Here is a 102176-nt window from a genome sequence, read left to right on the forward strand (position 1 = left end):
TAGGTTGTCAAGTGTGTGTGTATATATATATATATATATATACACACACACTTGACAACCTATCACGTATACATTTAAACAATCAGTGAATCACAGGTCAAGCTTGCGTCGAGCTCGTCCATAGTACACATCGCACTGCACCCACCACACCATACCGTGCACGTCCCCGACCCCAAAATGCGCCCAGTAATCCAAGACGCCCCCAGCTGAGGATGCCACCCCCCAATCCGCACCGGACCCCATGCCCTGGCCTTGAACCGACCGCAGTAAAGTAAAGAAATAAAAGTGTAAGAGTGCAGGCTTGAGTTTTGAGAGAGCAGAAAGTCCGGGTCTTTCTTGTTTCTGTGTGTCGCGCTCGTGCTCGTGCTCGTGCTCGCTCTCACTCTCGTCCCGGGACTCGACTCTGTGGCGCCTCGGATGGGACTTGAATGGAAGCGAAAGAAGAACGAAAGAGAAAAACAAACGGCGTCGCCATGTTTGTGTTTCCCAAAACAAAGTTCCCTTTCCTGCGCCCCCCTTCCTTTCCCGGAGCTCTAAATCTCTTTTTTTCGGGGGGATTAACTTCATGATATGTTTGTGGAAAGAAGGGGATGGTCCACTTGATTCCCGAGGGCATGTTGAGCGCGGGCAAGTACATTTGAATGTTGCACGCATCTGTAAGGAAGAATTTTGATGGTTCGTATATTGTGAAATATCGATAAGGGGGAAAATAAGGTGTATGCTTGTGTTTGTGACGCTTGCTGCCTCCCAATGAATCTCCGTCTACGCTGGTAGACTTTGTGACAAATGTTGTATGTTCAACATGGCCAATAAAATGGCTGTATAAATCCAGACTGCACTTCGACCATTTCCTTCTGAAACAACTCTTGAAAATCTCCAAATGCCATTGGCTGTTTCCGGAAAGATTACCACGTCTCGGCAATATACTGGCCTGACTTTTTCTTCTCGGCCCAGAAAGCTGTTGCCTCGTCGTGATTCAACTTCCCCTTGCCCTCGGCAACCTCTATGAGGGCGGCCTCTACACCTTCGCCCATGCCTTTGGAACTTCCACACACAAAGACTCGACCATCCAAGGCGTTGATAATGAACCAGACTAGATCAGCCTGTGCGCGGACTTCTTCTTGAACATATCTGCCTTCTCCTTTTCGGGACTGGACCACTTTCTTGACTTGGTCTTCGTGTACGCCCCAATCACCAGAGTAAAGTTCGTCAAGCAGGCTGTCTCGTACACCTTGTAGAACCCAGACTTTATTCGCACAGTTGGCGGACTTCAGTCGTCGATGAACAAATCCACGGAAGGGAGCAATGCCGACTCCAGCTCCGATCAGAAGCATCGGCCCGTCTGAGACAAACTCTCTTGCGAGGGGGTTGGCCATGAGACCTCTGAACATAGGAACGCGAAGGTCAAGATCTTTGGGATTCTTGCCTTCCTTTTCTGCCTGCATGACTTGTCTTGCGAGACGTTCCAGAAATCCAGAGCCAACGCCTGTCCGTTGCCCTTTTGCGTAGTCGTCGGCTTCGTGAACAGTCACTGCGATCTCTATGAGCCGGCGTTTCGTGGTCCCATCTTTCTGATATGAGACCATAGGGTCTTGAGAAAGAGAATAGAACCGAGGCATTAAAGTGTTGAGGACGGTTAGTATTTGATCGAGTGGTGGGCGACTTGAGGGGAATGCCGAGAGTAGTTGAGTCAGGGTCAGGTAAGGGCCTGTCCGTAGGTCACAGAAGGCGGCCTGACCTTGTGCTGAGGAGAGGAACATTAATATCGCCTTCTCGTGTTCATCTTCAGCATATTCTCCAAGGACGCGGAACAACTGCTTCGTTGGTGGATAGCTCTGGATGTCGGAACACCATGTCAGAAGTTCTCTTCTCGTGGTGACAAGCTCTCTGGCGGCCTCGTCTCCCCATATCGTGGGCCATCTTCCATTGGTGGTCTTGAGTAAGATGGGCTTATCCCGTACAAAACTTGGTACACCTAGCAGATTGAAGACCTCGTCGACAATATCGGGAGAATTTGGGGCACAGACTCCAATAGCACCTCCAACCACAAAATCGACATCTCCACTCTCTTTGGGATAATCTGTAACATCAATGTCGAAATGATAGGTTCTCTTTTCGGCTCCGGGCCTCGTCAATTCTTTTGCGTGGAAGAGAGGTGCGGAAAATACTTCGAAGGGTGGGTGAGGCGTCACGAAGTTGGGAGGGTGTTTGAGAACCTCGGGAGCTTTCTTTGAGTTGGGTTCGTACTTGCGTGGAGGAGGAGTGGTTGCGAGGGACTCGAGAGATACGGTCTTGGTGGGCATGTCAACAATTCCTGTCAACTCGCTGTCGAGACTGAAATGACCTAGTTTGATTTTCAAGCTCTTGAAAGCGTCGTTCTCAGGCACTTTGATGGGGTTTTTTGATTCAGGAAGGTTCTTGGACTTGAGCTCCTGAAGCATACAGCAGCCTCCACCACAGCAAGCCTTTTGAATCATGGAGGTTGCGGCACCACGCTCGCCCAGAAATCGGCGTGCATCTTCGGAGTCTTGAGATACCAACAGCGTCGAGGCACGTCGTTTTCTGCCCGTAGGCTCGGCCTTCGGTATTTCATGGAGGTCGTCTAGTGAATCATCGGATTGACTGTCGGTTGGGGTGGAAGGTCTGGTGTCGATGCTGGAGGCATCATCGGAAAAGGTATGGGTGTTGACAGTGGACAAGGGCGGAGAATGACTGAGCTGCGAGGCACTGATTGACAACTTTCTTGTTTGGGCAGGTTCTTCAGGTATGGGATCATTAGGATGTGAAGTGTCTGTCACTGGCAGAGGGTTCGATGTGGCGAGAGGATCTGAGGGTCGCATGGTGAGAATGGTGGTAGCAGATCCTGATTGTGAATGCATGTTAGCTGGTGTGAATGTGGCAAGTAGGCAAGAAGATCATGTCGAAGGCAAGGGCAAGGAGATGCAATATTCATATCGGGTGGCATCGAGGTGGATTTGACAGCATTATGGAATGATTTGAAGTGGTGGAAGGTCACCGGTCTCCAAGGCGGGTGTCGGGTGCGGGACCAAAAAACTTACGGAGGGTGCTCGTGGTGATGATGTAACAATGTGCGGAACCAGACCTTTTCCTCGGGGGAGGGCACCTAGCCCAGAGTGACCGAGCGGCACTGCCCAACCCTGCCCTGACTGCCCACAACACCCGGCTCGGAGGAGGAGGCACCTTTGCCTTGAAGAACAGCCGAAAGCCAGGCCTGGCGGCTAAAGATATCTCTCACGTGTGGGATGGAACTTGTAGCTGGCTGGAGAACTTTGTGAAGCACGCGTGAACTGCTGTTGATGAAGAGCAAGCACCAAGGACGGGATTCTGAGCAGCAGTACGTGAGAATGCGTAAACGGTATTGCAATTGCAGGCTTCGAGTTCGACGAGAACAATCGGCCTCGCAGGACCTTTTTGGTGGGTGATTGGGGAAAGAACGGGCGTGGACGGGGGAAAGAATAACACAGATCAGATAAAAGATAATCTTGGAGTGAAAGTGCCGAGGGTAGAAAAGCCGGAAAGTTGAATGCGGCCAAGCAGTTGTGGTACGATTTATCAGATTGGAGAAGTCAACCTGGAATGGGAATCTTTTTGCAATATTAATGAACGACCCGCGTGTTACCCGCCAATATTGTTGACTCCAAAAGATGGGCTGATCCCTTGGTTAATAATGGACTGATGCAGTAGTGATCCCGCCACTCGGCTTCATCCACAATTCCTTTTCCTTTTGGTTGATCTCTTTCTCACCCTGACTCTAGCTCTCCTCTCCACATCCATTTCGGAGTTCTGCTTCTTGTCGTTAGGAAGATTCCACAACGATCGACGAACCTGACTGGCGTGTGCGATCTCGGCCACTGCAATGTCCAAAGCCATGTTGGTTCGAGAATCAGCCTCAAGGGTGGATATCTCTGTCCAAGACCAATTGATGGCTTCCACATGTACGCTACATAGAGTATGAATTCTGTAGATTGGAAACGTCGTACAAATCGGATAAGATATGATTGATAGCCACATCTTGGTCATCATGTTGGTACAGAACATACCTACTCGTACGCGAAGCTCGGTTTGCTTTTGGGATTTGATGCTTGCTTTGGGCCGTAGGATCCCGCGGGAATTGTTCCGGTGCTCGCCGGCTGTTCTTGACACCTGCAAGGAACTGCCTTTGCCGACCTCAGGCTGTCATTCCAGTCTGCATTGGGCTTGTCGAACCGGCATTTTTGTTCGTAGTCGTCCTTTATTGTTACCACATTCTAAGATGCTTTTCTTGCAACTGAAACCAAGTTGAAAGCCCTGTTAAAATCTCATCTAGATTGTAGCTCTCTCCCTCCCCCGCCTGACATGCAACCTCGCGATTCGCGAACGTTTGCGACACGTATAGCCCCGTTGAAAGTGATTTCTAACCATGCCGGCCTCCGATTGCGGCGACCTGCATTACCACCGTCGTAGCCAACAAGAGGCAACAGGAAGTCTGTCATCATCGCCTTGGAGGGCTAGGATGAAGATCCTGTTCCCCGGCACCATGAGCCAACAAAAGAGTGTGCCAAGCCCAAGCCGACTTCCCCCTCCAAATCAGCCCCACCGTGCACCTTTTGGAAAACCGGAAATCTTTTGATCCATCTAATCTTATCCAATCTCATCGTGGCCCCTCAATAGGAGATCTGATCTAATCAGATTAATTCGCGCATGCACAGTTCGAACTACAGTATTTCTCGGTCTTGGCAATCTCAGCTGAAGCCCCGACCGAGGTGCTCCGAAGCAGACTACTATTGGTCCTTGATCAACACCGCTCTTTGATGCTCGGGCTTCGTCTAAGATGATTCTTCTAGGGCGATCTCAGTCGTCCAGACTGCTGGGACGACATGCTGAAACACCATCAAAGATGCACTGGCGCCGAGTGATTCCACGCATTGTGGAACGCGTCCTCGTACACACAGTATATTTCCTATGTCTCTACGTCTGGATCTCTGGTAGTATCGCTCTCGTGTTCGAAGTTTCCTGTCCCCTGTGCTGTGTCCATACCAATTCCGACGACAAGAAGCGAGCCAGACAAGGACTCGATCAGCCGTCATGAGTGAGTCGAAACAAATCTCCGTTGGGGCAAAGACTCCGACCTCGCGTGATTTCGTGGTTAAGCGAAATGGTTCGACAAGGGGGGACGACGCCGCTTGAGCCGAGCTCCCCCCGGCCCCTGATTCAGGCAGCCTTTCGTGCAATAATAATGGGTCGACCTATTATTGTTATTATTATTCAGGGCTGAAGATTCCGACTGGAATCCTGGAGTCTCAGAAGGCTCAAAACTCAAAACTCAATAGTAAACTCTCCAGTATTCAGATGTGATTTCTAGAGATGAAACCCGGATCTCTGAGTCAAGGCCGACTTCTCCCTAGATTGTCTCCTTCATGAGGTCGAGATTGGCGACTGCTGTCAGCGCAGGGCCCGAAAGGCTCCGGAAATGCTTCTTCCCTTATACGTGCTTAAGCCAGAATATTCCGGTTGCTTAGGAGCCTGTCGGGTGATAAGGAGCAAAAATTAATCTTCCGTCCACGTACGTCGACCCCCTGGACGGATCGGGGCAAGGCTGAGTCTGGGCATATAATATCGCTGGCCCAAAGTCGTGACTCGTCAAGAGTTCCTCCCCACCGATATCTCGCAAACGTACCAGTAGCCTGACTAGACTCTCGCCCACATGACATATTTAGGCATTGGATTCCTAGTAATCACTGAGTTTAAGCTGATTCCCTGCCTTGGAACTCTTTTGACGGAGAAGTGAGGTGACTACTCCGCGATGACAAGCACTTTGGTTTGGGGCAGTGGTTGAGATGATACACTGGATGTTGATACTCGAAGACCCGCCCTCAGTTGTTCCGCAACCCTTCTTTTCGTGGACCGGCAGCTCACGCGGGTTGAGCCAATGAGATTTCTGGCATGCTCAGGAACTGATGCCTTCCAATTGTGTGTGGTAACACGGCCCATGGCCTGATCGAGCGGTGAAATTGGAACCATACTTGTGAAGAAAAGGCTGCTTTGCTTGAACTGGGGCCATTGAATGTGCCCGCCAATCCTGTCTTCTAAAGGTGCAATTAGAAAGGAATATCCTTATGACAGCCTCCCAACTCTTTAGCACGGTAGGATTGGACCGAGAAGAATCAATTGCCCATGCTTGCAAAAGTCAGCACATCATATCTAAGATCTCACCTTTGCATTGTGTTGTTGTCAATCAACATCTAGGTGTCCGCACAGAGAGAATTTGGAATATCTTCGAGCACATAAGCATATAGTCAAACTGCTCAAACGGCGTCGTTTTCTCCCACGATTCAGTGCACATATCGGGCCCACGAGTGCACAGCTATGCGAGCCACGTAGCTTCAACCACTCGTTCATCAGACTACTCGCTGTCATGGTCAAACAAACACGACTGAGTCCATTGGGTGCAGTGGTCACGATCAGGGGAGGCTGAAGGCCCTAGAAAGACTCATCACACTGCTACGGCTGATCGGACAATGGGCGGCAAGATCGGGTAAAAAGACCTAGAACAATGCCCCTGCCGTTGTTGTGTTTGTTTGCACAAACGTCCTCGACTCGAGGTCTTGCACACGACTTCGTAAGTCGCAGTACTTAAAGCCTGCATCCCATTGCTCGAGACTTCGATTTGTTGCTTGGGGGCGAAAAAAAGACTTCTTCGTCTCACTCTGACCGCTTTGCACTTCAAAATCAGCGACAAGGTTGACCATGCTTCGGTGTGGTGAAAACCGTCATCGACGGACTTTTGCGCAACGTGCATGACCAGAGAACCTTGTTATGCCTTCGACCACTTCACCCTGTCGTTGAGCTGGAGTCTCCTCCCGACTCGGAACCGCAAACCTGCAAAGCCCAGTGCAAGTGATGAGAAGTTGTTGGACAAGCGAGTCCAGAATCTTTACATTGGTCTCGCAGGGGGGGGGGTGATGGAAACGTCTTCCTTAAGCTCTTTGTGCTTGTCTCGTACGATCGAGAGGTAGAGTTTTAGATTAGGTCACCATGGTGCAGCTGTATCCATGTAAGATCGTGGTCCATAGTGCAATAATCTCCATACAGTGCCATAGCCACAGCAGCTTGGTGTCTTGATAAAATTGATGTTGTCTTTACACGTGGTATTCCTGAAGTCGGATGGCTGTTTCCACAATACGGTGGGAGAAGAGTCAGGTACCTCTCTGCCGAAGCCCAAACCTATCGCTGGAGATATCCTCCTTTCATCACGAAGAAAATCAACCCGAACCTTCTCGCATACGCAGGGAGGGCCATGTAATCACTGGAAGGCCGAAGACGGACTCGCTCGTGACGCGGGAGACGAGGAGACGTAATCATGATGCGGACACCCGCGAAGAGAGCGAGGTTTGGGCTTCCAAAGCACCAGCGCACCTTCGTTTCTCGGCATGATACTGACTGCGGTTGTGGTGTTGTGTTGCCAAAGAGGGGGGATATGACCTGTCATATGCAACTTCTCATGAAAGGCATCTTCCGGAGAGCCAGCCGCCCCCTACTGTTGACTAGTGTATGAGTCTGGTGGGGGCGGTGCACTGGACGGGCCACCAGCCTCCAGATCGACATGTCACTCGAAAAAGCCAATCGTGAAGAACGATTTACAAGGGTACTTTCTAACCCTAAACACGCATGGCAGCTGTCAGTTTGAGGGAACCTGATCGAGCACAAATCCGGCAACGCTGGTGTCAAACACGAGCCTCAGAGCTGCAGAAGGGGCTTGTGGGAGGAGGCCCCGACTGGATTGTGATGGTCCCCAATGTATCCTCCGAAAGGCCAGACAACTGCACCCCAGGCCTGGATCTACGCTCTTTTAAGAATTCATGTTCCATGCGGAGCGCGGGATGCTAGTTTGTCTTCCAAATCTGATAACCATTTTGCTGATCACGCCGATTAATTGCTTGTTAGGTCGCATGGGTATTGACCAATGTGCATAGTAACCCGCGGAGATTGGCATGATGACGTAGCGGGAGCCGTGTGCAAGTGCATCGAAAACACGGCTTCTTTTGCACGCGGCGATCTAGATCAACCTGAGTAGCACTTGCAAAGCGCAGAGGATCATTGACAGACCTGGTTTCGTAACCTGCCAATCAGTGGCCGGATCTATAATCCGGGCGGCGTGGCCTGGAGGCGACCGAATACGAGGGAAGCCCAATATCTTTCTCTACATCTGCTGCGATGCGACCAAGACCGTACAAATTCTCTCGCTTTCCACAGTATCCGTACCGAGTATTCGCATGTGCCAAAAGCCCATGAATAGAACACAAGTTACCCTTGTGAATGGCCGTCAACATCTCAGTGGTAAGTTTACACTAATGCCGAGGCTTGACTCGTGACAGCAAGACTCGTAGGGAGCGACCGACTTTCGCGTTTCGCAACACACTTAGCTTTTGCTTTCAAGTTTCTGTATCCGAAGTCTGGATTAGACTTTCGGGCGGAACAAGGCTCCTTTCCCATTAAGCTCAAGACGGTGGGTATCAATCTTTCTTAGTCCTCCTTCTAGCGACAATCCTAATCTCTTCGCATTTCGTACCAAGTACCTAGTCAAAGCACCACTGCAGGACGAATGGACTGGTTTTGGAGCGGGATATTTTTGTGGAGAGGGACTTTCCGTTGTTTCTGGTTAGTCTGATAAAGTACATGGTCCAATCACCGTAGCAGCACTAACGCTCAAAAGACGTGCAGACAGACCTTGTCGAGCTGAGTTAGGATGACGCTGTTGTTTCGCTCTTTCGTTAGGGGTTTGATAGCGTTCTCGGCATTGGGGTAACCTGTGGATTTCTGCATCGTAGTAAGACGTTTTCGCCGTGTACACGAGATTGGTCGACAGTTTCGAGTCGTCCTGCATTCAGCTATCTTGAAAGACTTTGACGGGCTTAACAATGCCCAGGCCGGGCAAGAATCAAGTGGCGACCTTCTCGAAGCGATTTCAGCGAAAAAAGCCGGTGAAGATGAAGGAACTCAGCACAGATCCTACCCAGAATCCGCCACTATCCGGATAATAGATGTCCGAGATTCAACCGTCAGATCTGCGTGCAGCGTGAGCACTCAGTGTGGTTATAGAAGTGGGACTATGATCATGGTTAATCCCTATATGCGCGGGCAATAGACGCATCCATCATTGAAGTGAGTGTGGGAAGAACCTCCTAGCCGTTTACTCCATGGCTAGACACAAAAAGGTTCGCGCGGGTCGGAGTGGATTCCTCAAGAAGTTGCCGTGCAGCTAGCAATCGAGCAGCGTGGCGGTTAGCACACAAGTATCCGCACATGAGGCCACTCAACGATACGGACGGACTAGATTCCAATGATAGAACGGTGATTAAAAAGTCCGTCGTATAATGTAGTTGGACGGCGCGGCTGGTCATTGGCTTATTTGTGCTCACGGACGACTGTGTAGGCCGACTGTGAATCCCTTGATACAGTGCTTGCCAGGTGCTGGGCATCAACAGTCCGTAATGCAAGCATTCTGCCATCTGTAGCTAGCCGCTTTAGGACCAATCGAACTATCTTCACACTTATGTTTCGAACTGCCCATCTTTCGCGGGCAACATCTAGCGGGACCCTGCTAGACGTACCGAGTGCGGCTGCAGATTGTCTTGAGTGGCAGGCCCGGTCTTGTCTTGATGAACCGAGTCAGTCAGTGCTTTGGTGGCACCGAGAGTTTCGCCATGACAGTTGAACCGGGTTCAGTATTGAACCCAGCAGTTACTTATCCAGAAATCCTCCTCCTCATTCGCCCATGGTTAATTCTTGACAACCACGGGCTACCCTGACGATGTGACCTGGTTTGAAGTTCACAAGGGCATCGCCAATGAGCGGAAGCGGTCGATTGAGGTGCTTTTGTGGAAAGTGACTCAACAATGTGACTTGAACCCCGATGTGCTTCAGGCTTAAAACTGTTCGTCCCCTCTAAAGTTCAACTCAATTTTATCAGGCAAGCCGGCCCGTCGTCGGTGACAGCGCGAGCTATTTTGACTAGAGCCAGCTAATCCCCAATGCTCCACTGATACCCTGTGAGCCTGAATTGCACAACATGCTCTACTGTTAGTCGGTTATCGGGCAGCTTTTCACGTTTTGAGTCCGAAGCTATTGGGTGTTTTCTGCCCAGCACCCTTGCCCTTGACTGGAACATCCCTGGCACCCAAATCTGCTTTTCTGATCAACCAGCGTCGAAATGATGACACTATCTACACGATACACATGTTTGTTGAAGACGTGAGGTGTATCTGAAAGTCACAGTACCTTATTCGAAGCTTGGTATAGGAACAAGTTGAGTTTGATAAAGGGTACGGGGCGTATCCGAAGAGTTTGAAGGTAGTGTTCACACCAGTGTCGATTGCCATTCGATGGCTTGCGGGATTTCGGGCTAGTAATGCCCCTTCCTCTTGGTCAGAAGCAATAACTTCCTAACCTTTTCGGCCAGCTTATTCTTCGATCGTTCGGCCCCCAGGGGTTGTGATGACAATGTTGAAGCTCGAACGACATGCCCCCACTGTAGCATCACCTTAATTATATGTGTCAAACTATAGGTGGCTCAGCCTTGCCACGGTACTTTTCTTGTTCGTAGATGCGCAACAGCAGAACGGATGGCGTAGGTGTAAGGACCGTGTCGCAGAAAGGTTGGCAGCCCATGTCGTCTCAGCCAAAGATGTATTTCATCAACTTGGATTTGCTCAATCGTACACCTTTCTTCCTTTGGCATGGCCTCGGTCGATCTGGACTCTGGAGATGATGGTGCCCTACACTCTGAGTGATCAGGGCTGTGCATCATTCGGAGACGAGCTCACTAGGGTATCTGTCCGACCCCACGGACCAACTGTCCATGGCACAGTATAACCAATCATGTTGGAGCATAATCAGAACATGTGACAACGGATCTGACCGTTGCTACGCAAGCATCAGTCCACTGTGGTCTGGTGGACCTGTGACATGCTCGCCAGATGAAGGTCAGTGGAGCCCTTTTCTTCGACATGATCGTGAATGACATTGACAGCAAATAATATTAGCCACTGGCCATGATCAGCCCTCGAGTGTCGTTGCTTGAGAAGTGCTTTGGAATATCATTCGACATGTTGACGATAGCAGTGGCCAATGTTTAGAGCATAGAGGCCAACATAAGATCAAATAACTAATAACGTGGTGCGGAAATAGTCCAACGATCATCGCCTACACAACGCCAATTGGTCAGTGCCAAGGGGAAGGTTTAAGAATGGGTAAGAACATATCCGCTCGAGGACAGATCTTTTGTGCGAGGTATTGGTAGCATGCCCACGGCAGGTATTGCTTCACACGCTACCTCATACTCGTACACTCGCTTCCGAAAATTTTTGGTCAATGTTAGCCTGATGAGTAACCCCTGCAGCATGCTGAAGATTCAAAGCGGGCCACGACTGAAGTGCCACACAATAGCTTAAAACTTAAATACCCGCACCAGCCGCAGAACGAATCCTAGGAAAATGCGCCCAGCCGTGCATTCGCCAGACGCCGTTGAGCTAGAGTGAAGTAAGGCTGCACCGTCAGAAACGGACCAATCATTCAGTGGCGGTGGCCATGTACAATACCTTGCCAGATAAATGCAAGTTGAGCTCTGACATTGGGCTGGAAACCGAATCTGGGCATTGATCTTGTACAAGTTCTTGCGTGAAGAGTACTGAGCAGCCTTGTTCCCGCCCTATCCGTCTTGCTACCAGGGCCTCGGCTGGAAGGGTATAAAATGCGAAAACTATGTGTCTGGTGGTGAACTTAGATATCCATTAGATACACCCATGATCCTTGCGAGCATGGGCGGGGAGGGCGCTTGACGGCGAGGTGGCAACTGACGTTGACAGGCTGCCAGTGCCAGTGCCAGACGACCCGGCATGCTTGGCTTATACCCCATAGACATCATGGTATCCAAGTTGAACATCGCTAATTGGGACTTTGGTGGCAACTATTGATTTCACTCCACTTCATCGTAGAAGAAAATGTAGGGAGCGAATCCCGTATGCCGTATGCCTGTGATTTGGGTTGATTTGTGCTGTCTCCTGAAGACATGAATTTGTAGAGGTCAAATACCTGGGCATGCCTGTTAGGCGCAGTGCCACTGATCCATGGGGAGTGGAACACTGCTATGTTCGGCGCGAAACGTGGTTGTCGATCAACTAGGTAACCCTATGTGGCGAGCCGGTAAGTATCTGACACGAGTTTTTTCGTCGCTATTCGATTGTTATTTTGAGCAGAGTCAGCATTAGGAGGGAAAGTACAAGTTAGTGTGCCCTCATTCTAGGATGCGAGTGACTGTTGTCGACCAGTGCGGCATGCGGTTCCGATGTAAGGTGCCTCGTCGACCTTATAATTCTCCCGAGCCAGGAAGCATCTGGTGACTTTCATGCCTTTCAATATCCACTGGCTTAGAGCTTGTTGGGTCGCTTTGCGTGGCAACAACAGCTTGCTTGTGGCCCTACGATCAAAAGAACGAATTGTAGTTGGAGCATGGTAGTTAAGCTCGTTGATCATATCAGAAACTAGGTAATGCACTGTGGCCAGGGCAGCATGCGGGCAAGAGAAGCGGTGAGCTGAGTGAATACATCAGAAGGCGCTTCAGATACTTGACGCTCTCGCGTTTCGCACCTGCCAATTTCAAGTGCTTGGAGCAAAGTCGTTGCCAGTGCATCAGTGGCGCAAGTCGGCTACACCCTCCTCATAACACCATCTTTGCCGGGGTAGAGGTTCCGTGTAAAGATGATTATACTCTAGTTAACCAATATGCTACCCGGGAAGGATAAACACCGTCGGCAACATTAAGCCTCTTGATAGCGTCCACCTTAGCTAGTGATGCAGTTTTTAATTAACTAACAATGCTAAAAGAGAATATCTTTGATTTAACATTAAATCCAGGTATAATGATTTGAATTTTCCAACCACCCCTTTGTCGATACCAAAAGTTTCCTGTAGAAGATCTCGTGTCTCATGTTTGCACCTTCCGGCTCCTGAACCTGCCCTGTGTGACTGGTGCACCATAGCATTCTTGATAGCATGCCTGCAAAACGCCCGAGATGCCATAGACTAAAGACAATGCACGAATCTTATAAAAACAACATCAATGAGACAACCCGAAAAGTGTGGCAAGCCTACCAGGCCCAAACCTTAAAGTGCGTGTGTCCTTCGTACATGATCCGAATCATAATCAATTGCAATCATTTGAGTGCTTCGATCACGCTGTTGTCGCAGGGCGGGTAACTGACGTCGTCGGGCATTGATAAACCAATTACTGATCTACATGACGGTCAGTAAAAGTCAAGGAATGGATGTTTCTGTATCTGTCCTTACTTGATTTATCGTCAATCCTGTTCGAGATGCAAATGCCTGTTTATCTTCTTCGGTCGGGTAAGGATGATCGAGGTGATCATGAAACCAACCACGCAAGATATCTGTGACCGGTTTGGGCAGGTTTCCACGGCGTTTCCGGTTACGGCTATCGGTGTCTCCGTAAACGGTTGGCGATGAAGGATTGTGGATCGCTACCGAAGCACTTGAGTAATCGAGCCCGGTATACGGTGGTGTTTGGTATGGAGTCCCAGGCTGCGGAAACCTATAATAGTCCATCTGTGGAGGAGGTTGCGGCCTATTGACCTGAGGACAGTTTTGGCCATAGCGTTGAGCAGGCTCATAGAAAGTTGGTCTATCGGTGGCATACGGACCTGTTTCGAGAGAAGTTTGACTTATAACGGGCGGGGCATAGGGCTGAGGATAGGGCCCTGCTTCTGACTGATAGTTGTGATCAAAACTATTGGCGACGTCTCGAATTGGTGGTAGGCTGGTCCTTGGATATTGCAGGCGTTGTGAATATGGAGGGCTGAGGACGTCAGAGAACTGAGCACTCGAAGCCCAAGATGGGCTCTGCCTGTGATGGCGAGGATCGCTGTAGGATGCTTCGACAGTTCGACTGGACATGTTGTCGAATCCTTCAGCGCTCGTGCCATGTTGCGAACCAGGAGATGACTGGCCGGACCTCCTTACTCCAGATGGAGAATGATATGAACGAGCATCGTCCTGCTGCCCATGATGCAGGTGTTGGTTCGAGTAGTGATCGTGAGGGCCCATGTCCTGTGATTGTAGAATCTGCAGAGTATTCAAAGGTTAGTCGTCAATCGGTCAAGTTCGAAAAGTGTAGAAGCTACGCACCTCGGAGAAAGATGGCAACTGTTGTTGAGAAGCCTGCTGTGGTGAAACGGGCAACTGTGCTAGACCCACGTTTTGATGCGATGCTGTGCCAACGGAGTAAAAGTTAGTCCCATGGGTATATGAGGTATATGGATCCATCAAGGGATGAGTTGATGTATGATGGTTTCCACCTCCAGAGCCAGTTCGAAGGAGACTAAGAAAGAGGGTAGCGGAAGATGGAGCTCGAGAATGTCAGATCACCGTGAACTGCTGTTGCAGCCACGGGTTTTTGTGCCACCAACCATGGAGCGGACTGAGGACAACAAAGAAGCAGAAGTCATGCATGATCGAAATGCCAGTACCACGACTTCAGAAGATCTCTGCCAGAACTTTGCATGACAGGAGTGACATGGTCTCAATGACAAACGTGGATGGGAATATGTCCGACGAGATTGGGTCGGCGAGAGGCAAGGAAGGGGATGTGCTCACCAAAAGGGTCACTCGGTGATCTTGGTGAGACAGCGTAATGCTGGAGGCGATGGTGGTTTGAAACGAGTTCAGGTGTTTAGTTCTGGCATCGGATTCAAAAGGCGAAGTTTAGGAGAGGTTTTGGGGCTAGGACTAGAACTTGTAAGAGCCAGGACAGTGTGAATTGTGATATACAAGGCCCCAGGCTTTGCACGGGGAGGATCTGAGTTTGTTCCAAGTTGCAAGATGCAAGCCGAATCAGGTGGACGGGTAGGGTTTGAGTGATACCTCGTAGTAGTATGATATTGCGGCACGAAATGACAGGGACCAGGATAGTTCGGGCCCTGAGCCATGGGCTTGCAAGGATTGGCAATCGGACAAAGTTGTGGGCAAGATGGAGAAAGCAGAGATCGAATTAAGTGGCGTGTACAAGGCGCACAGAGGCAAAGCAAATTTCCGGATCAAGGAGTAGTGGCCATGACGGAGGTGAGGCCTTGGTGTTGTCAGTATCGGCTTCAGCAGGAAATCTTACGGATAGTTAGAAGTTCGTCATGCGGGCGTTTGAGCCTCTGGGTATGGAGTCGAGGGCCAATGGTCATGAGCTGCAAGGAATTCAGGTTGAGGGCGGAGGAGAAGTGATACTTACTGCCAAAGGAGCGAGCCGCGAAAGCCATGAACAGGGGTTCAAGTGGTATAGAGTTTTGACGAGGATGGAGGCTTTCCTGGTGGTCCACCCTGGACTCGTCCTGTACGCAGTACGGTGAGGGCTATTTGGGACTCGTCGAAAATCAGCGGAAGTACGGATGGAAACGAGAACATGGGGTCTACAATTCATCGTGCTATCGAGTGACACGGATCGAAGATCTTGACAGTACTCCAGGGTTTCTGGGGTATCGGCATGGCAGGGCAGTGAAGTGGGATTCACGAGAATCGTTACCTTAGGTACCTATGGCGTAGTGGGCAGTGTGAGGGCCTTGGTGGGGTGTGATGCTGTTGGGTAAGTGATGGTCAGCCAAGGACCAAAAGTAGAAGGACTGGCCGCCATAGGTGGAAGAAACATCAAGACTCCAAAGGTTAAGACGGGTATGAAGTACGAGGACCGAGTATGATGGAGCTGAGAAGGGAAGGACAGCAGCTAGCTGAAGCAAGAAGGATTGAATCTCGGGAAAACATGTCCACGAAGTATGAGCATTGAAGAAGACCATCCGAGAATGCAGGGGATGGGTGGGCCGTGGCTTTTCTCCGCTCAGCAGCCTGCAGGTAAGGTGAGTGCCTAGGTATCCACCGTTGAGGGTCGAGTACGGATAGTACGATGGTAAGTTGGGTATTCGTGTCCGTACTGAGTGATAGTGTGTGGAGCAGGCTGTCCGATGTACTTGGTCCTTGGTATCCACACTCCATTAGCATCCTTGCGGGGTCACGCCATTTTGTAGTAGCCTAGAGCATTCCCGTTGTGCCCGTTGGCCCCGGGAACCCAGGATACTCGGCAAGCTGGCAGCAACTTGGAGAGTGGGAGGTTTTTGATAATGTCAAGTTGGGTTACCCAGGTAATATCCCTGGCTACCCACCCTGACTGCAAACACCGGTGGGTGGCAAGACAAGGTGGATGAGGAGACGTCAATGACTTTCCCAGGGGCTAGTCATATATCTGAGGATATGAGTGGCGATGACCTCGAAGAGTAGACTGCGTCTCTCGGGAGTCAGGAGCAAGAGAATTCTGCCTCTGTCTCCAATCCACTCAAGGAGGCCAGCATGGTGCCACCAATGCCAAGTTGGGTACGTACCTAGGGAGTAGTACCCGGTACCAAGGTTGTACCAGACAGTGTTGTAGAAGGCCCGGGGGACAATAAAAGGAACAAGGTCTGCCAGACGAAAACAATGTCCTTTGGTGCGGTCATACCTCGGGCCCTTACAAAAGGACCTGGATCATTCTTGTAAAGGTTGTGGAGGTTAAACCTTCGGATTGGATTTGATCGGTGGCTTACTAGTCAGACAGTAGAGTATCTGTGCGAGTATGTTTTCCTTAGATACTCTCTGGGTATCTTGGCACGTATGTTCTAGCATGATCAAGGAAGCTTGAATGGAGTGACATCGATATTGTCCTGGGTGAAGTTTGCAGTGGATGGATGACGACCTCTCTAAAGATACTCTGGAACTTGCCGCTCACTTCAACTCTTATGTAATGGTTCTATCATTTTCGGTCCACCGATTCATTGTCCACAGAAAGCTGATCTCGGCTTCACCACGCCTCAACCCTCATCGTTGGCTCACTCACTCATTCGTAGATCTATCAAGCCACGGGCGCTATGCATCAACGTCGACATCAACGTCGACCCCAGAGCTGGAGGCTCCCAGCCTCTTTCTATTGATCCAGCTGATCAACCTCCATCACCTGCAGCTGCAGCCGACCGTTTACAGACCACAGCATCGGGTTTTGTTCATTTCCCAATCTCCAGGTTCCCCCACACCTTGACACTCGATAGCAATAATGGCATCGCTCAAACCCCTCCGTGTCACACTATCGTTCATGCCGGCCCATATCGCTGCCATCGGTGTCACCACAGATCAATTGCTGCCGTACCGAGATCCCTCACGCCCACAGTGGCACAGGGCTGATTCGGTCATCCTCCTTCTCACCCACTGCTTGGTCCCTTCTATTCACCCTTCATACTCGGTAACCGCGTCATTGGTGAATCTCCCTCCATCCGGCCACAGGGATCATTCCTGCTTCAATCCAAATCTGACTGGTCAAGAAATTCTCGACGCCTTCTGACCGCCTCTCTGTTTCAATCTCTCAGAATCCCTTGACTGTGCTCGCAGACACTCGCCGATCTGATGTACTGGACTTGTCGCCTACCTATTATCCAATCAATCCACTTCCACACCCAAACCCCTGCTTCATCACCCTGCACTCCACGGTACACGTCAGAATGACACCAGAATCGCTCCTCCTTTCCCCCCGCCCCTGGAGCATCTTGCACATGGTTTTTGAGAGCTTGGCCACTTGGCCTTGAACAGAAGCCTCGATCGCCCAAGCATTGGACATCGGGATAGACTGTCAATGCGAAAATGCAACTCGAATCATTCATCTCCGCCATCACCAACCGTACAGGGACTCTCACCGACTTAGTTTTCTGACGTTTACTGATCTACTACGGTAAAGAGTCATTCACACGATCCTGAACAGCTATAAACTGCCCCTGCCCTGGGCATGATTGGCCGACATGAATCACCCTCAACTTGGGCGCCAGAGCACCACAGTGACCACTTCGGACCAGCTTTTCCCTCCATGTGTTCTGTGGCAACCGGGGCTCTCGCCTTCGGCTGCCCTGCCTCTCCCACTCGTGACCTAACATCATTATCTCTTTTGGTGATGAGGAATCACCGAGGCGTCTGAAACGGACGTTGTCCGAGAGGCCCAATGAGACCAAACGACTCGACCTGGCATCGAACATGGCTTGCCTCCGAACAGTGAGTCCATTGATTTCAAGCCATATGGTTGACAAGTCGGACCGCTATTGAAACCATCGGTATCTCAACAGGCTGTCAAGCTTTGCTTGTGAGGGGCCCAAAGCAGATGTGGATACACTAGAGTTCACCTCCGTTCAAGGGAAGCCATGAACGATACGAATGCTGTGTCGCAGCACTAAATGAACTAGATGACGGACAATTTCTCCTTATCTCTGTCCGGACATTCGTCACCTCATCATTGTGAATTGACCGCAATCGCAGAGATAAATTACAGACAGTTAACCTTCACCTCAGTCATCATGCTACTACCTCGACCAACATGGTCTTGGTCCTCTACATGCGAACTCACTCACAAGAAAAAGAAACCCACTTAAGCCGACCGAGGTTAGTCCCGATTTTTGTATGTTGTGCAACCAACACAAAATGCGACGCTAGTCAGTGATACCGGATCTTCCCAGTACAGTCCGATTTTTTGGTACCCAGCGCTGTGGTTTGCACTCTGACTCAAAAATTGGAACCATCCTTACGATCGGATGCCCGTAGTGCCCGTGGTGCCCTGGTCAGCTTCGAGGTTACACGGCTTTTCGTGGGAGGGGGATGAGGCTCCGTCCGAGTGGACTGACCAGATCTAAGCGATTCGATTCATCTCAGCTACCCTGCCCTACCTTGCACGGCTACAAATGGTCGATCTCTCTTCCCCCCTCCCCCTTCCCTCCTCTTTCCCACCTCTCCCCCCTTTCCGATCAACAACACGTCATGCCATGGTCTGAACCAACGAGCTCAGTCAGCATACACCACGAAAAAAGACCGTGGACAATCCACGAGCCCATCCGAGAGAGAGGCAAGATCCAAAACGTGAAATCACTTCTACTTCCTCCCCATCATCATCATCATCATCATCATCAAGCCTCGCACGAAAAATCCCCCCAAACTATTGAACCAAGGAAACCGAAACAAGAATTCACACAAAGTCAATCAGCACAGCAGCGACCAATATCGCGAACCGATCGATGCCTTTCGGAGGGATCTCCCATGCACCATGGCCCATCACTGGTGGAACGAACACCTGATCGTGTCAAAAACGCCGGCTTACCTGCCTGCCTTGCCTAGAGGCTACCTGGGACCGTCAGCTGGGCTGGGCTGGGCCGGGCTGGGCGACTTTGAAATTTCAACACGAATTTTATGTTCTCTGGCATATATGCCCCATACCCATGCCATGCCATGCCATGCACTGAACTAGATTATACCACGCAGCTCTTTTCTCTCTCTCACCTCAGCCCCATTTGTTCCTGTAGCCCTGCATTGACGTGGTATGATGTGATATGATGTGGTGCCATGCCATGTCCTGCCTTGCCTTGCCTTGGCTTACCCTGCCTTGCCTTGCCTTGCCCTCGGGTTAGTCTGGGAAGCAAGACCTGACCCGGTTCGAGGGTCTTGTCGAGACCTTGATGCCTACCGCTGGAAGCAAGCATGATTGAAGTACACTATCTTAATGCCTACCTATTCACACTGGATAGAGTGGCTTGGATGTATTGACTCTTCAAAGCTGATTTTCGCGTGACGCTGCCAATGGCCTGGCCAGTTTCTCACTAGGTACTTTTCGAGCAACGGTAATGGGTTAGTTTTGTTTTCACGCGTTGATAGTCTGATGGTGGATGCATTGCACAACAAAAGCATCAAGGCAAAAGGACACAGCGTAGTCCGTTCCAAGACGTCCCGGTGTTCGAAGCACTGGTATTCAGGGATAAATATAATAAGCTAAGTGATTTACTTGTACAGGCTTTATTCGCAGCCTAAATATGTAGCGAGAGGAACAAGCCTTCCCACGTATTTAAGCCGGTGTCAGAGCAAGTTCGCTGCCCCCCCGTTCAAAGATGTGGAGGAGTCCACTTGAACTAGGGAGGTACTTTTGCTTCTAACCTGCTCACTCCGTTCTCATCTATCCGAAAATGGCCCTTCAACGATCCGACAACCAAATGTCATGCACATATCGGCTATTGAACAAATCCCAGGCTGCAGGTGTTCTGGACTAGCAGCCAGTCCACGGTCGTGTCAAACGTGATTTCCAAGTCCTCTCCTCAAAAAATGCCACCACTTCACAATTCGTTCCACAAATGCTCCTCATATTGGTCGAACTTGCCGGAGCGTATGATATTGATGATGTTCTCCTCCTCCATGGTGGTCATCGCGGAGGAATCAAATATAGAAGTGTTCGTTTCGTCTCCATCACCCGCGTTTACCCACAGTGACGGATCAGTCCTGTCTGTGCGAGACTGTTTCCAATACATGTCGTCGATGCGGTTGATTTCGTCGAAGCCGGCGTGCGAAGTGACCGATTCATCTTGGTTCTTGATGCGGTCTCTGAACAACTTGTGGCGTTTCAATCGTGCAGTTTCGCTGACTTGTAAGCGGAGGGCCATGCTGTGGCCTTCGACAAGTGCTATTTGTTGCAAGACCCATCTTGACATCGTGTATGATGGACCTTGCTCGTCCCGGTACTCCATGCAGACGTACCACAGTGCTTCGGTGAACTCTTTCGTGATTGGGCCTCTCCACTTGTGAAGATACAGGTATAGGAAGTAAATTCCGGCGAAACGAGCTCGGGGGCTCCACATGGTTGTCGTTGCGATTGAGGCGGCCAGGTGATTAATGAAGTCGAGAGCTTCATGTGGAGTAGGCATACCCTCCTCGTACAACTGATGCGTCTTCATGTTCAACCACCCAACCCTAAATGGAGCTTCCCCAGATCCAAATTTAGACAATGTTAGTTTTAGGTAGTGATTGTGCTTGAGCAATCGCTTGATAACCATGGATGCTTTCGCTTCGGTGTGAATCCACTTCCTCGAAAGCACTTTGAATAGCGGCAGATGTGGATTTATGGACTCGGCAAGTTCAACCAGCTCATATGGATAATTCATTCGGCAAACAGCAAACAGCTTTGAGTCGGTGAGCATAGAGTAATCACGGTTGACTAGAGACTCCAAAGCAGCTGTAGAAGTCGATTGGTAAGCCAACAGCTTAGATCGATTGTATATAAAAGGTGCCAGATTGAGAAGCAAGAAGCTTTTGTTTGGTATAGCGAGCTGATAAACTTCCACAACAAGTCGACCAAGACGGTCCTTGGTGATATAGTCTGAAGTACGGTCAGACACCTGTTGATAGATTCGTTGAAAGCCTGTGCGTAGAAGTAACGAGCGCGATGCCTTATAGTCTGGACACATGCTAATATAGGTCCAGGCAATCGCAAGAAGTTGCGAATACTGCTCGGGGTTATCGTCCATGGCTTTAGTAAATATGTCATCCGTTGTGTCCACTGCTTTCATCACGGGGCTCAGATGTGACAGCGTCAGTCGCCAGTTAACCAGGAATTTGGGGATTTTCCTGAATTTGAAGATTTTGCTGATTGTCAATTTACCGATACCGAGATTGGTTGGTCCGTCTGGGTGATTGCCAAGGAGGTGCATAGAAATCTGTGGAAGGGTTTGTAACAGAAACTTTGTTTCGAGCCTTGCAAGGTCACTCGCAAGATCATACGTAGTTCCATCTTCCAGATGTTCCGTTTTTGGCATATCTTTCAGCCGCATGAGCACAACACGAATAAAGATATGCGCATTGTTTTGATCTGCCCAAGGACCAAGGAAAAAGAGCGCCTTGCTGAAATATGCGTACTTGCCTAAGAGTATGATAAGACTTTGCAGACATGGCTTCCCGAGGTCACTCAGATGTAGGACTGGAGAACCAGCCACAGCCGTGACCAGTCTATGAAGAAAATCTCCCTTGTGTGAGCGTCCGGTAGTGGGTTTGGGCATGGGCAATCTCATATTTGCAGTCATTGAGAAAATAGCTCGCAAATCTACCGGTGAGATCAGACCCAAAGTTGCGGCTTGGCTAAACGAAGTCTTCACCCTATCCCAAGTATCGTTGTTGAAATGCAACCTCTGAAGTTTGATTAAAACCTGCAGATGTAAGGATGTGCCTGGCGGATGGAAATCTGGAGCGCTCAGCAGGGCAGGGATCTCGGTTGGCCAGTTGGGTAATGCGAGGAGATGATCGAGAATGACTTCACAGAACGCCGGAACTTGCTGAAGATTAATGGAGTGTAACTGAATGAGTATTCGAATCTCGTCCAGTGTCCGACATCCTTCTAGGACTGGAAGGACCTCTTCCACCTCAGCAGGGAGCGCCAAAGTTGGCTCCGGCTTAGGTTCAGGTTCGATCTTGCGTTCAACCTCGCCTAATTTGAGCTCATGCGCAATCGGCGGTTGCTTTGGGGGATGTATCAGCCATGAAAGCAGGGACTGACGAGCTAGCTGATGATCAGTTTCCGTGCAGGAGATTTGCTGAATCAATTACATACTTTGATCTGTGCTCCAATTCACGACATTCTGCCACCAGGCAGCCGGTTGCGCACCCCGACTGATGAAGTCGGTCGGATTGACGAAGCCTTCTCCCCAAGAAGGGAATGCCAAGTTTGTAGTCTTTCTCCGTGATGCCCGTCTCCTGGCCTCCAACGGACCCGGTACACAGCTGCCATGGCGTCGCTGTTGGCAGAAGCGAGTAAAAGTCTGTGTCAAGAGGGCGTCGGAGATCCAAATTGAATTCGCGGGTTGTGAACTGATCGAGTGAGAGATACAGCCGGCCGCATTTCTGCCCCGAGTCATAAAAGTTGGAGGATTATGGAGGACTCAGTGTCGGTCATGTTCGCGCTTTGCAACAAGCTCGTGGACACGGTAGCATCTATTTTTCTTGCGCGTCAAGCTTGGCCAATACGGAGGGAAGCGGTTGTAGGGAAGTAATGGTAACCAAGCTCGTGGAAAGTCGTGTTTTGTCAATGACTTGATTGGAGCGCAGCTCGAAAGTGAGAAGGAGATGGCAGACAAACGCCAAGCTGCCACGAGTCATTTTGATCGTGCATGTGGGAAATTGCCCGAGTCATGCTGCACAATACTGTGTCTGTCGCAATTGTCGCACTCTTTTAGGGCGTCCCCTTGTGAGACCTTCTTTCAAGAAAAAAGCAATCAGATTCTATTAGATAGCTAAATATTGTACATATCTCAGTTGCTGAAATCATGATATCGAGACTGTCCAAACCCAACTCCCATTTCCAGCCTTTCGCCTCAAATTCCCCCATTCCACAAACGCTCTTCCAGAATTCTATCGTGGGTATCCTTTTTACGTATACAAATCTCGATGCGTCCGTAATGTCGTAATGATTCTTATGATTAATGATGCCTAGATGAAACGTTAGATCTAAGGGGAGAACGCCTACCTATGTTAATGATACAAGAATGCCGTGACATTCGCCCTGGAAGCCGATTCAGTGATGGTGTGGCCTTCTTTATGACCCAATCAAGGTGACGGCTCGTCCTCGAATGGTGAAGAATGTAGTGTTGCTGGCCGCTGTCGACAATACCAGTGTTGTAAGTGTTGTCGATGTGATCTCCTCCGTGAGTGGGGAAGTCACTGTCACAAAAGCGGTGGCTACTGCCCCTGTCGCAGTTGCCGACGTAGCGCATCCTTGAAGCGAGTACTCTGAGTAGAGCGAGCAACCAAGTGCATTGTCGATAGAAATCGTTGATGAGATGAAGCTCGAAGTGGAAGTGGTGAGTGCGGCGGCTTCTGAGTTGACTGTCGCTGCCGCTGTCGGTGCACTTTCAGAGCTTGTGGCCAACCCAATGGTGGTAGTACTTGTGGGGGTGACAGTTTCATAAATAGTAATGGTTGTGTATATAGTTGTTGTAGATGTCTCTTCAGCTGCCAGATTCGTTGTCTCTCCGGGAGAGAAGGTAGTCGTAGTGGCTCCAGTGATGGTAAGGAACCCATCTGCAGCTGACACCGTCATATTGACTGGTACAGAATCAATTGCAGGTACAGCAGTTTGAACGACGGGGGAAGGAGTTGTTGTCGCGGCGAAGAAACCTCCCGCCCTGCCGAACGGTATAGTAATTGTGATGGTTGTGTAACTCATGACTACTGTCACAACGGTCGCTTCCCCTGGTGCCGTGAAAAAGCCTGGTGCAGAGAAAGTGGGACGGATGCCTCCATGATTGCCACCTGTGAAGGTGATAGTAGGTGCTGGTGCGTCGGTATTTCCCCCGAGAGCGCTAGACATAGTCATAGTGGCAGGTGCACTGCTTGATCCGCCGTCTATAACATTCGTGGTCGATGCGGTGTTTATAGCTGAATTTGAATCAGCCCCCGAACTGAATGCGGACGACGGCAGGGTGGTGAAATTTGTGAATGGTGCTGAACTAAATGTTCCCGGCACACTGAATGATGGGTCTTGCGATGGGGAGAGAAGGCTTGAGGTGTCTGGGATGCTATTGGTTTGGGTGACCGTGGAGACGGTTGGCGCAGACACAGTGACAGAGGTTGACATGAATGCAGATGATGTTGGCAACGTGGGGAGTATCGATGAGCTGCTAACGAGAGTCGACAAGCCACCGGATTGTGACGATGAGCTTGCGGGCGAGGTCGATTCAGCTGTGGTTGGTCCCAGCGTCGCGGAGGTTTGGCTGCTAGCCGAAGCTCCACCGGGTGTATGTTGGCCGATTGGGCATGTCTCTTGTTCAGCCCTTACAGGGCCATGAGTGATAGGATTACAACCTGGCAAAGCATCAAGTGTACCTAGGACTTGCTCGTTGAAGACTGATGGCTGTTGTGGGCAGGTTCGTGCGAAGTTGACATCCTGGCTAGGTGCAAGGTATGGGCAAGCGCTGATGACACCACCATCATCAGTGTAGAGACAGTTCTTCACAGCGTCGTCTTGAATGTCCATTTCCCACCCATTGATGAAATCGGCATGAAACCCGTAGCCTGTGGCATCACCGTTGGCGAAAACAAATTCTCCACCCCCAGATTGATCAATCTGATTTGTAAAGTAAAGAACTCTGCTCGAGTGTTAATTTATATATTTTTTGATAAGTAGAAACACCCACTCGAAGAACAGCCCAGGAATGGGTACAGGATGTGAAGGAGGACAAGAGCCGTAGTCGATGCCGGATACATATGCGACGTGGGCCGATTGGGGGAGGTATAGGTTGACACCATCCCAGCAAGACTGGAAGTTAATCTGAGCTCTCATTCCATTGACACAATCGGTTCGAAACATGTAGTGTTGTTCTGGTATATCGTTAGCTTCATTAATGCAGCGGAAACTCACCCTGCAAGATGTTAGTTACGTCAATGGCCAGGAAACATGAAGTACTAACCTATCGGCCACTGGCCGAGTATTGAGATATGTCAAGGTTGAACTGTCGTATGATCGTGCTTCAGAATCTCCCGATATCATCTTGAACCCGGGTGGGAAGGGCTTCGTGTTATCGGGAGTTCCGCCTCGACCTGGTTACTGAATGAGCAATGTTGGCTTGCCATGAATAAAACCCGGACATCCTTACCGACGTAGTAAACTGTCATGCCGTAGTTCGGCACTTCTTCGAATTTGCCGTTCGTATGGGCATAGTATAGCTGTGGTGTCCAGTAAGCGGATTTGTCGCTTTGTACTTCGCAACTTGAGCATGTCGAAGATAGCAGGGAATTGAAATCCGAATTTTGATTCACGTCTGAGCTCGTCAGCTTTAATCTCTGGGTTCAAATACTGGCCTCCACGTACTGTTGCCTCCTGCGAACTTGTGTGCATGTCCAGACACTGCTCCTGGGTCCACGATCGGGTCAATCCTAGAAGTCTGTGATACACTGCAAGCCATCCGCCAGTAAGCGAACGCAGCAGTCGGTTGCAAGGCTAGAAGCCACAGTGAGTGAGGTAAGTGTGATGGCTTCATTCTCTGTTGTAGAATATGTATGAAGCTATACTTAGAATTAAGGACGCAGAGAAGAAAGCAACAGGTGTATATAGAAACAACCTGAAAATCTCAAGTTGACCATGATCGGCCACTCAGTAAACAACAGACTTGAGGGGTTGCTTTGGCGCATACACTTCTTCGCCGTGCACAAGGATGAGGCTTTTGGGCGGCAACGAAAGCAGGCACTGATCGAGTTGGTCCCTGAGCGAGGCTGAACTCTAAAATCAACATTCCGACTGGTCAACATGAATCCATTCCGGACAGAGGATCCGCAGTCAGAGCATGTCGTGTATTCCTGAGTCCTGACCTTGAGGCGTCGCAAAGTGGAGGTCGTGCTATGATCATGCTTCAGAAGCTCACGGTCGCAAAGACTTACGAGTGCGTAGGCAGTGACTATTCGTCATGGGGCTTGCCTCTTGATGTCCACAACAGTGCGCATTTGTCTCCAGCGACGAAGCTTCGGGCACGGTCATGGCCTTATCGACTCCGTGATTCGTCTTCAGGTCTCGAGAATCACAACCGGGGAGTACGCAGCATGTATCGCAAGTGTGATTGTCCAAGGCGGGCGGAAGGCCTTTGCAAAGAAACCTCCACAGCAGACACCTGCGTACTCCTCGTACTCGAGAGCTTTTTGGACTGTGGATAAGAATTCATGGTCGTGCAAGAGTGTAAACTGACGAGGTGGCGAACCAAGATGCCAACGATGAAGAACCAGGTGCAATGTCATGTTGACAGTGGTTGACAGGGGAAACGCCTCGGTGGCTTGGTCTAGCTCATGCTAGTGGTTGCGCTTAGGTGCCCTCGTCTTTGGGAGGGTTCATGGGAAGCTCATTGTTAATCTACGATTGGTTGAACTCCTACAGCTAATTTCCGAGAGATCGTGGTGTGTTCGGCGAGCTCTACCTTATCTTACAATGTCGGCATCAGTACCCCACGATGATCTGCGACTTATATGCGACCATTCGAATAGGAGTACGGAAACCACAGAGTACGGAAACCACGTGTGTTTAGTAGGCAATGGCTTCCGACGAGAGGAACAGCACCACAGGCACCTTATCTATTCAGATTGATGTGAAACATGTCCTGTCCCCTCAGCTTCAGTGAACTGCCTAGCACTGGCTGCAAGGCTTCCTTGAATCCAGGTATGGTCCTCAATTCCTGGAAATCTTTCCGCGACGGCCAACCGATTATCGCATTGAACACACAGGCTTTTCCTGAAGGGGCCTCATCATGTGGAAGCGTTTCCAATGCTGCCCAAACGTTAGTCCCGACTTCCGTCAACACTGAGGAAGACAAACTCACTCCAGCCACAAGCGTATCCAATGCAAGTGGTTTGGGTCATGTTGAATTGAGCAAGTTTCAGGAACGCATCTTCTAGAGCTGATCTCTGCTCTTCAGTTGCATCTTCAGGAAGCATGAAGGACTTGAAAGCTGTTACAGGAGCTTGCCTGGCCACATTGGCATCGGATGTGAAGTTCGTGTGTGCTGTGCGTTCTTAAGCATGATAATAAATAGTCTCTACACGACAGACATTCGTACTCATCACTGGCACATTGCCGAAGCTGACCACTTTTGCAAGCTCTGCTCCGAGTGTTGCATACGCTTCACTGTTTCCAAAACTCTGGTGATCGGTTACATCCTCCCAATCTATAGGTGAGTTAGTACGGACACTTGATTGTTTCATTGAGAGAAGTGCCCAGGAGCACTCTGGGTGCCCCCTCTTACCAATGAACACCACCAACTTCGTTGCATCTTCGTCTTTCAAACCCTGTCCGAGTTAGCTGACCCGGTAGTCTTGGGTCGGAAGTCATGTCACCCAGAAATGTTGAATGAATCCCTTTTGTTGCTTTAGAATATTGAAGCTAGCTTCGAGGTGCACAGTTGACGGGGAGTCGGGGCTAAGCAGGTCGGTGTCACGAAGCAGATCAAAGATGGCAATTTCTGTAACAACCGGCATGATACAGGCTTGCTTCTTTCTTGAACAACACTTTGTCAACTTCGTTGGCTATGGCAGAATCACGAAGATACAGGGAAGCGTTCGTGAAAGTTCTCTTCGTAGAAACATACGATCCGATATGACCAAGAGATAAGATGCGGTTAGGCGAGATGCATACCAAATCAAGAATTTCGCAGCCATGATCCACCCTCTCTTGGGGGTCTTGCATCAGCACATGCAGATATCCCATGGTGGACCATCATGTCGTACTGCTTTCAATGAATTGCCTAGAAGTCCACCATGGAATACCTGCACGTGCTGACGCCCTGAACTTGGGAGCTGAGTCAGACAGATCAGGTCCCAAGCCCCGGTATTTCTGAATAGTGGTCCGATGAGTCTCTGATATTTGTTTTTCATATTAGGACGGAGTGCATGGCTCCAACTTTAAGAAGGAGCTTCTACTTATCGAGCAGTCATTTGCATACTGAGATATTTGTAATCTGTAGTGCTGACTTCCTTAAGTTGATCTAATTTCTTGGTAGGTACTGGCGGCACGGCAGGGAAGTGATTTTGAAGGTTAGGTACTTCCCTGGGTACCTACGAGTGAAAGCCAACGCCTGTGGAAGCATCTTGGTGGCATCTCGGGTCCATGTACTCTAAACATTTAGTCAGCTGGCCCGCCCGTCGACCCTGCAATGCACGTGCTTTTAACTATCTGCGAACTAACTATTCTCGTCGATATCAGGCATCATTACATTCTCCGAGTGTCGTCCCCTTCTCTTCATCTCGTTGCCCTCTCCATGGTCCCGTCTTGCTCAAATTTCCTCGCCGAGTCATCGCGCATTCCCGCATCATAGGAACGCGCTTTGACGCTGTCGATAGAAATACCACTCACCCGGTGGATGAGATACCAGAATCAGACAACCCATTCCGACATTAACCGAGTTCTTTTTCAGCCACAACCCCTCCAAGCTATCAGTAATACTTTCCAGGCACACAGAAGAACTAGCCCAGGCTGCTTCCTAGTACATCACAGGCATGAGCAGCCAATACGCCCCAGAAGATGATGCGATTAGCACGACGTCGGGTGAGAAGCCAAAAAGTGCTTCTCAGCCCCGGGTTCGTCGGAGGAATCGCATGATCACGTCGTGCCTGGAATGTCGACGTCGAAAATTGAAATGCGACAAACTCCATCCATGCACAAATTGCAGTAAATTCTCACGGGATTGTCTCTTCCTGGCTCCCGCTCTGGATTCGGTTTCTCAGCAGCGCTTGAACGAGATCAAGGAAAAGATGGGCTCTTTAGAAAGAGTCCTCGAGGAGGATGTCGCACGCCGAGAGGGAAAACCTGGCAGATCTCAACCTTCTGCGTCCGATCGAAGGAGCTCTGCTGATCTTCCTGGTGGCGAGATCAGCAGCTCTGATAATGAAGCTGGCGTTCCTGATGATGAAAAAGGGCTCGAGCCGACCCCTTTGGCAGTCATCGATGCTGCTTACGAAGATGACACAAATGATGATGTCCTTGATCTGGGAATCAAAATAGGGAAAATGCGGTAAGTCTATGCAATAGGTTGGTCAATGTTCTCCATACTCATCATTGATTCACAGCCTAACTGAACGACTTGGTGGGTTTTTCCGCCCAAGAATAAATGAAGAGGTAATTTCACCGGTCCCTATCCAGACATACTTTTAAGAGTTCTGACATATCCAGCTTGGTGTTCAGCTTTCAGGATCAGCGGCTATTCAGCGCACAATGGACGAAAAGCGACGTCCTGATCCCCAACTCCCTGATAGTAGCCAGGATTTTCTAGCACCAGGCTCCTCCTACATCGCGCCTGGTTCTGGATTCATATTCGGCGACGTGGGGAGTAAACGCTCCCTCATCAACTTCCTTCCAGCCAAAGCCGCTGCGGATGCCCTGGTTCGCAATTACCACGAAAATGTTCATTTCATTGCTCGTGTGGTCCATTGGCCAAGCTTCCAATTGCATTACGAGAATTTCTGGACAAGTGTGCTCGCTGGCTTGGAGCCACCAGCGTGGCAGCAATCTATTGTTCTCTCAATACTTTTTGCGGCAGTCGCCAGCATGAGTGAAGTGGACATCAGCGGAATCTTCGCAAGGCCAAAGAGCACCATCCTTGGCAATTTTCAGACTGGCACGGAAGTCGCACTCAGTAAGGCCCAATTCCTCCGCGCTACCAAACTCGAGACGCTACAGGCTCTGGTTATCTATCTCATTCCCATGTGCCGAGATCAACTCTCACGTGCTCACTCAGTCCTGGTGGGCATGGCTATACGCCTCGCCGAGTGCATGGGTCTACATCGTGATCCTGATGACATATACGGTCTGACCGCGATAGAGTGCCATGTACGTCGTATAATATGGTTTCAACTGTGCTTTCTCGATTTCCGCACGTGCGAAGGACAGGGACCTCGACCAGGTATCAAGAGAGAAGACTATGACACACGATTTCCTCTGAACATTGATGATAGTGATCTTTTCGGAATCAAACCAAAGGAAGCGAAGGACAAGTTTACCGATATGACCGTCTCAAGAATACGATTTGAATGCACCGAGATGCAGAGAGTTATATGGCAGGATCGAATTCGCATTGAGAGAAAGAAAATCTCAATGACTCATGTTCTGTCTAAGGTCGAATCATTCCGAAAAGCCATGGAGGCCAAATATACACCAATATTCGATGTTGCTGTGCCTATTCAGAAATATGCCAAGCTGGTTATGACATTAATGATTCAGAGGATGTATGTCATGATTCTACACAGATATGTCAACAACGCAGCCAATCGTGTTCCAGAACGACTCAGCAATCTTACGGTCTCCAGCGGTCTCCAATCAGTGGAAGCTGCAATTGCTATGGAGTCTTTGCCAGAATTATCCAAGTGGAGCTGGTATGGTGGAGCATATCAGCAGTGGCACATAGCCTTTCTCCTCCTCACATTGATCGACCGTGCATCAGAGACAGGGTTTGACGAAAGAATCTGGAAGGTCATCGACTATGTTTTTGAGCCCGACCAATCCTGGTCAGCAACGACGAAAGCTCGGACGATAGTCACGGCAATTCGGGATAGAACAACGGTTTATCGAGACCTCAGAAGGATACGTGTTCCAGCAAGCATGAAGCTTGGCTTGGACGCACATGCTGTACGTTGGGATCGAAGCCAGGACGAAAATCCGCTCACTGGTGCTGGAAGTACTCAAGCCGCTCTTAATGCGCTGCAACCACAGACAGGCACAGGTGATGCACAAACAGGCCCAGGTGCTGGAGCATACGCCTCGGATCACTCATGGAGCTTCGACTCCCCTGCCACACTTTACTTATCATCACGATATCTGCAGTCCAAGGAAACGGAAAGTTGGAATCAAGCTTCGCAACCAGTGCGATCATCACCATTTCTATCCGGACAAAGCATACATCAAACACAACCATCACCAACATTACACAATCAGCAGCAACAGCAGACGTCTCCAAGATCAGAAAATCAATCTTCACCAGGCCAGCAAGCCGACTTTCACAGTCCTAGTGATTCTGGGACAAACGAGTCATGGCCTCCGCTGATATCATCCGATCAACTTCAGTGGAGGACAGCATTAGGTCAAGGCACCACCTCTGGCACCGGTCCTGGAGCCATAAATGCGACACAGGCTCTCCCTGGGGTGCCCCATCAAAGACAAGGATCGGACAACGGTCAATCGTTTTTCAACTCAGGATTCCCCAGCGACCAGGTCAATATTCCACAATTCCCAGCATCGGTACCAAGAGGTGACTCATTGATGATGGACATTAATTGGGTAAGTCTGCTCCTAGATGACTGTAAGAAGTATTGCCAGATAGCTAACTCAGTTTCTAGGCGGAATGGGACCAGTTATTTCCCCAAGACTCAAATCCCAGTCTTTTAGATGCCACAGCTGGGTATGGCATGTCCTCAGGCTACAAGAACTCCATGCACCAAGGCTTGATATAAATCCTATAGCGCTCCTTATTTACTTTCATCCCCCAATGAGGAAAAAAGATTCAAACAAAAAGGAGACATACTTTCAGAGAAAGGAATGTTGAGATCGGATGAGTGAGCGCTTGCAATGATGATTCAGCCTGCATAAATCCCGTTCCTGGTTGATGTGTCGATCTGGACCTTGCACTTTAGTGCACCGTGCCGATCTTAGCGCCGTTAGTTTCCTCCCTAATACCAAATGGTACTACAGCCTCGAAGCAGGACGCGCAAGAAAACCCGAACTACCGAGTACTATCTCCACTAGTACCCCACTAACTTTCAATGATGTCACTTACCACCTACAAGGTCCTTCGTGCGCAATCTCAAACGGAACGTCCGGCTATCAAAGCTCGCAAAACGCCAGAATGCGATCATTTCCTTTCAACTTTCGCACTTATCGCTGTGCCACATGCCGGACCACACAGCTGCCAGTTGTTTATTCAACTTCCCTGCTTGCCGTTTTCCGCGTCCATCGCTCGTCACCCGCCCACCAGTGACCGCACTATTCAACCAAGCTTCCCGGTGAAGCTCCAGATCTGCAATGCTTTCCACTTTTGAGCACGGATTTGGCGGCATGCCGGGCACCATTGTTGAGCCATATCGATTAATCTGAACCCTGGGTCTGTGTTGTTTATATTCCTGCTTTACTCGTGCATCCCTCCACTACTCTTCTCTCCTCTACTTTGAGTGCCATTGATATTTTATCTCAGCTGCGTGAGGAAGTCATTGTGGGAGCTTCTTCTTAAACCCGTGCCTCGATTCACCTGTGTCCAGCTGCGCCTCAACTTCTTGTTCTGTTACTTGCAGTGTTCAAAGCCACCTAACCCGTGATTGATACCTACTCCTCGCTTGAGCCACCGTTGTGTAATTTTCGCCAGCAAGGCAAAGAGAATCACACCACCATGGCAGCTACATCGTCTACGACACTAAAACCTCCATCGGGAGCGACATTAAAAGCATCGTATCCATTTGGGAAGATTGAGCCTAACTCGGTAGGTATACGTTCCCTAGCATTCACTAAAGCAGCCTTTTCAGAGCATACCAACCAAAATAAAACCCCAGAAAATCAGCAAAGAGTATTTCACTAACCATATTGAACATCACAGACCAAATACTTCGCCTCATGCATGCTGGGCGGGATCGTGGCATGCGGACCCACCCACACATTAGTGACACCACTGGATCTCGTCAAGACAAGACGGCAAGTCGACCCAAAGCTCTACACGGGCAACTTCTCGGCATGGCGATCGATATTCGCGAAAGAAGGAGTTCGAGGCGTCTTCTTCGGCTGGTCGCCCACGCTGGTCGGGTACAGCTTCCAGGGGATGGGCAAGTATGGGTTCTACGAGGTGTTCAAACACATCTACGGCGACAATCTGTTCCCCAACGCGAACCGCACGCTGGTGTTCCTGGGCGCCAGCGCCAGCGCGGAATTCATTGCAGACATCTTCCTGTGCCCGTTCGAGGCCATCAAAGTGCGCATGCAGACCACCCTTCCACCGTACGCGAGCACACTCCGTGAAGGGTGGTCGAAGGTCGTCGAGAAGGAAGGCATCGCGGGCCTGTACAAGGGCATCACGCCGCTGTGGGGCCGCCAGATCCCGTACACCATGTGCAAGTTCGCGACGTTCGAAGAAACCGTCCGCCTGATCTACAAGCAGCTCGGCAAGCCCAAGGAGAGCTACAACAAGCTGCAGCAGACGGGCGTGAGTTTCCTGGGCGGCTACATCGCGGGTATCGCATGCGCCGTGGTCTCACATCCCGCAGACGTCATGGTCAGCAAGCTCAACTCGGACCGCAAGCCAGGCGAGTCGGCCGGTAAAGCGATGACGAGGATCTACGGCAACATCGGGTTCACGGGCCTGTGGAACGGTCTGCCAACTAGGATCGTCATGATTGGAACCCTCACCGCGTTCCAGTGGCTCATCTACGATTCCTTCAAGGTCTGGCTCGGCTTGCCCACCACCGGTGGCCATTAAGTCAATGACTACGGACAGTACATCCCCACACGCATTGAAGCTTGCCGAATGCAATTTGTGTGTCTGTAAGACGACAAACGGGAAGAGGTATGTCCGTTCAGGAACGTGTTGAACGGCAGCGGGAGAGGAGCGAGAGAGCCAAAGCCTTACTTCCGGAAGCAACACGACTCTCCACATCCGCTTTGCTTCCAACCTGCCGCATCCTCCCACCACCCTGGTCCAGTCGACAGAGGACAGACAGACAGTAGCAGGATCGAAAAAGTGTGTCGTCCAAAACCCCAAGCCACAGACCAGACATACGCCACGCCGCCCCAACACACCGCGCGGTGCATTTAATTCGCTCAGCCTGCTTGTGTCTCCCCTTGCCGCCCATTCCTCCAGCCAGCGGAGATTTCAAAGATCAGGGGGTCTCGCAACTGAACCCGCTCTCACAGTGGCATTTTCGTGCTCTATGCTCTCGACGACGAAAGCAACGCGAGGAAGCAATTCCAAACAGAACAGTTCATATGAGGACCGGTGCCTGCCATGAAATGAACTTACATGAAAAGGGCCCCCTCACCCTTCTACTAGGATCCAGGAAAAAGGGGCCTTTTGATTGACGAGTATACGATTGTTTGGGAAGATCCTTTCATCTGGATGGAACTTTTAAGGTAAAAAAATCAGACTCCAGTAGAAATGCTGTCTGGGGTTGGAATTATTTAGAGCCTTGTTTGTGGTGGAAACGGCGAACTCGGCAGACTCATATATAGAGAGATATATATATGTCATACTGATAAAATAAATCTCTGAAATGAACCCAAACAAATATGGAACAAAGTACTCACTCGTGTGAACCAATGAACCACCTTCGCTCGGATAGGTGGTTCGCAGAGTTAGATATCTCTGCCCCCTATCGACCCCTACAGCCAGCCAACCACGGCACTGAACTGTCTGTGGTCTATCAACGAGCAGCGAGCTGAGGGAATACAGCGTGAAGTATTCGGATGTCGACTCGTTAAGAGACAGGGGGTTATCACTCGAAGTCAATCGATGCACGAACTGAACCAGAGATAATATAATTCATTCATTGACTTGACTACTTAATTGAGTCAGCGGACCGGTTGAGGTCCTTGATCAGCAATCCATTCCATCATGCCTTATCGTATAACCATGTGCACCACTCAAGCGATGGAGATAAGCAGTTTTCTTCGTTTTATCTCCAATCGCTTGGCTTTTAGGCTACTCATGGTCACTGCGTGACGTGGTGGTGGTTTTTCTCATCCAGTATCGTCACCCATCACCAATTTTGCATTACAGCCCGAGTTCGGCGCTAGCATTCCATGAGTCCATATTCATTCAATATCATATACTCCTTGCTCCTGCAACGACCAAGATGGGACGCGTCCTTCATTTTGGACAATGGACATTGGATATAAAGCGGAAGGAAAAAGTAGAGCGGCGTGTGCTTGCTTCGACCGGAATGCTATGCATCATTATAACAAAAAACAGGCATCCTTTTCGTTGAAGCCCAAAGTCCTGAAGCTTGCTCTGTGGTCAAAAAATCGTGTGGGAAGTTCACATAAAACTCGTGCTGTGCTATGCTGATTCGACGAAAAGTTTGTTCGACATCCAATATGCCTTGCTTAATGATGATTCTGGGTGATTCTGCTTCCGAATGTTTGGGAAACCTTATTCCGTTCTCGAGCTGCTGGCTTCATAATCTCTATTGCATGAAAACCCCCGTCGAATCATGATTTCGAGCCTCCTTGGGCCGCGTACTCTGGCTTCTTCTTTCAGAACACCAACGGGATCAAATCTGATTAGAGTCGGTGCTCTCATCTGCATTATACGTCACTCATCGCGGCATCTCCATCACCAATGTGAAGATCTGTTGGCACATGGCGCAATTCGTCGATTTCGTGAGGCGGTAATTGCTCCGGTAGGCTCAGAGGACTCTCCGATCGTCGATCTAAGTGTTCATCTGGTGGTGAAAATGACCATACCTGTAACGATGGTTAGCGAGAATATTGTACAAATTGAACGAAGCGTCACTCACCTCCATCACCGTCCGATTTGACCGGCTGGCCATGATGACTGCTTTTTCTTCTTCGAAAGCGACTCTCCAAACAGCTTCTGCAGGCTGGCTTAGTTCTCGCACAAGTTGGCCGGTTTCAACGCTCCAAATCTTGACACGCCCATCGCTGCCGCCGCTGACGATTCGATTCTCATCAAACTGCAGACTCGTAACACTATTATCATGAGCTGCTAGCCGGTGAATGGGTGTATTGCTCTGCAATGACCATACACGAACGGAGCCATCTGAACCACCTGTGACCAAGGTATCTCCGCGCATTTGAAGTTGACCGACAAGAGAGGTGTGCCCTTGTAGGATGGCAGTGCACATGCCTGACTTGGGATCCCAAATTCTCACACTGGTATCCAAACTCCCGGTAGCAATTCTTAGACCATCAAAGGCAATAGCATAGATCTGACTGAAATGACCAGTCAGTGTTCGAAGACAGCGGCCCTCGGAGATGCTCCAAATTCGAGCTGTGGTATCGTAACTTCCAGATACAACCAGGTCACCATGAATCGCCAAACAACGAACGCTGGCTTGATGACCAACAAGGACGTTCTTACACATTCCTGTTGGTAGGTCCCAAATTCGAAGAGTTGTGTCTCGAGATCCCGATATTGCGGTGTTGGCATCAGACATTTTGAGACATCGAACAGTGGACGTATGACCCCTCAAAGTGTGGAGGCTTCTGCCTGATGCCATGTCCCACACTCTGACATCCCTATCACAACCACCGCTTACAAGGATATCATCCCATGGTACCATTGCCCAAACACCCATAACGTGACCTTTCAAAGTCTTCTGATGTTCTCCGACCGTGTTGAAAACATGGATCTTAGCATTATCCATTGCCACGACAATGTACTTGTCTGTCAGGTGAAGACTGGTGACAACTCCTTGATCTGGAGTGATGTGCTTAACTATGCTTTCGCCACCCTTTCTCCATGCGGCTTCAATCATATATTTATGTCTGAAATGGGAATAGTGAGAGTGTGATTGCCGTTTTCGGGCTCGAGGGCTCGAGGATAGTTGTTCACTTCGGGACAAGGATAAGTTTGGAGCACTGTTGGAAGGCCCAACGACAGAACCGTCCAGGCTTCGTTTGGAGGAAGAGCCGTAGGGATAGGGTCCTTGAGCGGCTGGAGGGAGGTACAGGGATTCGATATCTTCGCTCGAAGCATTCGAGGATCTCCGCCAAGCGTGTTTGTCGCACATTATCTTCCAAATCATATCGTCATTGACCAGCTTATGCCAGCGGTGTGAAACTTGAGAAGCATGAGCTAGACTGAGAGGGTCATCAACATAAGATAAAACCTGGTGTTCATATTAGCCACAGGAGTCGGAGCGAGGAATGGCACTAAACTCACTCTTAAGCACAGTTCATCAGGTAGGTGCTCAAATGGATCCTTCTTCAGCCTGGGAGAGACAAAGTGATGGACGAAACTCAACAATTGACTGTCGCACATATTAAGCAGTTCGGCTAGATAGCGCTCTCTTTCCGCACCATTGAGATTTGAGAAATGACCTCTAGCATCTCTCAAGAATTGATCCTCGTTCTCACCAGCACAACTCCAACTGGGGGCCCTTTGGTATGGAGTGGGAGAGGGTGCCGGAGTGGGAGGAGAGGCAGGGGCGGATGGTAGAATGCTCAATGGCATGCCAGCCTTGTTGGAAGTAGAGAGGCGCTTGGGGCGCTGTTGTGAGACATTATGGCGAGTTCTCGATGAACGAAGAGGATCTATGGGAACGGCGCGAGGAGCAGAGAATGTGTAATCGTTCTCCGGATCACTGAGTGCCGATGTGGTATGGTAAGATCGATTCGCCAGCTGATTGGGGTCGATTGACACAGCTCTCGATGGCCTGGGAGAAAGTGGCCTGTCAGAAGGCATAGCCGGAGTTATATCGTCCAAATCCATGATTCACAATGTGAGAGGTGGGTGCGAAGATGGTTTCGGTGTTTCGCGGGTGGTAATGTTTCAAGGCGCGAACAATGGTATCCCAAGAATGCAACGAGTGGAATTGTATACCCTCCCGAATCTTGACTATCAAGAACGGGTAAGAATGGATGGCATTGTATCAGACCCAAGGGGTTGGATAACAAGTCGAGGCTCAACGGAGTGTAGTTCTTGCTCTGGGCAGAAGCGCCTATAACATGCGTAGGATGGAAAGGACGACTTGGAGAAGTCGGGGATTGAATTCGAAACGACAGCGATGTTGGACCGAGGGCTCTGATGACCGTATACTCCGATTGTGAGTTGATATCGAACCAGTCTTGAAGGGCAATGAAGCGAGAGAAGTGAGGTATGAGAGCAGTGATCGTGGTGATGGTGAAGTATATTATCGGTGGTGGTCGGGGGTGGTGGCAAGTTGAGTGGCAGTCCGATTCATCAGCAGAATCCGGTTTATTGGCCTGGTACAAGTGAATGATCAATGTATTGAACAGAGTACAGAGGTAGTGGCAGTAATAGTGGCAGCAGTAGTGGTGGTAGTTGGAAGTAAAAGCTTTGTAAGAGTGGGAGGAGATGGCGCGGTGCCAGTGCAGTGCCAGTGGGTACTACTCGTAGGTTAGGTAGTTAGCTGCCCGTGTCACAATGTCACCGTAGTTCAAGTTGGGTTGACGGTTACTCCTGCTTCTAGGGATAACGAGCAGTAGCGATTAGGTCCATTCCAATGGCTCAAACTCACTGACAGCTTGTGGATCAGTTCTCGGGCATTATCAGGTATGAACTGTCACCTTGGAGTGGCTGGTTTGAAAGGCCTGGGAGTGGGCGGGCTGGCAGATCCAGTGACATTTAGGGACTGAGGGGCCGTGCATGTTTTAGCTAAGCCAAGGCGCGCTCGGGGGCCTTCCGGGGGACACTTTGGGCTCCCAGGCATATCTTGTCCTGCCAGTTGGGCACTCGGGTGCCTGAGCGTCGTCGAGAGAATTCAAATCCATGTTACGAGGTACTGCACGAGATGTTTAGTTGACTCGTTAGGTACGGTAACAACCCAGCTAGCATCTGAGAGTGGTCCCTTGTCCCTTGTTTAGCGAACAACTCGGGCCTCAAATCTCCATCTCAGGCCTAGGATCTGCTGCCAAAACCCCACGTTCATCTTGACCGCCATAACGTGCCTCTCATCTGGCCGAATCATCTTCAAGGTCTAGATTCATCTTATATGCATCTCAACTGATTCAATGCATCTGGATCTGTACTGTACAATCTTTTCAGGTCTCTCCACTCAAATTCTGCGACTCCCCACAATTTCTTTAGTGGTTTAAACATACATGCTCCCTCGGTCAATGGGTTTGCTCTCTGACCTGACAGGTGCTGTTGTACAAGCGAGCAGTAAACGAGCCCAACGACAATGATACTAATCCCCTTCCATTCGACGTTTTGAGGCCTCTGCTTCGTCCAGTGTGCTGCATCTCATGAATCGCAAGATAAAGGATTGGCCTCCTCGGTCTCGATTGTCAAATGAATCCAGCTCGGGGTGAAAAAGTTGTCAACAATAATCCAGAGCTAGCGTTCCATACTGAGACCGTGCCACGATCATGTAGACATGTCGACTCCGTCAACATGGCGTCACTCGCCATGTTTTGTTCCATAATATCAACCCATGGTGAAACAAGAAAACAATGCAGAAATCAATCCCCCGCTCAATGTGCATGACCAACTTGCAGAAATATAGGTAAGATCATGCCGAAACATGCCGCCGCCAAATCTTTCCACGATGCCTTTTGCTGTTCGATTTGTGCGTTGCCATCTCGCCCCTCACCGTAGCCGTTCGCCTGCCCATTCATCGTGGTCTGATGATGAGAAGTCGACGCTTCTTGCATTGAATGCATGGCCACATAGAGAAACGTGCCTGCCGAGAAAAGCAGCAGCATGCCTGTCCACCATCTGGTGGTTTCCGGGCTTCGAGTGCCAGATCCTCCACCCAATATATTTGCAAGCAGCCAAGTGACTATCGCACCCGTAGGCGCTGCCAGACTGAACAGCACTAGATGGCCCCGTGCCACCCGCTTGGAGAGGCCTTGCTTTACCAAAACAGAAGTCAGGCCGAAAGCAGCTGGCGCCTTATGAAGCATGATTGCGAAAAATATCACAAAGCTCAAGCCTGAATTTGTAGCTGTTGATGATGCACCAAGAGCGATCCCATCAGCTGCCGCATGTATGACCAAGCCGATTGTCGTTGCAAAGCTGCGGTTTTGCACGTTTGAGCCTTCAGATGACTCGAGGAACGACTCGGCTTCGTCGTCTCGGTCCAACGAAGTCGTCAGATTAAACCTGCGCCCAAGGTTGTTGAGGGCAATGTGGTGTGTCCTCGTCTTGGGTTTTGGGGGTTGTGTGTATTGGGGCACCTTATCCACCAGGTACATCAGCATGAAGCCAGTCAGCAATGCGATCCCGATCCATGCGTGTTCGGATTCATTGTGTTTCTCCCCCTCTTTGCTATTGCTGTTAACGTTGCCTGTGTCCATGATACCAACAACACCTGGATTCGTAGGGGTTCGGGGAGGGTCGTCTATTGTTGCGGGAATGACGGGGCCAGGGACGTTAAAAGCGTTGGCACTGTCACCCGCGCTGCGAGGAGCAAGAACCCGAGTAGAGGGATAGAGATTTTCGTTCATCCAGTGAACATCGACACCCCGAGCGTGCATGCGCCGTTGATGGGACGTATGCGCGCCATGACCAACTTCAGAAGCGCTGTAAAGGGTTTCCACTCCCTCTGGGATGATGACTACCAGGGAGGTCCCAACGAGGACACCCATGCCGATCGTAGAAATCAGTCTCAATCGAGACTGCGATAATTTTAGGGACAAAGGTAATATTCCGGCGAGAAAAGAGGCCAAGGCCATCACTATGCTCAGCATGAGCAGCGTAAAAAGGCCGTCCATGATTGCGGAATTTGTGGGCGCAATTGGAAGAGTGGTTCTGGAAAAACGTACAACCAGATTAAGGAGCGTAATGCAGGACTAGGAAACAGACTACTCGAGACATGCTGCGTTTACAGACATGGAAGAATAGATTTGAGAGGGAATGTAAACGGAAGTGGGAGTAGACGTGGACCTGTGGCTGTCAAGGCTCCTGAGGTCAAGCGGGTGAAGTTGGCCCTCCCTCATCCCTTTCTGACAATGACAGCATTTTGCTGGAGCTTTCATCCTGAAGTCCCCACAAAAGGAAACCCGTTAACATGTGAGATCCATCGCAACCTGGATAGTTTCAGTTTCTGTAGTTGAATATGTTGAATATGTATGATTCTGAAATGTATATACAATCATTTAATATTGAGTATCTACGTCCAAGGGATCAAGTCGTATCCCTCCATAGAATAGGTTCAAAGTTTCCCGACCACCACTGAAGCCGTCCACGAAAAATATGTTCATAGCAATTCAATCCCAAAATCCTCTCTCGTTCAACTCATTCATTTCACGTGTCTCATTATATGGACTTCAATAAAGCCTTGATAAGCTGGGCATTTGCCGCCAGGTATGGAACCATGTGAAGATTGTTCCCGCTTCGATTACCAGGTCTGGGGAAATTTGGGAGCGCTGGCTGTAAGTCTGGAGTCGCATGCGGCTGATCTGAGTCGCATAATCTCATTCAGGCCCAATACGTTCAATATCCGACCGGGGCGTTTTTGGATGGTGGCCCTGAGCGGGCCCCAAAAACTTGCCTAATTCTGGCTCGGGGATTTTTGACACATTCTGTATACTGCAGTCAAGGTTCGATTATAGTCGATCGAGTTAAATCGCTCATTGTCGATTATCGTCTGCAAATGGGTCCTGAAATGTCACTTTGTTTTGGTTCTGTGATTGTCATGGGACCCATCGTGAATATGCTTTTTCTGATGATGCTGGTGAACTCGTAAGCTGCCGACTCAAGACTGGTACGCTTGTAGGACCGACGTCTTCATTCGTCACTTGAAGGTGCAGCCAAAGTTCTGGTCGACTACCACGTCGTTGCATCTGTTCGGATTTGCGCCTTCTGATCAACTTGGTGGAGCCATAGATGGTTGGCGCATTAGCGACAAAACATGAGACGAGCATTTGCACGGATGCCCACAGGCTTCGTGTAGGTTGATATGACGATTCTGCGTAGACGTACGCAAGTCGAATGCAAGTAATGATAATGCAGAAGAAGCCCAGTGTGAACAGTGTCCCGATCCTCAGCCTCTCCGCAACTGTCCGGTGTTGGACAAGTAAGAGCGGCACGGAAATTGCCAAAAGATGTAGGTCGATGACGATATTGGCTATGGCTTGGAGAAGTAGCTGGATGTAGGCTTTGATGCAATGGCCCGGGCTAGGGTCGACTTGCCAGTATAACTTGAATGGGTGACATTCTAAGAAGGTTGAGAGTACCACAGCAACGTAAGTGGTTGGGATGACGATCCAGCAGGTACGAATCAATATGGTGGTCCATCGAGCGCGAACTTGGAATATGTGTGAATAAAAGAGCAAAAGCAAGCAGTTCTGTAACCAGTAGAAAGTGGTGATCAGCAATCTGGCGATCAATGAGAGAATGCTTCCTATCTTGAGCTTTCTCAAGTCTTCAGTGTCGAACTGATGGACCTTTCCGAACAAGGCATCATTTACAGTGCCGTAGCTCAGGACATATTGATTGACTCCAATTCGAGCGCTGGTTACGACAATGGCGGCAACACAAATGATTGTACTGAGGTCGAATCGGCCTTGTTTGGTCCTTGCTGCAATGATGCGTACCAGAAGAATGATAATTGACAGGCCAGCACAGACAAAACCGGTCAATAGAGCGTCATGAGAAGTGGTAACCATGGCGGGCTTTTCATTCCCCAGCCCATATACCGGTCAAAATAAATGGCCGAGACGTTAATTCGTGGAACGATGCCGTTGAGTTGAAGACTGGGAATAGTGTTGGTTCATGTCTGGAGTGTGTTTTATTGCATTGTGATGTTGAGCGTTTGGCAAGTGACGAAGTCATGGAAGAGACGGGGTGGGGAGGTTGGGGTTAATCAAGTGTGGTCGAGACTCAAGTCTCATACTCTGTGTGTGTGGATGAGCCGAGGATTGGAATTGTGGATGGACGGGTTAACCCAAAGAGAGACCGTGAGGACACCCAAAGAAAACCCGTGGCGCACCCGGAGATGGTGGTGGATTGCTGTCAAAGGTGATGATCAAGGCTTGGTTCCGGGGGGTTTTCAACCGTTAACTCGCTCCGTTGGCAGGGATCGAGAAACTATCGCAAATCTTGGGGCGGTTTCTAACGGGCATGAACGGGTTGGAGAACTTATTGGCCTTATCCTGCTGGTGGCGCTTTCCCTCCAAAGAATTCTCCCGCCCGTGGCTGCTTGCAACTTGGTCGTGAATAAGCTCCCGGAACTGTAGAAACTCTTGTGGTCGGACCCTCCAGATGGTCTTCCAACGCTGGCACACTTCTCACGAAACACGGCCGGGGTCAACCGAAGTGAACGATACGCGATACAACGGTTCACAGCTTCGTCGCACGTCATATATGAAGGCAACCCTGGGACGACATTCATATATCATTTGTGTGACTGTAGTATTCGACCACTCCTTGTTCTTGACATGGACATGAAGGGTTGGAGATTAGTTGCTGGTCTTGCCCGAGCCTAGGATAAGTCTTGCGAGGATTTTTAGTCAAACTGGTCAGGGGATTGAAGCCTCAACTGTACGCGAAACAAGGCCCGTTATGCTAAAGTCCTCAAAACTACCAACTAATAGATCACCCTTCAGCCACCAAGGTCTCGATTCATCTATCCCTTTATCAAGGTCAATAGTAGTAAACACTATGCAAGTCTCATTGAGCCACATCGAGGAGACAAGAACAAATTCCTGTGACGGTAAAGATCTCCCATCCGAAATTCCATCCTGTTTAGAGTACGGAGTACGAGTACCACAGGTGGACAATCGCTTATCCAATGTTCTCCGGTCCAGTATGATCAGGAAGGGGCTTTTGGTCAAACAAATAGGGGCGAGAAATGAAACTGATACCCGTACCTGCTGCACGATTATTAACGAATACGAGATGGAAACAACCGGCTGGTAGAAGAGCTGTGCTTCACGGGGCCTTTGATTGATAATGTTGCATGTGCCTCCTGCTTTGTCCATCTGATATGTACGCAGAAACACTCAGCTTCCAAGGTGTAAGCAGGAGAGAGAAGTGTCACGAACAGCATCAAGAATGGCAACACCAGTCCACATCCTGTGGTGTCGTCTTATTCTGTCATACAGTCCGAGTCCGAGTCTGAACAACGACAGGAGCTGAGGAGCTTCGCCTGCCTTTTCCAGTTCAGTGCACTGGAGGCCTGACCTAGAGCGAAAAAAGAAGACAAGTTCGCTTCTTCATCCTGCCGAGGGGATCTGATTAATCCTGGTCAGTTCTATGATTAGGTACCTAGGTAGTCTCCCTCGCCAAAGGTGCCATCTCCAAGGCTGAACTTCGCTATCAAAATTCGTCACCTGATCTTTAGTCCGGATTCCAAGGCGGTGGGTAATTCTTGGCAGATCGGCCTCGAACTGCCAGCGCCCGCGCATCGATCGCGTCCACCTCGCGCGTAAAGTGCCTTGGACCGCGACGACATTGGACTTTGGATTTAACACACCTGGATCAAGACCAATTAATCCTTAGACTAACCCTCACTTTACCTTGTCCTCTCTGGGATCTTTCGATTCTCCTAACTCTCCGACTCAAGTGAGCATGAACTGAAATTCAACTAGAACAGATCACTCTACTGTGCTACAATGGCTGCCGCCTCAGATGAATGTCCGTGGCTCTTTGCACTGCGCTGAGATCTGGAAGATCAATACTGACTACTCACAGGGTCTGTCAATGCCAACGAAGCCGTCCATGTCTCATTGGTTCAACCTGGCCCCGATGGCCTTCAGACGCGCCATGATTTCCATCCCGAGTTTACCTATCCCATTGTGGGAGAGGCAGAACAGATTTTCGGCTACAAAGATCTAAACCTCAAACTTCAGTTTGCTGCACACGACCTTCGCCCACATGTTGATATCTCGTATGCGAAGAAGTTTCCTGCAGTGGGCACCACGACTGCGCTCGATCTGAACAAGACACTGAAACCTTTCCTGCCTCCCATCGCATTCGAGGCCAACTTCGACACTGAGCTCCTGCAAGATATCAAGGCCAAAGATTGGAAACCACCCGGTTCGCAAATCAAGACTTACAAGAGAGGATCGGAGGTTTTCGAGATATGGGCCGGTTCTCTACTCGATACACCTATGCGATCCCTCGTCGACAACATCCAAATTTTGGTTACCTTCTTTATCGAAGGAGGCCAATTCATTAACCTTGAGGATGTGGACTGGACTTTGGACCGATGGCGAGTCTACCTCGTTTATCACAAATCATCCAGTCCTCCAACTCCGAATGCTTCTCCCTATTCATTCGTGGGCTATGCGACAACTTATCGATTCTACAAATTCCACGCCTCGAAGAACCGCCCAACTACAGATGTCTTTTCCTTCCCACCCACCCAGAATATCACACCCAACAAGCTTTCATCACGCCTGCGCATATCACAATTCCTCATCACACCCCCGTACCAGACTGCAGGACATGGGTCAGCACTATACCAGTCGATATATAGTGAAGTCATGTCTGATCCAACGATAGTGGAAATGACGGTTGAAGATCCCAGTGAGGAATTTGACAAGCTTCGGGACATGAATGACTTTGATGTTTTGGAACCTCAATTCAAGGCAGCAGGGATTCAAATCAACGATTCACCCTTTGCCTCCTCAGATCGACGTCGAATCGGTCGAGTACCAACAGCAACCCTGCTTCCACAGGACACACTTCAAGAAATTCGATTGAGAAACAAAATGGCCAGCCGACAGTTTGCGCGCTTGGTTGAACTGTACCTGTTAGCTCAAATACCATACTCACGCCGTGCATCGGGTGGAGCATCGTTGACAACTTTGAAATTGAAGGGATCTCGAAATCTCAATGCAGACGACCGCAGATATTACTGGTGGCGTCTGTTGTTGAAGCAGCGGATCATGAAGAAGAACAAGGATTTGCTTCAACAGGTCGCACTTGAGGATCGAGTACCACAGATTGAGGACAGCACCCGTGGACAAGAAGACGAGTATGAAGGACTCTTGCTCACATATGCGTTGAGGAAGGAGAAACACGAGGATCGTCTGGAAAATGGAGAGTCTTCGGTGGTGCGGAAGAGGAAGGTGGTGGATTCGGATGATGATGAGTCGGACAATGCCAGTGCGGGATCTAAGAGACCGAAGAATTGACGAACATGCCGCTGTGGTCGTGATCAAGTCGAGCTGAATTCTTGAGCTTCTGCAAGTGTTGGCGACAGACATGCCCACGGGGATGCTGGATGGCGTGGGCAGCCACAGGAAGTGTTTTGAATAGTCTCAGCATAAAAGTAATGCTTCAATAGTCAGCTTCTGGGCATCGAGCCTCATGGGAGAGCAGCAGTCCATGAAATATCTCCCAAATCTGGCCTCCACAACTTAAATAATGAAGAGCTCGGTCACCGTGGTTGTTCTCATGATTCTCATACATCATCATATCATCGTCCCAACAAAGCCTGACGGTATCTGACGAACTGTCTCCGCTCATCGGCCTCCTCGTCGGCAATGACATGCTCGTCTCGTCCGATCCGAGTGCTTTCCTCCCACATCTTGTTGAGTTCCTGTTCATCATCGCCGGCCACAGCCCACACACTCTCCCGCAATCGCTTATTTCGCTCGCGGTCTTCCTCGATTCTCTGCTCGATGGCTCTCTTGTCGACTTTGGACACTCCCGAACTTGCAGCCTTCCCGGACTGACCGGCGCCGGTTCGTGGCGTCGGTCGTGCACTGGTGTCTCCAGCAGCGCCGTCCCCACCTGGTCCTGTGGTGGAAGCATCCATGGCATCGCCGTCGATTTGACTCCTCGAAACACTGGCGGACGCAGGAACCGGAGGACCCACAGCTGCACCACCGCCACTTACAGCACCAACAGTCGCAGAAGCCCTCTCAGAACCACCACCACCAGACTCCGCAGCACCCTCTTTACCCTCTTCCTCCTCATCGCCACCTAACAACCTTCCCAACTTCTCCTCCTTCTCTTTCAACCCACCCTCAATGCCGGCCACCACATCCGGCACCAAAAGCCCCTTCTCGCCCAGTCCCGCAACCACCCTCCGCACCACCTTGACATTTGCACCACTCTGCGCGACGGCATCGACAATGCGCACGATGTCGCGGCGGACCATTTCGACGTACGGCTCGTGGCCGCCCTCACGCACATTCAGGTCCGCGTGGTGTTCGAGGAAATACATGATGTTGGCACGGTTGTTCATGTTGTATCCGCGCTCCAGGTTCTCGAGGATGCAGCTGTGTAGGTCTTCGTCCATGTCGCGGTGTTTGAGTGCGAAATGCGCCGTTTTGATTGACGCCGTGGCCGACGCGGACAGGTGCGTGAGTAGGTTCGTGAAGCGCATACGCACTTCGAAGGGGTCGGCCATGGTGGTGTGGTCGGTTGTTTGGCGATAGTTGAGGCTGTTTGCCGTTTGTGTATGTTGAAGAGGTCTCTTTTGTTGTTTTGCGGGTGAGCGGCGCTATCATGGGTCACGTCCTCCTTCTAAAGGTGGCAGGCAATAGCGGGTTAAAATCGATACCCTGTGATTGAGCTGGCGGACTTGATGCCCAACTCAAGTTTCCAAGAGGCCGAGGATTGGTGTGCCTTGCATCTGACCGGCTACATAGCCAAACCCAGTCTAGCACTCATCTGCCTAATCCCATTGAAGTATAGTATCCGTGTTGACCTCGAAGGGCGGCCTTCCGTTGACCGGCTTCAGGTAAATTTTTATGGGCATCACATTCCCCCGCATATCGGCTACGAGCAATTTACAACTGGTCGCTGGCACTGACAACTCTGTGAATCTATTGCCTAGATAACTTGAATATCACAGCTCATCTCCTCTATTTCTTCCACCCATAAAAATGGCTGCAGCTCTCCGGATACCCAACGGCCTCACTGGCCTAGGCAATGACAGAGGCATGACTCTGACTGTCCTTGGATGCGGTGAGCCAGGCCACTCTCCCAATCTCACTTAGCCCACCCTGTGTTGCTATTCCTCAATAATTGCTAATCCAGCCAGGCACACTCGGCATCGCGATCCTTTCAGGCATTCTCTCATCCCTGCATGAAGCGTCCTCCATCCCCTCCCCGGCATACCCCGACTCCGGCACCGCGACACCCACGACCGAAGGCCCCCCACAAAGAACACCCACAAATTTCATTGCGTGCGTGCGACGGCCCGAATCAGCCAAACGCATCAGACTCGCCGTACAGGAATACCAACCACGGAGCGTGACCGTGCTTCAGAATGAAAACGTGCGGGGCGTCGAGGCCGCCGACGTGATCATCCTCGGCTGCAAGCCGTACATGGTCGCGGACATCTTGCTGCAGGAAGGCATGAAGGAAGCCCTCGCGGGGAAACTCCTCATCTCCATCTGCGCCGGCGTCCCCGTCGAGCAGATGGGCCGCGTGCTCTACGGAGACAACTACCCGGCCGACAACCCGGCGAACGCGTGCACGCTCGTCCGCGTCATGCCCAACACGGCGGCGCTGGTGCGTGAGTCCATGACCGTCATAGCGACAAACAATCCCCCTCTGCCCGCCGAACTCTCCGCCCTCGTCGCCTGGATCTTCACCCGCATCGGCCGCGTCGTCCACCTCCCACCCGCCATGATGGATGTATCCACGGCCCTGTGCGGTTCCGGCCCCGCGTTTCTGGCGCTGATGTTGGAGTCTCTCGCGGATGGTGCTGTCGCCATGGGCCTGCCTCGCGCAGAGGCACAGTTGATGGCCGCTCAGACGATGCGCGGCACTGCTGGTTTGGTTCAGCATGGCGAGCATCCTGCACTCGTGCGCGAGAAGGTCAGCACCCCTGGCGGTTGCACTATTGGTGGGTTGCTGGTTCTCGAGGAAGGGAGAGTCAGAGGAACGGTGGCCAGGAGCGTCAGGGAGGCTACGGTGGTGGCTGCGCAGTTGGGTAAGGGTATCAGTGGTGTTAATGGCACGAGATTTGAGAGGCAGTGATGCGTATATGTCCAGATAAGGGGTTTTGACGATTGGATTGAATGCATGACATGATCGGAAACTGCGTGGAATAGACAAAATGGTTTTGGCTCTTTCCGAGATTCCAATTAGAAAATTTCCAGGCTCAGGAGAAGTTCTCTCAGAATGACGAATATATGTTCAATTGATACATCTTGAAACTCCTTCTAGTTCTTTCCCACATGAGTTATAGTGGTTGGAGTAATAGTATACACAACTTGCACAGATTTGGATGCATTCGGGCTTGACCATGAGGACGATCCCCGGCCCGCACTCATATGCAAAACACCGATTGCTTTCTGTCAGCACCTTTTTCTTGCAGTCGTCGCTTCTGGCCCGTCCAAAGGTTGATATCGACCCACAGCAAAGGAGTTGTCGTGTGACGGATCCTTCAGGTCTTCTCGCAATCGGATGCAGAGCCACTTTAACTTGCGAAGCGTATCTACGGCGCTTTTCTCTAGTCCATGGTGACAACTGCGCCCAATGCCTTCAAGGTGGCAATGATTTTCTCAGCTTCATCCTTGGGAACACTCTCCTTTAACAACTTGGGTGCACTCTCGACGAATTTCTTGCTGTCCACCAAACTCAAACCCAACATGCTCTTGATCTCCTTAATGACCTTGGGTTTGGCGGCCGCGTCGAATGACTCGAGTTTCAGATTGAACATTGTCTTCTCTGCTGGGGCTGGAGCTGCCTCTTCCTCTTCCACTGGTGCGGGAGCTGCTGCTCCGGGGGCAGCTGCTGGGGCGGCGAATGCCATGTCGGGAATGTTCAGTCGAGACTATATTAGAATGGAAGAGTTAGTTGAGTCGCATGTCCTCGTCATCACGAGTATGGAGGGAATAGAAATGGCTATTTCTAACCTTCAAGCTTGCTACTAAGTCGGCGGTTTCCAGCAGTGTCAGCTGCGATATTTGGTCGACAATACCGGTAATCTTGGGATTGGTGGGACTAGCTGAGGCATCTGTGGATTGCCATCTTCTCGAAGGGGTCGTGAGATTGTTTCTTCGTCGGGATTGATTTGCGGAGCTTGTTGATGAAAGACGTAGGCATTGTGAGGACAGACTTCGCTTCTGCGTTCGAGCTGCTAGGTGGCAGCAACGATATGCTGCTGATGGAATTGACCCTGACATCTTTACAGAGGTAGTTAACGTGCTGCTCGACTGGAAAAGAGTAAGTTGTTGAGGCTGTCAGTGCATTGGAGAAAGGTCTTGTCGATGAACCGCGCATCCTTTCCAAAAATCGCGCCAAGGCAGGCTATGGCACGTGACCATTACCAGATCGCCGACTTCATCTCGTCCAAACAACTTGTATTAAAGCATTCAGGAAGTCCTCTCTGGACTTTCTCATCGATTATCATCACCTGTGTTGTAGCATTGCGCAATGGAGGAACTACCTGTGTTTCGCGCCGCGAAGCGCAGAAAGCACACAAAAGGGCCATCCCAAATAGTACCAGATTCCGCCACGGTTGAACCTGGATCGCCCTCGAAAAGGCAACCATCTGGTGAGAATATCACGTCGGAAGATAGTGACTCTGGCGATACCAGAGTGACGTCCCTAATCAAAGCAAGAAAGAATCTAAGACGACCGACTACTGGTGTCCACTTTTCGACGTCGAAAACACGACTTGGAGAGGACGATGACAACAATGGAGCTCTTGTCAAAACCGATCAGGCAGTTGACAGGCCAATAGATATCACACAGAGGTTTGTTGGAAGTTCGGGTCAGGTGGTCAACGTGGATCAACATATGTTCGTGCCATTACTCCCTCTGCCTTCGCCAGACAATCTCGAATTCAGCTTACTAACAAGATAAGGATTGCATTTGTAGATTCGGAAATGGCTAAACGTCGCGAGATGCAGTCGCCATCTTTGGAGAATGTGACAAAGTCTACAAATCATGAAAATCCCGAGAATGCTCAAACGTCCAACGGTATACCGATTTCTATCAGGCAAGGAACATCAACAAACCCGGGTTCTATTCAGCAGCTCTCTGAAGTAGATCTGGGCTCATCAGCTCACGAACTCAATCTAGCACGTACACAAGCGGCACTAGAACGGGCCAGACTTGGCAAAGCACCTATTGAAGAAGAGCAAGCTAAACCCCTCAAGCCTCGTAAACCACGTCTTGGCCGTGACGGGAAACCTATGAAGCCTCGGCCTCGGAAACGGAGGAATAGTGACGACATCGCACGAGATGCGCTTGTTGAGCAGGTATTGCACGAAAATCGACTCGATTTGTATGAGGCCAGTACTAGTGGTCAGGCACCAGGTGGGACGCCAGATATATCGGCCGCCGACACCGCGCAGCAGGATGAACGACTGGCCGAAGAGTTTCGTCAGAACTTCCTTGACGCGGTGGCCCAGCGACAACAGAGGAACAAAGCGGCCAGTCAGCCCAAAGTACCTGGTGCGACGACTGAGACCAAAGGTCCGAAGCTGGGAGGGAGCAGGAGTGCACGCGCCAAAATGGCACAGTATCAGCAGCAGCAACAGGGGAAGAAGTGAGATCTCAAGGTTCTGGTCTTCCCTTTCGCTTTTCGCTTCGAAGGATTGGTATACGAAAAGCGGTATGACGGATTGCTTTACATCTTATCTCAGTCAGCCAACGAACAGCTGTATATAAGGGCCTCCACCTATCGTTCTGCCTTGCATCCGTCCACCCACTGACGACTTCTATTTCTTGGGCCACAAATGCTCCGCGAAGAACTTGACGACAATCTGATAGCCACGTTCATACTCGGCCCTGACGCGTTCATCCGCCAAATCCGCTCTTGCACTCAACCAACCATGGACTTGATCCTCAAAGATCTCGACATGTTTCTTCCCCTTGTCCTCCTCCCCGGTCAACAACTTAGCGTCATAGCCCCAAATTTCCTCGGCAACCTCGTCCTTCGATGCCAACAAACACGTCGGAATCTTGATTTCCGCCGCCTCCTTCGCATCAATGAGGCCCGGATGCAACTGCACCGCCGTGGTGAACACCTGCTGGGCACCAGGTCGACTCTGTATCGCAGAGAGCATCGACGTCATCTTGCCGCCCCAGCAGTACCCCAGGAGCCCCCAGGTCTTGATATTCGGATACAGCCGTTCCGCTGCGACGAGGATGCCCGCGACTCTGGGGACATGATTGTCCGGAAGCGCGACATTGTGGAACCAGTCCATCACGGCGGCCAGCTTCTCCGGCGTGTCTGACGGATACCACGCAAGGGGGATGGCGTTGCCGTTGAAAAAGTCCGGCATGAACACGACGGTGGCGCCGCCGGCGCTGGTCAGGCCGGCGCTCACGATGTCCGCGCCTTGTTGCGTCTGCGGGAAGAAGCCGAACGCGTCGTAGATGGACAGAATGCCTGTTGTGACGTCGGCGCTTTCCGGGGGACCGGTCACGTCTGTGATTGAAACGGTGGAGGGTGAGTAGGTGGGTTGAAAGAGAACGGAGCATGTCTTGTGGTTGTACTGAGCACGTACATGTCTTGATTCCGTCCAGTTCAATATACTTCCCTTTCAATTCGTAACCGTCGCCTATCACGGGTGGGATTCTACATAGTAGATATCGTCAATAACAATTCCATTGGTGACAATAGAAGTGCTAGGAAGAGGATAAAGGTCGACTGACTTGCAACACGCTGCGTTGTATTTCGACATTGTAAATTCGTATTGTCTAGCTACCTGGGTATGACCGTAATGACCTCGCTCGAGTTATTTGGCTCGATGATATGAGGATTCGTCTTGAATCGTTAATCTTGAAAGTCAGAAGTCAAAGCCGGCTTTAAGCTCCAAATACTTGGCCCTGGCCGTTGAATGCCGTCTTCACACTCGTCAGACTGGAGTTTCACCGGACAAACCACTCGGAACAGGGAAAGCCTTGTTCCGTGACGTCCCGCCCGGTACGAGACCAATAAGAATGGAGTTGTAGTACATCTGTTGCTCACACACCGAATATTGACCGGACGTCAGATATGGCTCTTGGATAGCCCGTTGCTGACGATCAAGGCTGAGACCAGTCAGATATCGTTGGACTAGTCTTTCCGATGAATAGCCCAGGGTGTGTTGAGGGAACTAGATAGCCACCTATAGGTAGATCAGCGATGACTCAGAGAGATAACACAGTCATCGATCCCGCCCCGCATTTTCCTTTCGAATCCATTCGGTGGAGTACCTAGACTCGTACAGATCGCTTATGCCGTGATCAATTGTTGGTCCGATCAAACCTGTTCCAAAAAGAATGAAATCGATCTCGGGTCACAGTTGGAATGGACCTTCGAAGTCCGCCGCTACAGTTTCCAAATGACGTTGTGTAAACGCTGGAGCGCCTGAGCATGGAGTTCCAAGGAAAAGGTCGGAGTCTTTGAGCATGCTATGCCCGTCCACTCGAGCGACACTGATGAGGAACCGCTGCCCTCACAGAGAAAGTCGAAGAATCTCAAATCAATCTGAGTGAGAATAATAAAGCAGGCTCTGTGATGGGCAGCTTGGGTTAAAGTGATAGTCGACAAAGTGCCTTGGTTGTCGAGGTCAGAGTAGGAGCAACCAAATCGACCCAACTCTCAGTATGCCTTTCTATCCCGCTTGCTTCGCCATCTACCGCCTCTTCCTCTATTACCTTTCCAGGCGGTCTCCTTCCGTGCATCTTCCTCCCTCTTTTCGAGTTCCTGTACTCTGTCTCGCCTCTGAGCCTCGGCATCTCTCTCTTGACCTGCCTGTCCACTCTTCAAGTGAACACCATGCTTGCAGTCTCTTCCGTCGGGGCAGAAACCTGCGAGGTAGAACGGGCATAATTTTCTCCTCACATGTCTATTTGGGCATCTCGGACCTTTTTCGCAGAATCCCTTGTTGTAGTCATCACATAACGGAAGTTTTGAATCTTCCTTGACATGGACATAGAGACACTCATCTCCGTTTTGACAATAACCATTCTGGTTGAAAAATTGACACTCGCTCATCTTGCGAAGATTGTATTCGTGAAGGTAATCGCAGGCATCCCCCTTTTTACAGAGTCCCTTGAGCCAATGTTTGCAGACATAGTTGTCATTGTTTCGACTGTAGTGATGCTGAGACTGTTGTGCTGGAGTTGGATGGCGATCTGAACAACGTCGACCTCTAGGACACTGACCGTTGGCAGCATAATCGGGGCACACAGGAACAATTGAGGCGAGAGCAGCGAGTCCGTTGGCGCGCAGGAAAGGCGTGAAACTGAAGTCGTAGGTGGGCTGCGACGGCTTATGGATGGATGGAGAGGGACTTCTGACAGCGCCAGGAGTGCTCTCTACAGCGACAGAACCCATCGCAATGATTGCCCGTGGATCTGAAACTTCTTGTTCCACCTCATAGAAGAATACAAATTACTGTGATGGTTGGTGAGTGAGAAAAATGGCTCGACGGTCGTACTTGAAGTGCCACCAACTAGATCTCCCGATGTTTTGCCGTAATCACACGACTATGTTTTCTTGGCAACCGAATCCCCTTCAACCCTGTTTAATAGCCCGATCCTCTGTCCACCATGATTCAAGATACTATGAGACAAACTCTGGACGACCTGAAGATTTGAGAAGTCCACAGAGGTCAGCTTCTCGTCGCTACCGAATGATTCTATTGTCCTTCTTGTACCAAGTATATGTTTTCGACCACATCAGCGAAACTTCACCAACACCTAATTAGTAAGTGATAGCTGGACTCGCAGTCTCGAAAGAAGGTAGGAGAATCCTCTACAATTGTCGCCCATATCCAACCTATGGATATCATTTCCGCTCTGGAGACCGTGCACGACTTATCTTTCGGCATTTTGTTTCCTATTCGAGCATTGTAGCCCATCTGAAGCTGCGGGGCAGAATTCATTTGCATGGGTTTTTCTCCTCACTCAATTCTCCCCCCACGTCATGCTAGAAAGACCAAAACACGACAGCAATCGTCAAAACAATTTTCATAGAACTGATTTCCTCAATACTTTTGTCTGAGGTGTACAATATTTAGATCTGTCCCTATTCCATTCTATCTTCCCACCAGAGCGTCACGCTATCTTCAACATGTCTGTCACTACTTCCGCAACCATTGCCTCTTTTGGTGGGAAGCTTCTTAAGCTGGCTCATAACTCATCCGTCATCGGTGGTGAAATGAAATTCAACCTCTATCTTCCCCCTCAGGCTTCAAACGGAGGCTCAAAGATTCCACTATTGATCTATCTATCTGGACTCACCTGTACTGGAGACAATTGCTCGGAGAAAGGCTTCTTCCAGCACGGAGCAAGCAAGAGGGGAATTGCTGTCTTGTACCCAGATACCAGCCCAAGTAAGGAAACTCTCTCTGGAGAATTTGATCTTGCCTGACCATATTTCTAGGGGGCTTCGGAATCAAGGGCGAGGACGACGCGTATGACTTTGGAAGTGGTGCTGGTTTTTACGTCGATGCCACTGCCGAGCCTTGGTCCAAAAACTATAAAATGTACTCCTATATCACCGACGAACTACCAAAAACAGTATTCTCCGCTTTTGACCAACTAGACTCAAGCAAGGTGAGTATCACAGGCCACAGCATGGGCGGCCACGGTGCTCTATCGCTTTACCTGAAGAACCCGGGGAAATATAAGAGTGTCAGTGCTTTCGCCCCTATTTCCAACCCCTTGAAAGCTCCTTGGGGAGAGAAGGCCTTCAAAGGGTACTTTGGCGAGGATGATTGGCAGAAGAAAGGTGCCGAGCACGATTCCACTGAGTTGCTTAAGAAATGGAAGGGTGGTGACTTGGACATTCTGATTGATGTGGTAAGTAACCAATCGTTTCCTGACCAAAAACCCCGTCTATCAAAAACTAATGCATTCTCTCCGCAAACGCAGGGTACAGGTGATAACTTCTACAAACAAGGTCAACTGTTGCCAGAGAACTTCCAGGCTGCAGCCAAGGAAATTGGCCAGGAGAAAGGTGTACATGTCCGGTTTCAACCTGACTATGACCACAGCTACTACACAATGGCCACCTTTGCAGATGATCACATCGATCATGCCGCAAAGTATTTGTTTGCATAGTACGTATGTGAATTTCAATCACAAGTTTATCAAACCCAAGCGGCAGGATGAACAAGGTGCTGACCGGGATAGAAGCGCGGCGAGAAAGGACCAAAAGCTCTGAAGTTTCACGGAACTTGAATGGAGAAAGATACAAATAGGATTGATTGCCATCGACTCTCCCAAGAATATACTCTATGCATAACTGAATGAGCGAAGGAAGCCAGCGCATCTCTTCACATTTTAGTACAGCGATTGCGTTTCTTTTGTCCCTCCTCGATGTGACAAGTCCTCTGTTCGGCTCGCTGAAGTTCCACCTTGGCTATATAGGCACTTCTTCGCCTCTCGCTCCTCCATCTGGGAACCCGCAAAGGAAGGCCCTGACGGAGTTTTGCGTACTGGGGACTGCAGCAGCACCTGTGACACGCTGTCAGAATGTGATCTATCGTCAAGCTCACTCCTGATTACGCCAGTATATCTTGGATGGCATGGGGAGTATGTTCCATGACGATTGGAACTTCCTCTCAGTAGCCACTTGAAACGGCTCTCGCCTGGAGCCACATGCCGAATAAGTCGTGCGGCAAAGCCGCGGACTTTGTACCAAGATTGATCGCAATGCACGCCGAGAGCCAGGAAGCTCAACAAGCTGAGCGACGGTCAGAAACTATAACTCTCCTCCACGGCCAACCCGAGTTCCCAATTCGACTATGCGAAGATTAACTGATCGTATGGGGAGAAATACAGACCCACTGTCACGGGCACTGATTCGAAGTTATAGGATTGGACCTAGAGTGATCTCCATGTTGTATCCGGACAATCTAAATGCTGGCTCCATCCGACAGTGGTATTCCTGAGAAGAGCACGTCAAGATGCTAGGTGTTACTCTCGTCAATCCGCTAGCATGATAGATGCAAGTCCGACTTCGCTATCTGACACCAGACTAAGCTACTGACTCGGTTGGCTGGCACGAGACTGGGAACCGGGCGTGGATTGACTTCGGATGCTGTTTGGTCTGAAAACCAGGCTGACTCGTAACATATGTATATCAAAGCGGATTGATCGACTTGTCTACTCCGAACATGAATCTCGTCCTCAACATCTTCATGATGATCACCTGGCCCTTCGAAACTTGCAGATACAGCTCTGCGAATGGAGACTAGCCATCCCTCAATTCATCGTCATGTGCCCCAGCATGATACATTTGACCATCAAGGACGGATTTCAAACATCCCATTCTTGAAAGGCGGCAAAAAGATATCTGCATGTCTATCTTTCTGCTCAACGGAAAGAGCAGGCAGATCTTCCACACCGAATTTCTCCCATGATTGACCACCGCGATCAGTCGAGTCGCGTGTTGAGTTCAAGAATGCTCACGACAATTTAGCTGCGCCGAGACAGAGACGGCCGTTGGGGAAAGAGCATAGTGAGAAGTCCGAGAGACATCAAAGATGCTTTGGAGTTGGTGAAGACGTATGCTAAGCTATCGCTCGCAACACTCGAAGCTCGCATTTGAAAGTTCACCACCATCACCACCAGTAGCTGAGGGTTCGAATAGCCCAGTCATCACCAACAAGAGAGTTCCCCAGATGCTGGTCACTTCGAATACAAGACGTTCAGCACTCCAGAAAATTGCAAAGCCTAGCTCTCGATCCTGAGGGCCGTAAAAAAACGGTGGCTCAGGTGATTTTTATATCCTGGGCCTATCTTACTGTCATATTCCCAGTCCGGCCATCCCAGGGAGAGAGAGAGTCATTGATCTCTCCACTGACAGGCAGATGTTGAGAATCTGTCGACCTTCTGGCTGAATGGTTGAAGCGTACTGGGTACGGGCAGCTTACCTGGTCCATTATGCTCATATGGTGGACACTGCTGCTATTCCGGCTGAGGGCTGCGTGTGCTCGGGGATTTGCAGCGTGGAAAGAAAGCACCGGCGTGTCTGAAGTTTCGACTGCGCACGGAAGCAAGATTCCGCAAGAGAGAGCTGCTTGTCAGCAGTTATCCATGGTGCCCTCCGATTAAGATCGAGACACGTAGCGAGAATCGATGGTGGGTACGGCAGAGACATACGCATCAACGGGATCGGAGTCTTCGATAGGGGCCGCTGAGTATTATCTACTATTGATAGCGGACCTAAGAGTTTGACCACTAGTTTGATTCTCGTGGAAGACTCTTTTTCCAACATACCGTCGTTACAGACCGACGAGATGACACCAGCAGACATCTCGCTTCCACCGACACCTCATACTCGCCTGTGGAGCGACTGTCGAAAAGCGCACACCTTCTGGTCGTCGCTGTTGCCGCCGCTGCTGCCTGCCATGGAACGCACCGCCGCCACCGCGTCCATCAGGAGACCACCATGTGTATGGTGCAGAACAAGCCAGGTCGGCCAGCTGGTTAGGGTTCATATACGTCGCCAATCCGCCAAGACTGCGTCGGTTTCTTCGGTTCCAGCTAGGCCTGCCAGTTACCATAGGTACCTAGGTAGTTATCACCTTTACACAAGGCATCCACAATCCGCGCTGTAGATTCGTGATCGAGTGCTCCGCTTCAATTCCCTCGGCTCTCATTTTACCATACAGGTAGGCAAGGGGGAAATATCGATGCGCGAGGGTAGTTGATTGTATGTGCCAAGCCTCACCTCTTCCTCGACTGCCTGCTCGGGGAGGATGAGTGACCATAGTTGCGACACCATCCAACCGCTGTCTTCATATTCCAAATCTTATGCGCAACATGGCATGATAAGAGTGGAACCTCTTGTGTCAGGGAGGACTCACACTTCCCTCAACCCAAGAAGAAAAGATGATGAGCGAAGCAGAACAATCAAGATACGAGTAAGAGGAAAACTGAGCCAAAACCAATTCATTTGCGCTAGGTAATAATAGTATGGATTGCTCGCACCCAACCTACCCAACCACCTGAGGCCAGGGCAGCCTAACTGATCCACCCCACCCCTCCACTCCAAGACCGTATGAGCCCCAAGAAGGTTCTGCTAAATGTACACGACGACAGTGTGAGGGTACTGTGGTATTCTGACACCCCGCAAGACCACGCTTTTCGTTGTTTGTTTTTTTTGCACCCAAATACCGACTCTATCCAGGGTATTCCAAAGTATGAATTAGTAGTAGTGAGTCTCATCGGGTGTGCGACCGCGAAGGTAAGCAGGCTCGCTGCCGCGGACGTAGATGTCCTCGAAGAGGATCTTGGGTGTTGGGTCGGGAGGGGCCATCTTCTCGGCCTCGGCGACCTCGGCGTCGACCTCCTCTCTAGCCTTCTTGTCGAGAGCCTTGAGGTCGTCTTCGGTGCAAACGCCCCAATCGAGGATTTTCTGCTTAAGGCCTGCGATAGGGTCGTTGGTGGAGCGCATGCGCTGGATCTCTTCTCTTGTTCGGTAGGTTGTGCCGGGGTCGGACATGGAATGACCGCCGTATCTGTAGGTCACGTATTCGAGGACCAGAGGGCCGTTGTCGTTGGTGGAGTAATCGCGGCCGTATTGGACAGCAGCCTTCACGGCGAGGACATCCATAGCGTTGATCTTGAGACCAGGGATGTATTGACCTCGCTTGTAGTATTCGGTCAAGGCAGAGGATCGAGCAGCGGATGTACCCATGCCATACTTGTTGTTTTCACAGCCAAACAGGATGGGTAGTTTCCACAGCTTAGCCATGTTGAAGGCCTCGAAAACCTGACCCTGGTTGGAGGCACCATCACCGTAGAGACTGAGTGTGACATTTTTCTTGCCGGTGTATTGTTGGGCAAATGCGAGACCAGCGCCGACAGGGACTTGAGCGCCAACGATACCATTGCCTCCGTAGAAACCGGTAGAGAACATGTGCATGGAGCCACCTTTTCCGTATGCGATACCCTCACGACGACCGAGCAGTTCACCGATGATAGATTTGACCGTTCCGCCACGCATCAGGGCGAAACCGTGACATCTGTAGGCTGTGATAATGGCGTCTTCTTTAGTGATGGCATGTTCGATACCAACTGCGACTGCTTCTTGACCGGTGGACAGATGGCAGAAACCTCGAATCTTTTTCTCCTTGTATAATCTGTCGGCAGCCATTTCCATACGACTGGGGGAAAAGTGTCAGTGGCCAAGTGGACCTGATAGGGAACATCTTTTCAAACTGACCGTACAGATACCATATCGTAGTACATCTGCTTCAACTCCTTCTTGGTGGTGTCGAGGGTATATGGGGGAGGGTCGAGGTTGTAGGTTTCGAAACTCTCGTCGGAGAGCTTGACTTGGAAGGGCTTGTCATCCTCCTGCGCACTTGTGGTAAGTATACATATGGAAGGTATGGGTTGTGCATGTTGGACTTACCTCGGGGACATCTTCTTTCTCAGCGTGAGAGCTTGCAGCATCGGTAGTAACGGATCTGCGAGCTAGCTGATAGGATTGGGTCTTTGGGACTGACTGCAGGCCGAAGCCTCTCAAACAAGCTCTCGACAACATGGCGTGTTGGTCGAGAAAGAAAGGGAAGGAAAGGAGGGGAGAGGAAAGAAAATAACGGGGTGGATTGGTGAATGGTGAATGAATGAGGGAGCAGTGAGTGAGCTTTTGGATGTTGGGACGCCGAAAGGAGCAGCCACCAACTCCGGGCGGAGCTTCAAAGCGACACCAGTCTTGGCGCTCCCCCATCTATTTACGAGTATTTGGGTTTTACATTTTCATACACAGGCACCAATTGATGAGTTGGTAATGTCGATAAGATTTGTTCTCATGAGTCGTTTTTGTGGAATAGAAAATATCAATGACCTTGACCTAGACCTCGCCATGCGCTCTAAGCCTGGTAGGCCAGACCATCAGCCAGTCTCCCAAGTCTGCCTTTAAGCACGCCATGCCATCCACATTTAGACCAGCGTAACACCATGATGCATTGGAGTTCCCAGCCTGTAGGAGTTTTTATCCCTCATAATCAGTCGTTCTTCAATCTTCGATCCTCCTCAAGCGTATCTTCGCAGCAACTCAACCACTAGTATCCGCCTGAGACCATGCCAGGTTGTGTGCCATATCCACTAGAAATGCCTCCTTGTTGATGCATTGTACCTGCAACATGAGCGCGTCCATGACCTGCATAGTTGGGTAGATCTTGAAACCACGGGTGATGGAGTGCCTCCTGGGCGCTGATTCGATTCTCAGGTCTCAGTTGTAATAATTTGCTCAACAGATCAAGTCCGAGTTGGTCGATCTGAGGCAGAAGAATGGCCAATGACTGAGTGGCGTATGAGGGGAAGTTGCTCTTGTACTCAGGCAATTGGGATATCCCAGGCCAGGTTCGCTCCGATGGCGTTCCCATCAATCGGAATATCTTCTGCAGTTGATCCTCATTGGTAGTGCCGGGGAAAAGAGGTCGTCCGGTGTACATCTCCGCCATGATGCAGCCCGCGGACCAGATGTCGATGCTGGTGTTGTATGTCCTAGATCCAAGAAGCACATCTGGTGCTCGGTACCATAGTGTCACCACTTCATTGGAGAAAGTATTGACGGGGATTCCAAAAGCTCGTGCCAGTCCGAAATCTGCCAGTTTCAATTGACCTTTGGTGCTGATGAGCAAGTTCTGTGGTTTCAGATCACGATGAAGCACTCGATTCTCGTGGCAGAAAGCGGTACCTCGAAACAGGTCTTGCATGAAGCGCTTGATGGTTGGGTGGTCTAGTTGTCCTCTGTCGCCTCTTGAATCCATATATCTCTTCAAATCCTTGTCCATGTATTCGAAGACCAGCATGAGTTTGTTCTCGGTGTGAATAACATCGTGAAGGGTGACAATATTCTCATGCTTCAACTCTTTCATCAAGCTGATCTCTCGGATCGCAGTCGATGGAGTGCCTTCCTCTGAGTCGAGATGAATCTCTTTGAGTGCGACCAGTTCACCGGTTTGTCGATTGCGACCTTTGTAGACAGTGGCATAGGTGCCCTCACCAAGCTGTTCGGAGGTGTCAGTCAACGCGTTACAATCCAGGCAAGGATCCGCATGGAAAGCATACCTTCTCCAACTGCTGGAAAGAACTGGGATGTCTCCGATCCATTTCAGCGTGGCCCCTCTCTTGGAGTCGTTGTCGTGCTGGAAGAGGGGCGGCCGAGTGCTGAAACAAGATGGAGCCTGGCGAAATGACTCGCTCGGCGAGTTGCTGGGCGGTAAGTTTCTGCGGTTGTGGTTGAGATTGAGCTCGGGACTGTTGTGAGGGCTGAGAAGGTTGAGAAGAGGCGGTCGAGGAGATGGAAGTTCGATGTGGAATACTGGCAGATGTAGGGCGAGAAGACATGACCAGGCGCGAAGAGTCACCTGGAAGGATGGGTGCATGTCCTTAGTAGTCAAGGATCTTCGCCTCTTCCACATGCAGCCTGAGTGCATAATAAGGCGGAGCGGAGCAGGGTTTTCGGCCTGTGTCCCTGGACCCTCAGGCTGTGCCGATGACTGGTTTGAACTGTTCGCGGCCAACCGCGCGCGCATTGTGCCCTTCGTTGTCAACTTCAATTCCCCTGGGCGGCAAAGGAGCGACCACAGCAACGTGCCTTTCATGAAGTGATATCTAAATATATATATCGTGTTTGTTTCAGACGCGAAGAGTCGTGCTGAAACAAAAAGGGTTCACATCAAGTCAAGTCACTTGGGTTATTAGATCACTTCACTGTCCCTTGCCCTGACAATCCAGGTTGTGCACAGTAACACCCCTAATGCCGCCTTAAGCAGCCCCTCGGCCCCCCACCGACACTGATGCCCGCTGCCACTCAGAGTCCAGACAGAATCGGTGGCTATCTTGGCTTGTTACATGCGCTATCTTCATAACAGGGTTAAATATGATATCTCAGATTACATCTGTCTAATTACGACTACTCACTTCAACGATGGGCTGCCCGCAGCCTTCTCATCCGTGAGGGTATCTATCTGTTAGCATATTGGGCTCGCGCCCTCTCTGGACTATTTGGCCAGCCTGTCTTTAATCCTGCTTCAAATGCATCCTGATACTTTTTTTTTCGCTCCAGATAAATGATCGCTTCAAAAGACAATCGCTTTCGATCATGATGCTTCATTCGGTGAGAGGGGTATCGTGTCAAACATTCGTAAAACAAAAACAAATCCATTATTCGTGTGTCGTAAGATCATCTCATACACTCCTACCTCCTTAACGCGGTGTGCGCGCTCCAGGGTATGTAGATGGAGGCGACCGGTGTGATCCGATCGTGGCCATGGTTGAAACCGTTGGTTCGCTCATGGTCCTTCGTCGGATCGAACTGTTGTCCAGATTCGGCCTCTGGGCGTATGCAATCAGCATTTTGAAGCTGGATCCTCGTGCCTTGCATTCACTCAGCACGGTTTTGTCCGCAAAGATACTGGTCGCAAGATTGCCATCCGAAATCACGGCAGCCTCGAAGCAGTGTTGCCACCATCGCCTGGCAGTTGTCGACACAATCTTGCTAATCTTGGCATCCGCATTGTCCGAGTGATCCGCAATCAGGTCATTGAGTGACAAGTTGTGTCCTCGTCGACCTCCAAATACCATACGTGGGGAGGCATTGGCTGCTCTCAGATCCCCAGACCCACGATGAGGGATCCCATCTGACCCCTTACTCGAACGTGAAGAAGAGGAAGAGTCAACAGACCCATTCGGACGCCCTGCCACCGGTACTCCCACTACGCATCTGCTGATGTTGGAGAATCCACGGGCTCCAAGAACTCCCTGCACGTTATCAATGATGGGTCGCAGGCTAATCTGTTGATCTGCCGTTGTCATCTTGAACTTCAATTCCCGTACCGCTCGTCGAGTTTGTACACCCATGTTAACAATATCCAGGTCAAGCAGCATCAGCTCCAGATAGCCCCCGGGTAAGAGCACTCTTCGGCTCTCGGCGATGATGTTTTTCATCTTGGCCTCGGCCATTGCTGGAGGAAATCGGAGAACAACAGCAGAGAAAAACCCCGGCGGGAAGGGGAATTTCTCATAAAAGCTTGCCACTTCTGCTCGGCGGTGGTTGTTCGGGGCATTGGTGGGTGCTTTGCTCTCCTTTGATGCCTTGCCGGTCACCTTTTCTTTCAAATTGTGGATCAACGCCTTTTGATCTTCATACGTAACGGCACAGTAGATTGACCAGTCTTCATTACCCAGCCCATCAATGACCAGGACATGACGCTCGGTCTGTCGCTCGATCTCATCATGCGCAGGGGAGAACAGTACCCGCCCAAAGGACAACCACTTCGCCACCATCAAAGACGCATAGTGGAGCTCTGACTGGGCTGCTGGATCTTTGCCTCTCTCCATCACATCCAGCAATGCAACGTTCTCCTGATGATTGTGTTCGGTTGGAATTTCCGTATTACTGGTACTTAGTGTCAACTGCTCTGTCGATCGTTCAGCTGTTGAACTGCTCAATCGCTCAGAAAATCCACTACTTTCCCGTTGATAGGAGCCATATTCGCTGATCAGATCTCTGATCGAGAACGGAGAAATCGGTTCCATTGACGAGTGTAAAGCTAATGCGATCCTGGACCGGCGCAACCGGATATCCTCACCAACTGAGCGTTCTGACAAAGTTGGAGCTGGAAAAACGACGGGGGGAGTCGCAGATGTCACCAGAGCTGGCATGAAGACGGTCCGTTTGAGTTCATGATTGGATTGGGCTGCACTCTTTATCTCTTTTCCCTTCTTCGAAAGAGGGAATGCCTTTGTTGGGAGGGTTAGGCCTGTTGATTTGACATAATCTTCAAAGCCTTCTTGTGTGGTCAAGAATTTGTTGCTCTTCCGGACTTGAGAGGGTGACATGACATGATCAATAAAGTCGTCATATTCGTTCCATATTTCGTCAAGACTAGGGCTGGTAGGTTCGTATATTTCTGGTCGATACGGAGCTTGGTTTTCTCCCAATCCTGGCATCAACGTTGGTCTGAGCATACTTGAAGTCCCTTCTGATGTACTGGAACTTGACAACTCTGAGTTCTGCCGTGATGGAAAGCGTAGAAACTCTGTCTCGCCACTCGCCGGACCGAACGCTGCTAATGGATCATGGAAGGATGTGCCCATCTCTGGCTCCATTTGAATTGCTAAATCGATAGCAGAAGCATCCGGTTGCATATCAGGAGAGTCTGGGAGAACTGGTCGGGCAAAAGGTTGAGAGAACGACGCTCGGCTTGGTTTATGCTGCCTCTCTTGACGCGAGACGACGGGTGGTATTCTTCCAACACGAGCAAGTCGAGGTTGCTTCTGTGGCTTCTCGCTGATCTGAACATGTAGCTGCTCAGTCGGACTTTTCAGGGGTACTGGAGGAGGCGATCTTTCAAAAGATCGCAGTGGGGATACCGGTACAACTGGGATCAGGACTTCCTCTTCCCATCGTCTTACCTGATCCTCGTCTGGACCATGAGTTCCCACGTAAGGACTTGTGCTGGGAGATTCCACGACTTCGGACAGGAACTCTCCCACATTTCCAGCTGTGTATATTTCGCTTTCGGAGTCCATCATTGCATAGTAGGGCATCGGAGGCCGTGACATAGGGATGGTTGAGACACTGACAGAAAGTTCTTCGGGCGAAGCTGAAGATACAATAGGTACATACCGCTCTGGCCCTGGCTCGGCAACGTCCTTTCGCCGGAAGATGTTCCATCGATGTTTTCGAGCCTTTTTCTCGGCGGACTTATGGCTTGTTTCAATTCGGTTATGCTCAGTGGCTGTGCTCGGGGTGGAAGTGGACCCTGCAATTGCAGAAGATTGTGGGGTGTCATGGCTGTCAACGTATATGGCTGCCGAGAGGGCTTCAGTTCGAATGGGGGTCGGAAGATTGAAATTGTCTGTTTCGCCACGAAAGCGTTGCGATCGTCGCACTGCGAGAGAAGGGATCTTCCCCTGTCCTTTTGGAACGTGGTTGACCGGATTAGGTTCGTATTCCGAAGCATATCGTTCTATAGATAGTTGTGACTGTGAGGGTGTATCCAATTTCATGTGCACAACACTTGAGGAGGCATTTGGATTGGTGAGATGGGCTTCCAGATGGCCTCCAGAGTTGTTTGACAAACTGCCACCTGACCCGCCCATCATGGTAACCGGCTTGAGTCGAGGGACAGCAAATTCATCGATGTCAGACTGACTACCTCTTTTAGCACGATTGCTGATTTGACTATCTTTGCGCTGACTAGCACCAAGTGGTATTCTTCTCGTACTGCTGACAGATCTCTCACTCTCGCTGTTGTTGGCTGAGGAAGGGGCGGAGGGGCCATCTTGTGAAGTCTTTCGTCCTCTTCTGCTGTATTTGCCATAGCCTTCGTGCCCTGTTCCTGCCACAGGCCCTCGCCGTTGCAGTTTACGTGGACTCTTGTCGGTCTCGTTTGCTGGTGATTTCCCTCTGCGACCGAAGATACCCAGGCGGGAGAACTTTCCCAGTCGACCAGGCGAACTCTGGACCGGTAAATCTGACTCTCCAGGCGTTGTGGGACGCAATACCGGCGTGCTGTGGTTACTTCTTTGGATAGGCTCGGTGGACTGTACAGGGGCTTCATCCCCTGTATCTAGAAGCTCTCTATGCCGGTTAGAGAACCCAGCTCTGTGCGTGTTTACTATGACCGGCCTGCTGTATTCCAGCCCCATGACTCCTTGGCGACTTGGTCGGGGCGGAGCAACACCCAAGGAATGCTGTAGTTCGTTGTGTGCTCTGGTAACTGAGCTCTGAAGTGGGTAGTCACCAAAGACGTGTGGATCCGAGTTTCCATGGGTAATGAGAGTGCTCTGATCAGGATCTGAAGCAGACGTGGTTGGTTCAAAGTTAAGACGGCGAGGCATATTATCACTTTTACTACTGCTTCTGCTCAGGGCTTGTTTGGCTGAAGAGGTACGAGGAGGTGGTGTTGGGGCGGGTGAGTTGAGCGGTGTTCGTTTCTTGCTGGAAGATTTCTTCAGAGTCTTGTCCTGAACGCTGGTCGATGATTGGCTTGGGGTAATTGACGAGTATGTCTCAGGTAGAGCGGGCATTTTGGGTAATTTTTCGCGCTTGGTAGCTGGAAAGGGGACAGTCTGAGATCTTTGACTGGAAGTTTTCATGGTGACTTGTTGCACGATACCTGGGGATGTCGAAGACCATGAAGTAGGTGTGGTGGTGGTTGTAGATACACTCCAAGGACTTGGGGTATTAGAGAATTGTGTTGACGGGCTGCTAATTGAACTCGATGACTTTGTATAGTAATCTTGATGCCGCGCTGAGGAAGCAGCAAGAGCTTGCAATTCAGGTATCAGTCGTGGAGGCAGGTCAACCTGACGAGTGCTGGCAGTGCCGAAGATGGCTTCGAGGTGGCTATCTAGGGGTGATCTTCCATCTCTCGAAAGGTCCGATGGCCGGACGGGCCTTCTGAGATTTGCATCTGCGTTGCCCTCCCATGCGTATGAAGCCGAGTCCATAACCAGTGGTACTTCCTGAGACGTCGGCCCGTACGCTAGGGCTGGTTTGGACGGAGCTGTGGAGGAAGAAATAGTCCTAGGAATTGCAGTGGATTTCAGGTTCGGAGATCTGACGGAAGTCGTTGGGACACGACTTGATTTTAGACGCGCTCTTCGGTCAGAAGTCCCAGGCAAGTCATTTGCAGGTGGTGATAGCTGCGACATAGTGCCTCCACCAAGCCTGGTAGTAGGACTCTTGCCATCATTTTGTCTAGATGCTTGTGACTTGACGGCTCGTGGAACGGTAGCATCTCTGCTTCTCGAACCACTAGTTTGGGTAATATATGTTGGGGTTCTGTGTGACATTTCCACGACGGGCAACAATCCTCCTTGCCGGCCTCCCTGAATCGAGTAGATTTGAACGACAATTAGTACACATTCCGCTTCGTGGACATTGAATTGGTGGCGCAGTAGTATTATTTCCTGGCTTTCAGCGGGTGTGATGCGGGGAACTAGTCTTCAAGAATCCGACGTCCGCTTCCCACACAAGCCCTTATTGTTGTGTGGGTGATGACTGTAAGTAGGAGTTCAAGTTTCGATATGTCGCACAAAATCATCAATACCCGAGACCAAATTATGAGCATATGTCAATGATGGTGGTTGAAGAGCACAGATAGTGAGTCAAAATCGGTAGGTTAACTGCAGATGGTGGAAGGATAGCCATGCGCCACAGTCTGTCGGAATGGCCGAGTAGGGCGAAAATAGCAACTGCGGAGCCCGCACGTGACACTGCAGGTCTGCCTGATCTGTTGTTGAAGGACGCGTAGACCTGCAGACGCTGCCAGTAAATTCAGAGAAGGCAAGAGGGAAAAACAGGAAAGAGGCAAATATTTCTGCGTTAATAACCGCCTTGCCTTTGGGCGATTGGTACCAGTGGTATGGAAGCGGATGGATCCAACAGGGAATCTTGTAACGAGCAGGATAACAGGTCCAGCTAGTCTGAAATGGGTATCATGGCAAAGGCTGCGGCACAGCAAAAGATCTGGGGGACCATTTGCAAAGAGAACACAGGGAATAGCATCCTCATGGCTTGGTGGATAGCACTCCGTAGAGGAGTAAGCTCCTTGCTGGCGGGGCGCTTAGTGCCGCGCATAATTCGTATTCAGTGCTGAACTCAAACGTCTTCCAGTCCGGAGTCAGTCATGTCTCGTAAGTTTGGCAGGTATTGGTACCAAGACGGGCTCCATTTTTCTGAGATGGGCCATGTTGTTGAGGAATCGAGGATACTCCCGTTCCCCAAGCTGGGAACGGGAAGCTAGGGTAGCCAGCTGACTTCTTGCTTCGCCCGGTCATACAAAGGGCCATTGCCTCGTGGGGTCTGGCTTTTGATACTAACAAGTCGAGAGCTCCACGGGCAATGACGGACGCAAAGCGGAGGCGCCAGACATTGGCCTGATCTGTTGCAGAAGTAAGGCAGAATGATACAGATCTGTCGGTCAGGTGGGAGATATTGCAAGCCAATCTCAATGGGATATCCCGGTAAAGCCGCACGATAGGCAGGAGTTGAGCATCGCCTCAAGCTGCGAGAAGGATCATGTTCGATCCCTGGTGGCAAGCTGTGGGCCACGATGGTCTGAAGTTGATCTACCGAGTACTTCGGTTAAAGTTGACCATGGGAGGAGACTAGGCTGGCCGGTAAAATGACTGGTGACATCGTATTGATGAAGATGGTGAATTTGGGAGTATGCTTGCAGGGGCAGCTGAGATGGCGGAAAATCAGATCAGGATGATCCAAACGCCAGGCAGCCCTTGACTGTGCTAGGAATTGCAGAATTGAAAAAGGGTGCTAAAGTGAACGAAGATGGATGGAAGAACGATGGAGAGCCAGTCGTTCCTTGACCGAAGTGAGGTGTATCCACGCCCAGTGGACCCCTAAGAGCAAGAACTGGCGATTAATGGATGCTAGGCACACTCTGGGTACTTCGGGGCCCGCGATTAAAGGGACGGCCCTCCTTGCTTCAAGCGTCGGACGCCTACTTGACGGCCCCCCAAAGCACCTCATAGGCCTCGCCCTTCCCCACTAAGTCGTCAGCCCCAGCAGGGCGGTTTCGCCACCGCCGGAGGGGCTACGGAGCATTCAAAGTACGAGCACAAGGCAGGCAACGCCACACACGCAGTATCCGTACGAGTACCATGAGGATCCGACGTGGTTTCTTTTCTTAACTAAAGTTGCACTTGCAAAGGATAATGCCACCAAACAGATAACTCCCTCGAGGCCTGGAGGGGGTTGTGGCCTGAGCACGGATCACGTCGAGGTTGTCTGTGGCCCTCGGCCCCGTGGATAGACACGAGATCAGGTTTGACTTGCGAGAGACATAGGTGTACCTTTCGGTCGCTACCCAACTTGGATCTGCTCACCTTTTCTTCATCAACTCTAACCATGTGAAACGCGAGCTCTTCTTGGTGATTCCCACAAACACTGCAGCAGCGTCGTTTCTCCATTACCATCACATCGTCGAGCACATTTCATCACAGTTTGATAACATGCACATGCAAGTCACCCACCTTGGTTCCCCACCTTGACCTTCCCCTCAAGCGAAGGTTGCGTTCCGCGTCAGATGGATTTTCTTTCCTTTTATTTTCCAAATGGCCAATCAGGTGTGTATCATGGCCAAAATGCCTTGATGTGCCTTGATATGATACCAGGGCTGCTTGTCCATCCATCCATCGTCTTCAAGACCTCAGCCAATCAATTGCCAAATCAAGGATTTCATCCCAAAACTAATTCTCCGGAATAACGTTGGCTTCACACCCTCCTGGAAGCATGGAAGCCCAGCATCCTATGACACTGGTCCCACCGGGCTCTGCACAGTACAACAGCTTTACGCGATCATCTGATGGTCTGGCGGATGATGAAACCAACCGCGAAGAAAGCCTGTTGGTGAGTCAGCAAGAGACTGAGAATCCGGGAGCTTTGATCTCACCGTCGACCCTCGTCCCTGAAACATGGTGGCTCTTGTGTGAACGTGATGTGGCTTACGTAGCCTGTCTATAACATCCTCAATCTCCTCTTCAACTCTGTCTATGAAACACCTCCTAGGAACGCCATTTACTGGGAAGGTACTCTCAGCAACAAAACACCGCAAGATGGCGTGCATCTTCTGATCCGATTCGTTGCTCCCACCATCTACAAACCCTCTCCAGTGGATATTTGGCATTCTACAACCACCCGAATTGGACTTGTTGATGACTGACCACGATCGCGACAAGCAGGATTGATAGCTCTGCATGACACTCAAGCTGCAAGCCATAGCCTTTCATGAAACGCTCTGGCATTCTAGCGTAAGCCTTATGTCTGGTATGTCCTTATTTGACACTCCAATGTAGCCTATGGGGTAGAAATCTCAGATCCTTGACTCATGCGGGCTCTGGTGGGAACAGTTGACATCCAGTCAAGGTCCAGACTTGGATCGAAGAGAAGATGTACTATATCCCATTCCGTCTTTTCTTCGTGTGCTACTGCTTTCGAGACCTCACACCACACTCCATGAGCCGGAAGGAGTAATACGTACAACAGCCGGAAGCTAAATATTTCTCCTAGCCCATCTCGTGTTTTGTAGACTCCGTCTCTTTCGAATCCAGCCTTGGAATCTTGCGAGTAGATTTTGGTGGTGCAAGTCTGGCACACTAGTATTAGTCAAGTCTCTGCGGCTGAGCCGTCTTCATGGCCGCGAGATCCAGCCGTCCCCGAAGAACGCCACAAGACTCAACCACCACGCACTGCCGTTTATGTCATTTAGGGCATTCCGCAATTGGATAACGATGGCATTCCTGAGAATTGTCTATGCCGTTGGAGGGCCCTAGGCATCTTTTTAGCGGATTACGGTATCCATCGTGTTGGTCGACCGTCATCAGGATGTAAAAAGAATTATAGATAGTTTCTTGGCCATATCGAACCATCCGTGAGCCAATCGTGGCTCTATTTGTGGCATGCAAATTCCTTCCATCCAAGCTGAAGAGATACCTACGTGGACCCATACAATGTCTACAATCCCAACTTCGACTACTGGGTACTATGTCAGAACTCTGGCGATCATATTTGATCGGTTCATTATACCAGCCTTGCATCCACGCCGCCAGGGTTTGGCTCGCTAATCGAGGAAGCAGGATCTTTTTCGATCCGTGATCTGTGGCTGGCTGATCGGCATAGCATTGTCTGGATGAAGACGGCAGGATAAAAGTTATGACTTTGTGACCAAGCCAGCACCAAGGCCTGCTCAGGTATGCACTCCTCGTGGCCAATGCCGAGTTGCGAATGCGCCAAGGACATCAATAATGGACTCTTTGCGTCCAAAATTACCGACCTGGTGGTCATGTACTTCGCGCGATGATTTCATCTTCCAGCCGTGTTGCGAATGACTTTCCCAGGACACAAGGCCGTGGCTATCTGGTCCGCCGCATCTTTGCGGAGCGTGCGTCCAGTAGAAGACTTGACTGAGGAGGGCGCCTTCTACAACGATAGACTTTTCCACATCAGATATTGTGTCTCGAGATCAGAATTGAAACCCAGCCACTGCATAAGTGGTGAGGAAAATTTCAAGCTAAATCTCGAGTCTCAGCTTGGTCATACATACCGAGGAATTGCTGAGCATAGGTGTCCGACGGCATGGAGAGCTATCTCGCAAGTATCGAGACTGTCAATAGATGAAGTGATACTTCTGGCTATCGGATTAGAGAAATTGAACGAACACGAAGATTGATGACTAAGTACGGCGTCTCGTCTCCTAAACCTCAACCGTAGAAACTGCGCTAGAGAAATCAACCGCAGCCTTGTTTCCAAATGCGCAACACTTCCTGAATGCAATGTCAACATTGGGTCACTGCACTCAATCATTCTCCCTTGATCTCAGACAGCCTTGGCCTGGACCCTCCGACCCAGAATCAACGCAGAGGCCAGCTTATCATATTCTCAACGATTTCATTTATCTCTTAGGCTCATTCTCACTTTGCGCGACAAAAGGAGATCGGTTGACCATGGTGGACTATGCGAAGAAGACGGTAGCCGACCTACAGGAGATCCTGAAGTCTCGTAGTCTGCCGCATTCTGGCAAGAAGGCTGAACTCATCGCGCGATTGAATGAGGCTGATGCTACTGTTGAGCAAACCGGTATGTTACCCGCCCCCTTAGCCCTGAAAGCTTCTAACGCCTTCGTTTAGAAGTCGCAGCATCTGAGAATGTAGCTGCACCACAAGAACAGCCTACGTCTGCACCAGAACCTGTCGCTGAGGCCCCAGTGCAAGCAGTGGAAGATTCAACCGAGCCAGCTCCTGCGACAACACAAGCCGATGCGGCAGCGTCGCCCTCAGCAAACACCGACACCGCCCTGGCTACAAGCGCCGCGTATGCTCTACACCTCCCCACATCAGAGGTGGATGCGGAGATGGCGAAGCGCAAGGCGCGTGCTGAAAGATTCGGCACTGCAAATGCAGCCGCAAATGGCACGGAAGCCACAGGGGCAGAAGAAGCAGATAAAGAGACCGAAAAGAATCTTGAACGTGCCAAGCGCTTCGGGACCGGTCAAACAGCCATGGGCAAACTGGATGAAGCATTGCCCACAGAGCGGGAGCGTGGTTCGCGTAAACGAGGACGTACCGATGAAGCGTCTACACTGGATGATGCGGGTCTAAGGAGAGGATTTGGAGGCCATGGCCGAGGGCGAGGCGGCAGGTTCCGCGGACGAGGTGGCCGTGACAACTCGCGAAGACGACAAGGTGATCGTCCTGTGGGTGTCACGAAGCCGACTGGCGCCTTTTCATCGGATGGCGATCGACTTGCCGCAGAGGCGAGGAAGAAGAAGTTCGCCACTTGAATTCTACTATAACAGCAATTGTATTCTATTTCACGAAAACAACTGGTACGGGCGGGTTTACGAAGAAGGTCGGCTGCTTGGGTTTCCATCGTTCCAATCTCAGAAGGGGACGGTCGAAAAGTATCTTGCTTATAATCACATTGTTCCACAAAATTTCTTGCCCACACCAATCATTCGAACGAGCCTCTCGTGCTGCGATGTTGAGGAGGACGGGCCGCGGCTTGGTTCATGTAAAACAATGCAAAGGTTATATCGTTATCAAGATCAAAGATCAACACGGAGCGTGGATTATATGGAGGGTTCGGTAGGAGTCTTGATGATGTAGTTGAACTTATAATCAGGAATACATCTGCCTCTGTGCGTTCTTTGTTGACCAAAGAGGGAGGGTTGAAAAGGACCATTGAAGAATATTCTATGAGATTAGCGAGTCAATGATCTATAGATTTGGGATGTACCATCCTCTAGTCCGAGGCACTTTGTGTGCGAATCTAGGTAACCATACTATCATTAAGGACGGGACCTGGCTTTCCATCATCTCTGATATCGCTCCAAGCATTATTTCAACGTTGGCTGAGTCATCCCGATTGCCAAGGGATCTTGAAAAAACGACTTAGGAGCTTCGAAGGAAACCTTCATAAGAAGCCTTCTTCATGCTGTGCTGTAGTTGATCAACTTGTTCGCGATCCGGACCAGGATCTTGATCCTGAATCAAGTTTTTCCTAGAAGGTATCTGCACCAGCATTCGAACCTATACTACCTTGGTGTGTGCCGATCTGTCAAAGGCTCAACCAGCCTTATGGAGGTGGACAAGAACACAAAAGTCTTGAAGAGCCACATATCCATGAAAGGTCTCCGCGGAGACGTGAAACATGAGGACAAATGATAGTCTGGATATTTAAGAACAGAGCCTTATCAACAAAACATCCGATCCCAGCATGCAGACAGCGCTGATTTGGCCTAGGCCTGCTTGCCGTTGTTGAGGGACTGATAAGGCGGCTCCACAATTTCCGAATCTCACATGGCGCTGATAAGCCTCGTCCAACCAGACCGCAACCACTCCTCGTCTTAGGGGTGATGGCAGCGATTCTTACCAAAGTGTTGGCTACTGTTGTGCTCTTTTCTTTTTCGTTATCGGTTTCCAAGCATTTGTCAAGCGTCAACGCCTGGGGCTCGCTACCTGGAATCTGGGGTGTAGCGAGATCCAGCCCACCAAAACCATGCTTGTGCGATCTCTAATGAGCTTGTTCAGTATCGCCAATATCGTGCCTCCGTAGGTTCACCAGACGGTGGCTGCATCTTGGAGACATTCTCGTACCTCATCCGGACAATCAGCATAACCCATTTGGCTTTCCAGAGCTATTGACAATTAGACAAGCCTCAGTGTATCATCAGCGGAAACGCACTTCGCGACATTTATATACACTACAGACAAAAAGCAATCAGCCTGTGGATCTTGACAATCATATCGAACAACGCCCAAAGCGTTCTGATCGACAGTTGTGCAGAGAAGAGTCTGCCCCTTCACCTCGGAGATCTCAAAAAATCACTCGCACCTTGTACTGGCACAAGCCAAACCCCAACGACCGTCTTGTTATCAGTGAAGGCTACGCCAGAGCTAGAGGTGGCTTGCATATTGACCATCTTGATTCGCTGACACAATCAAGATCTCTGTATCAGATCGACCGCGGACTTGCTGATTCGGCCCAACACTGGTCTCGATTTGGATACTTGGTTATCCCCGGAGAAAGCATTCCATCGTCATATCAAGAACTTGAAGATCACCATTCGGCACCTATCGCAGACTGTCCATATATGAATACGGCCAGTTCCCTGCTTCTCTTGTCTCAATTTCAGATATCCAGGCCATTCAACGAAGAAATCTGTGAGAGAGTATCTCCTCCTACTTCATTTAATCAGTCTTGAGGCTGGTCTTTGGCTATTGCCGCCAATTTGAGATCAAGTCCACTCCCCTCACTTTGATACAACATGGTCGACTTCCGTCTTCCTTTCAAGGCGCCTGAAGTCAACCCAATTACACACAAGGCAAGGGCTATCCCTTTCTTGAATCCGATTAACAAGTATGGACGTGTGTTCTTCTTCTCCTGGTTCGGATTCTTCATTGCGTTCTGGTCATGGTATGCATTTCCACCATTGGTAAGCCACTCAACCATTCCTTTCCACTAGATTCCCATACTTATGCTTCTCCAGTTGCACGACACCATTCAGGCGGACCTCAAGCTTACCAAGATCGATGTGGCAAACTCGAACATCATTGCACTTTGTGCCACCCTTCTTGTTCGATTGATCGCCGGCCCTTGCTGCGATAGATTTGGGCCACGATATACCTTTGCTGGCTGCCTTTTCATTGGTGCCATCCCAACCTTCCTAGCTGGCACTGCCTACACTCGTGGTCAGCTCTTTGCAGTCCGATTCTTCGTCGGCATCCTCGGAGGAAGTTTCGTCCCCTGCCAGGTATGGTCCACCGGCTTTTTCGACAAGAATATCGTCGGCACAGCCAATGCGTTTACCGGGGGCCTCGGGAACTCCGGTGGCGGAGTAACATATTTTCTCATGCCCTCGATCTTCGATAGTATTGTGAGAAGAGGAGTAAGTCCTCATGTTGCATGGAGGATCACTTTTGTTGTTCCTGGCATCATGATTCTGTTTGTGGCATCCTGTCTGCTGTTGCTTTGTGACGACACCCCGGATGGCAAGTGGAGCGAGCGACATACAGTGGTGCAGTCAAACCTTGCCAGTCATGGAATACAGGCGACGTTGGTGGATGCTCCTCAAGGAGGTCTCATGGACAAGCCAGTATCAAGTTCTGGCTCGGCATCTCCGGTCGAGCGCCCGGAGAAAGGAGAGAAGGTCCAATACGATGCCACGGGAGAACGAAAACCTACCGAGTTCACCGACCATGAAGCACAGCTCACGGATCAACAAATGCTTGACACGGCTCGAGGAGAAGTGGTGGTCAAGCCGACTGTGAAGGATGTGCTCAAAGTCATGTTTGCACCACAGACGCTAGTCTTGGCATTTTGCTACTTCAACTCCTTTGGTGCAGAACTTGCCATCAACTCTATCTTGGGCACCTACTATCAAAAGAACTTCAAGTCGTTGGGTCAGACCACGTCTGGTCGATGGGCCGCAATGTTCGGTCTGCTGAATGTGATTTTCCGACCCTCGGGTGGCATCATTGCCGACCTCCTCTACAAGCGCTTCCCCAATGTGTGGGTCAAGAAGATCTGGATACACACTTTGGGTGTCATCACTGGCATCTTCCTGATCACCATCGGTGTCCTTGATCCTCATAACACCAACACCATGTTTGGCCTCATCGCTGGCATGGCGTTCTTCCTGGAGGCAGGCAACGGAGCCAACTTCGCATTGGTGCCACATGTCAATCCTCAAGCTAATGGAGTGGTCTCCGGCATGACTGGAGCAACAGGAAACTTTGGCGGCATCATCTATGCCATTGTGTTCCGATATAATTATACCAACTACGCCAAGTCGTTCTGGATCATTGGAACGATGATGATCGGAATGAATCTGGCCGTGTGTTGGATCCGACCAGTGGCAAAGGGTCAGATTGGTGGTCGATGAAGAAGATTAAAATGATTTTGTGTTTTGGAAATAGCTAGGCTCATGTTTGCGTAGAGGTGCGAAGATATGTATTCCAACTAGATAGAACATGAATCGTTCAAGCCAAATCAGCTTTTCTTGTCCTGTTGTTGTGACGGATTGACCCTTGCGTTCAATCAAGGGGTAGTGCTAGCGGTCAACGAACCTCGCGATAACCCCCCTTCTGGCTCGAAGGCGAACTGTAAACAAGGGCGTATCCGGAAGAGAATCCCGCTTCGATTCATCAACCATTACGACTAGGATGGAAGTGGTCTTGGCATAGAGTAACCCTTCCACCTGTCGTCACCACTATATTCAGGATCTATTTTCCATTCATTGAGAGTGAACGTGACCCGTAAATGCCAGCAACGACCCTTAAGGGCACGGCGTCGGAATGGTTTCATGCCGAGCCGATGTGCCTAGAGAGCAATGAATCATGGTGTACTCAAGCCGCAGCCTCAGCCCAACCATTTCCTTATTGTTCCATCGTCATTCCATGCAGAATGACCTAAGATATTAATGACTTCATATCATGTCCTTCAACAGAAGAGGTAGATAAATCTACGTACCACATCACGGTCGAGCTTGTCCAAAAGATGTCCTCCCTCGTCACCTTCCAAAGAATTTGTTCAAGAGCAGTACCAAGTCAATCCATCGCACGCTACTCAAGTAGCAATTCATCGAGAATAACATTCCGGACAATCTCCAACACCAAAACAAGTGACAGAAGACCTTTCCACTCATCACCCTCCGCCAACATGCCCGAGAGCCTCTCCGCCAAAGAAGTCAACTCCAAGACCGACCCATCGGTCGCCAAGCAATATGACAACTCGACACCCAAAGACGTGCAGTGGAAAGAACTGTACGAGCTGATCGACGGCAAGAAAATCAGCATGCTAAGCACCTACCGTGACGGCGTCGGACCCGTCGGGCGCTCCATGGCCATTGCCCGTCGATCCGGGCCCGACATCCTGTTTCTCGCGAACAAGCATTCGCGGAAATTCGAGGACCTGGAGAAAAACAAGGAGGTGCAGATCACGATCCAAGACACCAAGACCCAGGATTGGATCTCCATCAGCGGCAAAGCGACGACGGCGTCGAATGAGGATCCCCGGATCAAGGAGCTATATTCTCCAACCATCTCGGCGTGGTTTGGAGACTTGAAGGACGGTGTGCACGATGGGACGTGGAAGGATCCACGCATGAGTTTGATCGAGGTGCAGAGTAATTATATTGTGTATTGGAAGAAGGAGACCTCGACCCTGGGATTCATGAAGGAAGTGGGCACGGCCGCCCTGACCGGCAGTGTGGCTCAGACGGGCGTGCACCGTGAATTGTCCAAGGAGGATATTGAGAAGGAGAGAGTGTAAATGATGTTCCAGTGGAAGCATTGTCATGGTAGTACTCACCAGTGCTATTGGGATGTGAATCAGTAGGGCAGGACGCATTTCTTGACATCAAGGCATTCTTGGTTGAAATATGATATTTAATGAAGGTGTCTCGCCCATTTCACAACTTGTGTAATATATTTTATTCCTGGAGGGTTCCAAGGTTGCTGTCGATGTGTATCCTCGATGTGAACCACGTGCTGAAAAGGCTGGAGTAAAAACACCCAGATGTTCTGGCCAGCGTTTACGCCATCGAAAAGGAGAGAATGGATCGATCCGTCTTCCAGAAGGAGGTTAGTCCCACTGATAAAGATTTTGTTTTTGGAGGCGGCTTGATTTTGGCAGCTGGAGGCCAGAACTGGGAAATTGGTCTGTCATTTGACCTCAAATGACATGATTTCCGCCCTTCCGGTGAGGTATCTGACCGTCACACAGAATTCAGCCACTGGCTTGGTCACGGGTTCCGAGAGCGGTGAACGGTGAACGTGCTCGATGTGAACCGTGGCCCCAAGTTTATTCACTCCTTAGATGTCAAAAAGTCTCAACATACATTGAGCTTCTCTTTTCTCAATTACCTTCTGTCAAACTTCTATTTGTGCTATTAGCGAATTTTCCTGTCAAGGTTCAGCCAATATGTTGAAGGTTCCTCATCGCAACAAGCCATCAAACCCGGTCACAAAGGCCGTGATATTGGTAGGGCACATGACCAGATAGTTAATCGACATGAGAGAGACTGACATCTATGAAGGTTGGTGGACCGTCTCGTGGCACCCGATTCCGACCGTTGAGTCTGGATATCCCAAAGGTATGGTTGATCGATATTCTATTGTTTCAATCTTTTTCTAACGGTCATCCTCAGCCACTTTTTGATGTCGCAGGGCACCCAATTGTCTGGCACTGCCTGAAGGCGATTTCCAAGGTCCCAGAGATCAAGGAAGTCATTTTCATCGGCTATTACGAAGAAAACGTTTTCCGGGACTTGATCAAGGACTCCTCCAAAGAATTCCCCAAGATCAAGATCCAATATCTCCGTGAATATCAGGCTCTTGGCACGGCTGGTGGTCTCTATCACTTCCGAGATGCCATCCTCAAGGGAAAGCCCGATAGATTCTTTGTCCTGAACTCGGATGTCTGTTGTTCATTCCCTCTGAGCAACATGCTCGACCTCTTCGACACCAAAGACGCAGATGCTCTCATTCTCGGTACACGGGTCAGCAATGATGCGGCCAATCAATTTGGTTGTATTGTTCCCGACCCTCACACTAACCGTGTGTTGCATTATGTGGAAAAGCCCGAGAGTCACATTTCAAACCTGATCAATTGTGGTGTCTATCTCTTCGCTACTGATGCCATCTTCCCATCCATCAAGAGCGCCATCAAGCGCCGCACCGAACGACCACGTATGATTTCATACCCTTCATCCGAGAATCTTGAGTCTTCCTTCGTTGCAGATTCTGATGAGGATGGTGGAAAGAACGAAATTATCCGTCTAGAACAGGACATCCTCTCCGACCTGGCCGACACCAACCGCTTTTACGTATACGAGACCAAAGACTTTTGGCGACAAATCAAGACCGCTGGATCTGCAGTGCCAGCCAACGCCCTCTACCTGGCAAAGGCCTTCCAACAACAGTCAGAAGAACTTGCGAAGCCATCTGCTACCATCGTGCCACCAGTCTTCATCCACCCCACGGCGACCGTCGACCCTACCGCGAAGCTTGGTCCCAACGTCTCCATTGGTCCGAAGGTAGTGATCGGAGCTGGTGCTCGAATCAAGGAGTCTATCGTCCTCGACGAAGCCGAGATCAAGCACGACGCCTGTGTTCTCTACGCCATTGTGGGCTGGAACAGCCGTGTCGGTGCATGGGCCAGAGTCGAAGGAACCCCTCTTCCCGTCACCACACACAACACCAGTGTCATCAAGAACGGAGTCAAGGTTCAGAGTATCACCATTTTGGGCAAGGAGGTCGGTGTCAGTGATGAAGTTCGTGTTCAGAACTGTATCTGCCTCCCATACAAGGAGTTGAAGCGTGATGTCACTAACGAAGTCATCATGTAAATCAACTGAGACTATTCAAGCCAAACCGAAATCAGACGATAGAGCACAGCACAGCACATGTTTTACGGCTTTAAGGAATATCCTTTTTCATCACGTTCACAGTTGTGGTTTGATAGACAAAAATATCTTTCCATGCACTTTCAAATGTGCTGGTAGGTGATTAGCTTGAGTTGCTGAGGATAGACTGTGGCCTAGCAGGAACAATAGCAATATTCTCTTCATCTCCAAGGCGATCCTGTTGATCGATGTGGTTTTCTAGCTGACTCATGTAATCAGGCGCCCCAATTGCGCCATGTTGACTCGCTTCCACGAATAGTAATCATATGCTGACAGGGATCTTGATCTGCAGCTCGAAACATATAAGACGAAGCCTTGTCCCAAATAATCTCGGTGTTCTGATAGTCTAGGCTACCCAGGTATCCAGATTGGTTGACTGGCTGTGATGTTAGGTAGTAGCACAAAACTTGCATCACCTTTCACCAATCCCTGATATGCATGAAACTACACCTATGACCCAATTATGAACCCGCAGTACACGAAAGCACCAAGTTTACAACGTAAGTTTCTTGAGTAATGAGGCTCGAAAATCCTGAGTGAGTGATCGAGGAGGATGCACGCTACCCACCAAGGCTCCGGGGAGCTGCATTTATTAGGGTTGATGACCTCGGCTTGAAACACGTGGCGTCATTGAAATGTTTGAGACCTTTTTTCACACTCAACTCGAAGTTCATTTCAAAAGCTGATGCAACAATTGTGAACTACCGATTGAACGCCATCATATACGCTCCAGCAACTGTTTATCGATTTCTCCCAGCTTAAGTTCCCGTTTCGCAAAGAGGAGAACGACCGCACAACATGGTTTACACGATAACAGTGCCAGAGGGCTATGGGTGAGTTCCGAGTCCCATTGTCGTCCCTGCCCCAGTCTCTTAACAATCACAGCTACGTCGTGCTGATTGCACTCGGCTTGACGCCAATTCTGTCCTTCGCGCAAGGCATCCTCGTTTCGACGTTCCGCAAACCCGCTGGCGTGGCATATCCGAATGCCTATGCCACACCACAACAAATGAAGGCATTACCAGTAGCCTACCGTTTCAATTGCGCTCAACGAGCGCATGCCAACCTACTCGAGAACATGCCACAATCCATGCTGTGCATGCTCTTTTGTGGGCTTTTCCACCCTCGAGCAACTCTTTGGTTGGGTGGTATCTGGCTCCTCGGTAGAATCCTCTACGCTTACGGTTACGTGTATGGTAGCGGTCAGGATGAGCAGGGAAAGGGTAAAGGTCGGACGATTGGTGGTGCCTTCTGGATTGGGCAGTTCGCCTTGATAGGCTTGTCGATCTACGTTGCTATGGGCTTGCTCTGATATGATATGGGAGTGATTTCTCTCATGCATGGAATGGATCTCAGAGAGAGATCCTTCTGAATATGGCACACTTTCCCCGAACCTTCCATTTCCACTTGTTAAAGACGAGGCCTTGCAAAAGTGGGTGGCTATGTAGATATCTATCTCCAAAATCCCCGGCGCGTTCTCTCATGTCACGTGAGTATGCTGAGGCAAACCTTCCGCTTTGGTCATCCCAGGCATTTTCATGTTCAGTCAACTTACGAGTACTCGCCGAGGCTGCGATCCAAGACAACTACTTCTTTCATCCACCACGAATACAGTCGACAAATTCAACACGAACCCTCATTGTCGGTCTTGGAAGGAGAGAAGTAGCACATACTTCTTAGTAGCCCTGAAAAGGCAACCTGGTACGTTCAAGTGAACCAACAACTTTTCCATCCAGGAACAAACATTCATCATGTCATATCCCGCCCCTCCAGGTTTGAAATCCTCCACAACACAACCGCCAGCTTCACTTCCTGCCCGACCGCCCCCTTCTGCGGTCAGTCCTGCGCCTTCTTTCAAGCCAAGTGGTGGGACGAAACCGGCATTTACTGCCTTTGCACCGCGATCAGTCGCAGCGGCCACCTCATATCGAACCAACAGTCCAGCACAATACTCTGCTGCGCCCATCACAAACTACAGCCCTCCGAGTGCCTACACTCAAACACAACCTAGCTACTCTGCTCAACCTCAATATGACAATTCATACTCAGCAGCACCTCAGATCCGGAACCCTTTCGTTCCTACCTCTGAAACGACTTCATCGGGTGCTTACCCTCCAGGCTACGACCCTGACTATGAGGCACAAGTCCAGCAATGGCAGAGCGCTTACATGAGCAGAGACAACGGAGCGAGTTCTGCGACTACAACCCGACCACCCACCACATCCACAGTACCTGCTGCTAATACTTCAAAGACAGAGCCACTTCACAATGCTGAGACGGCGTCCAAGACAGTCCAGCGGTCGGGAGGCGGAACAACTTGGACTGACAACACTCTACTCGAATGGGATCCTGCCCATTTCCGCATATTCGTAGGGAATCTTGCAGGCGAAGTCACGGATGAATCTCTTCTCAAAGCCTTCTCACCATACCCATCAGTTCAGAAAGCACGAGTGATCCGAGACAAGCGCACCACAAAATCCAAGGGTTATGGTTTCGTGAGTTTCGCTGATGGCGATGACTATTTTCGGGCTGCGAGAGAGCAGAACGGAAAGTATGTAGGCAGTCACCCGATCGTGGTGAAAAAGGCTGTCAACGATGTTCGTCCAGCTACACAGAAACAGAACAACCACAAGGGTAAAGGCAAAGGTGGTCATGGAAAGGTTGAGCATGGAGGTGTCAACAAGAAACAGCCAAAGACGAAGGGTGGATTGAAGGTTCTAGGCTGATCAGGTCCCTGCATTCGACCCCTGAGGGACAAGCATGATGTGTTTCCTCTCATGCATGATACCTGCTGCTCCAGCTTCCAACAACCAATCCCACCAACGAACAAATCCCACTATCCGAGCAGTGCTTAAATGCATCAGCAACATTCTTACACATTGATCTATATCATCCATAAAAGATTGAGCCTGACGACCCTCGAATCACACCCACGCAGGTGTGTCACATGGCACTCAGAGATGAACAGATAATGCACCGTCATGGCCATCCTTGGATCAACACCTTTTGCGAAGGCGTCCACACGCAGTTCGACACGCTGGTCAACGATAATTGTCTGTGCCGCATTTCTTCAGCCGAGTGTGTTGTATTCCACCAGGAATCGCGATCTCTCGTCATAGGTGCTGCAGTGCCTATATGCGCCATCATACTCGCGCTGTGTTCACCTCAGTGACAGGTATCGTGCTCCACACGCATGCGTTCTACCGTAAGGATCAAGCAACATGAACAGCATTAATGAATCCGATGCCGGTACTATCAGGATAAACCATCTCTTAGATAAATAATACCGTCTCGAAGCTTGAATGAAGCATGCCCCTCGGCGCACAGAATTGCTTCCACTCAATTCGTAGATGGTCCCAAACCCAATAGACACCGTGCTAGACACCATAGAATCTGCCAAAATTTCCAACCCAAAGCACAATTCAAGTATTTACCAAACTAGAGCCGTCTCCTCTGACCCTTCCTTAGCCCATTGCCATTGCCTTTGCCGCCAGACGGACTGAAAGGTGCAGTGTTAGTCTTAAACCCCGTCCCAGAAGCAGGAGGCCTCGCCATTCCACGTGCCAGCTTCAAGCTCCCCGTCGCACCAGCTTGAGCCTCACTCTGAGAATACGCTGTCGCTTCAGGAATGACAGCTACCGCACCACGGGCCATATCGTCGGGGTCTAGGATGACCGAGTCCTCGAGCGCCGTAGCGTCCCTCTCCACGACGACCTTCTTCGCTCCATTCGGTAGCGTGAGGAGATTCTGATGCGCGCCGTCGATCTCGTCCTCATCGCCACCATCGTCGACATCAACATCGCTCGGCGCGGTGGTGCCATCATCAAAAAGCGCATTCTTGGGCCTGACGACCCTCAGCTTGACGCCGTCGCCGCCGAGCGTCGAGTACACGCGCAGGCCGACGACGCAGACGGCGTTCCAGGGCTCGTCGGGCCCGTCGTCGTCGCCGCCTCCCGCCGCCCCTCTGAGGCCGTCCGCCCGGTGCTCGACCTCGATCAGCCCCGGTGGCGGGCTGTCCAGGCCGCTGTTGATGGGCGGGCGCATGGGCCCGCCGCGGCCGGGGCCGCGTCGTCCGTGTTGTGCGTAGCGGCGGCGGCGGTGCAGGCGCGTGCGTGCGTCCACTGAGGATGTCGAGGACGACGAGTCGGATTCCGACGGCATGTCGATGTCCGTGTTCCAGTCGAATGACGGGAAGGAGTCTGCGTCGGAGACTTCGGGGTCGTTGGGAACGTGCGTGTGGTCGTTATTGATGGTGCCGGGCAGGTCTTGAGTGGTGGTGTCGTTAGGTTCGGTGCCGGAGTTGGCTCCTACTGTGGCTGTCCTTGTGTCGAGTGTATCGCTTCTCTGAGTCACTTCGGACTCTTTGGTCTTCTCCTCGTTGGTGCCCGGTGTGGCTGGCAGGTGGTCCTCAGGTTGAGATAGGGGTGGGAAGTTGGGCAGTGGTCGAACGTCCGTAACTGCATCGATGCCATTGATTTGTACGATAGGGGTGGGCGGTGTTTCGTCACTGGGTTGCTCTTGACCTGGTGATTTGGTGTCCTTGGTGTGTTCTACTGTGTCGGGTTGTGCTGTTTCCGTCTTCGCTGTCGTCTCTGCATCTGCCTTCTTGACGACTTCTTCCAAAGGCTCGACAATACTTTCAGCAGGGGTGCCTTCAAGAACTTTCGGTGCTGGCTGCGCGACAGAAGTTCCCACAAGCTTGTCTCCAGACTTCTCGGCGTCTTCAGCTTTCTGCTTCCGTTGGACGATGATGTCCTCCCCACTGAACGACTTGATTCTGAGAACTCGCATGTCTTGGTCCAGTCCGTCCCGGTCCTCCTTCTCCTGCTTCGGACTGTCTGAGTTCTGCACATCCAACGAACCATTGCGTGTTGTGCCGTTCGTGGGCCGATCATCGTGCTGTCCTCTTCGCAAATTCCCGTTGACAAAAGGTGCCCCATGACGAGCAGCTTGCGAACGGTCTTTTCGCTGCAACCTCTGCTTGTCCCTCGCGTGTCTCTCTTTGCCCTTTTTCCAATGCTTCAGAGCATCCGTCTTCATCTTTTCTTTCAGTTTCTCGCGTTCTTTGGCTTTTCTGATCTTGTCTTTTGCCTTTCGCTGTTGCCTCTCTGCTTGTGTTTCGACGATGACACCTTTCGCGTGGGCAAGGTCATAGGACAGTCCCATTTGTATGAGCTTCTCGCGTCTAGTGGCCACATACATGGGAACGACATCTTCCAGATGATCTTTGTCGGGATTTCTCGTGGCGGTGATTTTCATGAGGACAGAATATGTACCTGCCTCAAGTTCGATGTCTGTACTGACTGATCGAGCCATTGCGTAGTTGCCATTTGACCGGACGATGTAATCGTTCTCATCCTCCTTCGCATCTGATTCAAGGCGGAACTGCAAATCATATCCGTAACCACCTTCCAACCCATTGAAATATGTGTCATCGAGCTGTGCAAGGACAATCACCACCCTTGTCTTCTCCGCCAATGTGATGGAGAACTTGGTGCTGTGATATTCTGCGGCCCATGACACGTTGACGTTGGTCCAGCATTGCGTGACATTCCACTCCGAGCCAAAGATTCGCGTACGGTCGAAATGCTGATAATTCTTCAATAGATCCTCGTAACTGATCCAGAAAATGCCGTCGTTACCGAACTTGTGATCCAGCAACTGCATCCATTCGGCAGTCCATTCAGAACTGCCGTCGCTCCACTTCCCAGTCCACTCCTTTCGACCCCACGGGTTACGAACTTTGAGTAATTTGTGCCCGTTGATTTCTCTCGCATCCATGATACTATACGCATGACCTTCGGCAATGCCATCACGCTCTCGCGGTTCGTTACTCGTGTCAAGCCAGTTCGAATAGAAGCCCGTCGCACAGCCAAAGAGGAACTGTTTACCGACCTGCATCAGCTCATTGTCCCAGAAGGCTTGCTTGTCCAGGATGTCGGTGCTGTAGATCTCCGTCGTGACACCGCCCGTCAGATCTTCGATGGCTTCACCGGTAAACCCTCCGTCGATGGAAGCAAAATCACCATGGGCTTTGGCGTAGGCCTTTTCGAGCAGTGGTAACCATGTCTCATTCTCGTCGCTGCATTGTGCAAAGTACAAAGCACGAGATCCGGTCTGGTGTGCCTTTCGATATTCCGCTTCCGAGTCTACACGATTGATGTCATCCCAGACGATTCGCTCGTCCTGGGCTTCGGCATAGTCCGGCGCACGGAGATATAGTTTGTCATCCGTTATGGTGTGCTGCCATTCACCATCTGCGCCACACGCGGGCGACGAGTTAGATTCTGTTCATACTCCAGGGGTTCCAGTCGAAGCTCACCTCGAAAGAATACAAAGCCATAGACGCCGATATTCTGGTCATGCTTGACGCAGACTTTATCAATCAGGCCTTTCATATTTCCCAGGCCACAGAGAGCTGCCATCAGATAGCAATCCCCATCGCGGCCCTGTCTGACATCACCTGCAGTAGGACCATTGATGTAAAACTGGGGTTTCTCAAAGATGTCCTACCCACGAGTGAGCACCTGATACCGCCATCGAGCCGAGTCTCCCTTTCACTTACAGTCACACGCTTGACACCTTTCGGCTTCATCGTATCTCCCAGATTACTCAAGCCATCAAGACAATTCCTCTGGCCAGACTTGAGATCCCATTCAATGTCGAAGTGCTGGTCGCGGTACTTCTGGTTCAATCGCTGACACTCCTTGATGATCCTGTCGACGTCGCGTTCACATTCGGCTCTAGCCTCTTCGTACGACCGGGCCGCGCGTTGCCCTGTGACTGTGCCGTGGGGAGTCTTTTGGGCCTTCTTGCGTGCATAAGGGTTATTGGGCAGGAGTGTGAATACTTTGCCTGGATAGCGGGAGTTCAGACGGTCCCAGAACTGGTCGACCGCGGCCTGGGGTGTTTGTCGACGAGGCTTACGGCGAATCTTGGGCGGAGCTGGTGGTGGTAGCCCGTCGGCTGCTAGCCCGTAGTATCGTCCTCCACCAATGTTGTCTCTGCGATCGTCGTTCATTATTGGTGCTCCGCTCGCGTAGAGCTCCGATAGAAGGAATGTAAGGCGATCAATGTGGTATTGGAAGATAATAAAGCCCTGTTGAGATGGTGCAGCTCGGAAGGACAACAAGCCCCAGTGTCAGGCTGAACAAACGGTTTGGTGTCACAGAGACACTCGTGTTTCTTGCAAAGTTACACTACGTCGCGGCGCCAGAACAAGCCCGGTATCTAATGTGCACTGCTAGCGTAAAGGAGCTCCAGAATTGAAATTGAGTCTTTTGAATTAAAACAAAGAGTTGAAGAAAGCAAGAAGCTGCTTCGAAGAGAAACAAGGCTGATGTTGAGGCTGGAGAGCGACAGTCTGCCACGCTGGTTCAGGCCCGAACCGGTGTGCCTGCCTGCCTGCCTGCCTGCCTACTTAGTTGGCAAACGCTGGGTAAAACGAGGGTGAAGAAATCAACCAGTCACAACAGTGACACGAGAGAAATCTACAGGAAAGCTTGTCCGTGAACACCCCTGTATTGAACAACGAATGGCTAGCGGCTCTCAGGCATGGCGCCGGTCTTTCTCGGCTGCATTGAATGTGCGGCTGAGGAAACTTGGGGATTGCCATTGCGCGTGAGCAGCGGTGGTTTTGGTGATTTCCTTCGTCCCTAAGCATCACCTGGGAACGGTCAGGCGTACATACATTATTTACGACGCGCATGATGGGAAGAGGGAAAATAATATTTCTTCTGCAAAACAGTAGAATGCGGATGCCGGTGGGCCTCGCCGCAGCAGAAATCGAGGATTTGGGTCAGGCAACAAGGCGACAAAGATCGAGATACATGAGCATCGCGATCCTCGGCGCGAAAGAACCTATCAAAACTAAAACCCTTTTGCTCCATTAATTCAGTGCCGACCGAAGTAGGGTATTCAATGAGGTCTAAATGATGATGGAAAACCATTCTGCCAATGGACTAAAGATTGTCAATCATCCGCGGCGAAAGGATTTATCAGAATGTCGATGTATGTGCTAAAGTAGTGGTAAGATGAAGTGACTGCGCAAGGGGGATGAGCAGAACTGTAATGTAGATATGTAGACGATTTGAATTAGGTAGATACTAATTGCTAGTACAGCCTATTGCAGGACGTAGATGATGATCGAGCCCAACAATATCAATAGATACAGGGTTGTTCAAGTAACGAAGACTTTGGTAGAGAAACATCTTCTCAAGATGACCATCTCTTCAGAAAATTGTTTAGAAACCATTCTTCTTCTCGTGAGAGCTGACGTCCTCATCGGGGATGATGACCAAGTTATCGGATCTGTATGGATCAACTTTAACCGACTTGAATTTGCGTGCAGAAACCTTGTTCTCGAACAGAACATCGAGCTCGGCATAGGTGAGACCCTGGAGACATAATTAGTAAATGGTTTCGTAGAGAGAGCATATGTTGAGTGGCTTACCTTTGGTTCAGGGAGACGGAAATAAGTCCAGATCAATCCAAGCAGATTGAGACCACCCCAGAAGAAGCAGGTCTTTCCACGCCAATTCCAGGCAGTGGGGTTCATCATGCGAGGTTGAAGAGTTCCAATGACTATTCCCATGACGTTGTACACGTTTCGCGAGAGTACGACAGTCTTGATTCTCAGACGGGTGGATGGAAGCTCAGCGACCAAAGAGTAGCAGACGGGTCCGACGGTGAAATCGTAGACGAATGTCAAGATCAGGATCAAAGCACCGGATGCCCAGCCGACTGAAGTAGAGAGACCAGGAACTCCGAGACCGCCAATAATCATCAAGATAATAAACATACCGACTTGGCCCCAGATGTAAAGAGTGCGGCGACCAAAGTGGGGCATCAAGAACCAGGAAAGGACGGTGCCCATGAAACCCATAGCACTCTGACCGACACCAAGGGAATAGGCGTCATTATCGTCAAGACCGGCTTGAATCATGAAGTAAGTACCCCAACCGATCATAGGAGAGCCAGAAGTCTGTTGAATGAGCCATGTCATGCAGGTAACCTCGGTTCGTCGGAGATCGACTCCCTTGAAGCAGTCAAGATAGCTAGTACCAGCGGTTTGCTGGATTTCGAGCTCGTTGGTGTGAATCATCATAGCCAATGTATCCTCAACGTTGAATCGGGTGTTTTTCTTGGAGGTAAGCTTGAGAAGTGCTGCGCGAGCTTGATCGAGCTTGCCATGGCGGACCAACCACCACGGTGACTCTGGAGCCAAGAATGCGGTCAGAGCGATTGGGAGTGGCCAGATCCATTGGATGGCATAAGGGATACGATATGCCCACTCGTCGGTGACATTGACGAAGCCCTTGAGAATACCGGCAGCGAGGAGCTGGCCAATAACCCAGCAGAGGTTGACATAAGTAGTAAGATATGGTCGGAGAGGTACGGGAGTCACCTCAGCGGCATAGGTGGTTGTAAGGGTCTGGAAAACACCCCATGGAAGACCAGAGAGGACGTAGCCTGCAAGCAACATGTGGACGTTTACGGCGAAGAATGTGATGAAGATGGTGCCAGTGATAAAGAGGAGAGCACCAATCATAGTCCAGCGGTATCCAATGCGCTCGGAAATGATGCCGTTCAAGAAGAGACCGATAATTTGAGCAGCCGCGGTACCGTTACCAAGGGCAGTCTGCCATGTTGGACTGACTTCGTATGTCTGAACGCCATCTTTGATGGGTCCAGGGCCACCGAACTTTCTGGCGAAGGACTGGTTGCCGAAGAAATTTCCGAGAAGGTAGGTGTCATAACCCTCCATGATCACAGCCAAGGAGAGACAGAAGGAGAACATGATGGCCTTTGGGTACAACTTGCAGCCCTCGCGGAAACCCATGCTAGTCTCAAGATCTGCTGCCGCTTTGGCATCCGCAGAGAGCTCAGCCAAATTAGGGACAGCAACCGACATCTTTCGGAAGGTCTCATCCTTTTGGTTGAAGACAGCCTCACCCTGGGTGGCTCCAACAACGCCGGCAGGGACAATGGAGGATCGTCTGCGACCGGCGTCATAAGTAGGGGCGCCCATGTTGGTGGCGTAGACGGAGACACTGCCATGGCGGCCAGTGCGACCGCCAGGGCCGCTTTCTTCGTCGTGAGCGAAGCTCATGGTGAGAGAGTGGTCAGGTATTCAAAGACAGGCGGATTCAAGATATCACCCGAGGTCCAGATGATTAAAAGATCCTGGAGAAAAGCTGACAGTAGAGAGAGAGCCAGATGCTTTTGGTCTGTGGAGAGAAAGTTGTGAACAGGGTGCACAGCAGCGGCCTTAGATATATGGATTTCGTGGCGCGAGTTCCCCTCGCTCTTGCCAGCTTGAATGACGCATGATTCGAGTACGAGGTGTCACCAAAAGGGAAGGGCAAGACAACAACATGCACGGCCATCCAGAGTATTCGGGCCTATCGAAAAGAGGTGTAAAGTCATTCGGTCGATTTGGAGAAGCCACTGAAAATTAGATCCGCAGGTCGACCCCAGTGAAAAGGCCGGATCAGGTATTCGAGTGACCATCGTCAAGGGTCGCTCAAACTATATTGTCGCGCATCAATTGGCTGGGGAAGCAAGACCAGGCGAGTTGCGAGGAGGTCAGGTGTTACTCAGGGTCGCAAAGAAGCCGGCGCACCAGATGGAGGGGGCTCGACGATGCTTGGGGGACCGCAAAAGCCTTCCTTAAGCGTTGAAAGCAAGTCGAAGCAAAAGCAAACGAGCAATGCCGTTGGTCAGATTGAATTACAGTGGCTGTCAAGAGCTGGCACAGAGCAATAACAGCGAGATAAGTGGAGCTGGTCGATGGAGAGCCTCGCTTCCCATGTGTTAACCTTCCACATTTGGAAGAGAAGTGAGGGCAGGCTGTGGGATTTGCGGTGAATTAGTGGATAGAAAAGATGAGAGGGAGACCAAGGATCATGGATGCCATCGAGAGTTTGAAGCTTAGGATCATTAATCACTAGCTGCATTTGACGTCCGTAACCCCGCACTCTGGAGTCTTGACACTCGAGTCTTCTTCTTGACAGTCTCGGTGAAAAGCCAGATCGACTCCACAACCGCTGTCCCTCGTCATGGTTACGAAGGATTCCAGTGGATGGCAATGGACATGGAGTGGACACCCGGCCAAACTACTTGGAAGGTGTTCCATGCCAGTGACCATGGACCGTGGACCATGAGAAAACAGCCCCCGGCTTCTCGGCTGCTTCCAAGCTTCCAAGCTTCACTCCTCTCTTGGGAGCCTTCAAGGCGATTTTCAATTTGACATCCGAGCTTGGATGGGGGTCGCCCAGATGATCTTTGCTTGCCCAAGCTTATGAGAAGAAGCCAAAAGTCAAGACAAAGTTGATGCTTGATTCGACACGCAATCTGGGTCGTCATGCCACCTACCCACCGGCCAAATAGCCATTGTCGTCTTGGTTAGGCTTTTTGTGGCATAGCTGTCCAGATTACTCAGATCATCCCTTTCAGCTCTTGGACTACTGGTCGACAAGGTTACTCTCGCTCCAGATGTTTTGACGTACACGAGAATGGAATCACTCGCTTGCTGAATTCCACTGCATGCGACACTGACGGCAGGTGGCAGACGCGCCAGGGATCGCTGCCTCAGGTGTCTGGTGTTGCCCTGGCCCCAGATTCAGCCTCGAGTGCCAGTGGGGTTCGTGCTTAAGGTTTTCCTTTGAGCTCTGATATATGGAGTATTGAGATTTACATCGAACCTTCATGTCGAGAATCAATCTGTTTCGCTGAACGTTGTCTCTTCATATCCCCCTGAGATAATCCTCCCATTCCAGGAGCCATCGATACCTGTAGATAGATCTACACTCGGTTCGACGGCTTTCGAACCCTTCCTACTGTACAAAACTCCAAAAGCCCGGCACTCGTTATTCCATGCTGATGGGCGAAAACGTCATTGCCTCGGTGACGTCGCTGGTACGGAAATGCAGGTTGTGTCTCTTTAGTGTGTGACTACTGAGTACTCCGTAGTCCTTCCGACTTAGCTCCATCGCAGAAGTGGTCGCAGCCCTTCAGCCAGTCTCACCAATTGGTACGAGGTACCTACGAGTAGGTGGCTGATCGATACCGTTATACCCATCGAGTTAGCCAACCTTCTCCCGCTCACGCTAAATCATACTCTGCAGAAGGTGGGTTGCTAGTACAAGGTAGGGATCTGATTGCCCGTCGGACTTCAGGTCCATGATGACATTGGGGAATCGCTGGCGATACCTCACAACTGTGCTCTTTGGCGATCGGGTCAGGGACTGAATCTCCCCAAACATATACCTATTCGTGAGTAAAGACGTACTCCTTGAAGCAAACTTCATCTGTTTTCGTGAATTGGAGACTGCCGAGGCACGACTTCACAATACAGACTCGAACGCCAAGGATTGATCATAGCCAGCTGAGGTACCTCGTACGTTCACAGATTCACAGACATAGCCTACTAGCTTAGATACCACAAGACGAGTTGCTTCATATCATCATTTGCTTCACTTCTGTCGATGCCAAGGCATTAAATGGTGACATCGTCCTGAGTCCTCACCACCCCTGGTGTTTGGGCATGTCTGAAGATCTCACCGGATGCATGCAGTCCTACGACTAAGCATGGGGTAAGATCCTTCTGTCTCGCTTACCTTACTGTGCCTGGTAGGCCGTCGCGACGTTGTTCCTTATGTCTTTTGTATCCAGAAGGACGGTTTGCGATGGCTACGGCGCGCCCGTGGATTTACGGTCTCTCGCACGCGACATCGAGCGTAATTGGCCTGCAAGGCTCCTCTGCAGAAATCAGCATCGAGTGACTAGCTGGGTGAATGCACCCACTGGTCCTTCTCTTGCAACCGATAGCGAGAACTTGGTTTTTTTAGACCCTTAGAAGAGATGGAGTGTGCGTGTGAGTCTGAAACAATCTTCTTACCGATGACACCTAGTGGACAGTGGCGTGCAAGCCAACACATGACAAGTTTCCACATACAACCTTGATGCACGATGCCAGTCGACCCAGAATCATGGGTGCCCGCGAAAGAAATTTGTGGCCGAGGTCATGCACAAGCACAAGCACAAGCATGGAAACCCACCCGGTTTGCGGAGTGCCGTTGGTGGAAACTGGAGAGCATCCATGATCCCAGTCGATAGAAAGCTCGGAGTAATCTGAGTAGTCCCCGTACCTACTCGTAGGTACCTAGTGACTCTGACACTGAGCACACCAAAAATACCGAGGCTTCTTAGCTCCCACCGGGACGGGAAGAACAATCATCCACTCAAAATAAGCCCGAGAAATCCGCCGAAATGTAACGCCCACTTCTCCTGTGCCCCAGATAACGCAGTCTAACGAGGCTGTCGAACAACCACCACCACCACTGGTGCTATTATGGAGCAAGTACTGTTAAAGCCCCAGACGCATGATGGAGAAGTCTAGAATCCACTTGCGGATACATGTGGTTCATTATTGTCACGTTGCCAGCAAGAGATTCTAACTGACTATGGCCGGCCTTTTTTGGCCTGCAACATAGAATTCCTCCGTGGCTCGAGTGCTTTCGGACACCGTCAATCATTTCTTCATTACTACTGGCTCAGGATTCATGGTTAATTTCTCCAGTACTCTAGAGTCTCGCCTCGCAGGGTTGCCTGATCCCATGCGACACCAAGCTCGCTGGTGCCAGTCTACATCGTCTCTTTTGATGTAAGAACCGCTTGAAAATCCTGACTGGCTCCACATGGCCTTTCAAGCATGCTCAGAATAGGAGTGGGACGCCCACTACTTTCAGAACACCACACTGATCATCAGGAGAAAAAGCTTCTGGAAGTCCTCTGGAAGCTGTCAAGCGAGATGGAGTAGAAGTCCCCTGTCTGGAGTACGGATCGCAATTCTCCTGAGGTAGCATCCCCGAACCCTCGCTTCTATTCAAGGATCGGAGCATCCGCTCTGCATCTAGCTGTGTGTCGCAAGCGCGGTTGCCGAGCATCCAATTTGTCCAGGTTACTTGTTCAAGATGCGCCGTTGATATTCAGCTGTGACAAGGCTTCACCCGCAGATTTACTAACCTCCACCTCCTCCTTGCCCTTGCCTTCGACAGATCCATCCGGAGTAGCCTGGACGTTACCAGCTCCAGGATATTTGGACCCTTTGTCTTTCTTTTTCTTCTCCTTTTTCGCAGGTTCTGCAGGTGGGTAAGCCTTCTTCTCAATAGCTTGCCATTCAGAAGATGCCTGGAATTCTGCTTGAATCGGAGCGAGCAATTCCACCAATGCCTCAGTGGCACCAGCCTTGAGCAGTTGTGGTGTCAATTTGTCCGCGAGATAGTCCGCTTTCAGAGCCTCAATGTCGTGATAGATCAGGGGTTCACCTTCGCCTTCTCTCTTGTTGCAAACAAAGGTGCCTTTACCTTGGGGATCACGTAGACTACTGATGGGAAGCAAAACATACTCCACAAAAGAGATGATACCATTTCCTTCAACCTCACCGGTTGCTGCATATGCCTTTCTCAGCTTCTTCCTCACTGCATCTGCAGTATCGAGAATGTCAATTTTGGAGTCCGGGTCTGACGCAGACATCTTTCCTCCGGCAAGGCCCGGTACCATAGGGTTCATGAGGTGGGCTCGTTCCTTGTATCCGACCTTGGGCAGGACTTCTTGTGCGAGAGCAAAGATCTTCCGCTGGTCGACACCTCCGAATTGGGCATCAACACCAAGGTGCTGTTCGTCCAGAGCTTGCATCAGAGGATAGATGAGGCCTGACAAAGGCGCATTGTCTACCTGCTTGACCACCTCGGCACCAGCTTTCTTAGCATCGTGTTCGGTAACAACACTGCTCAATCTGAAGATGTCCATAGTGTAGTCTGCGCTCAACTGGTAGGAGGAGCCAAGGACGAATTCGAGTTTCTCAAGGCTGACGCCGACAGTTTTGAGTAGTGAAGAAATGATGAATTTGTAATACTCTGCACGGAATTTGACGAGCTCAATAGGGGCCTTGAGGTTGTCGAGGAAGCCGTGGATATCAGCCAGGAGGATTTTGACAAGGCAACCAGCACGCAAGAAGTGGGCAATTTTCATCATGGGGACAAAGTAGCCACAGTGCGGTCTCCCTGTTGTCGCCGTTCCCCAGTAAATGACCAAGGGTCTCTTTTGCTTGATAATGACATCTTCGAGGATGTCCTGGTGAAGGACCTCTGACAATTGTGTTTTGATCAGGGCCAGTTTCTCTTCTGGTTGAAGCTCTCTATCCGCCATGCTTGCTGTACGCAGGGAAAACTGGAACAAAGTCGCTGACACCAGGCTGAGGTGGAGATTCGAGGGACAAAGGTAGCAGGGAGGCTTCGAATGCGGTTGGTAGAGGTTTATTGTTATATTGAATTGTGAGTCAGTCTCTGGTCTTGGATATTCAATCGGCACCCCGCTGCAGTGGGAAAATTAGTGGCGGTTCGGAGCATGAAGATTCCACCGTGTGAGCACGATAGAGGTCCAGTAGTCCACCGTATTCGCGATTTCCCCCCACCGAATCTGCACCCGCAGCGCATTGAATGTAACGCGTCGAATTGGCCAAACAAAAGCCCCAATTCAATCTTGTAGTAAACACACCGCAGCCGCAATTACCGTCACAGCAACCTCAGATCAACCTCAACTGCAGCCCGACACAACAAATTCGTAGGCCAGTCCATGTGAAAGACATCAATTCGTCCTTTCAACCACTGAAACTCTTAGTCACGGAGTCAACAATACGTGGATTTCTGGCCTCTCTACCCCCAAAATCCGCATTTCTACTGCTGCTGTCTCTGGCCGATCAAAACACGATCCTGCTTTTCCTTGCCACTTTCTCTTCACTAGCCAGAACAAACCACATGCCAAGTTCGACTGAATAGCATATTCTCACGATGGAAAATTACCAGAAGATTGAGAAGATTGGAGAAGGTTCGTAGACCCCGCCTCGCTCCCACATTCTGCATCCTCCCCCTGACTATTGGATAGGTACGTACGGTGTTGTCTACAAGGCCCGAGATCTGTCCAACGGCGGCCGAATCGTAGCCTTGAAGAAGATCCGTCTGGAAGCCGAAGATGAAGGTGTCCCTAGCACGGCCATCCGAGAGATCTCCCTCCTCAAAGAGATGACCGATCCAAACATTGTTCGATTGCTCAATATTGTCCATGCTGATGGTCACAAATTATATCTTGTCATGGAGTTCCTTGACCTTGATCTCAAGAAGTACATGGAAGCTCTTCCAGTCTCAGATGGTGGACGTGGTAAAGCTCTTCCAGAAGGATCTTCAGTGGATATGCGGTTAGGCTTGGGCAAGGATATGGTTAAGAAATTCATGGCACAGCTCGTCGAGGGTGTTCGATACTGTCATAGTCATCGTGTCTTGCATCGAGATCTCAAGCCACAGAATCTATTGATCGACAAGGAAGGCAACCTCAAATTGGCTGATTTCGGTCTCGCACGAGCATTTGGTGTCCCCCTGCGTACCTACACTCATGAGGTAAGCATTTCCCTGTTTATCTGCTTCTGACTATTTACTGACTTGCTTCCTAGGTGGTTACTCTATGGTACCGTTCTCCAGAAATCCTTTTGGGCGGCCGACAGTACTCCACAGGCGTCGACATGTGGTCTGTGGGAGCCATATTTGCTGAGATGTGCACTCGAAAACCGCTCTTTCCTGGTGACTCGGAAATTGACGAGATTTTCAAGATTTTCAAGTATGTCTCTTAACTCTCCCAACTTCTATTCTAATCACTTCCACTTCATTTTCTTGTAACCTGTCTCTTCTCGAATATCCACTAACGGCAGCTCAGAATTCTCGGAACACCCGACGAGTCAACTTGGCCAGGTGTGACGACATTCCCTGACTTCAAGACATCCTTCCCCAAGTGGCGGCGTGAACCCACCAGCAAAATTGTTTCAAATCTCGAGCCTGCCGGCCTGGATCTTCTAGACGCCCTCCTCGAGTACGACCCCGCGCACAGACTATCAGCCAAAGCCGCATGCACGCATCCTTATTTCGCCGCTGGCACGGCCGCCTATTCGCAGCGAACGAACGGGCTTCCCAGAACCAATGGCTACCATTGAGACCAAATTGTTCGAGGTCGATGAGGACAATCCTGGATGGTAGTCTGATGCATGGAATTTTCGGAATGATAAACGAGACAAACGGGTTTGCGTTGCATTGGATTGGGATTCATTTTGCCCTGTTGGGTGGGGGGCCAAGAGGCAACGATTTTCAGGTCTTTCGAGGGAGTTGGAGGTCACAATCGGCGTAGGTATTGTGGATCGTTGTTCCATGATGAAGAAGTGATAGAGGACGGGAGTTCGTTGTGACGAGCAGACTTTCCCTCTGTCATGCTTCCCACTAAAGACATTCAGAGATTTCAGCCGGTCACGGAAGAAAACAGCCTTGAATCACTCTGAAATGCTGCCCCTGTAACCTGTTCAAGGACGAGAGGCCGGTGGGATTTTCAAGTTCTGGCGAGACTGCATTTCTCCCCTTCCTTTTCCAAAAGTGTCAGCTTATAGAGATTCAGTGTATATCCGCGCCCTGTTTATCGCGTAGCAAGCGGATCTGGGAAGAAAACCTCCCCAGGCGAAGGAATTGGTAATGAATGCTCTTTGTCGTCTCTGCAAACCACAACATGATGCCTACCAAAGTGTCAACAGAAAAACAAACTCGGCATCGAATCTGCAGAATCCAATCCGCCCCATTCATTTCACCCGCGCGTGTCTCTCGAGAGGGCTCTGTGCGTGCCTTGTCAAGTTGTCAGGCCCGGGAACTTAACTCTTGCCTCTTGTGATTCGTTCGGCCCTTCCATCCCTGTCCTACTAGTTCACCTACCTACCTACAGTACGTTCCTCTGCCCGGCTTTGCGGAAGCAGTCCAGACGCGAATCCCCTGAAGCCTACGTAGATACATACTACCAAGGTATTTTCATTACCGTGCCTACCTGGCTTGGCTTGACGCGAGTCGGGAGGGAGAAATGAGCGTGTCGTCAACAAAAGCCATGTAAACGGACGCCACGGGTTGATTATATGTGTATCTAGATATGAGCAGTTGTGGGGGAGAGATACTCTAGGGCCAATGGTACTCGAGGCACATCATAGGTACCTAAGTCATGCCACGGTACACGCCCAGTAGTGTACGGGCTGGGTGGACGTCGATATCATAATGGGGGAAATCAACTGCGGTTCGTCTACTCGGGGACAAACAAACAAGGATCGGTGCTTTTGTTTCAACAATAAGCAGGAATTGATTTACTTTAATAAGTTATCAGATAAAGTTCTCTGCAACATTCTTTTGTCAACGACCTGTGTCTTGAAATACTAGGTAATTCCATCCATTCGTTTCGACTAGTGGGGTATAATAAGGTGCTCATGCAGACATACAGACTGAGTCAGTCGCTCAATGATTAAAGTGCGGGGGATGAGAAGCTGTGGTCATCAAGAGACAAGAGTCATCAAACACCTTTTTTCGTCTTCCTCTACCCGGGGAACAGTAAATTCAAATGCCCCTACTCTGGCTCATCTGTGTTTCATTACACCAACAGATGCAAACACGTTTAGACGGTGGTGCCAGCAACCTCCTTGTTCTCAAATGATTCCCGGACAGAAGGCCCGCTGATGCTGCCCCTCTTGCCAGTGTAAGCCGAAACCTGGAGCATGTTCAACTTGTCTTCCTCCTTGTCAAGAGAACGGAAGTTGAACCAGAAGGCGATACCGCCGATGCCAGCAAGAACAGCGACGATACCGTAGTTCCAGACGAGCAATGGGTCGGCAGAGAGGGGGTTGAGGGCCTGTGCGATGGCGCTGCTGAAAGCGTTCATCAAAAGGTTGATCGCCATAACGAAACTTCGCATGTTGTAGGGTGCCTTTGTGAATGCGTATTCTAGTGAGGTGATCGATGCGAAAATCTCGGAGAAACCGATAAGAACGTAAGGGATGGTCTGGACCCAGACGTTGATATCTGCAGGCTCACAATCGGAGTCGGAGGCATGGGTGCCGCATTCAGAGAGTCTGTAGATGTAGACTTGGATAACGCAAGCAGACACCATGGCCAAACTGGCGAGAAGGAAACCGACGGCAATACGTTTGATGGGTGTGAAGTTGATGTGAGCTTTGCGAAGTGCTGGGTAGATAACAAAATCCATCAATGGGATGAAGATAATGATGGAAATTGGGTTGAGATTTTGAATAATGTCGTTGGGAACACCATTGAGTTGCATGACAGCAGCTTGAGAGGTCAAATTGCCGGTCATCTGTCCATAGGCGAGCCAGTAAAGAGGGAGGTACAAGAAGACAGCGCAAGCCTTGAGACCACGACGGACCTCATCGACCCAGGCATCATCGAAGGTCATCCATGCTGGTCTTTGGGCAGCAGGAATATTGGATGGCTTGACGCGATCCCAGAAACCAGGTGCGTGCATACTCTTGTAGGTCGCCACGGGGTTGAGGTGCCAATGACCTTTGGCGGCATATGTCCAAAGGTGCCAGAACTTGGCGAAGACCGATCCAGTGGGTGGTGTGAGAACGTAGTGCTTCCTGCAGACAGCGAGGACCACTGGTGCGACCAGGAAGAGGACTGTAGGAAGCATGTAGGAAAGCCAGAAACCAACATACTTCTCGGCGTAGACCATACCGATCTGACCGACAAGTGAACCGATATTGATACACATGTAGAAATAGAGGAAAATTCGGGATGTGGTGACCATAGGATCCACAATCACGCGTTCTCCAGAGGGGAGGGTTTGGATTCTCTTTTTTGTTTCGGTTTGCTGCTCGGCCAGTAGAGGAGAAATGTTTGATTTGAAACCACCCGTGCCAATTCCGAGAATGATCAAGCCGACGGCGAAGGTGCCCAAGGCTGCAGAATTGTGCTTAATAACACTTGGAGCTGCCGAAGCGGTCAAGATGACGTGTCCGACAATAGCACAGACGATGGCGAGATGAATGGTTTTGTAACGACCAAGGTGGGCATCAGCGACATAGGCACCGACCAGAGGCATCACATAGGCCCAGAATTGATTAAAGGTGACGAGGCCAGTAGAGGCTCGTTGACCCATTCCGAGGGCTCCAGATTGGCCGTCGAAGCCTGCGCCAGTCGATGAGCCCTCTGGGAGAGGCTGTTGAATGAAATTGACGACTGTGAATGGTTAGCACTGCAATTGAAGTCGTACAGAACAGAAGCGAGTATTTGACTTACAGACAACGGTGGTGCCATAGTATGAGAATCGTTCACAAAGCTCGACAAAGGCAACGGTGAAGGCTGGCCAGGGGATCTTCCCGGAGACTCGGCGAAGAGTGTGCAGTTCTTCATCTGTGACTTCGGTGTCGTCGTCGAAATCATCGGCCGAGGTGCGAGGAACCTCTTGGACGCCGCCATCAATAGAGCCTCGTCCGAGACGCTTCTCATCGATGGTGCCAGCGAGGGGAGCAGCAGGCACGGCGGCCTGTGCAATGATTGGCGCTTCGTTGGATGCAATAGCGCTCATCTTGGCAGATTGCTTGATGTTTGTGCAAGAAGACCAAGGTGAAGAATGATCGATGATGGAGACTAGGAGCGCAAGTGGGTGATGAGGATCCCAATATATTTGTCTGTAGGATCGGCATCGATGAATCAATCAGTTGAGCAATTGAGCTCGTGAGCCAGACCTGAACATCAACGGAGCAATCACACGAATCAGGAAGGTAGCGTTCAACCCGTTATCAATTGATACCGAGGAGAGTCGCAGCGGCGATGTATCCCAAGGCCTTGGCGACAAGGTAGGCGTGAAGTGAGAGTCAAGTTAGTGGTGCGTTGCAGAGAGTGGATGAAGTCGGTGGCGCCGACCCTCCAAATCGGCTGGTATAGTGGCGAGACCAATACGAGGGTTAAGCTTTGTCTGGCAACTCACCACATATTCAAGGCTTCGAAGCTTGAGAAGAAAGTGCTTGTCACTGGACAACTCGTACCTCGTACTCGAGAGTGTGCCGCAGCCGCCCACCCGCCCACGACAGAAGCGTGCTTACCAGAAGAGATTGAGACTGAGACTGAGTAACAAATGAAGACCGTGACCGGGGCAAAGGTCTGGAACCATTCAGTCCAGATACCAGTAGAGGAACCTTGACATTGCGTATGGAGGTCCCCTGTCTGTTCAGATTGAATGGGTACTAGGTAGATCGGTGGGCAGTGGCCACAACCTCTATCAGTCTAGCAAGTACGGAGTAGTCGTAGCACTGGACTGGATGAAACCTCGTATGGAGAACAAGACAACAAACAGAAGGAACAAGCTCGATCAAAAGTCTGAAGGAGCGATCTTCCGCATGCCAAGCATCTCCTTCGCCCTTGCCAAGACTCTCTTATCTAACGGCAGCCAGTGAGAGCGCGGGCTTGTTTGACCCATGACGCTGGAGGCTTTTCTCAGAAAGCTGATCTCATACTCTGCCTTGGGTTGCGTCTTGATACTCGTAGACCCTGATGTGCAAAGAATTTTTTGTTACCTGTAATGGCTGTCCGTCGACAACGGGAAGTCCTCGGAGTCCGGATGCTCTTCCACTGGTAACAGAGGCCTGGAAATACAATCCTGATAATCTATCGCCCCCACATAAGTGAGGGGACTACCGACCTAGGGAACCAGGTGCACTGCATGTCAGTGGGCCAGGTATGGAACCTGGTTAGATCTACGATTAAAGACGAGTGGCCAGGGCCTGGGGACAGGGAGGGATCCAAAGCTCACTCCACAGTACCACACAGGTCTGCTGTAATTCCAGTTGGAGACTCGACGTTGTTTACCTAGTAGGTTAGGTAGGCGTCTACTGTAGTCTACGACCCCAGTATAACTCTAAGCAAGTTCTGAACTCAATACCAGTCTTACAATCGCGTGGTCCACTTTCCGTCTAGACCAGATT

The 102176-nt window shown here is 50.4% G+C and overlaps 31 protein-coding genes across 31 annotated transcripts; 13 read left to right on the forward strand and 18 right to left on the reverse strand.

Annotated features, from left to right (window-relative positions):
- Window positions 1-905: 905 nt before the first annotated feature.
- LTR84_002343 (uncharacterized protein) lies at window positions 906-2879 on the reverse strand (the record flags this gene model as incomplete). Its single annotated transcript, XM_064845954.1, has 1 exon — window positions 906-2879. One exon carries the CDS (start codon window positions 2877-2879, stop codon window positions 906-908), a length of 1974 nt encoding a protein of 657 aa, XP_064706179.1.
- Window positions 2880-13161: 10282 nt separating this feature from the next.
- LTR84_002344 (uncharacterized protein) lies at window positions 13162-14337 on the reverse strand (the record flags this gene model as incomplete). The annotated part of the gene is made up of 3 exons (XM_064845955.1): window positions 13162-13290; window positions 13345-14136; window positions 14200-14337. 3 exons carry the CDS (start codon window positions 14335-14337, stop codon window positions 13162-13164), a joined length of 1059 nt encoding a protein of 352 aa, XP_064706180.1.
- Window positions 14338-20213: 5876 nt separating this feature from the next.
- On the reverse strand, window positions 20214-22778 carry LTR84_002345 (uncharacterized protein; the record flags this gene model as incomplete). Its single annotated transcript, XM_064845956.1, has 2 exons — window positions 20214-22423; window positions 22475-22778. The coding sequence occupies 2 exons, from the start codon at window positions 22776-22778 to the stop codon at window positions 20214-20216; spliced, it is 2514 nt and encodes an 837-aa protein (XP_064706181.1).
- Window positions 22779-23455: 677 nt separating this feature from the next.
- On the reverse strand, window positions 23456-25823 carry LTR84_002346 (uncharacterized protein; the record flags this gene model as incomplete). Its single annotated transcript, XM_064845957.1, has 5 exons — window positions 23456-25007; window positions 25056-25280; window positions 25329-25458; window positions 25515-25679; window positions 25730-25823. 5 exons carry the CDS (start codon window positions 25821-25823, stop codon window positions 23456-23458), a joined length of 2166 nt encoding a protein of 721 aa, XP_064706182.1.
- Window positions 25824-26972: 1149 nt separating this feature from the next.
- On the reverse strand, window positions 26973-27876 carry LTR84_002347 (uncharacterized protein; the record flags this gene model as incomplete). Its single annotated transcript, XM_064845958.1, has 5 exons — window positions 26973-27169; window positions 27222-27404; window positions 27459-27566; window positions 27645-27687; window positions 27736-27876. 5 exons carry the CDS (start codon window positions 27874-27876, stop codon window positions 26973-26975), a joined length of 672 nt encoding a protein of 223 aa, XP_064706183.1.
- Window positions 27877-28893: 1017 nt separating this feature from the next.
- Window positions 28894-31839, forward strand: LTR84_002348 (uncharacterized protein; the record flags this gene model as incomplete). The annotated part of the gene is made up of 4 exons (XM_064845959.1): window positions 28894-29408; window positions 29464-29512; window positions 29567-31666; window positions 31726-31839. 4 exons carry the CDS (start codon window positions 28894-28896, stop codon window positions 31837-31839), a joined length of 2778 nt encoding a protein of 925 aa, XP_064706184.1.
- Window positions 31840-32768: 929 nt separating this feature from the next.
- On the forward strand, window positions 32769-33845 carry PIC2 (Cu/Pi carrier; the record flags this gene model as incomplete). Its single annotated transcript, XM_064845960.1, has 2 exons — window positions 32769-32858; window positions 32973-33845. 2 exons carry the CDS (start codon window positions 32769-32771, stop codon window positions 33843-33845), a joined length of 963 nt encoding a protein of 320 aa, XP_064706185.1.
- A 1823-nt stretch (window positions 33846-35668) lies between these two features.
- Window positions 35669-37817, reverse strand: LTR84_002350 (uncharacterized protein; the record flags this gene model as incomplete). Its single annotated transcript, XM_064845961.1, has 3 exons — window positions 35669-35827; window positions 35881-37215; window positions 37269-37817. The coding sequence occupies 3 exons, from the start codon at window positions 37815-37817 to the stop codon at window positions 35669-35671; spliced, it is 2043 nt and encodes a 680-aa protein (XP_064706186.1).
- Window positions 37818-39541: 1724 nt separating this feature from the next.
- Window positions 39542-40783, reverse strand: LTR84_002351 (uncharacterized protein; the record flags this gene model as incomplete). The annotated part of the gene is made up of 1 exon (XM_064845962.1): window positions 39542-40783. The coding sequence occupies one exon, from the start codon at window positions 40781-40783 to the stop codon at window positions 39542-39544; it is 1242 nt and encodes a 413-aa protein (XP_064706187.1).
- Window positions 40784-41704: 921 nt separating this feature from the next.
- On the reverse strand, window positions 41705-42679 carry LTR84_002352 (uncharacterized protein; the record flags this gene model as incomplete). Its single annotated transcript, XM_064845963.1, has 1 exon — window positions 41705-42679. The coding sequence occupies one exon, from the start codon at window positions 42677-42679 to the stop codon at window positions 41705-41707; it is 975 nt and encodes a 324-aa protein (XP_064706188.1).
- Window positions 42680-44626: 1947 nt separating this feature from the next.
- On the forward strand, window positions 44627-46153 carry LTR84_002353 (uncharacterized protein; the record flags this gene model as incomplete). Its single annotated transcript, XM_064845964.1, has 2 exons — window positions 44627-44648; window positions 44706-46153. 2 exons carry the CDS (start codon window positions 44627-44629, stop codon window positions 46151-46153), a joined length of 1470 nt encoding a protein of 489 aa, XP_064706189.1.
- A 284-nt stretch (window positions 46154-46437) lies between these two features.
- LTR84_002354 (uncharacterized protein) lies at window positions 46438-47376 on the reverse strand (the record flags this gene model as incomplete). Its single annotated transcript, XM_064845965.1, has 1 exon — window positions 46438-47376. The coding sequence occupies one exon, from the start codon at window positions 47374-47376 to the stop codon at window positions 46438-46440; it is 939 nt and encodes a 312-aa protein (XP_064706190.1).
- A 478-nt stretch (window positions 47377-47854) lies between these two features.
- Window positions 47855-48956, forward strand: P5CR (Pyrroline-5-carboxylate reductase; the record flags this gene model as incomplete). The annotated part of the gene is made up of 2 exons (XM_064845966.1): window positions 47855-47936; window positions 48013-48956. The coding sequence occupies 2 exons, from the start codon at window positions 47855-47857 to the stop codon at window positions 48954-48956; spliced, it is 1026 nt and encodes a 341-aa protein (XP_064706191.1).
- Window positions 48957-49431: 475 nt separating this feature from the next.
- Window positions 49432-50107, reverse strand: LTR84_002356 (uncharacterized protein; the record flags this gene model as incomplete). The annotated part of the gene is made up of 2 exons (XM_064845967.1): window positions 49432-49755; window positions 49838-50107. The coding sequence occupies 2 exons, from the start codon at window positions 50105-50107 to the stop codon at window positions 49432-49434; spliced, it is 594 nt and encodes a 197-aa protein (XP_064706192.1).
- A 250-nt stretch (window positions 50108-50357) lies between these two features.
- Window positions 50358-51481, forward strand: LTR84_002357 (uncharacterized protein; the record flags this gene model as incomplete). Its single annotated transcript, XM_064845968.1, has 2 exons — window positions 50358-50725; window positions 50791-51481. 2 exons carry the CDS (start codon window positions 50358-50360, stop codon window positions 51479-51481), a joined length of 1059 nt encoding a protein of 352 aa, XP_064706193.1.
- Window positions 51482-51649: 168 nt separating this feature from the next.
- LTR84_002358 (uncharacterized protein) lies at window positions 51650-52415 on the reverse strand (the record flags this gene model as incomplete). Its single annotated transcript, XM_064845969.1, has 2 exons — window positions 51650-52362; window positions 52409-52415. The coding sequence occupies 2 exons, from the start codon at window positions 52413-52415 to the stop codon at window positions 51650-51652; spliced, it is 720 nt and encodes a 239-aa protein (XP_064706194.1).
- A 2581-nt stretch (window positions 52416-54996) lies between these two features.
- On the forward strand, window positions 54997-55988 carry LTR84_002359 (uncharacterized protein; the record flags this gene model as incomplete). The annotated part of the gene is made up of 3 exons (XM_064845970.1): window positions 54997-55258; window positions 55309-55727; window positions 55800-55988. 3 exons carry the CDS (start codon window positions 54997-54999, stop codon window positions 55986-55988), a joined length of 870 nt encoding a protein of 289 aa, XP_064706195.1.
- A 3094-nt stretch (window positions 55989-59082) lies between these two features.
- PDA1 (alpha subunit of pyruvate dehydrogenase) lies at window positions 59083-60426 on the reverse strand (the record flags this gene model as incomplete). The annotated part of the gene is made up of 3 exons (XM_064845971.1): window positions 59083-60043; window positions 60103-60236; window positions 60295-60426. 3 exons carry the CDS (start codon window positions 60424-60426, stop codon window positions 59083-59085), a joined length of 1227 nt encoding a protein of 408 aa, XP_064706196.1.
- A 520-nt stretch (window positions 60427-60946) lies between these two features.
- On the reverse strand, window positions 60947-62237 carry PHO85 (negative regulator of the PHO system; the record flags this gene model as incomplete). The annotated part of the gene is made up of 2 exons (XM_064845972.1): window positions 60947-61897; window positions 61959-62237. 2 exons carry the CDS (start codon window positions 62235-62237, stop codon window positions 60947-60949), a joined length of 1230 nt encoding a protein of 409 aa, XP_064706197.1.
- An 861-nt stretch (window positions 62238-63098) lies between these two features.
- Window positions 63099-67697, reverse strand: LTR84_002362 (uncharacterized protein; the record flags this gene model as incomplete). The annotated part of the gene is made up of 1 exon (XM_064845973.1): window positions 63099-67697. The coding sequence occupies one exon, from the start codon at window positions 67695-67697 to the stop codon at window positions 63099-63101; it is 4599 nt and encodes a 1532-aa protein (XP_064706198.1).
- Window positions 67698-72365: 4668 nt separating this feature from the next.
- LTR84_002363 (uncharacterized protein) lies at window positions 72366-73201 on the forward strand (the record flags this gene model as incomplete). The annotated part of the gene is made up of 2 exons (XM_064845974.1): window positions 72366-72498; window positions 72549-73201. 2 exons carry the CDS (start codon window positions 72366-72368, stop codon window positions 73199-73201), a joined length of 786 nt encoding a protein of 261 aa, XP_064706199.1.
- Window positions 73202-75187: 1986 nt separating this feature from the next.
- Window positions 75188-76804, forward strand: LTR84_002364 (uncharacterized protein; the record flags this gene model as incomplete). The annotated part of the gene is made up of 2 exons (XM_064845975.1): window positions 75188-75355; window positions 75410-76804. 2 exons carry the CDS (start codon window positions 75188-75190, stop codon window positions 76802-76804), a joined length of 1563 nt encoding a protein of 520 aa, XP_064706200.1.
- Window positions 76805-77580: 776 nt separating this feature from the next.
- LTR84_002365 (uncharacterized protein) lies at window positions 77581-78192 on the forward strand (the record flags this gene model as incomplete). Its single annotated transcript, XM_064845976.1, has 1 exon — window positions 77581-78192. One exon carries the CDS (start codon window positions 77581-77583, stop codon window positions 78190-78192), a length of 612 nt encoding a protein of 203 aa, XP_064706201.1.
- A 651-nt stretch (window positions 78193-78843) lies between these two features.
- On the forward strand, window positions 78844-80269 carry LTR84_002366 (uncharacterized protein; the record flags this gene model as incomplete). The annotated part of the gene is made up of 3 exons (XM_064845977.1): window positions 78844-78903; window positions 78959-79015; window positions 79070-80269. The coding sequence occupies 3 exons, from the start codon at window positions 78844-78846 to the stop codon at window positions 80267-80269; spliced, it is 1317 nt and encodes a 438-aa protein (XP_064706202.1).
- An 855-nt stretch (window positions 80270-81124) lies between these two features.
- LTR84_002367 (uncharacterized protein) lies at window positions 81125-81638 on the forward strand (the record flags this gene model as incomplete). The annotated part of the gene is made up of 2 exons (XM_064845978.1): window positions 81125-81159; window positions 81212-81638. The coding sequence occupies 2 exons, from the start codon at window positions 81125-81127 to the stop codon at window positions 81636-81638; spliced, it is 462 nt and encodes a 153-aa protein (XP_064706203.1).
- Window positions 81639-82077: 439 nt separating this feature from the next.
- LTR84_002368 (uncharacterized protein) lies at window positions 82078-83052 on the forward strand (the record flags this gene model as incomplete). Its single annotated transcript, XM_064845979.1, has 1 exon — window positions 82078-83052. One exon carries the CDS (start codon window positions 82078-82080, stop codon window positions 83050-83052), a length of 975 nt encoding a protein of 324 aa, XP_064706204.1.
- A 712-nt stretch (window positions 83053-83764) lies between these two features.
- On the reverse strand, window positions 83765-87347 carry LTR84_002369 (uncharacterized protein; the record flags this gene model as incomplete). The annotated part of the gene is made up of 3 exons (XM_064845980.1): window positions 83765-86583; window positions 86649-86835; window positions 86892-87347. The coding sequence occupies 3 exons, from the start codon at window positions 87345-87347 to the stop codon at window positions 83765-83767; spliced, it is 3462 nt and encodes a 1153-aa protein (XP_064706205.1).
- A 1222-nt stretch (window positions 87348-88569) lies between these two features.
- On the reverse strand, window positions 88570-90437 carry LTR84_002370 (uncharacterized protein; the record flags this gene model as incomplete). Its single annotated transcript, XM_064845981.1, has 2 exons — window positions 88570-88722; window positions 88779-90437. 2 exons carry the CDS (start codon window positions 90435-90437, stop codon window positions 88570-88572), a joined length of 1812 nt encoding a protein of 603 aa, XP_064706206.1.
- Window positions 90438-94297: 3860 nt separating this feature from the next.
- LTR84_002371 (uncharacterized protein) lies at window positions 94298-95539 on the reverse strand (the record flags this gene model as incomplete). Its single annotated transcript, XM_064845982.1, has 1 exon — window positions 94298-95539. One exon carries the CDS (start codon window positions 95537-95539, stop codon window positions 94298-94300), a length of 1242 nt encoding a protein of 413 aa, XP_064706207.1.
- Window positions 95540-96180: 641 nt separating this feature from the next.
- Window positions 96181-97370, forward strand: CDC2 (Cell division control protein 2; the record flags this gene model as incomplete). The annotated part of the gene is made up of 4 exons (XM_064845983.1): window positions 96181-96217; window positions 96275-96783; window positions 96837-97000; window positions 97097-97370. The coding sequence occupies 4 exons, from the start codon at window positions 96181-96183 to the stop codon at window positions 97368-97370; spliced, it is 984 nt and encodes a 327-aa protein (XP_064706208.1).
- Window positions 97371-98851: 1481 nt separating this feature from the next.
- On the reverse strand, window positions 98852-100780 carry LTR84_002373 (uncharacterized protein; the record flags this gene model as incomplete). Its single annotated transcript, XM_064845984.1, has 2 exons — window positions 98852-100431; window positions 100492-100780. 2 exons carry the CDS (start codon window positions 100778-100780, stop codon window positions 98852-98854), a joined length of 1869 nt encoding a protein of 622 aa, XP_064706209.1.
- Window positions 100781-102176: the final 1396 nt, after the last annotated feature.

Source organism: Exophiala bonariae (assembly GCF_035927105.1).
Source record: "Exophiala bonariae strain CCFEE 5792 chromosome Unknown scaffold_13, whole genome shotgun sequence".
NCBI classification, from domain to species: domain Eukaryota; kingdom Fungi; phylum Ascomycota; class Eurotiomycetes; order Chaetothyriales; family Herpotrichiellaceae; genus Exophiala; species Exophiala bonariae.